Genomic DNA, 140941 nt, shown 5'->3' on the forward strand with positions numbered 1-140941 from the left:
CTACCTGTTCCTGGCAGATCTGTGTAGACTACAGGAGGGCTCTTTACCTCTGGTTTCCATGTAGTTTGTCCAGCAATAAAGCCGGGTAGGAGACCAGCAGGAGTGGAGAAGGAGTTACGTCTGTTCCCGTGCTCATATAAGACTGCTCTAGGAGGTTTCCACCTCCTCCATCCCTGCTCCAGAAACCACTTGGCTACCCGGAATGCTCCCTTTCTGAATTTACATCAGAAGGAGTGTTATCAATTAGATAATTGATATCAGATAGATAATCAAATAGATAATGTAACGAACGTTACATCCTCACAGTCATCTTTCCTCTTCAGCTAATTGCTCCCCCATTCTCTTAGATTCTTTAACCTCCAGTTGAGATTGAGAGCCCCCCCTTGCCGCTTTCCAACAAACCCCCTCTAACTTAGGTTGGCCTTGTCCCTTCCTGTGCCTATAGCTGAATAGTCTAATTGAAGATATTCTGTTCCCAGGCAAGGGATGCTGTGTAGGCATTCATATGCCAGCCATTTGTGGCTTATTCATGTGCATATCCTCTGGTTCCAACCAAAAACCCAATTAAAGGTGCATTTCTGCCATTACCAGCTCTGGCTGTCCCCAACACTGCCTTCCTGAGAACGAGGGAAACCTTCAGTCCTGGCTTCTCCTAGAAATTGGTTTCCCAGAAGCTGTTTCTTAGATGAAAAGAACACTACACAGGGGATTAGTAAAGCATTTAAAGGCCGTTAAACACAGCATCGGAAAGAGAAAAGTAGCAAAACATTGTCATCTAGAAGCCGACTCACGGCCCCCAAGAGGTGGCATCTGCAACAGTCTCCAGAACAAAATAAAGATGTCTCAGAAGGTTCCAAGGTAGAATTCAGAGAAGGGGAAATGCCTTGAAGGAGAACATCAAGATAACTCCACTTACACTCTACGACAGAAATTAGATTAAAACTTCACAGTCATCCTTGGAAATCTCTAGAAATATAGAAGAGAGTTAAGGAAGACTCCCCTGGTGCTGATGAGACAAGCAGAGAGTGGAGCAGGCATCGTGTAAGGCCAAATGCAGAGAAATAAAAACAGTTTTGATCCAGGCCTCCCACTACCTATGACTCTCAAGTGACCACTTGTGCCACTGACTTGCAGAAATAGACTATGAGGGGCCAGGCTGGAAAAATCCAAAACCAGCCTTTACAAAGCCAGAAACAACGACATTGAGTAGTAAGGCTTCATCATTTAATGTAAATGTTTAAGGGCTGTAGAGGTGGCTCAGTGGGTAAAGGTACTTGCCTGACAGCCTAAATTTAATCCCTGGGACTCACGTGGTAGAAGGAGAGAACTGGCGTGACAAGTTGTCTTCTGACCTCTGCATGCACACCTTGATACACACACACACACACACACACACACACACACACACTACACACACACACACTACACACACACACTACACACACACTACACACACACAAACACACACACTACACACATACACTACACACACACACACTACACACACATACTACACACACACTACACACACACTACACACACACTATACACACACACCACACACACTACACACACTATACAAACACACACACTACAACACACAAACACACACACAAACACACACACCACACACACAAACACACACACACAAACACACACAAACACACACAAACACACACACAAACACACACACAGACACACACACGCAAACACACACGCACACTACACACACACACTACACACACAAACACACACACACTACACACACACAAACACACACACACTACACACACACACACACACACACACACACACACACACACAGAAATGGGCATTTAGGATTATTAGGGCTAAGACCACTAACTTACAGTGTGATTACTCAAATGAAAACAACCACGAATGAAGAAATCCAGCAATAAGACTGAACCCCCAGTGAACGTGATTGTTGGGGGGAGGGCGGCAACGGGGGGAGGATGGGGAGGGGAACACCCATAAAGAAGGGGAGGGGGAGGGATTAGGGGGATGTTTGCCCGGAAACCAGGAAAGGGAATAACACTCGAAATGTAAATAAATACTCAAGTTAATAAAAAATAAATAAAAAGAAAGAAAGAAAGAAAGAAAGAAAGAAATCCAGCGATAACCTCAGAGAGGACTGTCCTAGTTTCCACTGTCTTTGGTTCCCAGCTAACTTAGAATAAATAAGTTCACTTCTTTGTCTTGTCACAGATACTGACTTTTGTTAAATGTCACTAAAATTAAATTTCCAACTATGCTTAAACAAAATATGGCTCTGAGATGTTAATACTTGTCAGAGTATCTGAATGCACCCTATCTTCTAATGAGATACAGAGGGTGACACAGACAGTTTAAACGGGGCTTGATTCCCTCCTTAAAGTGTTCATGCACATCGCCCTGGACAAAGAATAAAAGGAACTTTCACCCCACCCATCCTGGCTGCCATTCAAGGGCCAGATGCACTAAGAATGTCGTGCTTAGTGTCATGGGATTCTTGCACACACATGCTCATGACATCGCAATTGCAAACTGCTTGTCATTCTTTTTAAATGTGTATTTGTTGTGTATGTTTAGATTTTGTCTGTAGCTCTGGGGAACCGGGAACTTGCTATGTAGGCTAGGCTGACATTGAACTCACAGATATCTGCCTGCCTCTACCTACAAAGTGCTGGGATGAAAGGCATGTGCCATCACCCAATGTGAGTGTGTGTGCATATGCATGTGTGTGCATGCCTGTGCATGTGCGTGTGTTTGCGTGTGTGTGTGCATGCGTGTGTGTGCATGCGTGTGTGTGCATGCGTGTGTGTGCATGCGTGTGTGCACGCGTGTGTTTGCGTGTGTGTGCATGCGTGTGTGTGTGTATGCGTGTGTGTGTGCATGCGTGTGTGTATGTGTGTGTTTGCGTGTGTGTGTGCATGCGTGTGTGCATGTGCGTGTGTTTGCGTGTGTGTGTGCATGCGTGTGTGTGTGTGTGTGTGTGTACAGATGTCACAGCGCATGTATTAGGGGTCAGAGGACAACTTGCAGGAATCGGTTGTCTCCTTCCACTTTGCGAGTTTGGGGGTGGAACTCAGGTTGTCACGCTTGTGTGACAAATGCTTTTGCTGAGTCATTTCACCGGCCCTGCACTTGGCGTTTTTTGAAAGTGACTCCACGTCTACCAACAAGAGTCTTATAGTGGTGTGCTATCGTTATACTAGTAACTATACGTGTGCAACAAGTGAAAAGTGCAAAGCCCAGCACAGTGTGCGCAATTAGTAAGTACAGATCCCAGTGAGGACGGAGCTGTGGGCAGCCGGTGAGTCTCCAAGACCAGTAGACAGTAGGGACAATGGCCTCTACTGGGTTAATGCACCCAAGAGAGAGGCATACCATGGGCATCGGGTATAGCAGGTCAGACTGAGCTGAGTCAGGACAGATGGGGACAGGGATCCTGATCATCTCTCCCCTTAACCTGGTAACCCAGCTTCTACCTACCTGTGTTTCAGCCAGGCTCTTACTGTAGCACAGTCAGCCCTGATGTTCCTCCCCACAGAGCCTCCCTGAACAGCTGAGGCCACCCTCCTCCCGAGTTCCCCCTCTCCCTGCTCATCTTCCCAGATCAGCCCCAGGGAATAGGAACCAAGCAGAAGGAGATTACTGGGACGGCTAACTCTTCCTGTCCATCGCAAACCCATCCTATACAAGCTCACCTAAAGCAGACCAAAGACGCCACTAGGTGGCGTAACACCGTGGCATGGAGGTCCCTCAGTGGAGCCTGCCAACCCCAACTACCTTATTAACTTAACAATAATGACTGTGCTGTCTAGTTTTGTGTCAACTTGACACAAGCTAGAGTCAGCAAGGAAGACAGAGCCCCAATTAAGAAAATGCTTCCATAAAATAGGACTCTAGGCAAGCCTTTAGGGCATTTTCTTAATTAGTGATTTATGTGGGAGGGCCCGTCCACTGTGGGTGTTGCCATCCCTGGGCTGGTGGTCCTGGGTTCTATAAGAAAGCAGGCTGAGCAAACTATGAGGATCAAGCCAGTAAACAGCACACTTCCGTGGCCTCTGCATCAGCTCCTGCCTCTAGGTTCTTGCCCTGCTTGAGTTCCTGTCCTGACTTCCTTTGATAATGAACTGTTATACGGAACTGGGAGTGAAATAAGCCCTATCCTCCCCACGGTGCTTTGGTCATGGTGTTTCACCCCAGCAATAGTAACAACCAAGTAAGACATCGACACTCCATTCTGACTATTTTGAGTTATCAATCTGAAATGGAATTTCATTGGTTTTGGAGAGCACATTTGATCTATTTCTTCTTATTTACTTCCATTAGTTTAAATTCGGGACAGGTACAGTGTCACACGGATTCTGTGTCCAGTGGCCTTTGCAGGCAGGTCACTTTGGAATTTGGCACGAACCATGCCATGGGCCCGACTTACCTTTCCCCAGATCACTCTGCTTTTGTTTGGTTTGCCTCTAAGAGTTGGTATTTTTTTTTTCCCTTTACACACATACGTACTTGTCTTGCCTAAGTAGAACTCAGTTTCGTTTCGGACAGAAGCACCTTCAATTTTAAGAAGAGCTGTGTGCTTTCTAGGGTTCAGGAAACCTCGTTTGTAGCCAGCAAAAATGGCCATGCACCATGCACCATGCACCATGCACCTCAGCCTTCCAGACATACTTGCTTTTTTTTTTTTATTTATTTATTTATTTATTTATTTATTTATTTATTTATTTATTTGGTTCTTTTTTTCGGAGCTGGGGACCGAACCCAGGGCCTTGCGCTTCCTAGGTAAGCGCTCTACCACTGAGCTAAATCCCCAGCCCCTATTTATTTTTTTTTTAAAAGAAGTCCTGTCCCCAGCAGGCCCCAGAAATCTGCCCCCAAAGTTCAGCAGCAGAAACTTCCCTCACCTCACACATTCAGTCTTTTAAGCAAAACAAAACAGGGTCTCATATAGCTCAGGCTAACGTCAAATTCCTTATGTACTGAGAATGACCTTGAACTTTTCATCCATGTACTCTACCTCTGGAATTCTGGGATTCCAGCCCAGGGTGCACCACTGTGCCTGGTCTGCACAGCATGGGGCATCAGCAAGTTAAGCAAGCACTCCATCAACTGAACCACGATCCAACCTTGCAGGTCTGCCTTCGTAATTTCTTCCTTCTAGGCTCGTTTCCAATTCTATTTCATGACTTCCAATCGAGTAACTTGGGACATTTACGTATTGACTGACGGTGTCTTGTGGGTTTCCTTTTATATTACAGTTGGAGCAGTGTGCTTTAATGTATGCATACAAGTAGGTTCTGATCACTGTGAGAGGGTATGACAAAGTGATGGTTATAAACACAAGATTTGGTGGAACAAGATCGAAAGCCAGCATACTGGTGACTGACCTGCTCTTTACTGGTCCTCTGTTCACTTGGTCACCAGCTCTACCTCCTGCTACTCCTCCCTCCTTCCCACTGGAGCCGTTCCTCTGGCCCCTTAGCTCAACTCTTCTCAGACCTCGTTCTGGGTTCTTGGGACGACAAGACTCTATTGGCTTCATTTTCTCCTGAGAACAAACCCAGCCATTCTGTATAGCTTCCTCAGAGCCTCTCAGGTTCTATCCTATCTACTCAGTCCAACTTGGTCTCCATCTAAAGTCTCTTCTGGGCCTCACTGCAGATGAGGGGGCTACTCTGCCATCAGTGGGGTCAGTGTCCAGTGCTGCTTTATTAAATAGTTGTGTACTCCCCTCAGATGAGCTCCTGGAACTGCTTGGGGCCAGCCTGTCATCTATATGACCTATGCCTTCTTCTCACCTTCTGTAGCTTATTCTCCTACAGCAAGGCACAATGAAGGCTGTTTTCTACAATGGTAGACGTCTTCTAAAGGATGCTGCTACCAAAGTCTTTGTTTCTTTACTTCCTACTGCAACACTCCAGAGCAACCAGGTCAAGTTCGCCTGGGCATCCTTCACTCCACACCGCTACCCACCATGCCAACTGAGTTAAACCCAAAAGATCATTCTGATGTTTTTGTGGTTTCTTTTTTAAATTTTAACACACTTTTAAATTTTACTTTATGCTACTGGATGTTTTGCTGTTATGCTCACCTGTGTTATGCTCACCCTGTGAGTGCAGTGCCCAGGGAGGCCAGAAGAGGGCAGTTGATTCTCTGGAGCTGGAATTGTGGATAGCTGTGAGCTGCCCTGTGGGTACTGGGAATTGAACTGGAGTGCTCTACAAGATCAACCAGTGCTCTAACCACTAAGCAACCTTTCCAGACCTCTGCTTTCTGTAAAAATTGTAAACATCCTGTTAGCCTTTTATCACTGTTACAAAATATTCAAACAAAAAGCAGGCCAAGAGTACAAGAGGGTGACTGAGACAAAGTATACCAAAGCAGGATTACTGAGGAGGGATACTCTTTCAGGGTACTCTCCCTTCCCTCCTCATACTATGACCTACTTGCTCTAATAGGCCCCACTTCCTAGTTTTTACTACTTTCCAATACTGCCATCAAATTATGAATCCATCAATGGAATAAACTTTTTATTAGGTCAAAGCCCTCTTGGTCCAACCACTCGTTGGTAAGACAGTTGCTAATAAGTAGGATCTTAAGAGAAGAAGGGGTGGTTACATCAGGGAGATGATACAACCCATCATGAGCCGATTAAAAAAATAGTAAGAATATGAAAATTCTTAATTACGATATCAACCAACCAGACCAACTGACATTTATAGGACACTCTATCAAAAACAGTATATAAGGGCAAAGGAATGCTCATTTATTTAGTCTTTGGTCTACTAAAGAAACCTCAGCTTTTAAATACATATTAGTCTTTTTAAGGGGGCTGTAAGTGCATACAGTGAATATGTTGAGGTCATAGGAAGCTTCTTTAGGGTCAGTTCTCTCCCTCTAGCATGTGAGCTCTGCAGATTGAGCATGGGTCATTGGATTTGGTGGCAAGAGCTTTTACCCACAGAGCAGTCTACCGACCTAACCTCAGCTTCTTAAGAAGAAAAAAAGGGGGGGGGGAATCACATCAAATATATAATTAGACAACAACAAAATGAACTAGACACCAGTAACAAAGATTTCCTGTGAGACAGCTCAGTAGCTCATGGGTTTGGATGAGAAACATTCCCCAGAGGCTATGTATTTGAGCACTTGGTCCCTGGTTGGTGGAGCTCTTTGGGGGAAGTCTGTGGAATATTTTAGGAGGTGCATGGCTCAGGGAGTGGCACTATTAGAAAGTGTGGCCTTGTTGGAGGAAGTGTGTCACTCGGGGGTGGGCTTGGAAACCCTCCTCCTAGCTGCCTGAGAACGCTCAGCCTGTCCCTGGCTTCCTTTGGATGAAGATGTAGAACTCTCTGTTCCTCCTGCCTGGAGGCTGCCCTGCTCCTGCCTTGATGATAATGGACTGAACCTCTGAACCTGTAAGCCAGCCTCAATTAAATGTTGTTCTTTATAAAACTTGCATTGGTCATGGTGTCTGTTCAAAGCCATAAAACCCTACCTAAGACATGCTCCCTGCCTCTGCTTTGTGTGTGAGGATAAAATTGTGATTAGCCAGCTTCCTGCTCCGTCATGTTATGCCTTCCCTGCCACAGTGGGCTTTATCCCTCAAGAACCATAGGTTAAAATAAACCTCCTGGTTCCTTAAGTTGTTTTGGTCTTGGTATTTTATCACAGTTACAGGAAAGTAATCAATAAGAGTGAGTAAAGACACTGCCACCTACTCTGCCAACCCGAGTTCAATCCCCAGGACCTAATGGTGGATGGAGAGAACCAATTCCCAAAGGCTACCCATTCACTGTGGCATATGCACACATATGTGCGTACATAAAAATAAATAAATGTTCAAAAAGAATGTATTCTATCCCACAAAGAGTGAGTTCACTGTATATATAGGGGGGAAAGAGTTTGTCAATGGATTGTGAGGTGAGCCAGGGTGAGGTGGGACTTTGATAAATAAATGACGCCAAGGAAGATGGAGAAGAAGAAAGTCAACCTGAGTGACTTTGGGAAACAGTGTACTGACTGGTAGCTACCAAAAGAAATATCTGGAAACTTTTTTTTTAGTTGATAATTGGTTTCTCATAGGGTTTGGGCAAGCAATTCTGGGACTCCTTTATATTAGATTTCAACAAGGATAAAATGTTCACAAATTGTGAACAACTTTCCCTATTGCACAAAGGGGCAGTTCTGTACACAGAGCTTTCTGTCTTCTTTCCTTTCACCTGTCGCCCAAATCAACAACTATGTTCCTATTTGTTTCAGAATGGGATTCATTGTGGATGAAACAGTCTGTTTACTGCTTCATCTGTTCAAAGACATCTGGGCTGTTTCCAATTCAGGTGCTAAAGTTGCTACAAACATTTCCATTCATAAATATTTGTGGAAGTTTGTGACTTTTAAAGCCTTACTTTTTATGATGGTTTTTAAACTCTTTAACCACCCTTATAGTCCAACACCCATCAGAGGTAGTGGAAAAGAAAGGATATGGGGAAAGTGGACCTGTTTAGAAAGGTTTTTTGGAGCAACTCCCTTCTGTGTTGTCAGAAAACGGGCAGTTTAGTTTACAGGGTAGTAGTGGCAGTTCCATTCACTCATAAACTATTCACCAATACAACAGCAGTCCAGTTTAGTAGAGGAATCGGGAGCAGTGGTACTACCTAGCAGAGACAGTCAGGCTTCGGCCTTAGCATAAGTCAGCAGGAGGGACCAATGTGGATTGAAGTCTATACGCAGGTGAGGGCAAGCACAAGATAAGGTAAGGCCCGTGATTGGACAGTGAAAAAGTAAGGCGGGTACAGAGTTTTGGAGAGAGGAAAGAGAGAGGAGGAAAGGAGAAGAACCAAGATGGAGGCAGAGAAGGACGACCCAGATCTGTGTGGCTTTAAACGGCCACAGGTAGCAATGAATATTTTACAGGACAAATTGTCCTATCTAGGTGGGCAGTTTATATCAATGTCAATTGGTTCTGAGTTTATTGTGTAGACATTTTGTGGGTGAGAATTTACTGATATAAATCTGATTGATAAATTATAAGCCTCTAGAGTTTTGCTTTTAATGGGTTACTGAAAATTGTGACTAATAACCACAGAGGGTGGATGGCTGAATGGGGCTGGCGTGGCGGCGCCCCAAGCCGTGGGAACTAGAAGGGCCGACACTTCTGGGGCTAGCCATGGTGGCGAGATCACCACAGGGGACAGAGAGTAGCCAGTGGCAGCATGGGGTGGAAATTGAGAACTTAGCAAGCCAGGTGGAGATATTTTGAGAACTCTGGACCAGAGAGTCGGCCAAGATGGAAACACCCCACTAGTGCCATGGGGCCAGCTGGTGCTGGTGCTATTGTGACACGGAGTCTCACCATCTTTTTATATTATTTACTGCTACACACCAAGGCCAACAGGAACGCCAGAAGAAGATGTCTGCTGTGCCTCTCTCAGCAAAGCAAAGATCAGAGAGGCTGGGAGACTAACAAGCTGTGTACAGTTAGTTCTATAAGCCAGCCTAGCTCAGCGTCTGTCTCTGTCAATCAAGTTTTTTTTAATGCTCCCTTCAAACATCACGTGCCTTCCACAGGTCTTATCTCAGCAAGGGTCTCAGCACGTGGGTCTGTCTCAGTTGACATCACTCTGCCAATCAGCATGAGTTCTAAGAAATTGTAGCACACCACCAGAGAGTTTTTTTTGGTGTTTCTCTCTATGGAGTCTTGACAAATGCAGTTCTGCTATGCAGTGTAAGGCGGACCAATACATGTGTGTCTTTAGCAAAGAATCCTTCATCACGTGTTCCTTCACGTGCTTGCTTTAGCAGAACATCCTCTCTCCTGTGTCTGCTTCAGCCAAATGTTCCTTTATGAGTCTGCCTTAGCCTTTTGCCTGTGTCCACTTCAGCTAAACGTACCTTCACGTGTTTACCCCAGCAAAACACCGTCCAAATGAATTTCCAATGAACCCTTAAGTTTCCACTTCAGAAGTTGGTCTTTACAATCCCACTTTCACCCTGCCCTAAGTGCCACCAACTTGGAGCCATGTTTTCATTTTTCCTTGGCTTCCACATACTCAACAGGGTTAGGCTGCTTAGGCTCTACATTCGTAGAGCCATGGCTCTGTCTGGTGTTGTGAGGCCGAATCTTGTAAATTCAGACTCCAGTTTAGAGAACCTGACCTAAGTTTGAACTCAAGTAAACTAACAGGCCGGTACCTAGCATTAGTTTCCAACAAATGCTAGCTTCACACCCCAACAAAACGTGAGCCTAGTTCCAGTCTCTAGGCTAATCCCCAACAAAACCAGCGTCTCTGGGTTATTCCTCCAACAAACCTGCACCCTCAGGTTACAAGCCCACCTCCTGCCTAACGACCACCAATGCAGAGGGGAGCAAAAATTGTTTATGATGTGACTCACAGCACCAGCCATCTACGTTAAAGACCACAGTAGCTTTCCAATTAGATGCTTGCACACATACTCCCTGCTTGCTGCTTACTATAAAGCCTTGCCCCGATAGACATTCAAGGTTCCCACCACCACCACCAAAACCGTCCTACGTGACAGTGGTGCGTGGGAGGAGGTGCAAGCTAGCTCAAATAGAATAAAGACCTTGCTATGAGTGACAAGGTCTTGGGGGGGGGCATCACTAACATTTTCCTGGCACTACAATGTTTCTTCAGGATGAGCCTTGGATCCTGGGGTCATGTTTTCTGGGCAGGAATACTTTGGAACTAGTACTGTTCTCAGGGCCTCACGTCGGGGGATCTGATTCTATTGTCTGCCAGATTTTTCCATCACAGTATTCCTTATCCTTTTGAAAGTCAAGAGGAATTTCTGGAAGATATTCTCAGTTGCACGGACACCCAGTTCATCAGCAAATTTCCTCTACTCACTAGTCTCAGGCATAGTGAAACTTGCTCCCTGGACCAACCACTGCTCAGGTGGCACGGGTAATACATTTCTATTTTGTTACCCCTTTTACTAATAGCCGGGGCTTATCTCGAGAAGTTGTGTAGTTTTATCTGTCACCTGCCCGTCCACCCATCAGCAGCAGCATGGCTCACAGGTTCCAGTTTCAGTCAAGGGTTTGCACCTCATTCCTACCATTACCTGCTTTGATGCTCAAACTGTCCCAGACCTGGACAGTGGCAGCACCTCCAGGCTGGCTAGCCTGAAACTCACTCTGTAGATCAGGCTAGTGCTGGGATTAAAGGCATAAACCCCCACGCCTGGCCCCCTCTTTCCCTTTCTGGCATTCAGAATGTTCTAGTCTTCCCTTGTACTTTTTCTGACCTTATTTGGAATCTTCCATTTCTTCAATGAAAGCTGGTTCCCCATAAGGAAATGTGTGACCGTGCAGAAAGCAACCTGAGTTGGGAACGTTGGTAGAGTGCTTGTCTAGTTGGTAGGGTGTTTGAGTAGCCTGCACAAGGCCATGGGGTTGATTCCTAGCACCTCATGAACCAGGTGGAGTTCAGGGCCATCCTCAGCTTCTGTGTTGCTTGCTTTTCTGTTGCTATGAGAAGACATCATGGTTGTGGCAATTTATGGAAGAAGCACTTTATTTTAACTTATGGTTGCAGAGGCATAAGACTCCCTCATGACAGCAGGCATGCAGGATGCATGGTGAGACAGGCAGAGGCTGAGAGTACACATCCTCGGCCACACACAGGAAGTGGAGAGGATGCACTAAAAATGATGGAAGTCCTCAAAATTCTCCCCAAGAACATACTTCCTCCCACCAGACCTCTTTTCCCTAAGCCATTAACTGAGAATCAAGAGTTCAAATACTTGAGCCTATGGGGGACATACTTAGTTAAACTATTACAGCTACATTTCAGGTTTGAAGCCAACCTTGGCTATATACAAACCTGTCTCAAAAAAACCCACCAAATAATAAATTTGTGAATTATGGATCTGCTTATTTCTTCTTCTGGAAAGCAGATCCTTTTGTTTTGAAGTCAAGTTTATGAAACATATATTTTACTTTGTTTTTTCTTTTTTTCGGAGCTGGGGATCGAACCCAGGGCCTTGCGCTTGCTAGGCAAGCGCTCTACCACTGAGCTAAATCCCAAACCCCATATTTTACTTTGTAATTTAGAATATAGTGGCTGTCCGTGGAGTTTAGTGTTGGTCACAGACATGAACAGTTCTGCCAAGGAAGAGCTTTATGTTTTCTGCTAATTTGTTTAATGTCACAGACATTAAGAAAACCACGATTCTGGAATGAAGAGACAGCTCAGATGTTAAGGGCACTGAGTGTTCATCCATAGGACCAGGGTTCAATTCTCAACACCTTAGGATGGCTCACAACTGTCTGTAACTCCAGTTTCAGGGGAACAGACACCCTCACACAGAAATGCATGCAAGCAAAACACCAATGCACATAAAAGATAAAAGATAGATAGATAGATAGATAGATAGATAGATAGATAGATAGATAGATACATAGATACATAGATACATAGATACATAGATACATAGATACATAGATAGATACATAGATGGATGGATAGATAGATAGATAGATACATAGATACATAGATACATAGATACATAGATAGATACATAGATGGATGGATAGATAGATAGATAGATACATAGATACATAGATACATAGATAGATACATAGATGGATAGATAGATAGATAGATAGATAGATGATAGATAGATACATAGATACATAGATACATAGATAGATACATAGATAGATACATAGATGGATGGATGGATAGATAGATAGATAGATAGATAGATAGATAGATGATAGATAGATACATAGATACATAGATACATAGATAGATACATAGATAGATACATAGATAGATACATAGATGGATGGATAGATACATACATACATACATACATACATACATACATACATACATACATACACAGACAGATAAGAAAACCACAATTCACTAGTTGATGTACTATTGTCCCTAACTGAATTTTAGTAGGAAGAGCAGTTGTACTAAGAAAACTGTCTTGGCACTTCACATTTGCAAAGTAGAGTATCCATAGCTGCAGTTTCAGATTTTGCATTTAAATTTTTTGGCTTATGTACCCAATGGTGCAGATTTTTAAATTCTTTGGGGCCTTGTGTATTTTTTAAAAAATGAAAAAAAAAACACTAGATTAAATAAAACACGGGCTGAGGAGATGGATCAAAGTTTAAGAGCTCTTGCAGAAGACCTGAGTCTGGTCCTAGCACCCGTAGCAGGCAGCTCAAAACTGCCGGTAACTCAAGCTCCCAGGGATCCAATGCTTTCTGTCATCCATGGGCGTCTGTCTGCATGCACATGGCGTACATAAATTCACACAGGTTCACACAGGCACACACGTACAAATTACGATGCACCTTTGAAGATGGTGTGCATCTATAATCCTAACATCTGTGAGACTGTAGCAAGCAGGTCTCAGGTTCAAGGCCAGCTGAGGCTACATAATGAGATCCTGTCTCACGTAAACAAAACTAAAAATTATCATGTTTTCAATGTATGTGTTAGGTGTCATTCAGTGACATACCTGTTTCACAAAAGCTAATTGCCCACCCTATTTTTTATCCTAAATTATATCCCTGGTCCTAGGGGTCTCCTAGTCACCTGGCTAACAGCTCCATTTCCTGGCCTCCTTGTACGTGGGTGTGGGTGTGTGTCTGAATTCTGACCAATAGAACGTGAGCAAAAATGATTTCTAGATCACCCTTGTAAAAGGACTGTGTGCGAACATCCTATCCTTTTCTCGCTGATCAGAATGCAAGTGTGATACCAGGAGCCAGTGCAGCCACCTTGAGGCTCAGAGGTGAAAGCCTCATGACAGAGACCATGGGACATCTTTGAACTGCCTACCCTTGTGAGAGAAAACTTAAAATTGTGCTTTGTTTAATCACTAGATGTAGGAGAAGCTTGGCTATAACCTAAATAATATTGTCACTACCTTATTCCTCTTTATTGGTACTTATTTATATCTTTATTTATAATTTTATATTTTATATCCAGATTTTTTTTTTGAGACAGGGTTTCTCTGTGTAGTCCTGGAACTCGCTCTGTATACCAGGCTGGCCTTGACCTTGGAGATCTCCCTGGCTCACTGAGTGCTGGGATTAAAGGCGTGTGCACCACTGCCTGCCTTATGTCCACAAGCTAAAACCACAATGTCAGCAAGTTGATCAATGAATTTCTTTCTATTTGCTCATATGTTCATTTACTTTTGTGTGCTTAATGTCTTAAGATTATTTTTGCTACCATGACAATTGAGTGAACCTCAGGCTGTCTATAGAATTCTGGAGCCACGTTCTTTCCTCCTCAACATTCTTTCTACATGGTTCCATTGTCTTGTGACATCTAAAAGTGCTGAGAAGCCCGAGGCTGCCCTGCCTTCTTTGCTCAGTAGTCTGTCATCTTCCTCTCTCTGGATCTTTGCAGTGGGATGCTTCTCGTTTTATCCCAGTAACAGGAGTTTCTTCAAAACCACCCCTGCCTCTCACAGCATGGTGAGTGGGTTTTGTTTTCTTTCGGAAATAGCTTTCTTTATTCTTATTTTTGTGTACTTCTTGCTCAGTTCCATTCATTTTTCTCTTCAAAGGGAGCTCTAGCCATGCTGGGGACATGACACACTGGTTGAAGTCCCTCCAGTAGGTGTGTCTCTTTGCCCCTCTGTGGCCGTCCATGGGATGTCCCCAAGTCTGTCTTCCACATCGCTGACACATTTTTCCACCACATCAACTATAGCACCTCATGTGACTTCAAGAATTTAGGAAACTTCTGTTTCTCCATTTTTTCCTCCTGTCTTATTCTGGCTCCATTACTCCCTTTTCCAAATTGTATTTAATTCCTACCAAAGTACAGGGCAGACACCTGTCAAGTACTTTATCCTGTTTTCTGGACTCGTTTCTCTTGTGATAGAGAATCCCAATTTGTGTATTTTCCTTGGCACTACTTGAGGGAGAGAGCAGTTCCTTGTATAGATCTCGTGGTAGAGCTTTACTTAAAAAAACTGATAACTAAATTTTAAAAGAAATATCTATCTTGAATTTTTAAAAAAATTAGCTGTAACTTGTATTTCGTAACGTTAGTGGCTAGAGAACTGACCTAAATAACAAGGAACTAACAAAGCAAACCAAATGACTTTCAGGACAGCTCAGTAATGCTTTTACCACAGTATATTAAGGAGGAGACTTTACTGGACATGAATAAACGAAGGGGAAGATGAGCTGTTGGGGTGGATGTTGATTTTGATAAGCCAGACAAAATAACTTTAGTTACTTAGGGAAATTGTAATGTATCCTTAGGTGAGATAAGATGAGAATGCATGAACAAAACATAGCACTGACTAAACAAAACATCGATTAAAAAAGCCTGGGGAAGCAATAGAGCCCGAGACCAGTTACTGCGGATGCCCCTGTTGATCCCAATATGCAGGAACTAGAGGCAGAAAATGAAAAGTTCAAAGTCATCTGTCATCCTCAACCACACAGTGGGTTCAAGCCAACCTGGATACCTGAGACTTCAAAACCAAACCAAAACTAAAACCACAATACAGTATTTTGGTCTTATACACACCTGTACTCACACATACAATGTTCTCCAAAAAGTAGGAGTATGCTGCCTTTTTTTTTTTAAGTGTCTAAGGGCTGGAGGTGCTAGTGCTAAAGCACTTCCTTGTATTTGCAAGGCTCTGAGTTCAATCCCCAGTACCATGCACAAATGCACAAGCATACACACGTGTGCACACACACAAGCATACACACATGTGTACACATACAAGCATGCACAGACATACACATGTGCACATACACATAACTATGTACACATGTATACACGCATGTACACACACGAACACACACAAGTATACACATGTGTGCACACACATGCACAGACACACACATGTACACACATAAGCATACACACATGTGTACACACACACAAGTATGCACACATGTACATACACACATACACACTCAGAGCTTTGCACTTTCTAATATTCTCAGAGACTATGTACTGTTTGTGAAACAAAGGATGTTTTACTGTGTAATAGGGTTAAAGGGAACAGGTTGACCCCAAAGATAGTAATACTTAAGCTTAAGATTCTTTATTCAGGGCTGGGGATTTAGCTCAGTGGTAGAGCGCTTACCTAGGAAGCGCAAGGCCCTGGGTTCGGTCCCCAGCTCCGAAAAAAAGAACCAAAAAAAAAAAAAAAGATTCTTTATTCACCCTGGGGCCTCTAGAAATTTAGAAATGCATCTATTTTAGAGCTAAGCTTGGTAGCTTACTCCAGTAAGCTCAGAACTTGGGAGATAGAGGCAGGGGGACTGTCAAGTGTGCAAGCGCTGTTGGCTACATGGTGAGCTCCAGAGCATCCTGAGCTAGAGTGTGATCCTGTCTCTAAATGATTTTTTCTTTTTTTTCTTTTCTTCTTCTTCTTTTTTTTCTTTTTCTTTTTCTTTTTTATTTTTCAGAGCTGGGGACCGAACCCAGGGCCTTGTGCTTGCTAGGCAAGCGCTCTACCACTGAGCTAAATCCCCAACCCTCTAAATAATTTTTTAATAATTTTTCTGTGTACTGAAAATGAAACCCACGGCCTCACACTTTCTAGGACAGTGCTTTGCTGTGAGTCATACCCACCCTGGCATGATTCTGTGTCATACCATTGTGGGACTTTTACTCTGTCCCTTAGGACAGGTATCTTTCCTGTAGTTAAAATAACACCACAAAAGATACTATTTTGGCTTCCCGGCACAGTGCAGTGACATTACTCATACTCACTGTGGTGTGGCCACCACCGCCATCCCCCTCCAGCACTGACTCATTCCTTTTCGTCTTCTTTTTTTTTGCATTTTATTTATTTTTATTAATCATTTTATTTATTTAAATTTCAAATACTATCCCCCTTTCCAGTTATCCCTCCACAAACCCCTCATCCCATCTCCTCTTTCCCCCTTCCCCTTTGCCTCTATGAGGGTGCTCCTCCACACACTCACCCACTCCTGCCTCACCACTCTAGCCTTCCCCTATGCTGGGGCATCAAGCCTCCACAGGACCAAGGGCCTCCCCTCCCACTGATGTCACACAAAGCCATCATCTGCTATATATGCAGCTGGAGCCTTGGATCTCTCCATGTGTACTCTTTGGTTAGTGATTCAGTCTCTGGGAGCTCTGGGTGTCCCAGTTAGTTGATATAGTTCCTCCTATGGAGTTGCAGTCCCCTTCAGCTCCTCCATTTCTTCCCCTAGCTCTTCCATTGCAGTCCCTGGGCTCAGTCCAATGGTTGGCTGTGAATATCTGCATCTGTATTAGGTCAAATGCTGGCAGAGCCTCTCAGGGAACAGCCATACCAGGCTCCTGTCAGCAAGTGCTTCTTGGCATCAGCAATAGTGTGGGAGGTTGGTGTCTGTAGATGGGATGGATCCCTAGGTGGGGCAGTCTCTGGATAACCTCATATTCCTAAACAGAAATTCTGTACCTATAAAACAAGAACTTCATGTTCTCTTCTGACCTTTAAAGCATATTCTATCAGGGCTTGGTGATATTTACCTTTAATCCTAGCACTTGGAAGGCAGAGGCAGGCAGATCTTTGTGAGTTTGGGAACACCCTGGTCTACAGAGTTGAGTTTCAGGACAGTCAAGGCTACATAGTGAGACCCTGTCTTGAAAAAAAAACAGAAGAAAAGAAAAACAGAAGATAGAAAAGGAAGGAAGAAAAAGAGGAAGGAAAGGTGGAAGGAAGGTTAGATGAGAGGAAGGGAAGTCTTAAAATAACATTTCTTGGGGTTGGGGATTTAGCTCAGTGGTAGAGCGCTTGCCTAGCAAACGCAAGGCCTTGGGTTCGGTCCCCAGCTCCGAAAAAAAAAAATAACATTTCTTAAGTGGCACAAAGTCTGGACCCAGAACCAACTGGACGCCCAGATATTCTGGTTACTTCGAGCAAGTGTCAGAACATGTCCCCCTAGAAGTCACCACAGCATCATCAAATATGCAAAGAGTGGTGAGTACAGTAATCCTAGTGCCATATAATGCACGAGGAACACAAGGCAGCGTTTTCCAGTGTTTGAGTGCACACTTCCATTCCCCAGAAGCCATACGTTTGTCATGCTGAGGTGCAGCTATCCTATAAATTAACTTTATTTCCTTATTGTCTAGAACTATTGGGAAGTAGTGTTGTCGTGTGCTGTAAAATTATCCCTGAAGAGTGAGCAGGAGTTTTGTTAGGAGCTCCAGCCTGACTTAGGTTGGACTCCATCTAATGTTAAGTATCCAGATTTGGGTTGTGGGGATGGTTCAGCAGGTAGAGAAAGGTGCTTGCTGCAGAGGCTCAATCCCCGGGCCTCACATGGTAGCAGAAGAGAGGTTTTCCTCGCCTTCCACTCACGGGCAACAGCAGCACCCCATGTTTACACCTACATACAATCTAATAAGTACATGTAAAAATATCCCTATTTTTTTCATAAAAATTCACAAATCGGGATTGGAATGAAAGTTTTATTCTGGGAGGGGGAGGGTGGGGCTAGGGAGGGAGGTGGTCATGGAAGAGAGTGTGCCTTCTCCTTACAATAGTTCTGCCCAGAAATTTCACTTGAGCTTATAGCTTTAATAGACTAGGCACATGGCCTTACCTAGCTGCAAGGGAAGCCACGCAACATACTCTATTCCAGATGGTCTATGCCCAAGTAAATGTCCCTAATTCTACACTAAAGAAATGGACATCACATGGATATATTATGTATGTCTAGAAGCATTTTTGTTTTGTTTTGTTTCAAGACATGGTTTGGTTTCTCTGTGTACCCTTGGCTATCCCGGAACTTGCTCTTTAGACTAGGCTGGCCTTGAACTTACAGAGATGCTCCTGCCTCTGCCTCCCAAGTGCTGGGATTAAAGGCATGTGCCACCACTGCTCGGCTAAGAAAAAAGCTTTTAATATTGAGGTTATTTTTTTTTTGGTCTTTGTTTTCCTCCTCCTTTCCATAATTGTAAACAATACTGTGCTTAACAGAAAAGGTGGAGAAGTATTAGGGTTTGTAGGCATCTGTTATATGGTTATTAAAAATTCTTCAAAGCACTTCTGTCAGAAGGCTAGTGAGAACACAGAGGAAAAGATGGACACCTTGAGCAACCATTCATACAATTATGCCACATCTTTAGAGCCAAAAGCATTGTCACAATTAACCTAGATCAGGTGCTGAAACCTCCTTCCACGGAAGGATGGGGACACCTGGAGTGGACTACATGGGAAAGGGCAAGGTTAACTTTCCAGTTAACTCTGGGGTTAAATTTTCCCAGCTCTGTATCTAAACCAGTAGGTTATGTTGGGGTTCGGTGCTAACTGCAAAAAGGAGCACAGCTTTTTAATGGCTATTTTTTTTTTTTTGTACCGAGTTTCAGTTTCCACAGGCATGTAAACCACAGGGTGTGGTTTATGATGCTATCCTTAGAGAATCTTACCGTGGGAGACATTTTCCCCCACATAATAAGCAAAAGAATATGAGGAACATGAGTTAGACACTTCACTGCTACTCTGGGAGTTGTATGGGGTCGGGATGGGTGTGGCATGTGGCTAGTGGAACCAGACTGAGAAAACCTGTGACCCTCTGCTTCTCTCTGACTTTATGATGAAATACAGGAATAATACCCAGCTCTATATACCTTTTTTCTAAACCACGTTTCTAAATTTATTACATCTGACCTTGATGGTAACATATTAACAAATCCTAGAACTGTGTTCCAGTTAGAATACTATTTCTCCTTAAATTGACTCTGAATGGTGATCAGTCTGCTTGGTTCTTTGACCCACTCCACGCCCAGGAATTTGGATTTTTTTTTTAATTCCTCTGTCTCTTGGGGAGATCCATTATCACTGAGATGAGTGTAATGCTGTCCCTCCTAGCTGGGATCCTGCCACAGTCAGCCTTGTCATAAGAAACTAATTACTGCTCCTGTTCTTTCAGTTTTGACCTCCGAAGGGAGAAAACTGCAGCTGCAACCAGTCAACCATAGCAGCCAAAGAGCAGGCGCCAGTAGCCCTCCTGGAAGCAGAAATGGTTCTTGCACGTAAGCCAGGGGGTGGGGGGTGGGGGGTTGGGGGTTGGGGGTTGGGGGGTGGGGGCTAGAGGAGGCTCACATGCTAAGCCAGGGTATGTGTGTGTGTGTGTTGGGGGGGATCATATCATGCGAGGCTCTGGAAATTAGTTTTGAATAGACGTCAGCTCTTCATACTGTTTAGAATAGTTTACACTAAGAGAGTAAGGGAGGGGACCAGCAAGATGGCTCAGTGGTGAGATGTATTAACAGATAAAGGCATATACTTACCACCAAGCCTGATGGTCTGATTTTGATCCTCAGACCCTGTATGGTGGAAGGAGGGAATGAATTTCCATAAGTTGTCCTCTGACTTTCACATGTGCTGTGGCACACTCTCACCCATTCAGACACGCACACGCACGCACACGCTCACACACACACACACACACACACACACACACACACCAATCAGTCAACCAAATGTAAAGAGGGGGGCTTGAACTACATGCTGCACACATGAACTCGAGACAGGAGAGACAGAGACAGGAAGGGTCTTTCTTCTGGGCAGTAGCAGAGCGTCCCAACAGTCCTTGCTTCCCGCTTGCCTAGGGATTTCCCAGCAAGTTCCGTGAATGGTCCGAGTGGGTCCCCGATAACGATATGGGATGTCAGTCAGTGCATCCATGAGCATCATTGGTCCAGAAGGAAATGGGAGGCTCCTCCTCATTTCCCTTTCTTGCAGGCCTGCTTTGGTTTTTCATGATGTCATCCATTCATCATTGTGAGCTGACTGGCTGCCCCTCAGGCCTTGGCCAGGTGCCCATGATCAGAAGGGAAGAGACAGATCCCAGGACAACTGTGCAGAGGGCCCCTGAGCATGTGCAGACATGATGACATCAGTTCCACCTAGAAAGACTTGGTGGAAATCGAAGAAGACAGTAAAAGTGAGAAGATCTTATTCAACCTTCCCTTCCTTGAATGCCTGGGAAAAATTCAGGGGCCTCTTGCCTGTGGATGGGGAAACGAACCCTGGAGTGGGCCTGGGTGTGGAAGAAGGACTACTCTGCCAGATGGTTCATTCTCCAGAATTCAATCTGTTTCCTAACTCTGTGGTGTTTGAAAGCAACTTTGTCCAGGTACTCTTGCGTGTGATTCAGAAGAGCACTCCTTGATTCTTCTAAACCCGTCCCCAAGATGTGACCAGAAGAGTTACCCCTAGAACTGCAGTGCAGGGTAAACTGAGGCAGGAAAGCTAGTGGGCCTGAGACACAAGGCTGACCAGGGCTTCTTCTGTAAATGTACACTCAGTGAGAGAAGTCAGGCATTCTTTGCTGAGTGGGGAGTTAAGCATCGCCTGGAACTCCCAACTTATGTCATTTTCAGGTCTGTCGCCTGAGACCAAGTTAAGGCAGTCAAAGGAGATGGCCTTTGAGGATTAGGATCAGAAGTATTGATTGGCAATGAATAGGACCTAGGGGCCCAGCAAAAGTTGAGCTGAGAGTCCAGGCTCTGCTCACTGGTGGGGAGGTGCCATTGTGCATGGAACTTGTACAAATCTGTGTAAACACAGCAAGCAAAGTGCATGGTCTAGTGGGTGCCTGGTGTGTTTTTGTCTCCTAGGCTCCCCTGCGGTCAGATGGAACCTAGAATAAATAGAAGGACCATGGGGATAAATGTTTTCTAAGCAAAGCCAGGAAGCTGTCAAGGGGAGTCCATAGACACAAAGTGGATGCTAAGGAACTCCTGGATTATTGCTCTTGTTCTTGTATTAATAGTGAGCCCTTTAAGTCCCTTTGGAGAAATACACATTGGTGGCTCGAGCCTATAATGCCAGCACTCAGGAGGCTGAGGCAGGAGGATGTCCTAGTAAATGAGACTAATCTGGGCTATAGAGTAAGACCCTTTTTTTGTTTAAATAAATTAAATAATAATGATAATAATAATAATAGTAATAATAATAATATCACTCATAGACCCTACTAAAGTTTTTAAACCAAGACAGGCTAAAACATTTGACAAAACGCAGCGGTATCCCTCGTTTCCAAGTGACATTTGGCAGCCAATATCTGAAGACATTTTCGGTTGTCAGAATTTGGGTGGGAGTTTACTATAAGCATCTAGGAGACAGGCAAAGGACACTGCTGAGCACGCCACAGTACAGCATAGCCCTCCTCCCACGAGGAAACTAGGTGGCTATCACCGTAGGGTGGCACATGCCTTTAATCCCAACGCCCGGGAGGCAGAGGCAGGCGGATCTCTCTGGTCCAGGTATACATAGTGAGCACCAGGCAGAGGTGGATTAGTGCTGAGTGAAGAAGCAGGGCTGAAGCATCTTGCTGCTGTGGCCAAATGTTCAGGCTGGGCCTGGGGGCTGCATTGCAGGTCAGAAGGAGCAGAGACTGGAAAGAAATCTATAAGGCTTCCAACACCATGGCCCTTGGGGTGACCTCCTCCGTACCTTGCCTTCCCCTTCCGAACATCCTCCTTATGGCCAGAGTCATATGGCATCAGGGGCAGAGCCAGACATGGAACAGACCGTCCACAGTGCCAAGCATCAACCTGAAGAGGTAACCAACACAGGGGAATGGGGGAGAGGTGGGTAAAGGGTGGACCCAGGGGAGGCTACCTGGTAATTAAATTTAAGACAGGGGGAAACTGGGAAGTCTTCCCACAGTGACATTAATTGGGATTTGTTTGTTTGTTGGTTGGTTGGTTTTTGTTTTCCTTTTTTTTTTTCTTTTTTTTTGAAAGAACACAATCTCTCATCTATTGCTCAGGCTGGCCATGAACCCACTATGCAGTCAAGGCTGGCCTTGAACTCTCGACCCAGCTGCCTCCCCATTCTGAGTGTTTGGATTCCACATATGCACTATCATGCCCAGCTACTGACTGCTCTAGACTGCAGTAACCTGAGATAGGTGGGGGGCTGGGGAGATCAATCAGTAAAGCACATGCTGTGCAAACAGGAGCTCCATCTCCAGAACCCATGTTTAAAAAAGGATGGGTACAGTGGTGCACATGTGTAACCCCAGCACTGGGGAGGGAGAATGAGTGGATCCTTGGGGGTTGTAGGCCACCCAGACTAGCCTGACTAATGTAATAAGCCCCAGGCTTAGAGACAGACTCACTTAAAAAGACAAGGAAGATTAGAAACAACACTTGGGATTAACCTCTGACCTCCACAGGCATGTGTATACACATCTCCCCAAACATATGTACACACAGTCGGGTGGGGGTGGGTAGACATCTCATGGGAAAATGACATGATGCACCTGACATCCGAGTTTGGGACTTCAGCAGCCATGCAGAAGGCAGGATACAGTGTGTGCCTATGACCCCAGGGTAGAGGAAGAGTGGCGGATCCTAGAGACTAGCAAGTACCAGCCAGTCTAGACAGGAGAAAGACCATGAGTGTCAGTGAGAAATGCCTAATTTTTCTTTCTGGTGGAGGTTTTTGAGTGACTGACTCCTCAACTCTAGCCTACTTGCTTCCTCAGGGGTGCCTTTCTCTTTAATTTTTCATATTTTTAAACAATTCGGTAATTTTATTTTATGCACGTGACTGCCTTGCCTGCGTGTACAGCAGTGTACCACGTGTCAAATCTGCTGGTAATGGAGTTACAGGTGGTTATGACTCGCCGTGTGATTGCCAGGTCCTCTGCAAGAGCAACAAGTACTCTTTTTCTTTCTTAAGAAACTGTCCCTAGGGGCTGGGAATTTAGCTCAGTGGTAGAGCGCTTACCTAGGAAGCGCAAGGCCCTGGGTTCGGTCCCCAGCTCCGAAAAAAAGAACCAAAAAAAAAAAGAAACTGTCCCTATAAAATACTGTGGGGGCTGGAGAGAGATGGCTCAGTAGTTAAAGTCACAGTTTCCTCGTGGTGGCAGTTAACAACTGTATGTAACTCCAGTCTCAGGGGATCAGGCATTCTTTTCTGGATTCCGTGGATACTGCATACACGTGGTACACACACATACATGCACACAGAATTCCCATGCAGGTACAGACTCTTCATAATATTTTAAACTGGACACAGTGGCACACGCCTTTAGTCCCAGTACTCAGGAGGTAAAGGCGGGATCTCTGTGTGTTCAAGGCCAGCCTGGTCTACCTAGTGATTCCAGGTTAGTCAGAGCTCTCTAGAGGGACATTGTCTCAAAACAAACAAAAATAAAAACATTTTTTAAAATTATGGACAGCAATAGAGGAAGACCATGACGCTGACCCTCTGCTTCCACACATAAACACATGTATGGGCAAGCATTCATGCATATAACACACACAATTTGGTACAAAGGGAAGCTTTACGTGGGCAGTGATGGAGGCCTGTCTCCAAGCACATTTGCCGTCTTGCCTTGCACTTCTGATTTAGCAGGAAACCTCTGAGGCTTTGTTGAAGCAGTGGTGTGCCAGGGAGACCTGGCTGAGGAAGAGCCGCTTTGGAGGGACGTGCTCTCTTCTGTCCTGGGCTAACTAGACTCGATTTTTGTATCACAAGTCATTGGCTGCAGCTTTCCTCTATAAAACACATGGACTAAGTCCTACTTAAGGCTATAGCATATAGTAGCGTGATGTTTGTGATAGAACTGCCCTTCTTGATTCTTGGGCCTCATTTCAGTCTCCTTTCTGTTGCTGTGATAAAATGCCCCAGCCAAAAAGCAGGTTAGGGAAGAAAAGGTTTATTTGGGCTTACAGTTGGGGTGGGGGGGCGTGGTGTCTAGAGTCCATCACGGCAGGGAAGGGGAGACATAGTAGCAAGAGCAGGAAGCTGACTGATCACATTGCATCTAAACAGGAAACAGAGAACAGGAAGTGATGCCTTAAACCTCAAAGCTCTTCCCCTCTCCCCAGTAAAGTACTTTCTCCAGCAAGGCATCGACTTCTAAAGGTTCCATAACCTTCCCAAACAGCACTATTAGCTAGGGACCGTGTGTTCAAATGAATAAGCCTCTGAAGACATTTGATATTCAAGCCACCAAAGGCCCCCTTACACAATCTGCAAACCATGTCAAGAATCTCTAGATGTCACTAGAGGTCTAGGAATACCCTTTACTCCTCCAAGCTACCTCCTGCCAGAGCTCTGCACTGTGATGACCACAAATGCTGCCCACTGCCCACTAATACTAGGTCTAAGCCAGGTCCTGAGCTGACTCGTTTGAGCAGTCTTGGGTTCATAGAGGTTAAGGAATGAACAAGCTATGCGGGTGGGATTTTCAAGAAGGAAATGGCAAAACCCATGTCTCTGACCACCTTACTCTTAAGCTACATCCGTGGCACAGAATCCCTGGACGCTGGCCTGGAAATCACAGCCAGGTATGAACCAGGTCCCAGGGCTGCAGCCTAGATCTAGTGACTCTAAATACTTGGGGTTGTTGGAGGCTCTGCATCAATTAAGTACCCCAGGGAAATCTCCTTTCCTCAGAGTTTGAGCACCACTAGCCAAGGACTCTTTTCCTACCCCTAAAAGTTCCCTATCCTTGAAGAGACATATCAAAAGTGGCAGGGTGATCTGGGTATCGTCTTCTATGCCTTTAGCATTCTCCCTTTGAAGTTTGTGGAGCTCCAGATCTGGGACCACCATGAACGCATCCTACGGTTGAGGACCGTCACCGAGAAAATCTACTTCCTAAAGCTCCACCCTGACCATCCTGAGACTGTCTTCCGCTTTTGGATCCGCCTGGTTCAAATTCTGCATAAGGGTCTGTCCATCACCACCAAGGACCCTACCATCCTCGTCACTCACTGCCTGGTACCCAAGAGCCTTTGCAGCCCAGGTGGGAAGTCTGAGGTAAGAAACCTCCATTGCTAGTCTTCAGACAAGATCAAATTTGGAGAAGGGCCACCTTTGTACAGCTGCTGCTGAGTGTCCCGTGTAGGTGCCCTAAGCTTTAACTCTCTCCAGACATGGTAGCCCTTATAAGCACGGAACAACCTTTTCTAAGTACACATGCTTCAGCCAACATACGCAATTGTGCAACCATCAGCTGTGACCACAATGAAAATGGACAAGAGAGAAGGGTTCTATTTTTGCTTATTTTCCATTTGTTTGGCTTCTTGAGATAGGGTTTCAGTCCAAGCTGGCCTCAAACTCGTTAAGTAGCCAAAGCTGGCCTTGAAATCGTGAGCCTCCTTTTTCTAGCGCCCAGCTACTAGGACTACAGACAGGTATCAAACCAGGCCAAAAGAAACTTCCGGAGTGCGTGCATGTGTGCATGCATGCCTGTAGTGGTTGTTTGCAATGTGAGGAACATGCAGAGGCTAGCAGAAGACTTCGTGTATCTTCCTCCTTTGCTCTTTGCCTTATTCCTCTTGAGCTAGAGTATTTCACCGAACCTGGAGCTTTGGGGATTTTTACCAGGCTGTTGGCCAGCAAGCCCCAGCAATCCTCCTGTCTGCTCACCCACATCCAGCCCAGTGCTAGGGTTAGAGGTATGTCCGGCAGTGACAGCTCTCTGTATGGATGCTACGGATCTGAACTCAGGTCCTTACTCTTTAACAAGCACGGTTACCCGCCGAGCCATCTCCCTACCCATGAGGGAGAGTTCTAGTTTTTTTTTTTTTTGTTTGGTTTTTTTTTGTTTGTTTGTTTTTTGTTTTTTGTTTTTTTTTTTTCGGAGCTGGGGACCGAACCCAGGGTCTTGTGCTTGCTAGGCAAGCGCTCTACCACTAGCTAAATCCCCAGCCCCAAGTTTTTTTCATTTTCTTTCCTACCTCTCTTCTGTCTCTATAAAGTCATCTTAGACATTTCATTTTTTTTTTTTTTTTTTTACGGAGCTGGGGACCGAACCCAGGGCCTTGCGCTTGCTAGGCAAGCGCTCTACCACTGAGCTAAATCCCCAACATATCATCTTTGTTCGTTGTTGTTTTTGTAAGAATGGCCTGCCCACCCCTGTGTGTGTGTGTGTGTGTGTGTAAGTGCATACATGCTTTGACACGAATGTAGAGGTCAGCGGTCAGCCTCAAGCCTTGATTCTCATCTTCTACCATCCGTTTGAGACAGCATCCATTGCTGTCTTCTGTGCACCCCAGGCTCTTTGTGGGGAATTCTCCTGTCTCTGGTCCCATCTCACCACAGAAGCTCTGGGATTTCATACATGAGCGACTGCATCAGATTCTACATGGTTTCTAGGACACTGAGCTCTTTATTCACTAACATCCTTTTGTTAAATGTACTTCTACATAACCCATTGTTGTTAAATGTAGGAGTAGAAACAGGATCTTACTCTAGAATCCACGATGGCCAAAATTCTAGATCCTCCTGCCTTAGCCTCCAAACGGCTAGATTATAGACGCATACTGCTGTGCGTGGCTTTGGAACTGTGAAGGTGTTTTGTTTGAGACAGGGTATCATTTATTTGTGCCTTTTGAGTTATGGTCCAATCAGCTGTGTTCAACAATGAAGATTGGCAAACAGTTTAAGGTTGGGGGCGGTGGGTAGAGTCTTCAGAGAAACCATGAGAAAGTCCAGAGTGTTGGGCCTTGTGCATAGTCTTTTGGTATACAGAACAAAACAAACAAAAAACAAAAACCAGATAAACAGGAAAAGGAAAGGTTACACTTTCTGAGGTAGACTATGGAGGAGTGAGTTCAACAGTGAAGTTCTTCAAGCAACTGTGTCTGTCTGTCTAGGCTGTAAAAGTACATTATTAGTGGGATAATTACTCTTCTGAGCACCTTAATGTAATATACCTTCAGGTAAATCAGATTTCCTGACAGATGGATTCCTGGTCAGGGGATTCATAGACCCCGTTGGGGAAGATCCCCGGAACTCGCTGCCCTGCAGAGTCAATGAGAACCAGGTTCAGGGGGCAGCGTGTCTTAAAGTATGAAGTAGAAAGTGATAGAGGAAAACTGTCAACCTGTAGCCTCTACATGTGTTTTCACGTGTGTGCATGTGCACCTATACACACTTACACATAAATAGCTACAAAGCTATAAATACTACACATCCACAAAGTGACTGCATATAGGGCTTTTCTCAGAGGAATTGGTGTTTTAAACATTAGCTTCTCATAATGTATACATTTAAGCATAAGAACCAAGTATCATTAGCTGTTAAAATTCCTATTAACAAATTAACTATTCTAAATCTACATTGGCAAGTGTGCGACAAGGGCCTCACCTCCAAGGCACCAAAGTACATTTATACCAAATACCAACCAAGAGAACTGCTTCCATGAGTGACTTGTATGGCTACCTGCCTATTGGGAGAGTTTGGGTCCCGATGTTTTAGAGTTCAGATAGAAGAGCTTGGTGTTAGGAAAATTCAGAGAGCCCAAGGCTTAACCTCCTGTTATGTTTGTTTGTTCTTTCTCCATGTAGTTAGTGCAGAAGAATTCTAAAGGCCTCCAGCCCAGCGAGAGCCTCACACATCTGATGGCCCAGGGGGAGAGCGAGGCCCTCTCCCAGATCTTTTCCGACTTGCATCAGCAGAAACAGTACAGGTACATGATTTAAATCAGGTTAGCCCGTATTACCCTTTTCTGTTGCCCAGGAGGTCCCAAAGGTAAGACCTTCCATGAAGGAGCACAGTTAGGGATGTGATATACTGTCACACAGTGAGTGCCTGGTGTCGTTACAATAGTCTCTGTCTCCACACAGCAAGTGAGGCAGGCCTGACTCCAGAGGCGTTACATAGAAAGAAAAATACTTCTTCAGCAATGAAAATGGGTAGCAATCATGGAAGAATGAAAGCTAACTACTAATCCAGTAGCTGATTCTATAGAGGCAAAACCACAGTAACCACCTAACCACTTATCCACCTAACCACCTAACCACTTAACCACTTAACCACCTAACCACATAACCACCTAACCACCTAACCACATAACCACATAACCACATAACCACGGTTTTAAACCCCACTGTATATTGGTTTCATTTCCTCTGACTGGGCCTCTGTCTGGATGTTATAGAGATCCTGAGGTTGTTCCTAAAGTATAGTCCCCTGGGGTGCTCAAGGGTTCAGGCCTGTCTTTCCATTCCTGAAGAAACATCCTGTGCATTTGATGATGCGTTGTGATATGAGAGATGGGAAGCCAGGTGTGGTGACTCACGTCTGTCATTCCAGCGCTGAAGAGTCTGAGACAAGCAGATTGTTTCAAAGCCGAGGGTAGCCCAGGCTGCAGAGTGAGTTCCACACCAGCTTGGGCTACAGACAGAGAAGGAAAACCAAAAATAAATTAGTAAATATCACCAGGAGAGAAAAATGAAGCGACAAAAAGAAGTGTCTTTGTTTTAAGATAGGTCTCACGTAGCCCAGGCTAACATCAAAGTCCCTATGTAGTTAAGAATGATCTTGAACTCCTGATCCTCCTGCCTCTACCTCACAAGTACAGGAAATATAAGAAAATCTGTGCTACCATTCCAGGCTATGGATGGGATAGCTCCCGACCTCCACCCCAGCTTACTGGGGATTGAATTTAGAGCCTCAAGCTTCCTACGCAAGGGCTCTCTACACTCAGCTATAGTTCAACCCTACAGGAGCAGTTTTTTTGTCATAACCAGTTAGAGCAGGAACCAGTTAGAACAGCTCAGGGGCAAACTGAATAATGCTGGGGTAGTAAGATGAAAACCGAGAGAGTTCAGAGGCACTCTCAGAGTGGTTGAAGGCTCAAAGACCAATGCCTTGTCTTCCAGTTCTACAATATTTAAAAGATAATAATATCAGCCTCACCCAGATACTGTCAGGACTGAACACGTGCTCAGCAAGCTTTTTGTCAGATATGAATGGGATCTCAACAGATATTAGTGTGCATTACTAACTGTTTCAGGAAAGGTTTAACAGCTTGTGCCAAAGATCATCACTGTATAATAATAACAACGAAAACTGCAATTAAGAAATGTTTATGTAGGGGTTGGGGATTTAGCTCAGTGGTAGAGCGCTTGCCTAGCAAGAGCAAGGCCCTGGGTTCAGGCCCCAGCTCCGAAAAAAAGAAAAAAAAAAAAAAAAAGAAATGTTTATGTAGAATGTCACATTCTGGACTGGTGCTGAATTCTAACAGAACAAAGGTATATTGAAACACGTTTTTAAGTGTTTCAAACAGATCACTGGCTTTGTAGTGCAAGCTGGTCTGAAACTTAAGTAGCTAGAGAGATGACCTTGAACTCCTGATCCCCCCAAATGCTAGAACTACAAGCTATGGCACAGTACCTGGCCTCTTTGCTTATTTGTTTTAAAGATTTATTTATTTACTGTATATAAATACACTGTGGCTGTCTTCAGATCCCATTAGAGATGGGTGTGAGCCACCATGTGGTTGCTGGGGATTGAACTCAGGACCTATGGAAGAGCAGTCAGTGCTCTTAACCGCTGAGCCATCGCTCCAGCCCTTGTTTGTTTTTGAAACAGGGTCTCACTATGTTGGCAATGCTGGCTCAGAATCCAGCATCTCCCTGCCTGAGACATAACCATAATCCACAGCTGACGTCCTAAGCGAAGGACACTGTATTAGCTACGTTTATCATTATGATGAAAAGCGGTGACCAGGACAGTCCTTATCAAATGATGTTTATTTGAGCTTATGGCTGCAAAGGGATAAGAGCCCATCATGAGTGGGAGACAAGGATAGCAGCTAGTGGCAGGAACAGTTTACATTTCCAAACGTAAAGACAAAGCAGAATCTAACTGAAGTAGCGCAGGACTTTTGATCCCAAAGCCTGCCCACTGTGACACACTTCCTCCTACAAGGCTGCACCACTTAAACGTCTCCAAACAGGGCCACCAACCAGGGACTAAGTGTTCAGATACTTGTGTACAGGTGTGTGTGCGCACACACATACTTCTCATTCAAACCACCACAGACCCTTTTGGATATATCTCGTGCTGAGTTACTCGCTGCAACTCAGTCCCATGGCCAAAACCAGCTGAGAACCATACTCTGCTTTAGACATAAACCCAGACAAAAGTGTCCTCAGTCTGAGGTAGTGGTACATGCCTGTACCCAGCACTCTGGAGGTTGGTGCAGGAGGATTCCTATGAGTTTGAAGCCAATCTAGGCTAACTTGTCTCAAAACAAGAATACCTCCACAAAATTAGTTGCTCTATCCCCAGAGTAAAGGGGGAGCAGGGTTACTGGGGGTCTGCCACCAATATCTGGCTTTTAATTCTGGGAGGTTAGAGGGAGTTAGGCCCCACTAGAGAAACAGGCTCTAGCCAGAAAGAGCAGGGTAGGAGAGCCAGGCAGTTAGAGAAAAACAAACGACTGAGGCTTTGTCCAGAGGAGGACACTTAGGGAAGGGGCCAGAAGGCCATTGGCTAAGAGAAAAGCAGGCAGAGGCCAGGCCAGGCAGAGCCTGAGAAGCCGCATGGAGGGTTTTTAAATTCTGTGGAGAGGAGCCTCATTTGCATCTTGCCTATGAAGGTGCTGTGATCCAATTTCCATTTGGAAAAGTCACTCCAGCTGTGGCCATGACAGTTCATTGGAAGGGTAGCAGCAGAGACTCAGAAAGACCAGATAAGCAGCTAAACTGGTCTGGACCAGAGCGTGAGCCGCATAATGAGTCAGGGAGGTTAGAGTTAAAGAGAGCATTCCTTGACTTCCCTGTTCCCCGAGTGGCTGCTTTGCACAGACATGTAGCGTTCTCGGTTTCCCAGCACAAACAACCCCCATGTGATGATATTTTCATTCAGGCCCTTTCCAGGATGGTTGCAGTCGGCAGGTTCTCTCATTAGCGGCCTCACGCCACTGAACAGTAGTACACAGCACTCATGGCTGAGATCCAAGATCTGAGACAGGGCCACACCCCTCCTCCAGCAAGTCAGCACCTTGGGCTCTGTCCCCTACCCATCCCTTTCCTCTTTCCCTTCTCTCCTCTGGAAACATAATGTGCATCACACCCAACCATGGCAGCCAGAGCTGGCTTCTTTCATATTTGTATCTGTCTCTAAATCTCCTGCATTAGAAAAAGTCTCTTTAAAAAACTATTCATTTTATGTATCCGAGTACACTGCCGCTGTCCTCAGACACAGCAGAAGAGGACATCGGATCCCATGGCAGGTGTGAGCTACCATGTGGTTGCTGGGAATTGAACTCAGGACCTCTGGAAGAACATTCAGTGCTCTCAACCATTGAGCCATCTCTCCAGCCCCCAGGGGAGGTCTTAACTAGGGATTGGCTTTGAAATATGACTTCAGAGCTGAACGTGTAGCTCAGTGGGTAGAACCCTGGTCCTAGCATACACAAATCTGCAGCACTGCCTAAACCGGGCATGGTGGTGCATGCTGTAATTCCAACGCTCAGGAGAGAGGAGGGGGAAAAGTTTAGAGTCATCCTTGGCTATAGTGTGAGTTTGAGGCCAGCCTCAGATCCATGAGACCATAGCTCCAAAAATCAAGATACACAAAATAACAGTAGCAACAACAAACTGAGTTCAATGTTTTGTTTTGGTTTTTTTTTTTCCTTAACTTTTGATCTTCGTTTCCTTGACCGTGAAATGACTGGAGTTCCAGCAGGAGTGAAAAGGTGCAAATCAACAAGACCAGCTCAGGTAAGGAAGGATGCAGCGTTGCATGCTGGGAGAGATAGCTGCTGTGTAGATACAGCACTCGGATTTCCCACGATGCCTACTCAGGAGTACCACAGTATCTCCATATCACAGTTGGCACCTCTCTGGGCTTTTTGACCACCAAAGGCAATTTGGCACCAAGTCCCAACCATTTATTTATTTATTTATTTATTTATTTATTTATTTATTTATGTTCTCCATTTCCAGTTCCTTCTTACATCTGCGGGGTCCATGTGTGGGTTCACTGACCTATTCAAAAGCAATTACTAGAGGCTCTCCGAGTGGTTGTCATGGGTACCACCGTCTCTTAAAGGGATGGTCTTGTGGGTACAGAGCAAACTTATAGAAACTCCTTTCTAGCCCACATCCAAAGTTCAAGCTGGGGTGACAGAGGCATATGGAGGTCCTTCAGTCCTTCCAGGGCGTTGGCTCAAGAAGGTCAGTGTCTGAGAGTCGCTAAGAGGTTAGCATCATAGAACCATCTATGATAGGATCAGGGCAGATGGAGCAGATGAGGCCCTGTGAGAAAACGTGACATTCCAGAAGGAGCAACTGGTTCTCTGTTGCCAAATTCTAGTCCAGCCCAGGTCCCCCAGATGTGATCCTTCGATCAGCTTCCCCATGTTTGCCGTCTCACCTGACCACATGCTCTCCGACTCATCTCTATTCCGGCCACGTCTGGCGCAGTCAGATTTCACCCATGCTTCCTCATACCTTCGTCATCTCCCACTCACTTCCTTCCCCTGAGGAGCCCCTCTAAGCCCCCTCTGTCCTATATCCTAGACCACATGCTCCTGCCAAGACCGAGCTGTCCCCGTGACCTCTCACACAATTCTTTGGATCTCTTATAGGTTTAAGGTTTATTTCTTAATGAATGTTAAATTGTTGGATCTAAGACCATCGACAAGTTCATTCTCCATACTGGCTCAGGAGAGAGCCACATGGTGATATATTTAGAATCGTAGAGATCCTAAGAGAATTAGGATCCAAATCAGAAGGGTTTTGTTGCTGTTGTTGTTTTGGGGGAGTTGTTTGTTTGTTTTGGTTTTTTTTATAAACTCCTACGTTTATAGGAGGAATAAATGGACAAGGGTCTGAGGGAACATGGGCAAGAGTGGTTGACTCCGATAGCTGGGTTGGACAGATGGTTCACCGGTTAGGAACACTCATTGCTTTTGCAGAGGACCTGGGTTCGACTCCCAGCTCACATGACAGCTGACAAATGAATGTGACTCCAGTCCTGGGGCATCTGATGCCTTCTTCTGGCCTCCAGGAGCACCACGCAAGCATGTGGTACACAGAACCACATGTGGGCAAAATAGTCATACACATAAAATACAGTAAGAAAATCTAAAAATCTGCTTGCAACTGACCCCCCGTTTTCAACATTAAGAAGACAATCAGGACAACAAAGACAGTGAGTATTTTAGTGAAGGCTTTGATTAATGTTAGGCACAGAGCCTGCTATTGTTGCCCTTGATTTCTATTTTCAAGAGTCACCCAAAATCTGAATTTTTAAATATACACTGATCACTTTCTCCAGATCTTCGAATTTCTTAACAGGCCTTGACCTTTGACACGCTGTCAATTACATTTTCTGTATTTATGTAACATTCGAGCACAGTCATAAATGCACATGCTTTAAACTATTCTGTGAGGTTAGGGGTGAGGAGAACAGAATACTCAAGAATATTTCTAATGATTGCTGGGACTGGAGAGAAAAGCTTTAGAATTTCAGGATAGCCACTCAGGTGTGCATACCTGTCATTCTGAGTACTCGGAGAGCTGACTTGGGAGAAATGCCTCAAGTTTGAGGCCAGCTTGGTCTATATAGCAAGTTACAAGATAGCCTGGTCTGCATAGTAAGATCCATAACCCCAAAAAGAATTTCGGGATATCTGATGTTGGGATGTTCTTAGGTTAATTTTAATGAGCCATACTGGGGTGTTTCTGGAGCCCGTTTTCTTCCTGGATCAAGTACTTGGTTGCAAAGGGAAGTAACATGCCAGGCTCTTGGAACTCTTGCTCTCTCCTACTGAACTCTATTGGAACTTCTGGATGGAAAAGAGGGGAGGGGAGAGGAAGGGGGAGATAACTCAGTAAAGTACTTGCCTTGGAAGAATGAGGAACTGAGTTTGATCTCCAGAACCTATGGGCTGAAGAGATTGTCTCAGTGGTTAGGAATCATATCCAGAGGGTCTGTCTGGTCCCCAACATCCGCTTGGGGTAGCTCACAACTACCTGTATTCCCAGCTCCAGAAAGAGTGGAACTGGTCTCTGAGGAGAACTTCCATTCACACAGGCATAGACACATACACATATACTCAGGCTCTCACAGCTAGACATTATAGTGCATGTCCCTAGGAGTCAAAGACAGGAGGAATCAACAGCTCAAGATCAACCTTGACTGTGCAAGAGCTCAGAACCAGCCTGGGGATGGGGATGGTGTGTGTGTGTGTGTGTGTGTGTGTGTGCGCGCGTGCGTGTGTGTGTGTGTGTGTGTGCGCGCGCGTGCGTGTGTGTGTGTGCATTCAGTCTAGACAACCAGAGTCCCAAAACTCACCCATGTGCCCCCATTAGCAGGCACACAAGCTTGACTCTTGGTCTTGTTAAAAATGTTGCTTCTAATTCATTAGACCTGGGCACATAGGCCTTACCCATTCATTTCTAACATGATCCCAACTGGTGCCAAGGTTTGGGTTACATTTTGAATAGTGAGGGGCAGAGGGTCTAAGAACAGTCTGTGGCTTTGCTCTTCTGGTTTCAAGGCCATTGTCCGTCTAGTTGACCGAATATCCTTAGGGAGATTTATTCAGGTAACCTGTCCCAACTATGTCGTTTCTCCATCTCCTGAGGCTATTTTGTTCAACACGATGTTGTGTTGCGATCAAGAACATGGGCTCCAGAGCCAGGTTGGTTGGCTTAGCATACTGACTCTGTCTGCCTCACCATAATGTGGCCATTAGTAAGTTCACCAGCCTCTGTGGACCTCAGAGTCCTTCTCTGTAAAAATGGGGATTGCGGGATAGTTGTCAGCAATGATAAAAAGAACCTGACATACAATGGCTTTCTCTGCCTAGAACTGTTGGCTATTAGCTTCCAGAGTGTTCTGTGAGCGAGAGTGCAAATACGTTCCTTTTCTTAACTAGAGAAAGCTACTCCCTGTGAAGACAGTATCCCCTGTACCTGCGATCTCAATTGGAGGGATGCGTTCATGTTCGGAGAGTGGGAAAGAGAGAACCCCTCTGGGCCACAGCCCCTCTCGCTCCTCAGTACCCTGGCTGCCTCCAGCAGGCCACGGCTGTCCCTAATTGGAGGTATGGTAGTGATGGGGTTGATCTGGTGGCCTTCCTGAGACAGGCTGTAGCTCAGGTTTAGAATCAGAACCCTGTCCTAAGGGTCCTAGCATTGATTCCAAATGCTACGGGCAGGGGATGGGTCACTGGCCACAATGACCTCAGCCCTACCTATCTCCTTGTCTTTGCATCCAATGATACTGAGTGAATCTCTGCAGTGTGGTTTCTCTAAGAACTGCAGAGTCCCCACAAGTGGCACCGAAGGACAGACTGTTAAATGGGTGATCTTGGAACTCGAGCCTTCTCTTGCTGTGTGGGGAGGGATGGGGGCTCCTCCTAGAGTTCAGTCGTTCCCGTGGTCCTCCCCGCCCTTCTCCTTCCCTATAGCTCTTGGTGTCTTTCTAACTGATGGTGGTGGAGAGTACCAAGAGGGAGAAGGAGCTAGCTAGCAGGACTGGGTGAGGGCAAACTTCCTGAGGTCCCAGCCTTTCTCTTTCCATGCCCCAAGGCTCCCTATCCTACATTCACTCAGCAAGCATTGTGAAGTACCTTCTATTCACTGTGTCTAACGGAGTCCTGAAGAAGGTGGGATCATTTATGTTTTTCTAATTCATAAAAATAAAAATATGTATTTATTGTATTGGTAGAAAAAACACCTTGATTTTTAAAGTAATTTTTAAATGAATGTACAAAGTGATGGTTTCATTATGGCATATTTTTTTCTGGTTTTCCGTTAGTAACTGTGCAAGCAGTCACTAGGCCACTTCACAGGTAGACGTCACTATACTTTGTTCTCCTGTACCCGCCCCCATTGCCCTACTTCCATGCCCCTTCTTGATGGTCCCCTTCTCTTTCCCAAATAGGCTCTATTCTGCTGTCCTGGCCCTGCATTCCATTGCTCTATCTTTTCTCTCAGGATGCCTTCCTGCCTTCCCATGATCCCTTTCCTGCTTTCATGATCTACATACAACACAAACGCACACACACACACACACACACACACACACACACACACACACAATTAAATGAATTAAAAGTTAAAATGTCAATAAGCACAAACACCCCCTCCTGTGGTTTCTCTAAGGCTTCGGTTAGCCACAGCCAAATACAGTCCAGAAATTAAATGGAGATTCACTATTTGAGAGAGAAACCACAGCCACATAACTTTTGTTAGAACACAATTGTTTGCTTTAATACACGTAGGCATGTTGATAATATCATACCATGCCTATGAATTAAACTTTATGTAATTCTATATCAGAAGACATGACATCTACATGGTTTGGAGTTGTCTGCAGTCTCTAAAAGCCCCTGGTTGGGAGACAAAGCCCCAGACAAAAGGGCCATTATTTTGTCTTATGCGTTCACAAAAGAGATTTCAGGTAACCTATATGATATTGACCACTTTTTCTCTCCGGCACTCACAGGAAACTCTATATGACGCTTCCTTTCCCCTTGGGGAGAGTTTCTGTGGCCTGCACCAGCACTTCTCTTCAGCATTCAGTTTCAGGGTGCTGTATCTGGACAAAGGGGAGGAGGAAGTTGCCAGTAGGAGCAAACCAGAGTTATCTCAGCAGCACTGACAAGAGCGCCTCCTCATCCTGTCAGCGTCTCCGTGTGTTCTCACTACCACCTCAGAATACAGCAACTTGTACCCTGTGGTCTAGGGCGATCACGTAGATTGGGATGCACTGTCCAAAAGTCTGGAACCTGGAGAAGAGCGATTCGAGGGAAAGCAACTCCGGAGAAGCAGGGACATGGAAGCTGGTGGGAGGGAGTCGGAGAAGAGAGGCAGAAAGAAAAGAAGTAACACAAGGAAACAGAAGAGACCTGGGAGAAAAGCTGAAGAGAACTAGACCGGAAGCACATCTCTGAGAGATGCCCCGCCAAGCGTCTATTTATCTAATTTAAAAAGTAAAGCCATAAACCGAGGAGAGAAGCGTGGTTTCCTCTCTGCTCACATTGCTCTGGAACAACTTCCTGTTCCCAGTTCAGGCTGTTCAAGCTCGCCCTGGGTTGGAAGCTGAGGGACAATCCCTTGTTTGGGGTTTGAGATAGGGGTTCACATATCCCATCTCACGGATGCTGGGATTACTGGCATTTTCAACCACTCCCAGTTTATGTGGTGCTGGGGACCAATTGCAGGGCCTCCCTCATACATGCTGGGCACTCTACCGAGTCAAATCACCAGCTCCGCTTAAGAACAATTACTGTAGGAATCCGGAAGCTGAAGTGTTAAGGTAGGGTGACTTTTCCTTTTGTTGTCCAAACTAACTAGGTTTGCGACTGACTCTGTCTTAAAAACACTGGTACAACCTTTTGGGTTGGTAGCCCCTGAAACACGGACATGCCTGGGTGATGTACTCATAAATTAGCCAGTCCGCGTCAAACTCATGGTCACCTCCACAATCCTCGCTACAGTAAAACACTGAATTCTACTCCTCCTTGCTTTTTAAATCTGATCCAAATATAAGCGCCGTGACAGAATTTAATCCCCTTGTTTACTGCGGCACTCACGGTGCCCAGAGCAGTCCCGGGCACACAGGTAACACTTCATCTATTTGTGGAGGGTGCAATCATACCATGAGTGCATACCAGAGTAAGGATGCATCAGCCTTTCAGTTCAGAGCCCCATGCCTGCCGCAGCAGACCCTAGGACTGTTTTCAGAGGCAGAATGGACTGGTTTGCCCTGAGTATAGTCGGGAGTGTCATTTCTTAAGCGTGTCACTCCTAAATCCTTTCCTTCTACGGGCTACTTTCTGATTCTGAGGTCCTTGTTGGGCCTGCTTTGCTTCTCTCCCAGAATGCACTTCTGTCTCCATCAACTGCCTCCTGGACCAAGAGTCCTGAGTTTCTTCTCCAGCCTGAGTTCTTTCTGTTGCCTTCACTCACCACGCCACGCTCGCTCCACGTACGCTCCCTCATCCTCGTGCACCAGGATCATTTGGAGATTTCATTTTGCTGTACTGAATGGTGGCCTCGTGGCCTCGTGTGTGCTAGCCAAGCACTCCACCGTTGCGCTACATACAGCCACGGCCAAACATTTAATCTTTGAATGTCGCCTTAATTTTTTTCATCTCTAACTCTAAAACTTATTTTAATTGTTTTATTTGCGCTCTCTCTCTCTCTCTCTCTCTCTCTCTCTCTCTCTCTCTCTCTCTCTCTCTCGTGTGCGCGTGTGTGTGTGTGTGTGTACATACGTACCTACGCGTATTTGTGCTTGTCACTGCACATAAGTAGAGGACTTGCAGACACTTTTTCTTCTCCCATTATGGGAATTCCAGGGATTAACTACAGTCATCAGGCTTGACAGGAAATACCTCTACACATGGAACCATCCTGCCAGCCCTCTATTTTTTTTAAAAAAATTATATATGAACTTGTACATATGTATACAGTTTTAAGTGAGATACACAGACTGTGTTATACCTTTTTATTATTTGTTTTTGAGAAAGGGTTTTATGTATCTCAGATTGGCTTCAAACTTGCTATGTAGCAGAGAACGATCTTGATTTCTGAGCCTCCTGCTTCTACACACAGGCGTGTGCCATCACACCTAATACGTATGGTGCTGGGGCATGAAACCAGGGTTTTGTGTGTGCCTGACGTGCTCTGTTGACTTAGTGGCATCTCCTTCCTGTTCTTATTTTTAAACCTCTCTCCTATACAAGATTAGTTTTCATTCTCTTTCTCTTCCTAGGTCAGGCCATTATTTACATTATTTACAGGGAATCTCCAGCTTTCACAGACATACTGCCAGAGTATGATTCCCCCATTCCCGGAAGTCTTTCCATTCACCCCAGGTAGGGCAACAACACAGCAAAGAATTGGGTCCACCCAAGTCTAGCTTGGTGAACCAATGGGTTCTTTGAGGTTTCTCACAGGAACATGAGTGAGGGGTTACCACAACATAGATCACTAATACTAGAGAGCACACCACAAAGGAGTCTCCAACCCCCAGGAAGTGTTAACTTTGTATCTGGGTGTCTTAGATAGGGTTCTACTGTGAAGAGACGCCATGACCAAGGCAATTCTTATAAGGACAACATTTAATTGGGGCTGGCTTACAGGTTCAGAGGTTCAGTCCATTATCATCACAGCAGGAACATGGCAGCATCCAGGCAGGTATGGTGCAGGAGAAGCTGAGAGTTCCACATCTTCATCTGAAGGCTACTAGCAGAAGTCTCCCCCCAGGCAGCTAGGACAAGAGTATTAAAGCCCACACTCACAAGGTCACACCTATTCCCACAAGGCCACTCCTCTCAACAGTGCCACTCCCTGGGCTAAGCATATACAAACCATCACACTGGAACGTGAGCCCTCTTTTCTGCAAGGGAATGTTTGTGAACCCAACATGTGAGGGTCTTCCGGGAGAATAACAGCTATTCTGGCTTCTGGTATGTCCAGAAGACAGAGTGCCACAGCACATCTTCACTCTGGGCTGAAGTTCCTTGAGTATGGAGTGATGTCCTACTCATTAAGGGTTTGCCAGTGCCTCATACTGTGCCTCACCTCAAAAAGGCGTGTACTGGCTAGTTTTGTGTGTCACCTTGACAAACTGGAGATAACACAGAGAAAGCAGCCTCAGTTGTGTAAATGCCACCATGAGACCCAACTATAAGGCATTTTCTCAATTAGATCAAGGCGGGAGGACCCAGCCCATTGTGGGTGGTGCCATCCCTGGGCTGGTAGTCCTGGGTTCTATCAGAGAGCAAGCTGAGCAAGCCAGAGGAAGCAAGCCAGTAAGTAACATCCCTCCATGGCCTCTGCAGCAGCTCCTGCTCCCTGACTTGTTTGAGTTCCAGTCCTGACTTCCTTTGGTGATGAACAGCAATGCGGGGAAGTGTAAGCTGAATAAACCCTTTCCTCCCTAACTTGCTTCTTGGTCATGATGTTTGTGCAGGAATAGAAACCCTGCTAAGAAGGCATTTTAAGATGTTGAAATAACACTTCCTATGGTAGGCTTGAGAAAATGTGTTCCTTTACATTTCGAGCTACCTTTCATGTAGGCACACTTCCCAATACCTTCAGCTCAGATTCCTCAGGTTAAGACTTCCCATTCTTCATCTAAACTTGTCAGCCATCCTTTCCCCATGTAAACTTGTTTTTCGTTCCCTGCTTGGCCTTGACATGTACCTTCTGCTCTGCCCCACACTGAGATTCTTCTATTGCTTGCTTCTCTTAGTCCAGCCCACGTCTCACCCCAGAAAGCTCTCCATCAGTGATGGCAAATACCCTTTCATTTTGTCATCAAAACTTCCTAGAAGGAAGCTGCCCCTTCATGCTGAACCTTCTACACAGGTGATTAGCTCATTAGAACATCAAGTATAATTGCAAGTCCAGAAACAAGTTATTTTGGGCCAATTTTAGCCCTTTTAATAGCCATTCCTTTAGTGGTGGTTTGCTGTTCTCCTGTGTACCCAACCTAATGGCTTCCTGGTCATTCGGTAAAGTCTATGGACTGTAGAAACAGCACTGGTTTCCTTTGGAATATATTAACTTAGCAGACCTCTGGCTTTCATAACACAAAAGCTGAACTCATCATCAGACAGCATCTGAGGCCTACAACAGAGATTTTCCAATTTGTTCAACAAACATCCCCTGTTCCTGAATAGGAAAGAGGAAATGTATTTGGAGTGTCCAGAATGACGCATGTAAGGATTTCATGTCTTGAGCACACACCCACTTCTGTGAACAGTGAGATAATCTAGGGTAACTTTGAGCCACAGAGGGAAAAGAGAGTCTCAGCGTAAAATCGGAGAAAATCAATCCCCAAAGCAGAACATAACCCTAATCCAAAAACGCACATCCCGGAGATCGCACAGTGAGGTTTGGAATTTTTTCAGGAGAAACAATATTTCCAAAAAGTAGGAAGCACTTAGACGTTCACCCACCATCCAACACTGCAGCCAACTTTATGTGTGATAATTACAAACTTTCATCTACCAAGTGTTAGGGAAAATGTAACCAACAATAACTTAGTTTTACAGTTCTCTCCATGAGAAACATTTAAAATTATAAATGTATTTTTGCATACAAAACCAAAGACCTAGGCAACAGGAGATAATGAATGGGCAGCCCGCTTTAATTGGACCAATTTCTATCCAATTAAATCTATCCTGGATTACCTGTTGCTACGATAAATACTGACCAGACCAATTTGGGGGAGAAAGGAGCTTATTTGACTATAGGTTATAGTCTACCATTGAATGAAGTCAAGTCAGGAACTCAAGGCAGGAACCTGGAGGCAGGAACTGAAGCAGAGACATGGAGGAACACTGCTTACAAGCTTGTTCAGCTTCTTTTTCTGAAACTGCTCAGGGACCTGCCTAGGGGTGCCTGAGCCCTCCTACATCAACTGCCAACTTAAAAAAAAAATCCTACAGACATTCCCAAAGGCCAGTTTGATGGAGGCAATATCTCATGTTTCTTGTTCCCAAGTGACTCTGGGTTGTGTCAGGTTGATAGCTGAAGCTAAGACACCATGTATACGCTTTCTGTATTTTAGATACAGCCTTCTGCGTTTTTATTTAAAGTATCTGACTTTAAATTGTTCTTTAAATTTTATTTATTAAAATATAAAAAATAATGGGGTGAGTCCAAAAATATTAAATGAGAAAAGGACATATAACGGTTATAGGTGTGAGATGATATACTTTTGATCCAAGGGGTTTTTCTTTTTTAATATTTTGGTTGAGAAAAGACTTTGTATGGTAAGATAAAGATTGTCCCAAAAAGGAAATGAAGGAGAATAATTTTAGAAGGCTGAATTATATTGTAGAAATATTGTGAAAGTAAAACTTGAAGTGTATGACTATAACTAAGTTGACTATAATGTAAAGTTTATTAAAATTTATAAGGTCAAAATTCAATGACCTGAGATAAATTAATGCTGGATTCTTTTTGCAACAGTCAGGTTTCTGTAAGTATTGATGTAATCTTACTAATGTTTATTTAAAAATAGTTTCGAGGGCTGGAGAGATGGCTCAGCGGTTAAGAGCACCCGACTACTCTTCCAGAGGTCCTGAGTTCAATTCCCAGCAACCACATGGTGGCTCACAACCATCTGTAAAGAGATTTGATGCCCTCTTCTGGTGTATCTGAAGACAGCTACAGTGTACTCATATATAATAAATGAACATTTGAAAAAAAAATAGTTTCGAAAAGCAAGGACTATGTTTTTATCCTTTTACTAATGAGGCATTCAGAACCCGTGATTAGATCTTACTTTTGTGTGTTTTGTTTTTCTACTGGATAAAGCCTCTGCTTGTTAGATAGCCATTACCTTAACAGTTATTTGGGGGCACTCCTACTAAATTACCTCATGGTCATGGAAGTCATTTTAATAAATAGATATTTAAATTTATTTATAAAGCATGGCCTATTAGATTAAAAATAGCACCAATAAATTGTCAAAAAATTAACTATAGTTTTGACTTTCTCCTAAGATTTACCCATTTTAGAAAACATTCTATTTCTTATAAAGTGAGTGTTTGGTTTCAACAAAATGGCTGTCTAGATAAGATCTGAACAGTAACACCAATTTACATGCCAACATGGATTTGGAAAATCTCCTGGGGCTCCATCCCTAGATGAAGAACTACCAGCAATTGACAATTGCCATGAGAAGAAGAATTAGTCTTCCCCAGGACTTAGCTACCAAAAGGATAAACCAATGCCAAGTGGTCGTCCCTAAAAATACACATACAAGCAACATTAAACAGCCTTAGTAGTGTTCTTAGGAAATAGGTGTGTCTTAAAACTTTATGATTTATACCGAAGGACTCTTTTTTTTTTTTTTTTTTTTTTTTTGGTTCTTTTTTTCGGAGCTGGGGACCGAACCCAGGGCTTTGCGCTTCCTAGGTAAGCGCTCTACCACTGAGCTAAATCCCCAGCCCCATACCGAAGGACTCTTAAAGATCAAGACACGCCTTTTTCTAATTGTGGACGTTAGCCTTGGAGTTTTAGATATGTGTGTTTCACTTGGAACACACTTAGAAATTAGTGCATCTTTCAGCACTCCTCTGAGAAGCTTCTATTTGCAGTAGATGCTGATAAATAGAGACCCACAGCTGGCCAGGGTGCCAAGAATAAGAGACTGACAAATTCTCAGCCCTAAAGAGAATATATATATATATATATATATATATATATATATATATATATATATATATCACCCCACCCACTTCCACAGTTCAGGAATCATTTGAGAACAGGGTGGAGTGTAAAAGCTACAGGCAGTGGGTAACTACAAGGAAACAGTGTCTCTTCTGGACACACCAAAGAAGCTGCATATATGAACAGAGAGGTTGCAGTAACAGGCACACGACCCGTGCAAACTCAATCCAGGCTAACTCCTAACATGGAGAGGGATTTGTGCACGCGATACGCTTCTAGCTGTTCAGTGATTGGCAACTGTTAGCTACAGGGAGCCCCTGGTAAGTCAACCATGAACCAGTGAAGAGTACACATTCAAAATATTTAGGCCACACAAATTGGTCTTGAGAGGGTCTAAAAGAAAAGAATTCAAATTCCAGTGGGCGAGCAAGGAGGGGGTTTGGGAAGAGTTAGGGGTAGAGGTTGAACATGATCAAAACATGGACAGAACTCTCAAAAAACTAGTGGAAAGTGTTTAAAGTACTTGGCAGTCTATTTAAGAGATTAAGTAAAGAGTATCTGAACCATCTCTAGTAAAGAAAAGCATGTGCTACTATAAATAACCTTTAACTATGGTAACCAAAAATTCAAAATTAGTTACAGAGTCTTCCTCAGTGAAAAAGGAAACAAGATGATTCCTCAACTGACAGAATTCAAAAGACATCACAGCAAAGACTTCATTCTGCTGGGAGGAGAAAACCTGTATCCAGGCACCTCTGTAGCCTTAACAACAAGACTAAAAGGCATGACTATTTGCTCACACTTCTAAGATGAAACATGTTAAACTTCATTGGAGAACACATCTGGCTTCAGAAATGCTGGATAATACTCGTCTTCAGGCTACTGACAACCGAGTGTCTATCTCAAGTAACTTTTCTCTTTCTTGTTTCTTAAATCCTCTTATAATTAGGCATTTTAAGAAATTGTCCATGTCATTTAGCATTTCGCTTGGTCTATAACTAAATATTAAATAGTGTTAATTTTGGGTTTCGTGAACTTTCAAAGTCATTCATCTTCTTGTACATGTTTGGTTGAATCCCTACCTTACGCAAAACTAGTTTTCATGTTTAAAAAAAAAATTCAAGCGTGGGACTGGAGAGCTGGCTTGGCAGTTAAGAGCATTTCTTCAGGCAGAAAATTAACTGAGTCCAACCAATTAAACACTGAAAAATGCCCTGTGATATGTTCAGACGTCGAACAGAAAGTAACTTTACCTCTGTTGGCTTTTCCTGATCTAATTTTTAAAGTTTGTTTTCAAGTGCTAGAGGCACTTGAAGATTTGGTTAACTTTTCATTTATTTATACAGAAGACCTCCACCTCTAATAACTACAACATCCCTGAAGTTCTATGCCTTAGGTGCTGAAGTCTCTTCACTAAATGAGTACTTACGGTATTCTACATTACAATAAGCTGGGCTTTTTAAATGAAATGATATTTATAGTTTGCTAATAAAAAGGAAATAGAACTGCACAGACTCCTTGTAGGATCCTATTTCCATTTCTGTCATCAAAATTAAATGTAAGATCCAGTTATGGCTACCAGGATTTTAACATTTTGACTTCTTTCTGGGCGATGGGAGTTAAGATTGAACCCAGGGCCTTCATGCATGCTAGGCAAGCATTTTACTACTGTGCTACACCCTCCGATTAAAATTGTGATTTCTAACAAGTCTAATCTCTTGCTTCTATCATCGTTATTAATGTCTTGTACATAAAACAGATAATCTTGTTAAGAGGAAATCTACAGGAATATTGTATTGTTATCTAATTTATTTTACAACGTGGCTTTCTATTTACTTTCCCCAGCTAAATCTAGCTTAATACCAAGACAATAGAACAGATCTGGCCAGTAGCCAACAGACAAGAGCTCTGATAACTTGAATGTTGATGATCAGTCTTTCCTAGGGTTAGGGTGAGCCACTCTATATAACCAAGATTATAGCTATGAAAGCAAGCTGGCAGAACCAAAAAAAAAAAAAAAAAAAAAAAAAAACAAAACCTCACTAGAATTAAAAGGTAATAAGTAATGGTTCACAGAAAAAAGTATCTGTAAACACAGGGGTAAATATGCAGTCAATCCAGGGGTGTTGTTGTTGCTGTTGTTGTTGTTTTTTTTTTCTAAATTTATTCTTTTTTTTTCAGTTACTACTGTACTTTATTGTATTCAACCAAATCACCATGTTACAAAAATAGCAAGCTGCCATAATAAAAAATAAGGCTCCTCTATCCAGCACCAGATAGCATCATTTTACTTTCAAGCCTAGAAATTGCACACTTGTATATAAACCAACCGAAGATGAGGATTGAGAGTTCATCTTGGTGGATTTTTCCTTTGATGAATATGAAGTGTCCTTCCTTATCTTTTTTGATGACTTTTAGTTGAAAATTGATTTTATTTGATATTAGAATGGCTACTCCAGCTTGCTTCTTCTGACCATTTGCTTGGAAAGTTGTTTTCCAGCCTTTCACTCTGAGGTAGTGTCTGTCTTTGTCTCTGAGGTGTGTTGCTGTTGTTGTTGTTGTTGTTGTTGTTGTTGTTGTTGTTTTGTTGTTTTGTTGTTTTGATTGTTTAAATGCCCATTTCCTTCACTGGTTACTTTTATGCCACTGGGACAATATTCTTAATTATTTTACTTTTTTTTGTGTTACTTTTAATATATAGCACAACATTTCCTTTGGAATGTATGGCTTAGCAGACCACTAGCTTTCACAACTAAGCTAAGCGCATCATCAGATAATATCTGACAGTTATCAGGAAGGTTCTACTTGCTGTAACCCATTCTCTGATGTTTCCACTATTGTATTTGAAAAGTAATTTTCTTTGTTCTAGTACTATAAAAACTTCATCAAACTGTTACTACAGTGACATCTGGGCACTCACATTTGGCTCCAGAATAAACTCTCTTTGAGATGAAAGTTGTATTTTGAGTTGGTAGTTTGAATGTGCCAAACAGTAGCTGCCACCCTTTCCTCGTCTTAAGACAAGCTACTCTGTTTTGTCTTTCATGAGCTTAGTGTTTGTTTTTACTAGACTTAAACTCTAGAGGTTTTGTGAGCTGTTCATTCCATATTTGCTGAAAATCTAGTAGCTCTCAAATGCATACATGCTTTAATTCCATGGCATTGAGTAGTTGATGGGGCTGAGGTTATAGTTAAGTGGTAAACCCTACGCAGAATCTGGGTTCAAACTCTCCCTGCCCCATCCCCTAAAACAAATTGCTAATTTCCTATGTATCCTTTAAATCAAGGGCCTTCGATGCAACAGGTTTCTTCTACTCGGTTCACTTAGTATTGCTGAGAATTTACTTGGACCTGGGCTGTAAGCTGGGAGCTCCTGATGGCGTGATGGCATAAGTCAGACAGATCCTATTTTGGTACTTCGTCTAATAGAAGACAGGATAAGCACCGTTATTTAACAATATCTGGCTCTATACTGAAAATACAAACTGCTAGGAAAGCAAATACACATTATCTGTTTACTAACCAGGAAAGATTCCTAGAACTAACACCTTAACTGCACTGGCAATTTCACTACAGCTTCCATTAACATAGGATGGCGACCTGTTTCATGACTGATAGCTTTCAGTAGCTAAAAAAAAAAAATCGAGAAAACATCCTTCAGGCAGAGGAAGCTGCTTTGGGAACAAAGACCACATGGTTGTGAAATGGTAAGGCTGTTAGGGAAGGCCAGGATCGTGATGGTTTATGCAGAAGTGTGAAAGACCAACGTGGGTGGAAATCGAAAGGTACAAATTGGCGGGCAGAGAGCTGCTGCAGTAGATGGGTCTAGAGTCAGAAATTGGGCTCGTTCCATGGTGGGTGGAGACGTTACAGCGGGATTATTCCGGCCCCAGGGCCTTGGAGACAGGAAGAAAGCTATCAGAATGGCACTTGAAGCCTTGGGAATCAGGGTTGCGTTCCGTAAATGAGGACGTGGCGGTCAGTGGGCCACGGTCAGTGAGCCGCGCCCACTCGCCCAAGAGCAAGGAGCTAGGATTCAGCGTCCCCCACAGGATGGGTTACCCGAGCTGGGCGGGAATCCGGTCCACGCAGCCCCGCGCGCTCGCGGGGACGTGGCGATTTCCAGCCAATCCGGGTCATTCAATTGTGGAACCAATAGTCGCACGGAGAAGGAACGCGTCAGCAGTGATCATGCTGGTGATTGGTGTAAAGACCGCCGACAATCGGATGGGGGAGTGGCTAAAAACCACTTCCGGTTGGGCGGTGCTTGTGCGCGGGAGCTGACTCCCTGGGTGAGCCGTGGCCACGGAATCCTGCGGCGTGGAGCTCCGGGGAAAAGTAAGTTCTGTGGTGCACGGTGGGTCCTCGTTTGCTCTTACTCTGGCTGTCGGCCTTGTTCTCTATTCGTAGTGGGTCTTCCTCAATCCGGTCTCAGTGACCCGGATGGGCCCGAGGTTCCACTCTGGCCCCCAGTGTACGGTACCCGACTCGCTGTCCCGCAGCTCTGCGGAAAGGGTTGTAGCCCGGCAAACACTAGCTCCCGGGCCCTGCGCCCTCCTGGATACCCTTTTGTGCCTGGTTTCGCACGTCCTTGTTCTTTTTCCCGGGTCCCTCCACTCATAGTGGCCCTGGGACTAGAGGGTCACTTTTGTTTGTTTCCCGAAGGTCGGAGAGAATTGGGTAGAGAGTAGTATCCGCTCCCTGCCACCTCTCACGACTCTTGGGAGCTGCCACCCCGCCCCAAGGCCACATCCCGAGAATGAGTTGTAAGCGCCAAAAAAAAAAAAAAAAAGTTAGCTGTCTTATAGGGTGTAGGAACGTGGAGAACAAAACGAATGAAAATACAATGTCATTATTTTTAAAACTAAATGTTAGTTAGAAAGGAATGCCGCAGTTGTCTATGTTTGGCTAAAAATTATCATTAATGGAAACAGTTTTCACATGTTAATTTCCTTTAAGTAATCACAGTTTTTTGCTTGTCATTCCCAAGTGTTCTGACTTTTGACATGCTGTATGCAGAAGTGAACTTAATTTTAATTCCAGATAGTTGCTGTAATTGAGTGGTTTGCATTTTGTAAAGTTTCTTTTGCATGAGTGGGAAAATTCAGTGGGTTTCTGCTAAAACTTTTGGTTCTTTGATCGAAATTCCTAAGCGTTCAAAACCATGGAACAGGACTTTTTTGAGAATTGCATTCACTTCCTATCACGAACCATCAAGTCAGCATTAATAAATTGGGAATAATAGGGCACCGGTTTATTTAATTGAACTTGAAGGAAAAGAAACCTGGAATGACTGATAAATTATTCTTTGCTATACCTGAAAGCTGACCCAGGACAAATATATATATTTGACCTCATTCAGTTAGATTTAAGTATCAAGCGAAAGTCACCGCTGAAGAACTTATGTCCTTGTGTCCAAATGTGGGACTAGAGATAACCTATTACTATTTGTGTAAGAGGCACATCTGTCTAGTCCTGATCTGAGTTTGGCAGTGTTTCAGGGGTTTCCAACAGGATATTTTGCAGAGTCAAAAAGAAATCATGAGCTTACAAAATTATTGCGTGTGAGTGGATAGTATTCTTCTTAGTGTCATTCTCAGTCATTGTTGAGTGCCATTCATATAGTGATGTGTTAAATGATGTTTTTTATATCATTACCTCAGTACAGGAGACTAGTATGTTAGTGTTAGCTCAAAAAAAATTTTTTTAAGATTTATTTCATGTATGTGAGTACACTGTAGCTGTCACCAGAAGAGGGCATCAGATCCCATTACAGATGGTTGTGAGACACCATGTGGTTGCTGGGATTTGAACTCAGGACCTCTGGAAGAGCAGTCAGTGCTCTTAACCGCTGAGCCATCTCTCCAGCCCTAAACTTTTTTTTTTTTTTTCTGTCTGTGGCTTTGGTGTTGTTTTGTGTGTGAGAAAGTCTCATGGTTGTAGCCTTGGCTGGCCCAGAACTCACTGGAGATCAGCCCATTTCTACCTCCTGCATACTGAGAAGATTAAAGGAGTGCACAACCACACCCAGCTTTTCCATGAACTTGTAAATATAAGTGCCATTAAGCTGTTACAGATGAAATAACATGACATTATCTAAAATCACATTTATTTATGGGGACAGGGGATATTAATCTATATCACCATGTAGATTCTTGAGTCCAACTCAAGTTGTTGAGTTTGTTGACAAATGCCTTTACTGGCTAAACTATTTTGCAAGTCCCGAAAATCACGTATTTGCCTATTCCTTACTTTCGGCCAGATCCAGTAGTGAAATTGGAAGTTGGAAAGCCCATCAAAGCCAAATTGCTGCCAAATGTCACCCAATTGATCCAGTAAAATGTATTGGTTTCTAAAAAGTACAAGACCTTACGTTAGGAGCTATAGAGAGATCATTTATTTTAACTTAATGTAGCAGTTTCAAAACTGCCCAGTCTGGTGGTGTGGTGGCTCATGTCTGGAATCCTAGCATTTAGAAAGCCTCAGCGGGAGAACTACCTCAAGCCAGAGGTCACGCTGAGCAACACTGAGTTCTGGGCCAGTATGAGACTCAGAGAGACCCTCTACCTCGACTCCACCCCAACCTGCACAAATTGGTGAAAGCGAGATGGCTGGGTCACTGAAGCTGTTTGCTGCCAAGTCTGACAGCCTGAGTCAGATTCGGACATAGACAGTGCAAGGTGAGAGTTGTCCTCTGACCTGAGCCACATGTGCCCACATGTGCGCGCGCGTGCGCGCGCGCGCGCGCACACACACACACACACACACACACACACACACACACACATAAATAAGACGGTATAGCTTGTGGGCATTATCGTGGTGTAATACAAATGAGTTTCAAGATAATCAGTGCAGCCTTCTTCCAACTGGAGTGATCAACCAGGCTAGTTAGATCTTTTTATCTAAGATCTTGTTCGTTTTTTCCCCCCATCTAAAAGATCTAAAATTATTTAGGCTTCTGACATTGAAGGAAGATTGGGCTAAAATAACTACACATTCTCTTAGGCATATTAAACATAAATATACAGCAGAATCCAGTGCTAGACACCAAAGCTTTTTTATCTGATGTTTTGCTAGAATAAATTGGCCAGCGAATCCTATATTAAAAGTCCATCCTAGAGAATCCCCCACACACAATTTTTAGATCCTTTTTCTTATAGTAAGTTTTTTGTTCTCCTTGAAGTGGTGTTGTTTGAGGTTTGCTTTTATTTTATATTTATGGGTACTTTGTCTGCATATGTCTGTGCACCGTGTATGTGCAGTTCCTAAAGAGGACAGAAGAGGGCATGCGTTCCTCTGGAACTAGAATTACAGACAGTTAGCCACCTTGTGGGTACAGGAATCAAAGCCAGATCCTCTGGAAGAGCAGTCAGTACACCTAAACATGAACCATCTCTCCAGCCCCATAAGTAAGTGATCGTTTGGACAGAGAATTTCAGTTTGTGCTTGACTGTTTTGTGTGTAGAGCTGATGATACTCAACCTTCTTGTATTTCTTCCATTTGATTTATTAGAATGTGTTGGTAAACTAGTATAAATTGACTGCACTAGACAAGTGCAAAATGGCTTGTCATCATGCCAAGTTGTTACCCTTGATTGCCATTAAATAAAGTAAACCCTTAAGCACTGAGTCCTCTGCTCCAAGGTGGAGAAGTGCCTTTCTGCTGGGTATCCCAACAAAGAAAACTGGAATTTCCCACCACACCCATTTCTCCCACTTGCAAGCATTGAGCAATGGGTCTTTGGCCAACCAGAATAACTGTGGGATCTCTTAGAATTAATATTTCTGAAGGAATGAATTTAATAAAGACATCTAAGTTTCCAGAAAGGATGGGTGAGGCTCGCGCTAGAAGTTGAACTTATAAGGAAACTTTTATTTTTTTTTAAAACAGGGTGCATATAGTCATTTATATAAAATGTAGCACTTCTAATCATGTCTTAGTTTCCATTAACCACATTTTAAATGTTTGTTAGTCCATGTGGCTAGTGGTCACCATACTAGCTAAATGTTTTACTTCTGTTTAGAGACTTAATCTCAGCTGTAGCCTAGGCTTGCCTAGAGTGTATGGCTTACTGTGGTTTTGTTTATGTAACTCTGTGTGTGTCTGTTTGAGTCACTTTCCACCTCCTTCCTCCTTTTGAAACAGGCTCCTGCAGAAGCCCCCTCATCTTCTTGTCTTAACTTCACACAATGCTGGGCTTTTGGGGTGTCAGAGGTTTTTAGCTCAGGTCTACTTGCTGGCCCAGCAAGCACCCTTACCGGCTGAGCCATCTTCCTTACAGAACTTTAAAGAAACAAACAAACTTTATTCAGAGTACAAGTTTCTTATTGGCTGTTGCAGAAAAGAGGACTGGGTAGGGCCCCTGACTTTGCCAGTTCTCCCATTCTGGTTAGGCACTTTATTCAGTGATAAGATAGAAAACCAGATTTCAAAGCGACTGGAGATGACGGGGAAGCAGAATCAGGCAGCAGTATGTATAGTGCGAGTGAAGATAAGCTTGGAGTAATGGCTGTCTGGGAAAGGCTGGCTTGTGTGGTGGGGGAAGTCAAGCCCTCCTCTAGAAGAGCAGCAAGTGCTCTTAACTGGTGATCTTCTCTCCAGCCTCTCCTTGTTCTTTCTTGTTTGGTTGGTTTGGGGTCTTCATTAGTTTGGGTTTTTGTTTATTTGCTTTTGGTTTTAGATGGTTTTGTTTTGTGTTTTCGGTTTTTGTTTTGTTTTGTTGGTTGGTTTTGTTTGTTTTTTGTTTTTTGTTTTTGTTTTTTTGAGACTGGGTAGCTCTGGCTATCTTGGAATTCACTATGTAGACCAGGCTAGCCTCAAACTCACAGAGATCCTCTTCCCTCTGCTTCCCCAGCGCTAGGATTTAAAGCATATGCAGGACACCTGGCCACTTCTTTTGTTTTTATATAAGCATGGTCACCATTGACTGTGCTAAGCATTTTCTTAGTTTTTGTAATCCAGAGAGCTCTATAAAGCTAAATTAATGGTTTAAATTCATTAAGCCGGACTGGAGAGATCGCTCAGTGGTTAAGGATACTGACTGTTCTTCCAGAGGTCCTGAGTTCAAATCCCAGCAACCACATGGTGGCTCACAACCATCTGTAATGGGATCCAATGCCCTCTTCTGGTGTGTCTGAAGAGAGTGACAGAGTATTCATAAAATAAAATAAAACCAATCCTTTAAAAAATATGGTGAAAGCAGACATATTAAAAAAAATCATTAAGCCACTATTTGAGGGTAGGGGAAAAATGGACATAGTGAAGGGTGTATAATGCATTGATATATTTAATTTCCATATTCTCTAACACAGCTCTCTTCCTTTGTTCTACTTCCCAAAACTTTGAAGCAGAACCAGATAAAGGTGTTTTGGGGTGCAATTGGATGAACAGCTTCTAAGTTAGATGCTTTGCTGGGAGAATTTTCTGATGGGATAAGTATTTGCATATACATGTGAGTACTTAGACTAGTTAGTTTCCTGAGTGATGTCTCTAGGAAAGGAAAATCATTTGTTGCTGAGGTTTGATCTTAGGTTAGGGCAGAATGATACATTTAGCCTTCAGAAGATTTAGCGTGTCCCTGACTACTGTAACTGTATCCATTTCTCTTGCGGATGTAGTAACAGATTGCAACAAACCAAGTGGTAGTTGGCTCTGTTTTCATTACTACTTGTGTGAGTAACATGGGTGTGTACTTGTGGAGGTCAGAAGAGTTTCCTGTGGGGTCGGTTCTTTCTCTTACCTTTATGTGGGTTCTGGAGATCAGATTCCAGGCTTATGTAAGAGGCACTTTACCCCTGAGCCATCTTACCTGTCCCTGACTGTTTTTTTTTTTTTTCGGAGCTGGGGACCAAACCCAGGGCCTTGTGGTTGCTAGGCAAGTGCTCTACCACTGAGCTAAATCCCCAGCCCCCTGACTGGTTTTTTAAAACTGAAATTTATAACCTTTCTTTGAAAGGTCTTCCTTTTCTCTTCTCCCCTTTGGTAGCTGTCAACAGTCTTTGGCAGTCCCTGACTTCTGTGTGTATCACTTCAACCTCTGCCTGTCATAGCACAGTCTTCTAATTCTGTGTCCAAATTTCCTTTTTTGTAGAAGGACACCAGTCTTTGGACCCACACTAAACGACTATGACTTCATTTTAACTTGATTACATGTACAAGCGCTGTATTTCCAAATAAAGGCACATTCAGAGATACCATGGATTGGGCATAATAGAGGAAGAATAAAAAGTATTGTGAAATTGCTGAAAAACTTATTTTCAAACTTATTTTCATGGGTAGAATGGGGCATAGACATTTAGCATTCATGTTCCACAATGAAAAAATTAATTAAAATATGAAAGCCCAGGGCTGGAGAGATGTCTCAGTGGTTAAGAGCCCTGACTGTTCTTCCAGAGGTCCTGAGTTCAAATCCCAGCAACCGCATGGTGGCTCACACTCACTCCAGTTCCAGGGAACCCCACACCCACACACAGACATGCATGCAAGCCAAATACCAATGCATGTGTTAGATGTATAATGTAAAAAAATATGAAAGCCCAGGAAAACTGTTCCCTTTGTTTAATGTTAAGGTTTTGTTGTTGTTCCTTGAAACTTTAGCCTCTCTAGTAATAGTATAAGTTGTTTGTAAAGTGTATGAAATTGACTTTTGTATTTTTGTTTTGGTTTTCAAGACAGGGTTTCTCTGTAACAGCCCTTACTCTGTAGACCAGGTTGGCCTCAACTCACATAGATCCATCAGCCTCTGCCTCCCAAGTGCTAGGTTAAAAGCATTTGCCACCATGCCTGGCAAGAAACAGATTTTTAACTGTTAACACTGTCAGTTTTTAAGTGATAGTGTCTCTGGGATGTGTGTCCCAATTTTCAGCAGTGTTCTAGCCTTGTGCTCATTAGATTCACCTGTGACTATGACCTGAGAGGCAGGGTTGGGAGGGGAGGTCTGTGTGCACAGAGCTCGATAATCTGAACTGTGAATAGTACCTGGGGACTTTGTGCCTGAGCGAGTTGGGGAATGCAGCTGTGCAGATAGATAACATTGTTACTTGTGAATGGACATCCAGATGGGTTGATGACTTCAAGGCTATATGGAAGACCTGTGTTATGGGGCAAGGGAGCCACTGAGTATGTGAGTGATTCCTGCTCCAGTGATTCTCAGTCACCAGAGAAGCTTTGAAAGCCACCAAAGCCTGGATTCAACTTGAGAGATTCAAAGAGGTGGGGTACTTAACTCTTCTAGGTAATATTCTAATATTCAGCTATGTTTGAAGACTAGATCATGGAAAAAGGTACAAAAAGCAAGTCTTGTCTTTTCAGTTTTGTTAGCATTTTGAACAAAAAGGTAAAACTTTTTGGTGTTCTTTGAAGAAAAACTATAAAGTTGTTATTTGAACTATAGATTCCTAATTCTCCTACAGTCACAAAGGGAAACAGTCCTCCTACAGTACAGTAACTGGAGTCTGATAACCTACAGTACTTATTTTATGAATTAAGCAATAATGTTGGGTAATATAAAAGACAGGTCTATGGACACATCAAACTAATAATTCAGTTGAGACACATTTTGACTTCTTGCTTGTTATCGAGCATGCTGCTATCTGTGTCAACTACCTTTCCTTTTCCTTTCAGGTCAGTCACCATGGACCTGCGTCAGTTTCTTATGTGCCTGTCCCTGTGCACGGCCTTTGCTTTGAGCAAGCCTACAGAAAAGAAGGACCGAGTACACCATGAACCTCAGCTCAGCGACAAAGTTCACAACGATGCTCAGAATTTTGACTATGACCATGATGCCTTCTTGGGAGCAGAAGAGGCAAAGAGTTTTGATCAGCTGACACCAGAAGAGAGCAAGGAAAGGCTTGGGTAAGATGTCTGTTCTTGGCCACAGAAGGGGTCCAGAGGGTACTAGGTTGAGAAACACCAGCAGTCTTTTGTTTTGTTTTTCTTTTCCTTTTCTGATTGAGTCACTAATAAACCTGTGCCAAGCTCTGTCTTCTGAGTACTAACAACAGAATTGCTACACTAAAATCTATTAAAATTCCTGCTTTCATATACTTTTCCACTGAATAACAATTGCACCTCATTCTTCTACAAAGCAAAATCATCTTCATAAAAGTACCCAGTAGGAAGGGGTTGGGGATTTAGCTCAGTGGTAGAGCGCTTAAGGCCCTGGGTTCGGTCCCCAACTCCGAAGAAAAAAAAAAGTACCCAGTAGGGCTCTAAGATGTCTAAGAACACATACTGCTTGTTCATAGGCTAACACTCATGTCAAGAGTTACCCATCTCTCTGTAACAAGAGTTTAGTTTTACAGGCTCATCTGGTGCCTTCTAGACTCCCAGGACATCTGTACTCATGTGCAGGTGGCAACACAGGCACATGCATACATAATTTTAAAATAATAATACTCTATTTTCCCTAAAGTACCAGTAGTACTATATCCAGCTTACCCTTATTATCTTAATTCCAGAACATTATATGGGAGTTCTTAGTTCTGCTGCTTTTAACTTTGAAAAACCTCCTGTAATTCATTCATTGAGCCCAGGCCGAGTAATGTTTACGTACCTAATAAACTAGAAACTGGATTCCCTATTTCTGTAAAGTTGGTGTTCTTTAATAAAAGTCAAACCAACCATTTTAACAGGGATGTCCCGCCTTTTGACATTGTGATATGATTTTGTCATCTACAACAAAACCAGGATTGGGAGGGTAGCTTAATGGAAGAGCACCCTCCTGTCTATTCAGGGTCCTGTACCTGATCCCCAGTATCTAAGGAGACAAAACAATAATGAGTAAAGACAAAATGGACTGACCAAATAATGACCTTTTCAGGATAGGAATGGCTTTCGCTGATGCTGTTCTAGTTGAGTTTTGTGGTCCTAAGCAGCTTCTTAACCTGAAGACTCACTAGAGGGGCGGGGAGATTGCTCAGTGGGTAAGAACACTGCTCTTCTAGAGGACCTGGACTCAGTTCCCAGCGTTCCTGTTACAGCTTGGAACCATCTGAGTTCCAGGGGTTCCAGCCATGCCCTCTTCTGGCCCCCATGGGTGCTGCACACGTGTGGTGCACAGATATCACCTGCAGGTGAAACACATTCACACATAACTTTTTCTCTGTTTTTTTTAAATCTACACTTAGTAGAATCCTAACTCATGTTTCTGGAGTTCTAAGCCTGTGTTTTTTTAGCTCTTTCGAAACTCTGATTTTTAAAAAATGCAGGTCAGCTCTGTGAAAATACTCTCCTGAATGAGTACCATTGGTTGGCTTTATAGACTGTTTTCAAGAGATTCGTGTGGCAAGTGGTACTGCACTGCAAGTCTTTTGCCATTGTGTGCAATTCTATGATTATAAGATGTTATTCAAGAGTTTATTTTGATGGAAACTTAAATATTAATGTATTCTTTGTGTTAGCTGGTGAGTAAAGTGTACACTGTTTTATTCTTCAGCACTGACATAGGAGAAAAAGATTTTGCTCTGTAGAATGAACTACACCTCAGCCTTTGACATACATAAGAAAGCCGATTTTCTGTTAGGTTCTTCTCTGTCTCTGAGAAACCGTGCTTGCTTTTAGCTTTAAGCTTCTAACTGTGCTAACATTTTAGGCTGAACAGAGCAGTAGATGAGGGTGCTCTCAGTCCTATACGTCATACCTATTAATACCTATTAATATTCTATCTGTCCAGCCTACACTGAGGTCTGAGTGAGTCTCTGTGGAATCACTCAACAATGGATGACCGTTAGGTTGGGGTCACTTAGGGGATATAGGACTCTGGTGAGCCTCCTCTGGTTTTGCAGGTAGTAGAGTAACTTTGCTAGCAGTTTTCAGTAGAGAAAAAGTGTTCATTTTTATAACCAGTAAATATCAAAAGTTCTGCACATTGATAAGGCTATATTCTAGTAGAAGACCTGATGAAGCCATGTTTTTACTACAGTTTATAAATGAAGGAAATGAGTGAAGTAAATTTATAAATGAAGTTTGTTTTTTCCAAATTTTAGGGATAATGACAGACATCCTTCATTAATGCAGTGACTTCCTTGGAAGCCAGAATCTTAGGTGAAGCCAGGACAGCACACACCAGTACGTGGGGAGGCTGAGGAAAAGGATTGCTAGTTTAAGCCTGGATTGCATAGTGAGATTCTCTTCCCACAAGAGAGAAGAATCCCAGATTCTTCTACTGTAGCATTTTAAAACATTGATTTGGTAGCTAACTGTTCATTAAATTTGTAAATCACAGAGCCACTCCTTTTCCCCTGTCACTCTATAATAGCAATTATTAAGGAGAAAATCATTTTGTATATTGTTACAAAAATTAAAACTATTTTTGAAATCTTTAGTAAGCATTTTCAGGACAAGTTTAATACATAATTTTCAGTGTCTTTTTCTCTTAGTGTTGACAAGTAGAACTTCTTTGGCTTGTGTTGGCTTGGGTTTTTTGGCCTTTTGAGATGGAATCTCGCTGCATGGAACAAGATGGCCTCCTTCTTGGGTTTATTTGCCTCCTGGTGCTAAGATTACAGGCATAACTCCTGGGTGCTAGAATTTTTTTCTTCCCTTTTCTTTGTTTTTGTTTTTTGAGACAGAGTCTTACTGTATAGCCCTGTCTAGTCTGGAACTCACATATTGACGTGTCTCTGCCACCCTGAGTTTAAAGGCATGTTCCACCATGCTTAGCTCAGTGCTAGAATTTTCAGGCATGTGCTATTATGTCTCCTTTTTTTCTTCTTTGTTTTATTTAAAAGGGTAAGGGGTATTATGTGATAGGGTTTTGACCATCTCAGGCTGGCCTTGAACATACTATATAGCCGAGAAACTACTTGAATTTCTGGTACTCCTGCCTCTCCCTCCTCAGTGCTGGAAATATAGTCATGTGCCACTACATTGGGTTTATGTGGTGCTGGGGTTTGAACCCAGAGCTCCATACATGCTGTGTGGTCTTCATGCATGCTAGGTGAGCTCTGTACCAACTGAGCTGCAGTCCCTTCAGATCTCTCTTACTTTATGTATCAGTGTCTTGCCTGCACTTATGTATGTGCCCCACAGGCATGCCTGGTGCCTGCCCAAGTCAGAAGAAAGCACTAGATCCCTGGAACTGGAGTTATAGATGGCTCTGAGGCATGACGTGTGGTTTGGGAACTGAGCCTATGTCCTCTGCTCTTAACCTTTGAGCCATCTCTTCAGCCCTTAATTTCTTTCAGAAGGTTATGTGTAAACATACAACAGGCTATATGTGGCTTGTGAAGTAAAAATATTTACTAACTCTTACCAGAAAGAGTTCGCCGACCCCTAGATTAATCCATTTGGTGTGTTTAAATGGACTAGAATACTGTTGAGCCTGAACCTTTGTTAAGAGAAGCGCATCTTGAACAGTCATATGCCTATTTTATCTGGGCGATCCTTCAGCATATTTATTTATAATAATTTAAAAATACCTTCTGGGCTTGGGAGGGGTTCTGATACTTTGCCTGTTTTTTTTTTTCCTTAGTTATAGAGAATGCAGAAGTTTTCTTAATCTGCTGATGTTATTAAAATTCTCTTATAAAATTTCCCGTGTCCATACAGGTGGGGGAGTGTTGAAGAGATGGCCTCTTGGAGTGTTCCATTTTCTATCAGTGTTGTAGGGCTGAGGTTAGAAAAGTGAACATTCTCTGCGGGAAAGTGCTAGAGTCTAGAGTTAGGTAAGAGCTAAGGCTGTGTCATTGAGTCTGTCATAGTCTTATTAGGCAGAACTTAGATTTGTAATCGCTTCTTCATGCTCTAGTCATGAGACAAACAAGAACCTAAGAAAGTGCATTGCTACCAACATGTATGGTTTTCCATCAAGCACTGGAGTGGGCTGGTTGTTGGCTTCTGAAAGCTTTGATACAGAGTTCCCATGTTAAACTGGGCTGCTTATTGTGTGGCCCTACACAGACCATCTGAGCCCTCTATAAATAGAAGTTACATCTTTGTGTTTTTATATCATGAGCATTTACTTAGTGGTGCTAGAGGTCAAGCTCAGGTCTTCACAGATGACAGGCAAGCACTCTGCTCCTGAACCGTACTCTAAATTTGACTTATTTTTAAATCCTTAATTAAAATGACATATATAGAAGAAAGAAGGGTATATTATAAAGGAAGTAGATCTGTACTTTATTTAGCTTTGCTGGTTTGCCTTACAATCTGCTTACTAATAACCCTCTCTGCTTATTAACAGTCTTGTAACCAGGAATATATATTCTTTCATATCATTTCCTCCTCAAGTAGTGTTTTCATGGATACACACACACACAAGTTGATATAATTTCATAAAAGTTACTGGCATTTTGAAGATTAATGCCTCTATATTCATTTTTTCACAGTTATCATGCCATAAAATATATGTGATCTGTGAATTTTTTTGAGACAAGGTTTTACCGGAGAGCTTTTTTTTTTTTTAAAAAGATATCTATATGTTTTAATAAAGAGTACAGCTCTTTTTTAAAAGCAACTAACTTTTAAAAGTCTGATTTAGGTGGCTGAAATTCTAAGGGAGTCGTTATTAGTGCTTGTGATTATTCACCAAGAGGTATACCTGCTCTTATAAACACAGTAAAGAGAAATATAAAGATTTACAACGTGTTTGATGCAAAAGCGAGAACCCAAGTGGACTAAGTGTTCAGATTAGACTGTCCGAACTATAAAGAGACTGGCTAGGTCACCGGCCATGATCTCTTCACCTTTTCCAGATGGCTTTGTTACAAGCCAGGAACAGGCCAACAAAGTACAAAATATTCCACTGTCCATTTTGGAAACTTTTTTTTTTTTTTTTTAATTTCCTTGTGTTAGACCTGAGCAACGCCTCTGTGGTCACAGCACACTCCTGGCAATGTCCAGAGACTTGTGTTTTTTTTTTTTAACCTCTTGCTGGATTTCTCTGCGTTTTCTACAGAAAGATTGTAAATAAAATAGATGGCGACAAGGATGGGTTTGTCACTGTGGATGAACTCAAAGGCTGGATTAAGTTTGCACAAAAGCGCTGGATTCACGAGGATGTAGAGCGGCAGTGGAAGGGGCACGACCTCAATGAGGATGGCCTCGTTTCCTGGGAGGAGTATAAAAATGCCACCTACAGCTACGTTTTAGGTAGGTCCCTACTGTCTGGGGGAAAGCTTTGTGGACCTGGCCCTTGAAACCCAACTGTTTTGTCTTGTAGAATGATTGTAGATAAAATAGACACCGATAAAGATGGGTTTGTGACGAAGGGGGAGCTGAAGTCCTGGATTAAGCACGCCCAGAAGAAATACATATATGACAATGTTGAAAACCAGTGGCAGGAGTTTGATATGAATCAAGACGGCTTAATCTCCTGGGATGAGTACAGAAACGTGACTTATGGCACTTACCTGGGTAAGGGGCGAGATGTCAGGCTGGCCGAGACTCTGGTCCTGAGCCAAAGAAACAAATGGGTCAGACAGGAAAGACAGGGAGACTGTGCTTGACCTGGACAGTTTGACTCTGAGTTGACTTCCCTTTGTTTCATTATTTTGAAATTTGTATATTATGTTTTAAATTGTAACTGTAAATTGTAATTTTGGTCCTCTGAAGTCTGACATGTACGTCTTGAGCACTGCAAATGTATTTTGGCATTTATGTATCTGGTATATATATATACCTCTTTAGAGTAAGTTTCATGTAAAAATACTATTCTAGCAGTGCAGAGCAAGAGGCCTTGCTTTGAGGTCCCTTACCATGGTACTGTTCAAATTTTAGGCCTGAAATTTAAATGAAATTAGATTCTTTTGTAACTGGTGAGGGTAACAGGAAACTTGGTAATGAATGAAATAAAATTCAAATAAGATAGCTGTCAGTATGTCATGCTTACTGAAGTTTCGAAGTGAAAATTTCCCATTTGTTTTCTCTGGCACTTGAGTTTATATGAGCCTGCTTTGCAAACGCCTCAGGGCAAATGCTGCTTTGATTGCTTTGTTACTGGTTTGGTAGCCTTTTGTTATTGGGGCCACTGGTTAATAATTCTTTCTTTGGCTTTCTTGCTTTTCTGCTTGCCTGCTGCTGAACTCCAGGTGGCAGTCTTTACTGAGCTGAAGAGCAGGGCACTTTTATTAAGAGTAAATAGTTTCAACCTGAGACGTGAAAGTATAGAGGGTACTTTTGTACTTTAATTCTAGAATCAGGCAAATTAGAATTACAGAAACCTAACTGACTCACAAGGAGTGTGTGAAGGTCCGTTTCCCCACCAAATAACCAGCTGTCTATGTGAATTACAGGGCCGCGCTCATTTCTGGTGAAGAGACTTATTTCTGTACTGGGCCCATTCTCATCCCTACGACTAAAGTGGCAGTCTCTCAGGGGTTGACATCTAGCCAAGAACCAAACATACCCACCCAATTAAGAACATGTGTATTAAGAACCCAGCACAGATGGAGAGCATTCCATGTTTCTTGCTGCCTGGCTGAAACCCAACACCCTTCTGAGTCAATCAGAAGTAATTATAAATATGAAGCAAAGGACAGACGAGACTATCTGTGATCTCAACAAAATGGTTTGCTAATAAATCTCTGCTCCGGCTTAGGTAGTCCCTTGCTGTCCAGAATTCTGCTTCAACTATGTATAATTATGTGCATAAAAAATCTGTTGAGAGCTTTCTTGCACCCCAGGGCTGATGATTCAATGTAGTGGGTATTTCTACAGCCTGAGACAGAGCACAAGGCAAAGCACTGGCTGAAGAAGTAATGTCTTTATAAGGCCTTTCCCAGGAGGACTGTGGGTGATTAGCCCTCGGGATAACAAGCTGGCTTTAGAGAAGCGCTGAGGAGTTTTGTGAGAATGTGTTAGTGATTCAGTTGGAGTTTGTGTATAAATCATCTCAGCATTTAAAGGCTACCCAGTGATTCTACTTTCCACAAAAGGAACATTTGTACTGTATGTACTGTCTCTCTAATAAGTAAAATAAAAGATACCAAGATTGGCCCTGCCTAGAGCAGAGCCAGAGGCTGTCAGCAAGGCCAGCAGGGACTGTAGACTTAAAAGTAGTGTGCCTTCCTTTTCTTCTGTTCTTTATAGGGCCTGCTGCTGTCAGGGTACTTGATTCTAGTCTCCAAGGTTTACTGTAGGAAAGGAGACAGGGCTCTTGAGAGTATAGTCTGAATCCATGTTGACTTACATAACATAATTTTACTGAAACTTGGTATTCATTTTAAAACTACAGCTTAGCATTTGAGAAGGATGCTGTTTTCTTTCCGTCCTCCATCCCTAACCTGTTACGGTTTTGAGTTTACCTATATAGAGTCCCACAGCCTTATGGGATATACTAGTGCTGTTTACTAAGTTTTTGATGATTAATCAACAAAGAAACTTGAAGCTAGTTAGTGTTCAGGATAAGGCAGTTTTCTTATTTGGGTTTTGTTGTTGTTTCTTAGTGTCTTGGGTATTTGTTGTGTTTTGAGACAGGATCTCACTGTGCAGCCTTAGATGGCCTGGAGCTTACTATATAGACCAGGCTGGCCTCGAACTCAGAGATCTGCCTGCCTTTTTTGCTTCTGGAATGCTAGGGTAAAAGGCTTGAGTCACAATGCCTTTTGTTTGTTTGTTTGCTTGCTTGCTTGTTTCCTTGTTTCAGTGTGCTTAAAATACAGAAAGAGTGGCCTCATACCACAAGTCAACAGTGTGGTGTTATTGTTAAAAGGGACCAGTGAGCTTTTTGATAAGTAGTACCTTGCCTTTTTATTTAGTGTTTCAGGAACAGTAACTTCTTACCTGTAAGATGGCATTCTCTACTTCCCAAAGTATCTTCACACCTTTGGGATCTTTTGTTCCACACAGCAGCCCAGTTTCCTTCTTTTTTGCTGTTAGCTCCATTATACTTTTCCAGTTTACAGAAATTAAATTTTGGTCTCCTAGATACTCCTGTGAAATCAACTGTTGCTTATACAACTTGGCATCATAACAGATTACTCTATGTTCCACTTGGTTATATTTTGATTTTTTTAAAAAAGATTTTATTTTAAGTATGTTTATGTGTTTCTGTGCCAGAGGAGGCCAGAAGAGGGTGTTGGATCCCCTGGAATTGGTGTTACAGATAGTTATGAGCTGCCATGTGGATGCTGGGAATTGAACCCAGGTCCTCTGGGAAAGCAACAAGTGCTCTTAACCACTGAGCCATATCTCGTTTCATATTTTAATATTTATTTTCTAATAAAAACTTGATCAAAGTATAATTGACATCTAGAATGTATTTATCACTTCCCAAAAATCCCTTGTGTCTTCCTTTCGCCTGTGTTCCTCATACACCACTGACCTACTTTCTATGGCTCTGGCTCAGTATCCATCTTCACTTGTAATTTCCAGTAGATTTTCATAGGGGTGGTGTTAGTCAGACCATTCAAAATGGTGATGTTCTTTTTGCTTAAGTCTAAATGTCCTTAAACTGAAATGGGACAAAGGACCTTTGACACCTGGAGTCTAGATGGAAATTTAACACTTGATAAAAATGGCAATAGCTGATAGTTATTGGGTGTCAGCTGTCTATCTAGACACCAGATGTTGGTCAAGCCTTTAGTTTGGTGTCTTTCCTTCCTTCCCTCCTTCTTCTTCTTCTTCTTCTTCTTCTTCTTCTTCTTCTTCTTCTTCTTCTTCTTCTTCTTCTTCTTTTTTTTTTTTTTTTTTTAAAGAGACAGGGTTTCTCTGTGTAGCCCTGATTGTCCTGGAACTCACTCTGTAGACTAAGGTTGGCCTCCACCTCAGTGATCTCATGGGGGCTGGGGCCGAAGGCCTGCACCACTGCTGCCACCAGCAGCAGCAGCAGCCTTTTGTTTGTTTTTATGTAAACATTTTATAACCACCAGTAAGGCAGGTGAGATCCCATGTCACAGACGAGGAGGCTGAGGTACAGTTAAGTTTCTTACCCAAGAGCTGGAGAGTTGGCTGGGTGGTTAAGAGCACTCGTTGCTCCTGCAGAGGACCTGGGATCAATTCCCAGCAACCATGGGTGGCTCACAACCATCTGTAACTCCAGATCATAAGCCTAAAGCACTTAGGAAAGGAGCTCTGGTGTCCTTCCTGATGTGTGAGGAGCAGGCAAAACACTCATACACATGAAGTAAGGGAAGAAGAAAAAGAAAAATGTCCCTGCCCAAGGCCACACGACTAGAGGTGCTAACTCACCCAGATAATACAACTTAGAGCCTCCCTGCCTGCAGATAGCCCCAAGACGTTGAAGTCTTCGACTAACCTTAACCCCAGTAGTGATGAACCAGCACGGACTGAGTTAGGTAATCAGGAGCTAGCTCCACGGTGAATGGCAGCCCTTTACCTTCCGCTGGGACCTGATTGGGAGGTGTGATCACCAAAGCTTTGTTCAAAACAAAGTGTCTTCCAACTGCTCCTTCTGAAATCAAAAATCATTGTTTTCACGCTTGGTTTAACTTCACCTGGATATTCATTGTTTGGTTTATCTTTTTTGAAATCTGTCTGTTTCCTTTACTTTTTTGTGTTCTCTGTAAGCCTTTTAAGATTTTACCTAAATTTTTGTTTTCTAGATGATCCAGACCCTGATGATGGATTTAATTATAAACAGATGATGGTTAGAGATGAGCGGAGGTTCAAAATGGCAGACAAAGATGGAGACCTAATTGCCACAAAGGAGGAGTTTACCGCTTTTCTGCACCCTGAGGAATATGACTACATGAAAGACATAGTCGTGCAGGTGGGTAGGGCAGCTACATGCAGAAGCTAAGGAGCACTCTGTTTTTCTTCAGTGCCTTAGGCTTATCATAAAACTGTCCATCAAATAATGTGTTTTTCCATTTCATTGCTATGTCATAAAGTTAAAAATAGAGGAAATCTTAAATATCCTATGGTCGGTGTTCAGAAGCCAGGTAATGACGCGGTGCGGGAGCTCTCGCTGAAGGCGGTTTACTGACTGCAGGAACATCTCCCTAGTTGACAAGAGTTCAGCGTGACAAGGACTACAGTCTCTGTCATTCGGTAGAGTCCTCCAAAGGACTCAGTTATTACAGGGAGAAGTGTAAGAAACCGCTAATACTTAACTGTTTTCTAACTAGAAGAATATGGGTCTCTGTCCCTCCCTTCCTTTCTTTGTTTATTGTTTTGTTTGGGTTTTGTTTTTGTGTGCATTTTTGGTTGCCATGTGGGCTGGTTTTACCTGCAACTTGGGAATGAGCACGGATTCTCTGGCCCTCCTGTCTGACATCCGAGAATCTGGACTACAGATGTTTGTTGTCTTTTCTGATTTTAACACACCATGCTGTCTTCCAGGCAATTCAATTAGAAACTAGCAATCTTCTTACTCTTTTCTATTTAGGAAACCATGGAGGATATAGACAAGAATGCTGATGGTTTTATTGATCTAGAAGAGTATATTGGTAAGTCTCCTGTTTCTAGGGTCCTTAAATACAGAAATGCTTTGGAAGTTGTAATCATCAATAGAAATGGTTTACCTCATGGCTCAACTTTAACAGATGGTTCAGCCTGACCCATGTGAGGAATTGTATAACTTGAGCTGGAGAGATTAGTACGCCTCAGTTTTAACCAGAGGTCCTGAGTTTGATTGTCGGCACCCACACTGGGTGTCTCATGACTGCCTATAACTCCCCCTCCAGAGAATCTGATGCCGCCTTCTGCCCTCCATAGCCCCTGCACTCATACATGCACACACCTTCACAAGGACGCGCAGACACATACATAGTTTAAATCATTTAAAAAGAAAGTCTGTAGATAGACTGACAGGATAGCCAAGTGCATGCTGATGCATTGGGCAGGAACTGCAAGAGGAGGAGGAGTCAGGCCACTGGACTACAGGGAACAGAAAGGCCTAGAGGATGGATCCAGCCAGCCGCTCACTCACTGTGTTGTATACATTTTCTGTCTCATCCTCTGAGAAGTTTCCATTTTATTAGGATACTTACTGTAGGATGTGATACAGGTGAAGGCAGGTACAGAGAATGAGTGCCTGTCATTGGATGAGAAGGAAAGATGGGCGGGAGAAAAGTTTTAGAGAGAGAGGAGGAGACTGGAGAGAGGCAGGAGAAGCAGCGGAGAGAACTTGGAGGCTGATGTTAAGAATCCTCTCTGTACCTTTACAGGTTGTTAGGAATGTTAAGGGATGGATGTGTACAGGGTGTCTAGGTGGGCGGTTTATATCCTTATCAATTGGTTGTAAGTTAATTGTGTGGATGTATTGTACCTTGGGCATTTAACACATAAATCAGGTTGTTGGGTTACAGTTTGTTGAGTCATGATTTCACTGGGTTGTTGGGAGTGTGAGCAAGAAGCCATGCTAGTCTATACAGTGCTTGGGGCTGGCATGGTGTGGGGCCATGCTAGCATGGCCTGTGGAACACTGAGTCAGGCGTGGTAACGACCACCAAGGGGACAGTGTGTGAAAGCAGTAACAGAAACAGCTAGAGCGCACCTCAGGAGTGGAAACTCACAGGAACTAGGACGAGTGTCATCTCTTATCATTTTATAGCAACACTTATTTTGGCCATTTTCCATTTTAGTTGTCCCTATAAGGGAGCAGGAGGTGGGGCTACAAATGAAACTTGAGAAGAGATTGAAAATAGGTTTTTTATTCTTTGAAATTCTATCTCTGCAAATCATAATCATATCTACTCCCTCGTTCCCTGTGAAGCTGGTTTTTATTCCCCTTAATTAAAATTGCTTTATAATTATTTTGTCACAAGTGGCACTCTGTTTTGAAACATATTTTTTTTCTAATACACATCTTTTGGTATATTGAGAACAGGGTCTTACAGTATTGTTCAGGCTAGCCATGCATCCCTAACCATTTGAATTGTTCTGCGTGTGTTCCTATTAACTCCTTATCAAATGAGTAGCTTGTGGCTACTGCTCCCGTCCTGCTGGTTGTGTCTTGCCTCTAATGATGGCTTCCTTTACCAAGCAGACTCCGTATCTGTATGACTACATGTATCTGCCTATACTGCTGTCTGTGTTTTGGCATCTAGACACAATATCCACCCTTGCCTGTGTTGACAGCACGCTTTGTGTTCCTCTACTGTCCTTACAGTTTAGGCTTTTGTGTTTATGTCTGATTTATTCAGGCTTCTAGACATGGAGACCCAGTTGTCCAAATACCATTTGCCGAGGTGGTTATCCTTTCTTTACCGAAAATCTTGTGGCTACAGATGTGTATGTATATATATATTTCTAGATTCTTGGTTCTATTGTACTCTACACTGGTGCAGTGTCTTCTCTAATGAACTTTCTGCTTCTGTTTTTCACTCTCTGCTCATCCTCTCAGGTATCAACTATTGAGCCCAAAGAGGTGACTGTGGTGAGTGCTGAGCAGTGTCACTCCTAGGTCCTCGCACTGTCCCTGCTGGAGGAAGCAGGATGGACAGTGAGAGCTATGAAATGACGGGGCCTTTTCGAGAGAGGGTCTTGTGTTCTTAACTCAAGTTGATGCTTACCACATTTTCCACTTTTAAGTACTTGATCTTTTTATTCTTGGCTTTGGCATCTTGTTGCTAAGGTAAAAAGTGAGTTCTCCAATTAAAACTTCTAAAGCAGAGAAGTTCAGGCTTATCACAGTTAAGTAACATTACTTTCCAAGCAGATACACGTCGCCTTCATCCTCCAGACTCAGGGCAGAGGAATTACATTTTGAGGCTGAGAACAGTCAAGAGTGTCACTTTCCTCTGCAAGTCAGTAACTACTGCAAGCTTGTGCAGCAGGTACTGGGGTTTACAGACCTCCTATTTTCTCCCCAGCAGTATCTTCCAGTTTGTACACATGCATCAGTTTCTGACTGTTAGGAAAGAGGTCATAAAGAAAAGGTGGCAGCTCATCTGTCCAGCCCCCTTTACTCCCTTCTTGTTCAGCCCAGATCCTAGTCGTCTTCCTGTCATCCGTAAGCATTGCATTATGTATCTCCATGGTGTGCTTATATTTAACTTTTTAAAGATAGTCAGAACCAAAAAAGTAATTCCCTAGTCTTGTCTGATGATTGAATACCTTTAAAATAAGCTAAAGTATGTTTTGTCATCTTTACTCATGTACCTTTAAAATGTACTTATGTGGTATAGATTAGCTTCTGGTTTTGTTTTTATTCTTGGGACATTGGGACAGCACTACCATCCCACACCTGAAAGAAATCTCAGCAAACACCATTTGCTTACATGAAATGGGGCTGGAGAAATGACTCAATGGTTAAAAGCACTGACTGCTCTTCCAGAGGTCCTGAGTTCAAACCACATGGTGCTTCACACCTGTAATGGGATCTGATGCCCTTTTCTGGTGTGTCTGCAGACAGCTACAGTGTACTCGTACACAATAAATAAATATATATAAAGTGGGTTGCCTGTTATCTCAGCACTTAGGCTGAGGCAGGAGGATTTTGTGAGGTTGAAATACACCACCTCTTTTAAAAAAAAGTAATTCAGAAGTTTAAACATAGAATGGATCTTAGATGGTACACAGGATTGACTTTATAAACTGTAGTAATAGCATTGTGGCTATGTAAGAAATGTCCTTCATTTCTAAAGCTATATTCAAAGGACATAGGGATAAATAGTACCTAGTATTTGCCCTAAAATAATTCATTGGGGAGGTGGTATCCTCCATGAACATATGGCAGAAACTGGCAGCTATTGAGTTGATGGCTAAAGGGTGGGTCTGTGAACTTTCTTTTGCCCTTCTATCTATGTTTGAAAGTTTTTATAATGAAACACAAGTGGTGAGAAGGATGCTGGTCTTGATGCCTGAATATGGGAGCACGCCATAAGTGATGATGGCCGCTTCTGAGGCAGGGTATCACTACGTCGCCCGGCTGTCCTGAGACTCACTATGTAGACCAGAGTGGCCTCAAACTGAGAGCCCTACCTACCCCTGCCCCTGCCCCTGCCCCTGCCCCTGCCCCTGCCCCTGCCCCTGCCCCTGCCCCTGCCCCTGCCCCTGCCCCTGCCCTGCCCTGCCCTCTGATGCATGCGCCATCACATCTAGCTGTTACTCTCATGTTCATTGGTTGTTAAAGGTGCTTTGAGTTATATAAGATGCATAGAGGCTGTAAATATGTAAAATATACACATATTTCCTTTACCAAACTAGAAACATTTGTTTTTGTTGATGTGTTTGTTTGTGTTTGGTACACACACATGTTAGGCAGGGCTTTGGCATGTTAGGCAGACTCTCCACCAGCCCTATTCCAGCCCTGTATAATTTCAAATGCCAACATTTGGTTGCCAACACTTAACTGTCCTTGATTACAGCTGATTTTCATTTTTGTAGGGCTGTTCATCACCAGTCACAAAATGGACAGGAAATAGTGTTGTCTTGAGAAAATAAAAACATAATCTATTCTCTACTATTCAGAATTTATTTATTTTTATTTTTCACAAACATGTTTGTGTTTTTTTCTTGATTAGTTTTATCTAGGAAGCCTTAATTGTCCTGACATAATTATTTGCAAGTGTATTATGTATTTAAATTAGAATATTGTTTTCCAGAGTAAAGCTTAGTGTTTTAAATGTCTTCCAGATTAAATTACTCTTAAATTAATGCAGAGCTGAGTAGCAGGACAGGAGGCACCTGCCGTCAGTCACAGTCCTTGGAAGGTTGAGGCAGGAGAAACGTCTCCAGGTTGAGGTCTATCTACACTTAAACCCTGCCTCAAAACCAGTGGAACAAAATAGCACTTATGTATGTTACCACCAGAATAACAAAACTTTATCTGTTAACTTTTCTCCAGAGAGCTTTCTGTTTGTAAATGACAGTTACCTTGAAGAGATGGCTAAGGTTTTAAAGCTGCTTACAGAGGATCCAAATCTGGTTCCCAGCGCCCACTTCAGATAGCTCTCTACCACACTGCCACCGAAACTCTAGCTCCAGGGGTTCAGACGCTGCCTTCTGAACTGTGTAGGCTTCTGCACACACACACACACACACACACACACACACTCTTAAAAGAAGAGAAGCCACAGAAGCCCTCCCTGTCTGTGGAGATGTGTGGCAGCCGTGCTTTGTTCTTCCAACTTCTTTAGTTATATGCCAAAATTTGTGATGTAATTCTTCATCAAAATTGTTTTTAATGATCTCATAGCTAAAATTTAGACTGTCTGTTTTTGTTTTATGTACACACAAAAAAATTAGAAGCCTCTTGTCATGTGAAAGTATTTGTTAACAATTTTCCTGGCTGTCTGCTTCCTAAAGACCAACACCAATGTTTTTAATCCTCTCTAGAGCTTCTTATACTCTAAAGTTTCGTTACAAGTGAAAAACAAGGAAAATCTAAGAGGGGAAACCAAGTAGAAGCCTTAAGAGCCAGGCCACACTGTATGAAAAAATTATATATGTGGAGTTGAGTATGGGGATCTGATTCTTTGACGATTGTCCCTTCTCTGTGCACTCTTTGGGGGGTGCTCTTTGCCTGTCCTGATTGAAGACCACTGGCATAGCGCACTTATGTAGGTGTTGGTTAGTAAGTGGAGTTTCCTCGAAAATTTAGAACTTTACCTCCTTCAACCAGCAGTCGAAAGACAAGTTATTTTGAGACAAGTTCTCATCAAGTTATTTTGAGACAAGTTCTCATGTAGCCCAAGCTAGCTTTGAACCCCTGGCTCAGCCTGTCAGAATTCTGGGTTTAACAACCTGCACCACCATGCTCAGCGGTGGCCTTATCTCTGCTCTTTAAAAAGAGACACAGAGACAGAGCTGCAGACTGCGTTCCTGTCACCCAGTCAGTAACTGGAAATATCTTGTTGAAAGTGAACAGTTATGCTACAGGAAACTTGCTTTCTAAAGTCTCCCTGAACTAAGAAAACTGACTGCCACTGGGACAGACCGACTCCTCTGTCATGTGTGTCTGTGCACACAGGTGACATGTACAGTCATGATGGGAATGCTGATGAACCAGAGTGGGTGAAGACAGAGCGGGAGCAGTTCGTTGAGTTTCGAGATAAGAACCGGGATGGAAAGATGGACAAGGAAGAGACCAAAGACTGGATCCTCCCTTCAGACTATGACCATGCAGAGGCCGAAGCCAGGCATCTCGTCTATGAGTCCGACCAAGACAAGGTGCGTCGTTCCAGACCCAAGCCGGCCATAGCAGTGTCCAAAGTCCTTTCTAGGGCTTGTCTAAACAGATTTCATCAAAATACACTGAGTATTCTAGGGTCTTAATTACTATAAGTTTGCCAGGACCTAATATTTAATGACCAGAAATCTACAGGTAGTGCTGACTGTCTGGTCTCATTTTGGAAATTGCTTGTTCTGTGCTCATAGTGTTGGAGAAGCCCAGACTTTAAAAACATTGGTATAAAAAGCCTGGCCCAGTGTGCATCACCTCTAACTGTGGAATCTCCAGGAGATTTTCTTTCTTAAAAATTGTTATTTCCAGGGTTGGGGATTTAGCTCAGTAGTAGAGCACTTGCCTAGCAAGCGCAAGGCCCTGGGTTCGGTCCCCAGCTCCGAAAAAAAGAAAAGAAAAAAAATTGTTATTTCCTGCATTCTTTTACCTACTACAGGCTCATTCTTTATTGCCATCTTATATCAAATACATACACACACATACATGTAATTTTTGAGAACAAGAGAGAGAGAAAGACAGACAGACAGACTGCCTGACTGACTGAGACTCATTATTGCTGGCTGGCCTGAAACTACAGTGTGGACTAGCCTAACCTCCAGCTCACAGAGACACACTTGCCTTTGTCCCTCCAGTGCTGGGATTAAAGGTGTGTCCACCACTCCCAGCATCTGACAAACTCTTAAAGTGTAAGCCCTGCACATGGGGTTGTAAGCCGGCTTTTCTCTGAACCCTGATAGGCAGTCAGATTTTCACTAAGCCCTGTCACCTTTTCAGAGCTGTGTATTAGAGACCGGAGCCTTCGTTGGTTTGCATGTTCTTTAAGCTTCAGGTGCTGTTTCTTAGGACCCTTTTTAAGAGTGGGTCAGCTCAGCATCCTTTCAGCAGCCAGCTGTCAGACCCTGAGTTGTGAGGAGGAGGAAGAGGAGGAGGAGGAGGAGGAGGAAGAGGAGGAGGAGTCTTCTTTGAGGAGCCTTGGTGCTGATTGAGATGAGTGACTGAGCCTTCTTTGGGCATGGCTCATCTTGTTAGGGTGGAGGTGAGGTACTCGTGGCCCGGGAGAATTCAGTGTTCCCCTTAGACCTTGGTATGATGCTCCCTGCAGTATCAGCTCAATGCCAGTGTCCATTTCCCACCCATACCAAGGGAGCAAATCTGCAGCTCTGTCCTGGAGTTGAGTATGTTTGGCCTGTTATTTCATTTTGACATGTTTTTCCTTTGAGATAAAATCTACCTCTGTAGCCCAGCTGGTTTTGAACAACTCTGTCTGGCTTTCCAAGTACAGGAGTCAAATCCAGGACCTCAGTCTTGCAAGGCAAACATTTTACCATGGAAGTGTGTGTGTGTGTGTGTGTGTGTGTGTGTGTGTGTGTGTAGAACGGATAGGGGAGCTACGACCTTAAATTATTACAGTCTCAAGTTATTATTTCATATCATCCTGAATTTGGAATGGCAAGTATATACAGCCTCAACTCACTGTTCACTCTGATTTCAGGATGGCAAGCTCACCAAGGAGGAGATTGTCGACAAGTATGATTTATTTGTGGGCAGCCAGGCCACAGATTTCGGGGAGGCCTTAGTACGACACGATGAGTTCTAAGCTGCAAACAGAGGAGCCTACATTTCTTCAAAAGTAATTTATTTTTACAGGTCTGGTTTCACATAAAATTGTTTGCGCTACTGAGACTGTTATTACAAACTTTTTAAGACGTGAAAAGGCATATCGAGATAGTGAAATCACCCGTCCCCATTCCTCCTCCCTCTGAGGGGCTGGAAGGAACCCATGCTTCTGAGGAACAACTCTGATTAGTACACTTGTGTCTGTAGGTTTACACTTTGTATAATGTATAACATGGTGTGTTTATTTTTGTATTGTTCTCTAGTTGGGAGTATAATATGAAGGATGGAGATCCTCAACCCACACTTGTAGGCATACATTAGCCATTTACACTTTCTCAATCCCTTACCACATTTTTTTTTTAATAATTCTCACTTAACTAATTTTTTAAAGCCTAAGATCAATAAGAAATGTTCAGGAGAGAAAAAGCAGAAGGAAAGCATGTACTTCGTGATTTACGTTCAGAGAGAGAATGCTTCATCTTGCTTGTTGAGAAGTCTCATTTCATGAGTAGCTGTTCAGTTGTCACAGGCCCAGCCACGGAGCCTGCCATTGTCTGGGCAAGGACAGAGTCCTCCGCTGTAAGACAGCGTCACGCAGCTCCACTTCACTCTTCCCCTCAGGACTAGCTGTTTGCTAATTTTGTCAAGCACAGCTGTGGTAGGAAGAATTAGGGCCCAGTGTCTTGAAAAATCAACCAAGTAGTGTGTATGATGTCTTCACAGGGCTATTTCTAGCTCTTTCTAGAGCTGTTTCTAACCAGAAACAGCTGGAAAACAAAAAGAACAAAGTGTATGCAGGGCATGCATCTCATTCTTAGTGAAATCACTACAAGGACCCATCCAGCCCCTTTCTAAGTCTTAACCTTGGTTTTACTGCAGTTAAAATTGATTCTTTTCCAATCATGACATTGAAAGTGCCTTTAACAGGAAAAATGGTCACCGAATGAGAATTGGACTAAGATAAACGATTTGGGCACCTTACGTGAAAGCATTGAACCTCCTGATACAGAGGGGATCCCCTCCCCGCTTTTTCTCTTGTGAACAGGAACTAAATAGCAGTATTAGTTAAAGCTTGGTTGCAGTGTTCTTATCTTGTGGGCTGGTTTCTAAAACCTCATGCTGCTGATTTGACCAGGGATCCTCATACCTCAGATGCAAACCACTCTTCTACCGGGCCTCTGTTTACCAGAGCTTGAGCTTTGCCTCAAGGATAGAAGGCTGTACAGAGGGGCTCTTTGGTTTGAGGACCACTGCTCACCCTTCCTGTCATTAACCTGTCACACCCCATTTTATCATCTCCCTTTCTCTCTGACACACAAAGGTGGGGTAGGTGGGAGGGTCGTGGATTATTCTTATTAAAAAACAAAATCATCTGTTGCCAACCCCATTTACCCATCTTTGGTCTCTTACTGATGGGCCTCTTAAGAATTATTGTATTCCAAGTCTTTAACCCTCAGGTTACTAAGGTAAATATACATCTGCACAGTCTTTATTACTTCCTGTATCTCTGAGTAATACATTCAGCTGGTGCTGGGTGATGGTCATATCTGAACCTAGACCTCCCCGTTGGTCTTCCACAATCCTGTTGAGGTGGGCTGCTTGGTGTGGTAAAAAGCCCAGTCGTGGTGTAACTTTACCTTGGCGATTGCATCAAGCTCTTGATAGCAGATACACTCTAAGGTTTTAGCCCCAGTAGAGGTGTAATGAACATCCCTCACTGCCTTCCAGATCCTCAACTCTCCATTGTTAAGGAGACCAGAGATAATTAATGCCACCAACCCTGGCTTAGAAAGGGTACGTCATACACTGTGTGGCAAGAGGGCATTACAGAGCCTAACGCTGGCGTGAAAATCATGTACTTAGCCAGCAAGTGAGTCTGCGAGGGTGGCGTAGTCTGGACAGGGTGCTCAGCATCGGGAACTGTGCTCTCAGGTCCATAAGCTCCACATAGTGTTGGGGTTTGGGTTTGGGTTTCTGGTTGAAATCAAGTTTGAGGCAGTGAGCAGTGGTCTCATGTCTATAGAGTGTGCCCTGTGAATGCTAAGCTCTCTTGAATTTGAGTATTTGTTCTTTTTTTATAGAGTGTAAACCAAGTTTTATATTCTGTAATGCAAACAGGTACCTGTCTGTTTCTGAATAAAACTGTTTACATTCATCAAGGGCATGTGTGTCTTTCTTTCTCTTGGAAATGTGATTCTATTCCAGGTCAGCCAAGGCTGCGTAGAGAGACCCTGTCTCCAGAAACCAAGAAGGGGCTGGGGAGGTGGCTCGGCAGCTATAAGCACTGTTTACTCTCCCGCAGGGCCCAGGTTACTTTCCAGCGCCTACATAGCAGCTCACAACTGTCTGTAACTCGCTTCCAAGAGATCCAACACCTTCACACGGTTACACATGCAGGCAAAGCACTGATGCACATGAAATAAAAATAAATCAGTAAAAAGAAAGAAAAAGAAAGAAAAAGGAAGAAATGGAATTGTAGCTTAGAGTTCTGTTATAAAATGTCAAAAGGAATTTCTCCAACTCAATTTACCCATCTTTGGTCTCTTACTGATGGGCCTCTTAAGAATTACTGTATTCCAAGTCTTTATCCCTCAGGTTACTAAGGTAAATATACATCTGCACAGTCTTTATTTCTTCCATTTCTCCCCCACACTTAGTCCTCTTCTATTCCTAAGGTTTCTAGTTCCCTCACACAGCTATGGCCTTCCCGCTTTCCAGTACCTGATATCAACACCCAGCATTCCTTGTGATAACACACACTTCCCTTGGTCTTCATTTCAAGGGGTTCATTTTCCAGGACAGCAGGTATAAGGGGAGTGTAAGGTAAAATGCTTTTAGCACTTGGGTTTGATTTATAAATGGTACTGAGACATGCAAATTCATTTTGAGGTCGTCAAGAGATTAAGACACTAACTTTAATCAACACACAGCTTTAAATGGATACATTTAGCCAAATGGAGGGGAGAAGACTTAGAATAACTGTCAGATGAGTGAGGAGGGGCAGTTCTGGGCAGGGCAGCCATAGCCCAGACGGCAGCAACTGGGAGAGGCCGCATAGGAAAGCTTCAGCTCACTGCAGGTGTTTGGTGTCTGCTGCTTTTTCTTCACACTGCCCCATGCCAAGCTTATTCTAACAGGATATATCAACTCAGATCCCAGCACGGAATAAAAGAACAACCAGGTGTTACCCATACACCAGAGGCACGGCCCTTCTCTCACAGTTCTCCAGAGATGAAGGTATCACTTAGAAACTGTGACTGTTGAAATGGCCCGTGTGGCCCTGCTGACAGGGAGAGAGTAACAGGAAAATGAAACTGACCGGCCAGATGCCACTGCTCCTGTCTGTTCCCTACATTGTTAATGGTTTGAATTCTAATGGAGATGTAGATAATTCAATGTGGCCCCATGGTTGCTGCCAGCAGGCCAACTGAGGGTCCTTAGTGAGGGCCAACTTTGCTGGAAGAAACAGTAGAAACTTCTGTTTTCTGAGAGCCAGACATGTCAGATTCGTCTGTCATGGGCTTCCTGCACACCATCTCCAGGATGCAGGCCCGGAACTAGAAAGAGAAGTGTTTGTTATCCTGAAAACGACCAAACTCTACCTTTAACTACTTGTTCCTGCAGGCTAGACTTTAATAAAAGAATTAAGAATTCTGCTGGATTAAGAATCTGCAGAAGGCTGGATTTACATGGTGGTATACATCTTAACTCCAGCACTGGTGGGGAGAGGCAGGATGATCTCTTGAGTTCAAGGACAGCCTGGTGTCCATAGGAGTTCCAGAACAGCTAGGGCTACACAGTTTGACCCTATCTTTAAAAAACAAAAAATCAAACCACAAAGCTAGATATCTAATGCTGTTGATGTTATTTTTTTTCACCAAGACAGAAAGAGTAGGGATGATGGGTAACTCAACGATAAGGGTATTTGCCTAGCATGTGAAAGGCCCTGTGTTCATCTCCAGCATTGCTGAATGAAGTGTGTGGGGGCAGTACCTATCCCTTCCCACTCTTAAACAATGTGATTTTTCTGGCACAAGGTCTAGCCTCCCCTTGTTCCCGTATTGGAGGAACTCTCTGTATTGGAACAGACACACTCTGTTCATGTGTCTACTGAGAGCATCCTGGCCTGCTTGGACTATTCTGTGGCTTTCCTCATCTCTAAGCCCTGTGTGGAGGCCATGGTGCTAAGTCATAACATTGTCAATAGGGGAAGAACCAGGGTCTGATGGGCCAGGGCCTCATGGGAATGGAGATAGACAGCGTTACCTGCTTATTCATGAAGCAGTAGATGATGGGGTTGTAGACACATGAACTCTTGGAAAAGAAGGCGGGGATGGTGACAAGCCGTAAGTCCAGCCCGTGGTTACGATTGTTGACCATGTACATGGCCAGGGCAGCATAGGGCACGTAGCAGAGACAGAAGGATCCCACCATCACCACCACCATATGGCTCACCTCCCGTTCAGCCTTTTGAGTTGTAGCTGACTCTTGCTGCTGGGCCGCCACCTGGAATTGAGCACCAGGGTCAAATCCCTCTCTCCTGGCTGAGTTTGGCTTTCCCTTGAGGGAGGAGTCATGGAGGGAATTCTCAGCTCTGACACTAGAAGAGGTCCCATCCTTGCCCCCCTCCTCTCTCTGATCTTTTACTCCCTTGCCCACTGCCTCTTGTGCAGGGGATGGAACCCAGCATCTCACACCTGCTGTGTAAGTGCTCTACCAATGGGTCGTAACTCTGAAGTTTCATTCCCTCTTCCCCACTCTTGCTTCCTTCTGATACTCCTATCTGACCATGGATATTCTAGACATGTCCTGAGGCCGATATGCACTGTCTCTCCTGGAACCTCCTGAGTTACTCCTACCTGCCCCTCTCAAAAACCACTCACAGCTCTGAGAGTCCTCAGCAACTGGAAGTAGGAGAAACAGATGAGGGAAAGAGGAATGATGAAACAGAAGATGAACAGAAACCAGGTATAGTGCTCGCTTCGATACTTGGTGCCCACGGTGTACCAGTCCGGGCCACAGGAGCACTGCAGGCCCTCAGGGATGAACCTGAAAAGGATCAAGCATTCATTCTGGGCTCTCCCTGAGAAATGGAAGAGCCCATGGGGTTAGCTTTAGGATTGGCTTCTCCAGTTGGGAGAATGCCAGAAGGGACTACAGTAATTAAACAGCAGAGTAAACATTGATGTCAAGAGCTGCCCCTATTTCCTCCCTTACTCCACCACCAACTCAGGTCAAAGAATATAAAGGTAACACCCAACCTCTCGTCCCACATCAGAGCACTGCCCTGTACTCTCACCTGCTCCAGCCAAAGAAGGGCGGGATGGACACCCCGATGCCAATGGTCCAAGTAATCAGAACCACCGTCAGTGCGTGCTTGGAGTTGAAGCGGATGTTGCCAAAGGGTTTACAGATGACAAGGTAGCGCTCAAAGGCCAGGAAAGCCAAGGACCATCCTGTCACTAGACCTGCAGCAAACATGAAAAGAATGGGGTAGACGGACTCCCTAAGCTTGGACTGGAATATAGGTGTAACTGAGCAAGTCCAGAGGATTGGAATGGAATTTAGTGCTCACACAGCCCACTGTTAGAGGTCAAGCTGCTCAGGGCCCTCTCTCTAGCCCCGGTGGCCTTCAGTACCTGCTACAGAGCCCAAGAAGGCCTCCAGAGCACAAACGTGGCGACCAAAGAGGAAGTATCCATGACAGCTGGCGATGAAGACTGTGAAGACAGAGAAGATGCAGAAGAGGAAGCCTCCGAGGGATACATTGACCAGAATGTAGTTGAGGGGCTGCCGCAACTTTTTGTAGTGCAGTGTGGCCACCAACACTGTGGCATTGAGTGGGGTCCCTGCAAAGAAGACAAATCCCATGAAGGCTGCCTGGAGGTGGAAGGCCCAGACGGGAGCAATGTGGTACTGAGGCCCATCCCAGGGCCCCACTGAGGAGATATTCTGAAACAGGTAAAACTCGTCCTCTCCCGACATCTTGCGCTTGGGATGGCCTCACCACCACCTCTGGTCTCTCTTATGGACTCTTCTGCGATCACCCCTCCCCACAACACCCTCCTTTAAAGATACACTTGAGACTCTCAACTATCCTAAGCCTCCCAACAGCAAAGTCCGGGATTAGAGATCTCTTAGTTCTCATCTAAACCTTTCATGAGCCCAAAGCTGACTGTGTTCTTAGAGGATAAGAGATTGAGGTCAGAAACCTGGACAGCAAGGCTGGGTGCTTTGGGGCCAGTATTGGTTTCTGTGGCCAGGACGATGCTGACCTATATTCCTTTGGAGATGCTGCCATACTCACCCCTGCCTCTGCCTTTGGCTTCAGGCTCCTCCGCACCTCGCCTGGCCCTTTGTGAAAAGTGCTCACCTCAGTGTCCCTATCCTGAGAGCTGGGAATCAGCCTCAGGACACAGGAAGAGGATGAGTGGCGAGCCCCCTCGGGAGCATCTGTGATAGCCATGGTAGGGCAGTACAGAAGCAACTGCACCTGCTTGCGTCCTGGGCTATGCCTGAGCCACAACGATGTTGGACCTCTGCAGTGCGGTCTTCCTATGTAGACCTGCAGCCAGCCAGGTTAGGCTACTTCTTAGACTAGGCAGCTTTGACATTAGAACAGAAGAGAACGAAACTCTTCTGAATAAACCAGGTTCACTGTTAGGTAAGGACACCAAGAGTTAAGTCTCCTTGACACCAGCCTCAGATAGAAAGCAGAGAGGAGTGGATGTGGGTAAGGCTATAAGCTCTTAAAGTCTGCCCCTAGTGACTTCCTTCAGCAATGTTCTATGTCCTAAAAGCTCCATTACCGCCCATCAACGGTGGACCAAGTGCTTATATACAGAAGCCTATGGGGGTTGGGGTTGTACTGTCTAGTTTTATGTGTCAACTTGACACAAGTTGGAGTTATCACAGACAAAGGAGCCTCAGTTGAAGAAATGCCTTCATGAGACCCAGCTGTAAGGCATTTTCTCAACTAGTGATCAAGTTGGGAGGACCCAGCCCATTGTGGGAGGTGCCATCCCTAGGCTGGTAGTCTTGGGCTATAAGAGAGCAGCTGAGCGAGCCAGGGGAAGCAAGCCAGTAAGAAACATCCCTCCATGGCCTCTGCAGCAGCTCCTGCTTCCTGCCCTGCTTGAGTTCCTGTCCTGACTTTCCTTAGTGATGAACAGCATGGAAATAAGCTGAATAAACCCTTTCCACTCCAACCTGCTTCTTGGTCATGATGTTTGAGCAGAAATAGGAACCCTGACTGAGACAGGGGCCATTTCTCATTCAAATCATCACAGCAAACTAAAATATGAGGGCCGGAAAGATGGCTCAGTGATTAAGAACACTCGCTGCTCTTGCATATAGGACCCAGGTTTGGCTCCCAGCACCCACGTGGTGGCAGCTTACAATTGACTAACTCTAATTCCAGCATAATTTTCGGATCTTCACAGGCACCAGACATCCACACCGTGTTCATAATACACATGGGCAAAACACTCATACACATAATTTTTTAAAAGAAGTTAAAATGATTTTTAGGGGGCTGGAGAGATGGCTCAGCGGTTAAGAGCACCCAACTGCTCTTTCAGAGGTCATGAGTTCAATTCCCAGCAACCACATGGTGGCTCACAACCATCTGTAAAGAGATCCGATGCCCTCTTCTGGTGTATCTGAAGACAGCTACAGTGTACTTATATATAATAAATAAATAAATCTTTAAAAAATGATTTTTAGAAGTTGTTTGGACACAGATAACCCTGCACAATGAACACTACTTCTCCCAGACTTTATGGGTTATTAAGTGAACATCTCAGTACCAGGCATGAGATGCCTCCATACAAGGTACTGGCCAGGGAGGTCCCAGGGGTCCTGGCAACAACACAAGCTATTGCCACTGTTCCTGCTTGCCCACCATAACTAGACAGTCAGTCCTTATTGCTGAACACTGGTGTAAGGGACATCAAGCTGGAACTCACCTGAATGCTTTTCTGCAGGCTGGCTTTTACAGTGCCAGCAGATGCCCTACAGGCTGTGGTGGAGGTTGGGGGGGGGGCAGAGAAAAGTCCATTTTACCCAATAGTGAACCCTAAAAGCTAGAATATCCATGTGCCAGGTAAGATGTGTCCACTAGTCCAACAATGACATAGAGGTTATAGGGGTAACTTCCTGCTTTAGGCCAGTCCACAGGAGGGGGACCCATACCTGGTACTGTAAATCTTCTTACAAGATGGTTTTTAAAAAGCCCATATCTTGGGGAGATCATGGGCTGTAGTCAAATGACTGTTGTTTTACTAAATTGTACACGCTGTCAAACTGTATTTTAAATATTCACACTTATGTGCGTAGAGTAGTGCCCCCTCAACCTTAGCCTAAGAAGCTGCTTTCTGCAGTGGGCAGCGGGCAATGAAGAGGCTGATCTGCTCAGGTGGGCTGAGAAGAAGGGACTATTAAGTGTTCTACTCCAAACGGGGCTTCTCTATGAACTCTGTCTCTGTCTCTCTGTGTCTGTGTCTGTATCTGTCTCTGTCTGTCTCTGCCTCTCTCTGTCTCTGTCTCTGTCTCTCTGTGTCCGTCTCTGTCTGTGTCTCTCTCTGTCTCTCTCTCTCTGTCTCTGTCTCTCTCCTTCTCTCTCTCTCACTCTCTCTCTCTCTCTCTCTCTCTCTCTCTCACACACACACACACACACACACACACACACGGCAAAGCAAAGCTCAGGGACCATCACAGTAGAGAGAACAGTAGAAGTCAGAGGATCAAGGGAAGTGCTGTGAAATGCATCTTCTGGCCATGACCTGGCCATGAGCTCGCTGCTGCCATGGTTACCTGCACAGGATCAAGCCAATGAGATCATCAGCACCCAGCAGGCAGCAGTAACAGGACTCAGTGGGTTACAAAAACTGAAAAGGAATGTCCCCTGAAGGTGGGGTTGTGGGAGAGGAGGGTGGGTCCTGGGACTCTGAATTCAGACCCTTGTGCTTGTACAGCAGAGTTACCTCACTGTGCCATCTTCTCAGCCACCTTTCCCTTTACTTATACTTAGGGAAGTCTAAAAGTGGACGCGTGTGTCCCACCCAGTAAGCAAACTTGTGTGAGTTGGCTCTCACAGGCCTGACACTCTCTCTCTCTCTCTTTCTCTCTCTCTCTCTCTCTCTCTCTCTCTCTCTCTCTCTCTATCTCTGTGTGTGTGTGTGTGTGTGTGTGTGTGTGTGTGTGTGTGTGTGTGTGTGTTAAGCCAGAGCTGGAGAGATGGCTGAGTGGTTAAGAGTAATTAACTCCGGGGCTGGGGATTTAGCTCAGTGGTAGAGCACTTACCTAGGAAGCGCAAGGCCCTGGGTTCGGTCCCCAGCTCCGAAAAAAAGAACCAAAAAAAAAAAAAAAAAAGAGTAATTAACTCCATCTTTAGGAGACTCAGTGCCCTCTTCTGGCCTCTGCAGATACTTGTACTCTCATGTGTACACACACACACACACACACACACACACACACACACACACACACACACACACCACAGCCCTAAATACAATTAAAATAGCAAAAATACATTTAAAAAACTCTTTAAACAAAAAAACGAAACCCAAAGGATGAAGAGATGGCTCAGGAGTTAAGATCACCGTCTACTCTTCCAGAGGACCCGGGTTTGATTCCCAGCACCCACATGGCAGGTTACTACTGTCTGTAACTCCAGCTCCAGGGCATCCAACACCCTCACACAGACATAATACAGGCAAAACACCAATGCATAAAATAAGAGATGGCTCAGCAGTTAAGAGCACTGACTGCTCTTCCAGAGGTCCTGAGTTCAATCCCCAGCAACCACACAGTGGCTCACGACCATCTGTCATGGGATCTGATGCCCTCTTCTGATGTGTCTGAAGACAGCTACAGTGTACGCATATAAATAGAATAAATAAATCTAAAAACAAACAAACAAAAGCCAAAACTTAGCCTTATTTGTTGCAGTCTCTTGAATCCTAAGTCAAAAGCAGTAGATGGACACTGGTCAGCCATTTTGAAAAGACTGACATTCCCATGTGTGCGTATGCACACACATACACACATTACTCAACACAAATGTTCCCCGACAGGTGGAATCCTGTAGAGATTACTAAAAAACATCCATCTAAGGGTCCAGAAACCACCTGGGCAGGTCCTGAGGACAGAGCCACATGCCATGTGTCAACTCAACCAGCTTTGTGCAAGTCAGCCTCAGCATTTCATGTAGTTTCCGACTGCCATGGATTCAAGGCACCCTGGGCTCTGTCACTCATAATGTAAAGCTGAGTGGTAGACACTTCCTTAGCCTCACTGATACCCAGATACCTGCTCAGACAGTCCCCTCCCCTCAGAGGGGTTGGGAGGGAAGAATAGTCATGAATTGGAAGGAGCCCAGACCCAGTTAAGATGTGACAAACGACCCAGTGAGGTTTAAGCCAAAGAGTATCACCGAAGCACACATTCTCACCAACCCCAGGCAGGGGCTCACCTCTCTAGAGACCTTGAAGCCACGTAATAAGGGACACATGGAGGATCTGAGAATAGGGCATGAGGCAAAGGAGGAAGGACCATGAGACTGAATCGAAGGTGCTGTCTTTGGCTCCTTCCTTGGCTCACTGGTCCACTCTCGTTCTTGGGGATGCTTTCCCTTTCTTTAAAAAAAAAATGTTGTAAGTGTGTATGCATGTATAGGCATGCACATGCGCATGTGGGTGTGAGCAGAGGCCAGAAGAGTGTGTCAGATTCCCTTGCAGTGGGGCTACAGAGAACTGGCTGTGTGCTGCCCAGTGTAGGGGCTTGGGGGTGGCCTCGTCCTTTACCAGAGCAGCAAACTCTAAAAAAGTCCCTACTTTTCCATTCTTAAGATGCTGCCTTCACTTCTTTTTTTTTTTTTTTTTTTTTTTTTTTTTTTGGTTCATTTTTTCGGAGCTGGGGACCGAACCCAGGGCCTTGCGCTTCCTAGGTAAGCGCTCTACCACTGAGCTAAATCCCCAGCCCCGCTGCCTTCATTTCTATTTTTAAGTATACTCCTCCTGACGGTCTGACTTTCCTCAGTTTCTCTGACCTTCACCGCCAGCTACTCCTCCCTGAAGAGGAGAAGCCCCTCCATTTGTGAACAATTGATTTAGCTGCACATTATACACATTCTTCATCCTGGGCCGGGGGTGGGGGGATGTTTTCTTAACCATTTCAAGGGTTTTTCTCCTGTTCATATCCAGGGTTCACAGACTTACTCCTGAATAGGTTACAGGAGACTCGGAGGAACACGTAAATCCACAGGACCGGAAGGAAAGCGGTGCCAAGGAGTTACAAATCTGAAAATGAAGTGTGATCGCCCAGAGCCACAGGCTTAGCCTCACACATGGGGAAGCTACGCCTTTACGCCATGACGAGCGGGAGAGTCTGTGCAGGAGTTGATGTATAGCAATGCAAGCTTCCCGTTCTCAGAGTCACGACAGGTAAGAGTGCCCGTGGGACTTCACATCGGTGGGACACAATACACACTGTCCTCGACAGCAGACTCAAGAAGTCATCACTATATCACTGACTCCCAAGACGGACTCACAGCACATAAGCCTGAAGCACCGGATGAGGCAGAATTCCGGAAACCCACGGGGCTCCTCTGGTCTGCGGAAAGCCTAGCATCTGGAGGCCTGAGATGCGTTTTTCTTGTCCTAATCGTTTTTCTTCTCTGCTCCGTATTCATAAAATTCAAAAATCACCAAAAGAATATACAGGCTCCACCTATTCAGTTACCCCTATCAGAGACAACTAGGATTAGCTTGTGCCCTATGACACCTGTGGAGGTCAGAGGACAACTTGAGGGAGTTGTCACCCTCACAGCCTGGGCCATCTTACCAGCCAGCTAGCAATAATTCTCCAGACACGTCGTGGTTGGAGACAGGAAAGTCTGACTTTACTGGATATGAGGGGGTGGGGGTCCCCCAAGGATTCACCCGTCTGAAAGCCATCCTCATGCTTGGAAGACAATGAGGGAGCTCCAGAGGGACAGCCAGGAGCCTCTCTAGAAAATTCTATCTGTAGCTATTTTTTTTTTTTTTTTTTTTTTTTTTTTTTTGGCTGCAGAAGCAATGATGGGCCTGGAATCCTACAGCATGGATCCAGGGCACAGCCATTCTAGTCTGGCACTAAACTGAAGGCAGGTGCTGATGGAGTCCCACCAGGGCACTCTCTCCAAGCTCTGCTGCCCTTCCTACTGTGCAGGAAGCATTCGAAAGCATGGGAAACTGCAAAGATGAGACAGCCAGCGTTCAGTGAGCAGTATGGTACTCCAGAAAGGCCACACAGAGAAGAGCAAGCCTGCCCCAGACTCAGAGCCCTCCCCCACCCTAAAGCACTGCCCGGGTTCTAGGTGGAGTTTCAGAAAGTCCCCTCACCCACGGAGGAGAACAACTTCGAGAATGTGCGCTGAGGTCATGGGATGATATGTTGAGTGGAGTTTTTTTTATAAGCCAGTTGAAGCCGCTGGAACAGCTACAGGAAAAAGCCTCTCCCCTGCCCCTCCCCACCATGGCTAGTGAGCAGAATTGCCTATAAGGTATGGAAACTCTCCAGTGGCAGTAATGAAACTTTACAGGCTGGGAGCAAAGGGAAGCTGGCTAGTCCACCCACAGAAGTGAGGCCGGTACTCTAGCATTACTTCACAGGGTGGGGTTCTTTCTACTCAGGACTCCTCTGAACATCTGTTTCCATTTGTAAGCTCCTTGGTGTGTGCACATGCCTGGGAGTTTCATTCATTCATTTGTTTATTCCTCCCATAAGACCTCAGTTAATAAACAACTTTCTATGTTCATGAAAAAAGAAAAAAGGCCTCAGTTAAGTGGCAACTGCAGATACAGTTAACATGGAGAATTCAGTAAGGTCGATCCTGTCACGAACTTAAGCAGAGCAGGCTGAGATCTGCTGAAAGCCACTGGCACCATCAGGCTTGCCAAAGGCCAGGCACAGGGTTAGACTCTTGGACTGCTAAAACAGATCTCTGGCCCCAAGAGCTCCCCGCTCATAGGAGGCTCTGCCAAAAGCAAGCAAGGGTTCCATATGTGTTAGGTGTAAAATAGGCCTGGCTGAGACCACCACTTCTCCTACAGGGCCCTCGAATCTGAGCTGCAACCTCACCTCTTTGGGGGATCCTTCCCACCTGTCAGGCTAACCCCACGTACACCACCTGTAGGCGGTGGGTAGATTATCCCGCTGTGAACGGAAGTTCTCAGAAACAAACGATGCCTATGTTAAAGGTTCTGTGGGACAGACCGACTGATTAGAATTTCATGACTGTGTTAGCTGCCGAGGCAGCTCCGTTGGCAGGACATTGGACTGGAGAATTTAATAACTGTGGAACACTGGAATGTCGCAGATCTGGAGCTAATTATCACGGGCCGTCTTGATTCACATTAATAGCCGATCATTGCCCACCTCCGTGTCTGACCTAGTATCCTTTCGAAACATTCGAAGTGCATTAGCAGACCACTAGCTTCCACCATTGGGAAACTTAGCCCCGGCAGAGACTCCCACTCTGTTCTAACCCACCTGCCCTATGTTCCCACCGGTGCATCCCACAAGGACTCGGGTTTATCACATTCTTGTTCTGTAACTATAAAAACTTCGTGAAACTGCCACCGCTCTGGAAAATGATATTTGAGGCAACCTGATGGTCATGGTCACTCGTATTGGCTCTGAAATAAACTGTCGTCTCCTCCTCCTCCTCCTCTTCCTCCTCCTCCTCCTCCTCCTCTTCCTCCTCCTCTTCCTCCTCCTCCTCTTCCTCCTCCTCCTCCTCCTCCTCTTCCTCCTCCTCTTCCTCCTCCTCCTCTTCCTCCTCCTCCTCCTCCTCCTCCTCCTCTTCTTGAGACAGGGTCTCACCATGCAGCCCTGGGTGGCCTGAAATGTACTGTGTAATCCGAGCTGGCATCGGCCTCCCGAGCCTCGGTTGAAAGGCTGTGCAGCAGCCTGGCCTCAGAAACCTTCTCCCGACGTCTCCAAAGTGAGAACTGTTTTTTGCGTTGACATTTGGTAGCTTCCCTGGACCACTAGCAGGGACTGGCTGGTGTGGGGAGAGAGCAGTGGAGGCATGCGAGGATGTATTCCTGTCTCCAGTTTTCTAGAAGGTCTGCGAAGCTGTGCGTCCTGCATTGAAAGCAGCTTCGGATGCAGATGGCAGCAAGAGGAAGTGCTCTGCTCACAGGCGGGCACATGGTAAGGGCAGTCTTACAGGGTGTCCCAAAGTTATCGGTAAAGCACAAAGCGCATGCCCGGCCCACAGCAGGCAGTAAGTGCCTCTTCTGTGAGGTATTCCTCTACCTCAACCTCCGACCTCCATCTCAGGTTACCACAATAAACCATTTCTTTTTTTTTTTTTTTTTTTTTTTTCGGAGCTGGGGACCGAACCCAGGGCCTTGCGCTTGCTAGGCAAGAGCTCTACCACTGAGCTAAATCCCCAACCCCCACCATTTCTTTTTTCTTTCTTTTTTTTTTTTTCCACACGATTTATTTATTTATTTTCACTGTAGCTGTCTTCAGACACACCAGAAGAGGGCATCAGATCCCATTACAGATGGTTGTGAGCCACCATGTGGTTGCTGGGATTTGAACTCGGGACCTCTGGAAGAGCAGTCAGTGCTCTTAACCGCTGAGACATCTCTCCAGCCCCAATAACCCATTTCTATTGTAGAACATTTTATACACTCCATCACCTAGTCCTCACCATCACCCTTAAGGTAGGCAGCAAGTGCTGCCTTTTCTAGCAGGAGGAAAGAGAAATGATAGGTTTGCCAGGGTGGCCTAGACCAGGGTGCCCTGGGTCTGGCTTCTGGGCTGGCACCCCGGAGTTTACCAGGTGTGAAGAATCTTTTCCTGGTGATCTGACCGGAAGCTAAGAAAGAAGAGTAGCTTTGAACTCCTAAGAGAAAAAAGTATCTGCTGGGGCCTGCCTGGGCCTCTCTTCCCTTCTTCCAACAGTCCATTTGGAAGTATGAGCCGTGTGAAGTCCTAGGCAGAGGAGTGGCTGTGTGGTGGAGGGAGGAGAGCAGGAACCAGCCCAGGAGCAAGACTTGCTGGAGCATCGCCTGCCTGGGCTCCGAGCCAGCTTGAAAGGAGTAGCAGAGAAACTGTTCCTAGGAACCGCAACTGCTGCTGCTAATGATGATGATGTGGTAGAGAGGACACATCTGGCCAGAGTAATTGCCAGTGGCTCGTTGGTCTAGGGGTATGATTCTCGCTTAGGGTGCGAGAGGTCCCGGGTTCAAATCCCGGACGAGCCCTGTTTTATCCTTTCCCGCTCTGCCCTTGGCTGACTTCCATATACACAGCCTGCTCTTGCCAGAGCTCTGGTTAAAGGATCTTGATAGCCAGCTGTCAGTCACATCGGAGTCTGTGTGTGTGTGTGTGTGTGTGTGTGTGTGTGTGTATTTCCACATGGTCAAACAGGACAAGCATTGTTTTAAAGCATCCTCTGGGCTTCTTGAGTGAGGGAAATAGTCGACTTTGGGTCATCTACAGAATGTTGGAGCCTTGCAAAAGCACATGAAGTTCCTAAACATTGAAATTCCTACAAATTACACATAACTACACAAATGCAAGAAAGAGTCTTACAGTGAGGTTTCCATAAACCAGGGTATGTGGGGGAACTTCACCATAGAAAGGAAGAAACTATGAAAGAAAAAAAAAAGATGAAAAAGGAAAGAGGGAGAAAGAGAGAGGGGGTGGAGAGAGTGAACACGAGAGAGAGATCTACTGAAGAATCAACAAAATACTATGGTTTGGGTAGGATTTCCCAGCTCCTCCTTCTGATTCTAGGCAGGAAGTACAAGATGCATTGTTAACTCTGGGACGCGTGACCAACCGTGTGTTTCTCCTACAGATCCAAGCATCCCAGGCATGGATATGAGTGTTCAGGTGCTTGCTGGGAACACTGCTGCTGACCTGGCCCCACACCTAGCTGAGGAGTTATTAGCAGTTGGTAGCTGCTGGGGACAGAAGAATCAGTCGTGTTCTGCCTGGGAGCCCTTGGTGGACTGCCCATGCTCCAGTGCAGGGCCACACACCCATGCACACACTAGCAACACTAATGCAACTCAGTGAGTTATTTTTAAAAAAGACAGAGGTGGGGACATGCTGGGGTAGAGGCCGTGAGGAGTGGGGAGTAGATATGATGAGGACATATTGGATAGATGTATGAATTGTTAATAAATTAAAAATATAATGGAAAAGCCATTTCTTATCTGCAGCCATTTCTTAAGCCATAAACTCTGTGCCCCACCCCCTTACTGTGGCCATACCCAAGTCACATTCCGCAGCCTATTTTGCACGTGTGTCCCCCTAATTACTGCTTTGGATTTATGGTCTGCCAAGGAGAGCTGCTTTCCTTAGGATCCCTGCTGGGAAAGTAAAAGGCTGGGTGGTGGTGGCAGTGCACGCCTTTAATCCAGCACTTTGGAGACAGAGGATGCTGGATCTCTGAGTTCGAGGATAGCCTAATCTACAGAGTGAGTTCGGGGACAGTCAGAGCTACACAGAAATACCCTGTCTTGAGAACAACAACTATGGGGCTGGAGAGATGGCTCAGTGGTTAGAAACATTGACTGCCCTTCTAAAGGTCCTGAGTTCAATTCCCAGCAGCCACATGGTGGCTCACAGCCATCTGTAATGGAATCTGATGCCCTCTTCTGGTGTGTCTGAGGACAGCTACAATGTACTCATATACATAAAAATAAATAAATCTTTTTTTTTTTAAAAGAAAACAACCATCCCACTGGTCCATCATTTACATGCCCCGACTAAGAGTATCCCATCCCCATCAGGCTGACTCCCACTCCATGAGGTAAGCCCTCCTAGGGAGAATAGTTAGAACAGAGCAAACAAGAACGCTTCGAGAGCTGAAGCAAAGTGACATGAAAAGTGCTATAATAAGCACACTTCAAATAGTAAAGATTAAGGCAGGAAAGTGAACCTTGGATGGAAATATGGCACAGTAAGCACAAAGAGATTGTTGAGAGGGTAAAATAAAACATTAAGAAATGAAAAACAGGGGTTGGGGATTTAGCTCAGCGGTAGAGCGCTTACCTAGGAAGCGCAAGGCCCTGGGTTCGGTCCCCAGCTCCAAAAAAAGAACCAAAAAAAAAAAAAAAAAAGAAATGAAAAACAGGGGGCTAGAGAGATGGTCGGTGTTTAGAGGACTTGGGTTTGATTCCCAGCACTCTCATGGCAGTTTACAACTGTCTGTAACCCCAGTTCCAGAGGATCCTACACCTTTTCATAGGAACCAGGCACACAAATGGTGCACAGACATACATTCGGGCAAAATACAAGCGCGCGCGCGCGAGCGCGCACACACACACACACACATACACACGCCCAATCTCACACACACACACACACACACATGTCCAATCTCATACACACACACACACACACACACACACGCACACACGCACACACGCACACACACACACGAAGAAGCACAGTTAGAGAGCTCGTCTAGCATGCACAAAGCCATGGCCGATGCAGATCTGTAATCTCAGCACCAGGGAGAAGAAAGAAAAGGATCAGACATTCAAGGTCATCATCAGCTACACAAGGAATTTCAGGGCAACCTGAGATATAAGACCCTGAGATATAAGAAGCAGAGTGGGAGGGGGCAGGGGGGTCTGCAACAAGGATGCACCAAACAGATTAGACTCAGGGAGAAATAGTGACTCAAAGGTAGAACTAACAAAGACCATTCAGAAATGTGAACAATAAAAAACTAATCTGAAGAACCATGAGAGACTAGTTAAAAGACTCAGGGGAGAAAATGAGGCATGCTAAGAGGCTGAACAAGTAAAAGAAATGTACTGTTTAAAAAACAACCATAAGTCCTCAGGTTGAAGAATCCTAAGCTTACTTGGGTGGGAAAACTATAGAAGCAAAGAGGAAGAAAGAAAGACCTTAAAAATCACCCAGAAAGAAAAGTGCCTAGTTGTTGGTAGCTGTGCATGCGTGCATGCATGTTTTACAAAAGAACCTGTCTCAATAATAATAATAATAATAATAATAATAAGAAGAAGAAGAAGAAGAAGAAGAAGAAGAAGAAGAAGAAGAAGGAAGAAGAAGAAGAAGAAGGAGGAGGAGGAGGAGGAGGAGGAGGAGGAGGAAGAAGAAGAAGAAGAAGAAGAAGAAGAAGAAGAAGAAGAAGAAGAAGAAGAAGAAAGAGAGAAAAGGAAGGAAGGAAGAAAAGAAAAAAGGAAAGAACTAGAAAACAGCGACTCTGGACCAACAGTATCCAGAAGGCAGCACTGGCAGACCACAGAGGATGATGATGGTGGTGGTGGTGGTGGTGGTGATGGCAGTGATGAATCTTAGTGGGGTTAGAAACAAGCTGAAGATAAAACACCAGCTTGAAGTTTGGGGGATCAGGAAAGAAGAATGTTGGCTGCTACTTGCTAGAAAGGCATGGTGACTGCAGACTTAAAGATTGAAGGAAATGGGTGGGCCGTGGTGGCCCCAGCCTCTAATCCTAGCTTTGGGAGGCAAAGTCAAACAGAGTTCTGTAAATCTGAAACCAGCTTGGTCCACATAGTGGGCTCTAGACTAACCAATGAGCTACACAGCTGCTTGGCTACACAGTGAGACCCTGTCTCCAAAGGGGGGGGGGGGATGAAGAAGAATGTACTAGACGACTAGCATGGGCAGCTTTTGCACCAGTGGCAGACGGGAAATAAAGAAGATAAAGTCACAAACAGTGGCATTTAAATTGGCACATCTACTTTACAGACTAACTTGGCAACAACCAGTAAAATTTAGAGACATCTATTCCACGACCTAGAAATCCCCTTCTTGTTGGAATATGTTACACAAGTGCCGAGAAGGCATATATAGAATTGCCGGTTGCAGCATTTACTTTATTATGGAAAACTGCAAGACGCCCAGGTGCCCACTAGAGGATGAACAGAGCTGCATGAAACCACACGGATACCTAAAACTTTAAGGTTAACCAATGAAGGTAGGTGATGTAACATCAGACGGATGTTGAAATCACACAAATCAGAATTATGTAATATTTTGTGACTATATACACATAAAGTACAACTTTCAAACCTTTGGATTGTTTCTGGTGGTCGGGGTTGGGTTTTTCTAGATTTTAGGCTTCTACTTCAAATAAAGGCTGGCACAGAATTGTAAAGTAGCAAGGAAATTTTATTCCAAAGCAAAGCAAACAGCATAGACCAGAAAGAAATACATGGTAAAGGACCAGTAGCCCGCAGGAGTGAGAAACTGTTCGAGGCTCCAATTATGACTTGAGGCTTCCTTTTATGGTGTTCAAGAAAAGAAGTTTGGTTACTAAAGTGTGTAAAGTTGTTTTCTGTGTTGAACAATAGGTTAAGTCATATAATTAATTATTTCCCACATCACTTCCCATAATGCATCTGATCTTAATCATAGAGGCACCCAATTACACACACACACACACACACACACACACACACACACACACACACACACACACACACACATATATATAATGACAGTCAGGGAATTCTCCCTCAAAGTTTACTCAAGGACAGTTTTACCTTTATGTAGGCATACACTCAAAAGCCATTTCAGATCGGATCTGTCCTTTTATTCTTTCTACTCAGATGTATTGGAAATATATTTGTCTTTTTTTTAAAATATTTATTTATTTATTTTATGTATGTGAATACACTGTAGCTGTCTTCAGACACACCAGAAGAGGGCATCGGCTCTCTTTACAGATGGTTGTGAGCCACCATGTGGTTGCTGGGAATTGAACTCAGGACCTCTGGAAGAGCATTCAGTGCTCTTAACCACTGAGCCATCTCTCCAGCCCCCATATTTGTCTTTTTAAAAAAATTATTATTTTTCATAAGCCGAGCCTTTAACAGCTGAAACATCTCTCCAAACCCTTTGGGAATACATTTGAATAAAAAACGTGATAGTTGTTAGAGACAAAGAAACATTAAACTATGGTTCAAAGAGTGGTGTACACACAGCCTGATGTAGGTAGGGGTCCGAGGTGGCTGGGTGTGTTGTCGAGGAAGGTTGTGTATACATGGTACACACAGGTAAAGGAACTAGGCTGCCAAGAGCATTACTGCAACATGGAGGGAATGTGCATAACTAAACCCAAACAGGGTCCCAAATTGCTACACTACTCCCTGTCCTTACCTACTTCAGAAGCAAATCTGGCTTGATATCAATTGACCTGGAGAGATGGCTCAGTGGTTAAGAGCACTGGCTGCTCTTCCAGAAGACCTGGGTTCAATTCCCAGAACTCACATGGCGACTCACAACCATCTGTAACTCCCAATGCCCTCTTCCAGTCTCCTTGCACACTTCACACATGTGGTACAAAGATATAAATACAGGCAAAATGCTGGTGCGTGTGCAAATATGTCATTTTCAAAAATATATGGTTGTAAGAAAGTAAAATTACTGCTGGGAGAGGGAAAGTCAGTTTTCTTTAATGATCATAGCCCCCAGGTAGGTCGTCCATACTCCAGGACAGACCCTGCTCCCAGGGGTAGGAGGACAATACAAACTGGACTCCACTGAAAAATAAAATAAGGGGTTGGGGATTTAGCTCAGTGGTAGAGCGCTTGCCTAGCAAGCGCAAGGCCCTGGGTTCGGTCCCCAGCTCTGAGAAAAAAAAAAAAAAAAGAAAAAGAAAAGAAAAGAAAAGAAATACAAGACGACATCTCAAAGCTGGGGGTAGGGTAGCAAGGTGAGGGTGAAGAGGGTAGATGTGGGAGGAGCAGGGACTCAAAAGCATTTATAAAATTCTGAAAGAATTAATAAAAATATAAAATTTGCTCCAAAGTAAAATTTAAACATGGCTAGGGATGTAGCAAGGTAACAGAGCGTTTGCCTACCATGCAAAAGGTCCAGAGGTTCAAACCCCAGTACTGCAAGAAGAGTAAAAAGATATGAACAGTCTGGTGTGCACAGGAGTGTTGTTGCACTAGTCTTTGAACTTTACTTTTCTGCATGTTGCCAAATGCTCACTTTAAAAATGCTTTAGTGGTTACTCTGAGCATCTAGAAATAAGGATAACAGGGGATAAATGGCTGCATCAGTCCTCAGAAGGGATAATCTCCTGAGGTGGGATGGGGTAAGGCTGAGTCTTAAACCCTGGGATTATGAGGATTAATACAGATCATCCCTCTAAGCTGATCACCTGGCTGACACACCCGGCATGCCTGGCCTTTCAGAGACATTCCTGACAGCCCCGTCCCCCATACCTGCTAAGCTCCTTCCTTCTGACCCCTAACTCCACCCTCCTTTCAACCCCATTTCTGAATGGGGTTTGCCTCCTACTGACAGACTGGTTCTGGTCTCCCTGGAACATTCCCTGAGATCAATGGTGATGACCTGCATCCAGGAACCAGGGAGAGCTTAATCCTAATGCTCAAGATCCAAGCTCTCCTTGTCACAAGCGACAATGTCTTTCTTCTCATTCACCCACTACCAACTGCTACTCTGCCCTGCTGCTGAGACAGAACCGAAGGAGCTGCGTGGGGCAGAACCACGGAGCTTCCAGAACTAGTCCCCCATGAGAGCCCATTTCATCATCTCTAAACATTGTATCTTGCTATCCAAGTCTGGCTGGATGATCTGCAAAACAATAGGCTTGCTTGGCAGCTCTTCTCTATGGCTGGATCACTATAGCCATAGGTCTTGTCCTCTGGTGAAAATGAACAATCATTCATTTCTCTGATCATCAGGCTGGGGGTGGGGGTGGGACTTACTATTGACTTCTTCTAATTTTTGGACTTTTTTTGTTTTGTTTTGTTTTTAGAGACAGGGTTTCTCTGTGTAGCCCTTGCTGTCCTAGAACTCACTCTGTAGACCAGACTGGTCTCGAAATCATAGAGCTCCGCCTGCCCCTGACTCCCAGGTGCTGGGATTAAAGTGTGTGCCGTCACTGCCTGGCAGGCATCATTGTTAATAGGAACATGAGTTTAAATCCATGAGTTAAAATCTGTGATTAATGAGGAAGGCATTATTAATGTAGTTGGAAGGTTCATGTCAACTCATTTATTCCAAGAGTCAGATACTTTGATAATAAAGATACAAAGATGGCCGGTTGTGGTGGCGCACACCGGTAGGATTTGCTGAAGGAGGCAGAGGCAGGAGGATCACGAGTTCGAGGCTAGCCTGGGCTACACATTTTAAAGGGGGTTGGGGATTTAGCTCAGTGGTAGAGCGCTTGCCTAGGAAGCGCAAGGCCCTGGGTTCGGTCCCCAGGTCCCCAGCTCCGAAGGAAAGAAAAAAAAAAGATACAAAGATAGCTAGGGTACTTCCCAATCTTAACGGCAGCCAGTACTCTGATGCTGCCCAGAGGGTCAGAAGAGCATAACAGGGGTGTCTAATAAGGAAGGGATGGCGTGTCTGGAGAGTAACTCTCAACCCGAGGCTGAAATTACTGAAAAACTAGACATGTGCAGCAGGCAAAGAAGTGCTTCATTCCTGTGGAACATGGAGTCTTAAGAGCCTTGCAGCTTGGGGAGTTCGAACAAGGCCAATCCAGGTCCAAACTTTAGGAGTGAGACTACAAGAGAAAGAACTGGTGTGAGTACCCAGTTTAGAAATCTCCCCACGATTAGGACTCGGGGAGCCCATTCCTCCTGAGATGTCAGATCTGCCTCAAGATCAAGTTCATCTCTTGAATAAATAGATGAAAAGATGAAAAGATATGGTTTCCCATATCTCCTGTTACAGGGAACATCAGTGGTGCTCACACGGCACAGGTCACAGAGGGCGTGGCTCAAAGGACGATCTTGGTACACTTAGAGACAGTCTGGGTGGATCCTTGGCCTCTGGCTTGGTGGGAATTCGGGGGAAAGCAGTGATGTGCCGCCTGGTAGTTGGCACATCCAGGTCTCAATTTCCCTACCCGCCAGCTCTGCAATAGCTCTGGGGTGCGCGAGGCCACCCGGAGGGGATGGGCTCTGTAGACTGCCGGGATGGAGATGCTGGCCCAGCCTGGAGACCAAGGAAGTGTGCGCGCGTGTCTGCGCATCTGCATGAAACAGTCTATTCAACACCCCACCCCTCTACCCAAAACTCCCCGGCTTCTATCACCCGGCAAGACCAGGCCCTGATACCCCAGCGCAGAGAGGTCCCCACGCACGGCTGACCCAGGGTGGGTTCTGCAGCCAGAACCAAGCCATCCTAGCACTCCTTGGGAGCATCTTCAAGATCCAGTAGCCCACGCCTGCTTTGCAGGCGCAGCAGACCTGAAGCTGCCTCGGGCGAGCCTGGGGCACTTGGGTGCTTGCTCTGAGACTCTTTTGCAGGTCCCCGATGGGTCTGGGAGCCGGCACTGGGGAGGGTTTCCGGGCGGCCGCAGGCGGGCACTCGCGTCAGGTGGCCAGGCCAGGCCCCGCCCTCTCGGCCCGCCCTCTCTCTTCGTTGCGCACCGGGCTCCCGGTCCCCGGCCCGGAGGCTGCGGCTTCTGCTCGGGAGGCGGCGGCAGCGACGGGAGCGGCCATGGAGGCAGGCGGCGGGGCCGGCGCGGGAGCCGCGGGCTGGAGCTGCCCTGGCCCAGGTCAGAGCCGCCTCTCCCTCAGCTCCCTATGCTCTTTCCCCCAACGTCTCTCCTTCCTTCTGACCCCCAGGTTCTCCTGGTACTGAGTCGGCTTCCTCCACCCTGGCCTCCACCGGATACCGGATACTGCTCTCCATCTTTCGACCTGGGATGTCTCTTCCCAGCGGTCACTCCCCAAGCGCTCCCCATCCAGTCTCTCCAGCCCAACAGTGCTTCCAGCTCACGAGGGGGGCGAGGGGATTGTCTCTAGAACCTGCACCCTTCTAGTTCATCAAAGCTCTTGACTACCGTGAGAGGGTGGGGTGGGCGAGGTCTGGTGAGGGAGAGGAGGGGAGGGGAGAGATTGAGGAAACGGCCTAGTTTAGAGCCCCCTCTCTTCTCTCCTGGTCCGGCCGCCCCTCCCTACTCTGCTTTGCTATAAAGGACCCTCCCAAAACCTTCTTTCCTAGTTCCCACCCTATCCCTCTTCTCCTTGTGCCCCAAGCTAAACACTCACCCTCTTCTGTCTGGGCGAGGGAGAGGAGCCGGAAACAGCCTGGAACAGGGGTGCTGATGTTAGGTAGCTCCGGGCTGGGGTCTTCTCCATAGGCAGAGCATGGGAGGTGGCTAAGGGAATAGAATCACAGAGCTGGGCAGAGTGAGTCAGGCTTCTCCAGTGTGATGACAAATTTCGGGGCTCCCATATAAGAACGCAGGTCCCTTTCTTTCCCCTCGAAACCTACAGTGCCTACTTTCTCCCTGCTCACAGGACCCACAGTAACTACTTTAGGCTCTTATGAGGTATCTGAGGGTTGTGAGAGGAAGAAAGGCCAACGCTGGGGGTCCCTGGAGCGCCGCGGGATGCAAGCTATGGAGGGTGAGTTTTCTGAAAAAGGCTTTTCCATCACTCCATAACTCCCTTCCTCCTTCCTTCCTGACCCCAGAGCTCTGAGCCAGGACAGGGCCCTTCCCTTACTTCATTTCAAGCCCCTCCTTCCTGGTGGCTGAGCTCCAAGCCTCCCCTGGGTTCAGGCATTGATGGAAGTTTGGGCTCATCCCTTTGGGGCTCCAATCACCCAGCTAACCAGGTTGTGTGTCCTGGGGGAGCCGCCAGACAGAAAGAGGTCCTGCTGAAGCCAGCCTGGAAACAGGCTTTCGGCAGGGGGCTTGTTCTTCTCCCTGCCTGTTGACCCAGATCCCAAGCTGTCTCTTATTTTAAAAGCCAGGACATGGACATGTGAACTGTCTTTTCGATGCCGCCACTGTCAACTCTGAACAGAGCTCTGCAGCTTTAGTAAGAAAGTGCTTAGGAGAGAGCTCGATGAAGCCTATTTCCCAGCAGCACTCCTGTGTAGCAGGGCAGGTGGTACCAACCCAGTATCCAGGTCTTCTTGTGAAGTGTCCCCAGGCCCCTGTATAGTTCAGCACAGGCCTTCCCTAGAGACTTAGATCGCATAAGGGATCTCAGATTAACTGTGTGCTGTTGGCATTAGAAAAGGGAAGACCAGACATCTAGAATTTAAAAACAAAGCAATCCCTACCAAGACAAGATGTTGCTATTTACAGGAACTGCATTGCAGTTAAAAAAAAAAAAGTGTTCACGAGCCTGAACATGAAGACCAGTATCAGTTTTTCAAATGTGTCAGCAGGAGTGGAGAGATGGCTTAGCAGTTGACCAGTTCCCAGCACCCACATCGCAGCCCACAGTTGTCTGTGACTCCAGTCTTAGAGGCTCTAATACTCTCTTCTGACCTGCAAGGGCGCTGCACTCACATGATGGACAGACACACACGCAGGGACAGACACACACACAGGCACCTGTATGCATTAAATAAATAAATGAGTAATTTAGAAGAATGTGTTAAGATGGCTGACTTTCTTTCATACACGAGTTCAGCCTGACACTTACTCTGAAAATCAACTTTGGTCAGCAGGCAAGGGATGAACCTTGTGGCACCCAACACGGAAACATCGGGTGTAGAAAATTTCAAGAAGATATTTGATAACATACATTTGAAAGGGTTCCACCAAGTCATTTCCGCCTAATGTTTCCTTTGCTACCTACAGGCCAGGCCGGTGTTTTCTTATTATGAAAAGGCTCTAATACCTTGCAAGCCACCTAGATTTTTTTTTTCCTCCCAAGCTTGCTCCATTTGGCCTAAATAAACAGCTGGTGTCTGAATGTCTGAATCCTTTCTAAACTCCTTGTCCCACTACTCAGAGTTGAGACGACCAGTGCTAGGTGTCCTCAAGCAAGCTTCTTGTAGCTGAGCCTGCATGAGGCTGCTGTAAAGGCAGTAGATAGTCAATATTAGGTGTCAGGAAGCTGGAAAAGGTGCATCCAAATTTGACCCACCAGAGCCTGACCATGAGTTAGGTCCTATCCCAGGGAACCTCGGGGGGGGGGGGGACACCAGGTGGCACTATTCTGCTGTCCAGGGCCTGGGGTTACCACTCCAGGTGCAGGGTTCTGGAACAGGTACTGACTGTGTGGTGGGATGATTGTCTCTCCTAGGGGAGGTGTTACTTCCAGCTCTGTATGAGGAGGAGGAGGAGGAAGAAGAGGAAGAAGAGGAAGAGGTTGAAGAAGAAGATCAAGTACAGAAAGAAGGCAGTTTGGGCTCCCTGTCAGTGGGCAAGCATCGGGGCCTGAGCCTCACAGAGACAGAGCTGGAGGAGCTGAGGGCTCAGGTGCTCCAGCTGGTGGCAGAGCTGGAGGAGACCCGTGAGCTTGCTGGGCAGCATGAGGATGACTGCCTGGAGCTTCAGGGTGAGCACCCGTGACAGGGCAGGGTCTTGGGCCCAAAGGGTGTGTGTATCCCCGGTTCCAAACCAGACGTTCCTCTCACTGCAGGGCTCCTGGAGGATGAGCGGCTGGCCAGTGCCCAGCAGGCCGAAGTATTCACCAAACAGATCCAGCAGCTCCAAGGTAACTGCCCCCCAAGTCTAGACAGAGGGGAAGTGGCCACGCTAGTCAAACAAACCTAACTCAGAACCTTACCTCTCTCCTTTTCTTTATTTCCTTGCCCCTTCTGTCTTAGTCAGGGTTTCTAGTCCTGCACAAACATCAGGACCAAGAAGTAAGTTGGGGAGGAAAGGGTTTATTCAGCTTACACTTCTGTGTTGCTGTTCATCACCAAAGGAAGTCAGGACCGGAACTTAAGCAGGTCAGGAAGCAGGAGCTGATACAGAGGCCATGGAGGGATGTTACTTACTGGCTTGCTTCCCCTGGTTTGCTCAGGTTGCTCTCTGATAGAACCCAAGACCACCAGCCCAGGGACGGCACCACCCACAATGGGCTGGGTCCGCCCCACTTGATCACTAGTTGAGAAAATGCCTTACAGCTGGGTCTCATGGAGGCATTTCCTCAACTGAGGCTCCTTTCTCTGTGATAACCCCAGCTTGTGTCAAGCTGACACACAGAACCAGCCAGTATACCTTCTCTTCTCCTTGCCCCGTGTTCTCCTTTTTTCTTAATTTCCCATCTTTACCTATCTACATGGCCATCCTGCCCTCCTCTCTCTTGCCTTCCTATCTTTCCCAGCCTCCCCCCCCCCATCCCTATTTACTTTGTTCTTCTGCCCAGGGCCAGGGGTGTATGATCCAGGATGAGTTCCAGGCTGTATTTCTCATCCTGGTTCCTCCAAGGTCTCCATAGGGACCCGCTGGAGGACATTCCAGTGTCATTGAAGGAAACAGATAAGAACCTGAGTCTGTGGTCCCCAATTCCTCTATTTCAGTCCCTGTCCTTTTGTCTCAGGAAACAGTGAGGCAAGCGTCGTCCCATATTCCACTGCACTACCAAATAGAGAGCTTTTGTTACTTCTGTGGGCTTCCGGAAGGTTCTGAGGATCTGCCCTAGAAAACAGCAGGGACTCTGTAGGGAGAGCTGAGATCAAGCCAAATGCAAAGTGTAAATGGAGATGGGGGAAAAGGTCTGGAAGCCGTCCTGGAGAGAGCAAGCGAATGAACAGAACCTATATGAGGAGGAGCAGAAGAGAAGGGTACAGCATGCAAGCAACGGGAGATGGGGGAAATGTGGCAAAGAGAAATAGCAGACACAGCACGGTGTGTGTGTGTGTGTGCGTATGCGTGTGCGTGCGTGTGTGCGTGTGTGCGTGTGTGTGTGTAAACTCCCAGGTTTACCTTTACCCATGCACAAAGTTCATTATCTTGGGCAGGTCACTTATCCTCCAGAGTCTCCATTTCTTCCCTGTAAAACAGTTGTCTGTCACCTGTTTGTTGAGATCCTTTGTATTTAAAGGACCAACAAAGAACACAATTGTCCAAATTCCTAAAGAGTAGATTCCACAGCTGGGTAGGGTGCACAGGCCGGAAATCTCAGTATGTGGGAAGTAGAGGCAGGGAAAATCAGGAATTTGATGCCAGCCTTGGCTACATAGTGAGTTCAAGGCTATCATAAGACCCTGTGCCATTAAAAATAAATAAGTTCTAAAGGAAAGTGTAACAATACAAGTAATAAAGGCAACACAGGTATGAATATGACGCTCAGATACATATGTGGTACTGACAAGTTGTTTTTCTGCCAGTAAAATGAGCCAACTCAAGCCAGATTAGATTATATTAAATGCAGGTTCATTGGGAAGCTACATTCAGGCAAGTTCACTGACCCCCCAAGGACTGAGGCCGGGGCAGTCACCATGGGGAGACGGGGGAAGAAGAAGAGAAAGAAAGGAAAAGTATGTGCAAAGAGAGAAGAGAAGAAGAGGAGAGAGAAAGGGAGACCAAAATGTCTGGAATACATAGGGAGGAGCCTCTCGGGGAAGGGCAGCCCAACCCCTGTGCTGGAAAGTTCAGGGTTAGGGGCAGGGTATGCCAGGTTGGGACTGAGGGATGCTGGGAGAACCTGGAGGCTAGGTCTGCTTTGGTAGGTAAGATATGCACCTCAGTCCCTTATCCCGGGACAGATACATGGATAGGGATGAAGTGGGAGTTGGCTAGGTTATGAAAAGTCTTCAAGACATTGGTGCGTCAGTTGTGTAACGGGAAGCGTCCAACCATTCAAAATCAGGTGGAAGAACCTGGTAGACAGAAGAGCAGCAACAGCAAGTCCCAGAGATGAGGACGAGTTTCATGTGTTAGGGGGTGCAGAACCAAGGTCACTGCAAAGTTCATGTGAAGGACCCTTGTAGGAGGAAGTTCTAAGAAGAGGGCAGAGGTCTGGTTAGAGTAGGTAGGCCTTTTAGGTTAGCAGACAGAGCTAGCATCCATTGTAGATGCCATAAGAGGTATTTTCCATGACCGGAGTGGCTGATATGTTTTATATTTCTAGTTAGCGCTTTGTCTTTTTCCTCCCGTGGTAGGGGTTTAATCCAAGGCCTTTGCCAGGTGCTGACCACAGAGCAACATCCCTAAACCTTTGCTTTACCTTTTCAAAAGAGTACTTTAGAACCCCAGAGGAAGAAATGGAGTCAAACACACCAGTTGGTCCATTTAGCTGACTGTTTTGTTGAACTAAGGCAGTAGAAATGGAACCAGTTGGAGACATATGGAAACTGGGTAAATACCCATATCTAATGGCTGGCATGGGAAAACTTGGTAAGAAATTTGCTTGGGAACTAGAGAAGCCCTTTAAGAGATTTTGGCTGGATAGGTTCAATGTCCAAGTGAGTATGTGAAGGAGCCATTTGGATGTGTGGTCTAGAACCAGGGGAGAAATGAGCTTGAAATGAGTGTTGGTAATTATAAACATGCAGACAGCATTATAATCTATGGGAGATGGACATTCATTCATACCAAGAGATACCAGAGGGGAGAGAAACAGTCCATAGAGATTCTCCTAACTAGATGCCAAAGATAAAAGGAATGGCAAAAGAAACGTGATAGAAGGAACACCTAAATCCATTCTGGCCTGAAAGCCAAGAGAAAAAAAAAAACCAACAAAAAAAAAAAACCGCTTATCCACTATGTGGAAAATTGTGAAAGCAAGTAAGGTGGCTGCCGAGGGTTGGCAAGATGGAGAACCAGGAGACACGGCAGAATGGATTGGGATTAGAGGAAAAACGGAGAACAAACTGAATACAGATCAGGGTGATAGCCATTTTAAAGAGAAGTAAGGGAAGGTGAGGTGAGATCTTGGGAAAGTGTTTTTTTTTTTGTTTGTTTGTTTGTTTGTTTGTTTGTTTTAAGACAAGGAACCCTTGATCTTGTTTTTATGATGAAGGAAAAAGTCCACTTGAGTCGAGCCAAGTATTAGTCTTGCTTGGAAAAGAACATTCTTTTCTTTCTAGCATGGAGAAGTCTGAAAATCTTAAAGAGCAGGGGGAAATACAGTTGTCGCTAGAGTTCAAGGATTCCCAGCCTGGTGAGGGGCCCCCGCGGGCTTCAAACCCACCTCAAGCCCCGCCCCGCGGAAGGAACCTGAGACGGTCCGTGCGCACGCGCGTTGCCCGTTTCCGCCAAGTGGGGGCGCTCGCGGCCTCAGAGGTACCTAGTGTTCAGAGGCGGTTCCGGCCGCCAAAGCCCCCCGGGGCGGCACCGGCCGGGAGGCGTGAGCCCCCCCCCAGGAGACCGCTTGTGGGGGGCCGCCGAGATGCAGGCCATAACCAGTAAGTGCGAACTGTCTTCTCTGTCCCTCAAGCCAACTCTCGAATCTGAGCCCCCGAAGGCCCCAGCCCGAAGTCAACCGGCGCCAGCTCTTTGGAACCTGGTCCCTGCCTTTCCAACTCCTGGCTGGTCTGACCTATTCAGCCTCCGAGATGGGCCTGGCCCCTCACCACCCATCACTACCCCAACTCCCATGATCTGAGAAGACACTTTACAGAGCCAGGTCCCAAACTGCTACCCAGTGAAGTTTGAAGGTGTGCTAGGGAGATGGAGGTTAGTCTGTGCCCCTAGAATGCTCAGGCCTGGGGATTCCTCATAGTGAGCAGTTGATCCCCATGCCTCTCCCTCCAACTAAACTGAGGTGAGGATCTAGATCTCACCTTGTAAACTCTTGTACTGTAGAATATATTTGTGTTGTAGGGTGTGTTAGTTGGTCTCCCGATCTCTTGGTCGTGAACTCTATGAAATCAGGGAACATGCTGGTTTTATTTACTTCCTTTCAAATAGGAAGTCAGGGTGTGGGGATGTAGTTCAGTGCCTGGCACACATGAGATGCTGGGTTCAACCTTTTTTTTTTTTAAAGGTTTATTTATTATATATAAACACTGTAGCTGTCTTCAGACACACCAGAAGAGGGCATCAGATCTCATTACAGATGGTTGTGAGCCACCATGTGGTTGCTGGGATTTGAACTCAGGACCTCTGGAAGAGCTGTCAGTGTAACCACTGAGCCATCTCTCCAGTCCCGGGTTCAACCTTTAGTAAAGGAATTTAACCCAAAATTCAGGAAGTGACACAACCTAGCGCTCATACTTGCTGAAGGCACAGACCTCTTCCTGAGGTGCCCTGTCCACTTCTTTTTTTTTTAATTTTATTTACTTAATGTATATAAGCACACTGTAGCTGTCTTCAGACACACCCAACCCCATTACAGATGGTTGTGAGCCACCATGTGGTTGCTGGGAATTGAACTCAGGACCTCGGGAAGAGCAGTCAGTGCTCTTAACCACTGAGCCATCTCTCCAGCCCCCTGTCCACTTCTTGATATTGACCATATATCCAAATGGGTGCTTTCTCCCTCCTTTCCTCCCTCCCATAAAGCTTGACACAGGCAGATCTCAAACTCCTAGACTCAAGCAATTCTCTTGCCTTGGCCTCTAGAGGGCTAAGACTACAGACATGAGCAACTATGCCCTTAAATTTGTCCTGTAGGACAACCACGTGCTCTTAACGTGTAATTTTGCATATACAGAAGAAAGAGTAAAAATCGAATGAATGAACCCCTCCCTCCTACCTGAATACACTTAAGTATTTATTTAGCTGGGTTTTGGTTTAAATTCCTTTATTAAAGGTTGAACCCAGTATCTCTTGTGTGCTAGGCACTGAACTATACATCCCTATGCCCTGACTTTCTATTTGAAAGGAAGTAAATAAAACCAGCATGTTCCCTGTTTTCATGACATTTATAGCTAAGTGAGGACAGAACTGAACACAGCCACATGTGCTGCAGAGCTCAAGGAGCTGTATGAGCAAGCCTTGAGGGTTCCTCTTAGCTGTTGCAGGAGGTGGAGGAAAGGTTAGAAAAAGGTGAAATCTGAGTGTTTGCTAGAATACGCAGGGGATGGGACATGGGGACAGCATACCTCGAGAAGTCCAGTTCTCTTTCATCCCTTAATCTTGCCTACACTTCTGAATTCTCACTGAAATCCATGACTTTTTTTTTTTTTTTTTTTTTTTTTTTTTTTTTTTTTTTTTTTGGAGCTGGGGACCGAACCCAGGGCCTTGCGCTTCCTAGGTAAGCGCTCTACCACTGAGCTAAATCCCCAGCCCCCGAAATCCATGACTTTAACTCACCGCTTTGGGGTTATTTTCACCCATTCCACATGGTTGCCGGCATCCAGAAATCCGAGATGTGAAACTAGATGCAGTGACTCACGTTTGCAATCTCTTCACTTGAGAGGCTGTGTTTGAGACCAGTCTGTGCTACGGAATGAGACCTTGTCTTAAAAACTACAGAAGGGCCGCGTGGTGGTGGCTCTGACTTCAATCCCAGCACTCGGATGGCAGGAGGATCTCTTGAGTTCTAGGACAGCCTGGTCTACAGAGGGAGTTCCAGGACAGCCTGACCTACCAAGTGAAACCTAATTTGAAAAACCAGAAAGGAAACAAAACAAACTAAAACAACCTCAAATGATCCACAGGGTTCTGACACATTTGTTTTGCAAATTAAAATGTAAGCACAATCCATATATAGAAAAGAGAAACTTGTGAAAATCAAGCAACACTGGTACAAGATGGAGAAGAAAACACCTGTGATGTTGCCCCGCCCCTCTGAAGCAATTGCCTTTTAAATGTACTCTCTGTGACTGTGTGAACGCACACGTGTGCCTGTGAGTGTGGGGACGAGGGAGGAGCCAGTGTCAGGTGTCTTCCTCAGTCTCTCACTCAACCAAACCGCCAAGCCAAACGCTCCAGGGACCTGTCTCTGCCTCCTACCCATTCACTTCTTGACCAGCAACCTTTGTTTTTTTTTTCAGGTGAGCTGCAACATCTACGGGAGGAGATTTCCCTGTTAGAGCATGAGAAAGAAAGTGAACTTAAGGAAATAGAGCAGGAGTTGCATTTGGCCCAGGCAGAGATCCATAATCTGCGGCAAGCTGCAGCAGACTCTGCAACTGAACATGAGAGTGACATAGCGTCCTTGCAGGACGACCTCTGCCGGTTGCAGAATGAGCTCGATGACATGGAACGCATTCGCGGGGATTATGAGATGGAAATTGCCTCACTCCGTGCAGAGATGGAATTGAAGGCTTCTGGACCATCTGATTTAAGTATTTCAGACTTCTCTGGGATACAAGGTATGAAACTTTCTCATCTGTTCACACAGTTGAACAGAGGAGCGGACATTTTAGATAGGAAGATAGTGGAAGACTAGTGTTAGATTATGCATTAGAAACCTCTAGAAAAAAAATCTCCCATGTTTACTTTGAGACTGGAGAGAAAAACTCAGCTGTTACATAATCAGTCAATGGTGGTGTAAGAATTAGAGATGGACCCTAGAGGTTCTTAACAGAGAGCTGTTGGGCACTAGTTGGTTTGATTATGGGAAAGTCCTCCCTGGGCAAGGGTCCAGGTCTGGGGTAGATACAGAAGGACCTGTCACCGTAGCAAACCCTTCCTGCTGCTGTGGCATCATGGCTCTTTGCCCGAACCTGTTTATGCCTCTAGCACTGCATCTAGGATCCAGAATGCTAATCCTTAGCTTCATTTAGCCCTCCTGAGTAGAGACTTTGGAAGGCAACAAATCGGAGCACAAGACAGCTGGAGAGGTTATTCCTAGTCATGCATGCGGTATTCCAGAGCTTGGAGCCCTGTTTCAAACTCCCAGCTAGTTGCTAGGACTCATGACATCAGAGGGTTTGCCTTTCTTCTAGCCTAGATTTATGGTCTGAGTATAATGGAGGCCCTATATTTGGCCAGGTCAAGCAGAGACAGTCAACAGGGAAATCAAAGAATTGCAGTCTTCCCAGCTGTATTAAGCTTTTCAGAGAGTCATTTTTGGCTGGGCGGTGCTAGGAGAGGGAGGCAGCACAAGGGAAAGGGTGCAGCTAGAGTTGACCTAACCTGAGTCAAAAACCCACCACGCCTGTACCTAAGAACTTCTGATTGGATTAAAGAAGAAACATTGAAAGTGGTGTTTAGGGGTGTTGAATCTTCTTACAAATAAAATACTGTATGTTAATTATCATTAAGGCCAGTTGGTGCATCTTAAATGTTAGTAGAATTAGCATTCTAAGTGCTGTGACTCTTTCTGTGTGTACCAGTGTGTGCTGGGTAGGGGAAGCACTGATCTGTACACATTGTAGAAGCCAGGGCTTGACATGAGTATCTACCTCTACCAGTGTCCACCATACCTTTTTTGAGACAGGATCTGTTACTGGACCTGAAGTTTACCACCTTGGCTAGACTGACTCACTAGGGGAACCCCTAGGATCTACCATCCTCAGTGCTGGGGTTACAGGTACAAGGTGTCATTCCTGGCCTTTTATGGGGATATTGGGACTCTGAACTTAAGTCCTCGTGTTTACTCAGGCAAGCACTTCCTCAACCCCAGCAATACTATTCTTTTCTTGAAATATTTATTTCATTTTATTTATATGTATCTGTGTGTTTAACTGCAGAGTCCAGAAGCTAAAATTATGGGTGGTTATAAGCCAGGTAACGTGGGTGCTGGAAACTGATTTCACTCTTGTAGAAAAGCATCAACTCACTTAAAGACTGAGCCATCTCTCTGTTGGTTCTTATTCATAAAGAGATAAAGTGTGGGTATTTGTAGCAGCTGGGGAATTTTAACCAATCTCTTCTCTCTTCTAATGCTTGAGGAAAAGAAGCATTTTAGATCGAGATGGGAGGAAAATAAATAGGACTTGGGGGGTAGTATGCTTGCTGGTATGCATGGTAAAGCCCTGGGTTTTATCCCAAGCACCATTCCTCCCTACCAACCAGTCAACCAACAAATAATAAACAACTAATAGAATGAAACCCCACAATGAATATTTATCTGTACCCAGGCCAGTGTCTTCAGTGTGACGATAAAGGAAAGGAAGGATGGTGAGCATGAGTGGGTTGTCTCTGCAAGGCACATCTGGAATGTAGACAGTGGCAGTTCATGTCTGGCAGGGCTCTGTAATAAAAGTGTTATGGGGGCTATAGTTGTGCCTCAGTTACTAGAGTGCTTGCCTGACTTGCTCAGGACACTACAGTGCATAAATCCCCAGTACTGTATAAAAGACAGACAATCAGAAGGCAGAAGCAGGAAGATCTGAGGTTTAAAGTCAGAGACCAACCTAGGCTACCCAAGGCCCTGTCTCATAAAGAGGAAGGAAAGGAAGGAAGGAAGGAAGGAAGGAAGGAAGGAAGGACGGACAGACGGACAGACAGATGGGCAGATAGACAATGGAGAGGTGATTATAGTTAACTAGAAACTTAAATACAATAAATTCAATTTATTTAAACCTTCAAGAGCTCCTAAACACGCAAGATGATATTCAGTTGGGGCTTCAAGGATGAATATACTGGGTGTGTATTCTATGCCTCAGAATAAGAGAAGCTATGTAACCCTTTGCTGTTGAGTTTCCATTCAGGAAATCTTGGGGTTGGTCATCAGTGCTTCTGTCCACTGAGGAAGCACTCATCTCTCTCATCTCATCTCATTTCTCCCTGCTTTCCTTCTGCAGATGAACTGCACCAACTTCGGGAGCGCTACCACTTTCTGAACGAGGAATACCAGGCCTTGCGGGAAAGCAACAGCAGCCTCACAGGGCAGCTCGCTGAGTTGGAGAGCGATAGGTATAGCCAGGACACAGGCGCACTGCAGTCTCTCAGGCTTCCCTAGAAGACAGGCTAAGATCATGAACATTTCTCTGTTCCTGGAAAGCAGTCTTTTCTATGTATTTCCAAGGCTATGGAGACCAGGAGGAGCAGGCTCAGAATGCCACCAAACTGTGTCAGAACTAGAGTGAAGTGAGCTGTAAAATGCAGTTTTCCTCTATTCTTGGCATTCGTGCCTAGCTAGCTCTTCTTTATATTAGATCAGCTAAGATCCCTTTGTCATCCACACGTAGGTGATTCAATGTAGTGGCATAGAGCAGTGGTCCTAACGCTGTGACCCTTTAATGCAGTTCCTCATGTTGTTGTGATCTATAAAATTATTTCAGTGCTATTTCATAGCTGTAATTTTCCTACTGTTATGGATCACAATGTATATATCTGGTAGGCAGGATATCTGATGTGGTCCTCAAAGGGGTCATGGCCTGCAGGTTGAGAACCACTGGCATAGAGCCTCTAGGTTAGATGTGTCTTGACATCAGAACCAGCCTTGAAACCAGCGAGGTCAGTCATTGTAAGATGTTCCAAGATTAAAATGCCCACGCAGCGAAGTGCTGGAGGTTTTGTGTAATCTTCTAGACGTGTTAATCTGAGAGGGGAAGCACAATAGAAGGCTCATTAGTAATTTTGACCTAACTGGGAGTACTGGGCCTGAGCACGCTTGACTGGTGGTATCAGGCCGAGCACTTCCCAACATAGCCCTGGGTTCTGGATTGCAGGACACGAAGAGCAACAGAACGATGGTTAGAATCTCACATGCTAAAGAATATGATGTCCTCAGAGTCTCAGACTTCAGAACTGGATTTCCCAGAGCCTGACCCTGTGATGCAGCTTCTGCGCCAGCAGCTGCTGGGAGCTGAGGAACAGATGCACGACATGCAGGACAAGGTGGGTGACAGAGGGTGGAGGGGCAGCCTGCTGCCACCTCGCTTACCCTTCTCTGGCCTGTAGTAGGGTAGAGCTCACAGAGGAGCCTGCACTGTAGGAGGACATGATATCCTGGGGTCTTGCCTGATGGATGGAAGTATAGTCACCTGTCGGGACGACATTTCAATCAGAAACTAGATGAGAAATTGGTAGTGGTTCTGTACAAGTACACGAATGCTGAAAGCTCTCATCCCTTCTGATGTTACAGTGCACATGTTGTTGAGCATGTGTGTGGTGATACTAGTGCACATAGCCTACTGTGTGTGAGGGTGTGACACACTGTGTGACATCACAGTGACTCGAAGAAAGTGCTAATGTTTGTTTCTACCACATTGTGTTTTACTGTTTCTTTAAAAGCCTTTATCCTTTAAAACAAAAACAAAGTAAAAGTGTTCATTATAAAACATGATACCACATGGGCAGTGGTGGCTCACACCTTTAATCCTAGCACTTAAGAGGCAGAGGCAGGCAGATCTCTGAGTTTGAGGCCAGCCTGAAGAAGTTCCAAGATGTCCAGGACTACACAGAGAAATTCTGTCTCAGAAAACACCGACAAGAACAAAAAGACCAGGATGCCATGTTATGCTGACAGCATCTTCAAATGTCTCGTATCTGTTGCCTCTATTAATGGCCTCTTTTCCATTTGTGCTTAGTTCACTGTCAGGGTATACATTAGCATCCCGGGAGCAGTAAAGCACAGTCACAGACACACGTGCCGTGCTTATCTAAGTTTGTGTAAGTGTACTCTATAATGGTTACACGATAGTTCAGTAGTGTGGTGACAGATTTCTCAGCATGAGTCTACATTATCATGTGGTACCTGACTATATTCTGATCAAAGGAATGACATATTTTCTCATTTCGGCGCGCGCATGCGCACGTGAATATGTGAGCTCTACTATAAATCAGCCCCATTCCATTTTCCACACAGTGTAAGAACTTGTGCTGTGAATTGGAAGAGCTGCAGCATCACCGCAGAACCAGTGAGGAGGAGCAGAAGCGGCTGCAGAGGGAGCTCAAGTGTGCCCAGAACGAGGTGCTCCGGTTTCAGACCTGCCACACCACCCAGGTAAACACTGCCAGGGGAAGGGCAGCAGGGCTCAGAGTCACAGCCTCCAGGGAGGCTGGACCTCAGGAGTGAGGCTGAACTCTGCAACTCGTACCCTATGACCAGAACCCAACAGCACCACCCAAAGCCCCTGCATATAGAAGCCGCATAGGATGGCATGTGGAAAGGTGTCATTGTTGAGTGTTTTCATCACTGAAGAAACTCAGACATAGATCCAGAGAGCTTCTTCTCAAGGTCTCTGCCTCAGAAAACTATCTATCACAGAGGCCTGGATAGGGCCCTGCTACTTCTTGAGAGTAACTGCTCTACTCACCCTCTCCACTACAGAATGAGGAACTGAAGAGCAGGCTCTGTGCCCTGCAGCAAAAGTATGATACTAGCCAGGATGAACACAGTGAGCTTCTGAAGGTGCAGATGCAGCTTCAGTCTGAGCTCCAGCAGCTCAAACTCGTCAGATGCACACCTGTAGAGAGCCAGAGTGAGAAGGTAACAGTGCCAAAGGTAAAGGGACAGTGGAGGGGCCAGCAGTGCTGACTGAGGTCTTGGGGAATACAAATAATGGTAACTCCAGAGCTGGGGATATGGCTTTTGGTAGACTGCCTGCATAGCATGTGTGAGGTCCTAGGCTCAACTCCCAGCACTGAAACAAATCAAAAGGGGGCAACTGGTTTTTGAACCTAGTGTGATAGAGCATATCTGTTATGACAGACAGAACTGAGAAGATAGAAGCAGAGGTATCAGGAGTTCAAGGCCAGGGCCAGCTACATAGACTGGATTTCATGGGATTAGATTGCATTTGTTTATAAACAAACCAAAAAGATGACTGTCTTCTTCCAGTTCTGCATAGGTGGGAGGCACAAGTGGCAAGTAAAAGGAGGAGGTAGATTCTCAGGTGGTCAGTGGCTGAGTCAGGAGAAGAGCAAGGTCATAAAACCCAGCACCACTACCCAAAGTCCCCTGCATGCAGGAGTTAATGTGCCGGCTCCAGAAGCTGCAGGCCCAGCACCAGTGCAGTGTGAATGAGAAGGAACAGCTTCTAGAAGTCCAGCATCACCTGCACGACAAGCTGCGGTGCCATGAGTCAGAGATGCATCGTCTCCGAGAGATGGTGGACTGCTTGCGAGAGAGAAATGAGAAGGTAAAAGGAAGGCCAGGCCAGGAGCACATAGCCAGGCAGGATCTTCTGTGAGGGTAAGCAGAGTGGGATTGTCGGAGTTCTGTGGAGGAGCTGCTGTGAGGTGGACCCAGGACATGCAGAGAGAGCTGCTATAGAGATATCCTCAGTTTCCTTTTATTTTAAACCAGAAAATCAGTCTACAGAAAGGAATCCTGTTGCTTCCTTCAGGAGGAAGCCTCACAGGTCAGGGCGTCAAACCTGTTAAGGATAGGTCTGTGTGGTTCTCCCTGGCTGGGATGAAGTCTGGGTTGGAAAGTAGGCTGGGAAGGTCCAGAGTGAGGCAGTAGTCGTACATCCCATGGGTGATGGCTCTGCCTTCCCTACACAGAATTCAGGGATACACCTCCAGCTACAGGAGATGAAGGGATTGTATCAGTGCAGCAGGGATGAGCTGGAACGGCAGAAGCACATGTATGACCAGCTGGAGCAGGACTTCATGCTCTGCCAGCAGGAGCTGACAGAGCTCAAGTCCAGCCATTCCTTTTGTGAAGACAGTGGAAACCGCCCCAACAAGGTAATTGTACTTGAGAGTGCTAAGTGCTTTTGGCACCAGCTTGGGAGAGAGGAGAAACAAAAACAAGGGATGAGGTCACCCAGCTAAATGCAGAAGACAAAGACAGACCCATGTCTACTGGCCTTAAAACAGTTCATCTTGAGCTTGACTTGAATAAGAACCATAGCTTAGTTGATCGATACATTGGATCTCAGTCAGTATAAACATCTGTTTTTCATATGACCCCATGTATATATGTATTTCTACATTGGCATTGAAACTGTATCAAAGTCTCATCATTTGAAGAGAGGCACAGACACATGTTTAAACTAAAGAGAATAGAGCCAGATTTCTGAAACAGGTTGCAAGTGATTTTAAGGTTGTAGTCTGTACCCAGAATGCTGATTTGAGTATTAAAAGAACCAGTGGTCTTTTAGGATATAGTAAGACTTGAAGTAAATTATCAAATCTTGAATTTTGCTTCAAATTAAACAAAATGTTATTTTTGGGGGGGTTGGGGGGTGGATAGGAGTGTTGAGACAGAGTCTCAGTGTTTAGACTAGGTTACTCTTGAACTTGTGGCAATCCTCCTGCTTCCGCCTTTATTGCTCAGATTACAGGCATGTACCACCATACCCAGCATGGTACAGAACAATATTTTTGTCCCACTTTCTTTAAGAAAATAGTTCCAGCAGTGATACATAAGGGCTTGTTCACTTTTCCTGTGGTGTATTAGATTGGTGTCAGCCAGTGCCATTTCCCCTGTTGAGCACTATCAGCCTTGGATCATGATAGAACTGGAGAGGAGTGGAGCCCTTTGGAGAAGAGGCTTAAGAGTCTTGGGAGATGGTGAGGTCACATTCTGCAAAGGTGCTCTGGCTCCCACCTCTCCCAGTAGAAAGAAGACTGTGTCCCTGGGAAAGGCCGTTGTGACATAGAAGATTGAGAAGGGTACAGTCTGGTTGCCGCTCCATCGCAGGGCTTGCATTTCGCTGGCTTTCTTCTCTCCCACTCAGTTGAGAGATCCACTGGATCCCTGATTTGCTTCAAGACCTCGTACAGTGCTGTAGCCTACAACAAGTGAAAGACATGCTGGTGTACCAACCGCTGAGATTTTACCTGACTTTAAAATTCCTGGTTCTGAGAATCAGAGGCTGATGTAGCTTTAACCCAAATTCAGCAATGGCTCCTATTTTACTAAAGGTTTTACAATATAATGAAGACTGGGGATGTAGCTTAGAGGTAGAGCACTGGTTTAGCATGCATTAGGTCCTAGGTTCAATTTCCAGTATGAGCGATAAAAGTAAAGAAAACAAAAATAAGAAAAATTATGTCCAAACTAAGTCCTTATTGATGAAGTAAATGGATTAAGTCTAAAAAGAGTTGGCAATGCAGGGAGATGGAGACAGTGTGCCACAGGAAAGGGCCTGAGAGCAGGGAAGGAAGGGCATTGAAGTCACTGCTTCTCAAGCCACCTTCTGGGAGAATGGCAGATGAGCTTAGAACATAGACATCGAGAGTACAGGTGGAGCGCTCAAAACTACCTGATGGGGTCTGCACAGGGTGATCAATCCAGGGTGACTGAATGAGAAGGGGGGGGCCTAAAAAGTCACAGGAGGCAGGGAGCACATGGTATTGTCAGCCTCCTAAATATACCTTTCATTGTAACCAAACCCCACACTCCTCCTGACCCATAGTGTGATGCACTGCTGGCCAGACTGACAGAACTGCAGGAGAAGTTCAAGGCCAGCCAGCTGGAGATTGGGCACCTGCAGATGGAGCAGTGTGAGCTCCTGGAGGATCAGAGGAGGCTGCAGGAGGAGCAGGGCCAGCTGCAGGAGGAGCTACATAGGCTCACATTCCCACAGCCCAAATGTGGTCTCTTGCAGAAGGTACTCATTGCCAGGGTGAGACCACTGATGGGGGGAGAAGCTTCCAGGTATAGCTGTCCATGGGGAAAATGAAAGGGAGAGAAGTGAGCATTTTCCTTTCTTGCCCAAGCACCTTTTCTTTTCTTACCGTTCTCCCCACAGAGCTGATTTGGGTTTTTCTTCATAAAGGCTTTAAACTTTAAAATACATTTTATATTCTGAAATCCGTGCAGCATTATATATTTAGATATTTGGTCCATCTGGAGGAAGTGCACCTGAAATCACTTTGTGCGCTGCAAATATCCATGTACTGGAACCTTTTTTTTTTTTCAATTATCAAAGTTCCATGGAAAGAGCCCTTCCCCAGGAGGGCCATGTAGAGTGGAGATGAGAGCAGACCCCAGCAGGGATGGGATACACAGGGGGCACTCTCCCTTAATCATCACTTCTTCCTCTTCCCTACTCAGAGTCAGGAGCTGCTTGCAAAGTTGCAAGACCTGTGTGAAATGCAGCTGCTCTACCAAAACATGCAGGACCAACAGAGGAAACTGATACAGAACCAGGAGTGTGTACTAAGGGAGCAGTTAGAGGCACACAAACATCTTCGAGGTTTCAAAGAGTCTAATTTCCAGGAAGTGTTGGCGAACCCTCAGGATGCTCAAGGGCCTAAGTCCTCCAGTTGTGAGAATAAGGTAACCACAGCAGAAGACGGGGCGTGGTCCCTGTGAGTGCAGCTGTGTGGCAGGGAAAGGGGCCCTGTGGAAGCATTGGTCAGGAAGGCCTGTTAGGATAGGAAACAGAATGAACTGAAGCCAGGGTCTCCATAGGCTCAGTACTTAGACACCTTGAGCAGCTCACCCAAAGACACACACTCTGGTTTGATGTTTAAATACAGAATGACTTTTTTTTTTTTAAGAGCTGAAGTGAAGGTAGCATCTAGAACAGAGTTCAGGTAGTCCAGAAGTCTGTCTGACTACTGGATTCTATCCCTACGACATGGCATTTTCAATATGTGGAATCAGCTCAGTGTTTGTTTTGATTCCTTTGGGCCAGCCCTAAATGTGTCATCTTTCTGTATGGGCTAGAAAGTCTACTTCTCCATTTTCAGAGCTTATCACCTTTTGAGTCTCCATGAGCAAATCTAGCCCCAGTCATCTTCAAGGAAAACAGTTACGGCAGACAGGTTTATGGTACTGACTATATATACTATTGTATTGAATGTTGGTGATGCTAGCAAAGCCAGGTTACAGGCACTAAATAGAAAAATCATTGTTTCTCAAACACTCTCAGGTGGTCATGCCTGTGAGATAAGATGGGCAGGAATTTCTATACAAATCTGTTCAGAGTTGGGCAATAAATTTGGTCTCAGTGAAAGCGAGAGCAGGTAGACAGTTTCAGTTCAGGCTGAACCTACCAGTTTTAATATTACTACAAACAAGGAGAATCAGGAAATGGAATCCAAACTGGGACTTCTTGATCATTCCAGGGGTGTCAGATATCCAGGCTGAGAGCCTGGGTAATATAGAGACTGGGGAATCATGTATAAACTATTCCTTGATTGCTTATATCTAATGCTGACTATGTATTTGAGGTATGGAAAGAATACTTCCAGGCAGAAGGTGCAGGGCTAGTGAGGAGCAAGAAAAGAATTGCATAGTTACATATTTGCAGCTGGGCTGATCTTACCACGAGGGGTGGAGAGGACTGAGCCAAAAGGCCAGGGTGAGTGCACTCGACTTAAGATCACCAGTGTGGTAGGGAGCCAGAGTGTTCAAGAGACCCACCTATACAGATTCAAGGAGGAAGTTATGCCAGAGTACAGAAACCAGCCAAACAGGAGCCCTAAAATCACTTAGTATCTGCCCTGGGGAGATTTTTTCAAAGGAGCGGAAAGCTGACATACAGCAGTCTTCTGTAGGCAAAATCAGAGACAAAGGCCGTGTGAGATGGAGGGGTGTGTACCCCTCTCTCAGGTAAGCTCTCACAGCTGCCCTAGGAGAGGGGCAGCTAAAGGACTGAAATAACTCAGAGTAATGGTGCTGTCTTCCTGCTCCCCCTGCCTCCCCCCTAGTTCAAGGTGTTCATGGAGCAGCTGCAGGCTCTGCAGGTGCTGTATGATACCAGTCAGAGGCAACAGGAGGTACTGCAGCAGGAGCATGGGCGGCTCATGGAGGAGCGGAAGAGGCTGCAGGCTGAGCTACAGCTCTGCATGGAAGAAATGCAGCTACTCCAGACTCAGTCCCCCACCATGAAAGGCAACTTTGACTACTGCAAGAAGAACACAGGCAGCACGGCTCTCAGCACTGAGAGCTTCCACAGGAGTTATGACAGTACCATTGATGAATGTGAAGGCTATCAGAAGAGTTACGTGAGCTCCCAACCCAGCAAGGAGACCTTCCTCAAAAGCTATGACAGTAACATGAGTTGCAGCGAGGCCTTTCAGAAGAGCTACTGCTCCAGCAACACAACTGTTGCCTATAAGAAGAGTTATATCAGTGGTAGTAGTTGTGAAACCCTTCACAAGAGTTATGCCAGCAGCAGTACTGATGAGGAACCAGCTGATCCTGAAGACTTGGAGGTAACCATTGCCAGGTGATTGGTCAGGCAGGAAAGATGGGTTCCTTATCATTGAAAGAAGCAGTAGCAGGGGAAGGGCATATGAATGAGATAGGAGTAGGGTCAGAGCTGGCCTGGAAGACTTCCTGAAGTGTGTAAGACTTCTGCTAGTGATTGTCCTGCTTCCTCTTACTCCTGACAGAGGTGGCCAGACTTGGACAAAGACCCCGGGGTTCGGGACTTTGAACATAGTCAGGATATTCTTTATGGGAGGAAAAAAGTCCCCCCACCCCCAGGCAGCTCCAGGAAAGGGTGTAGCAAAGTGTAGGACAGAAAGCAAGTGCTTTTTGGGGTGCTGTCATCGATCCCCCACTCTCTGCAGCACTTTGAGGAAACAGTGGCCAAGGTGCTGACCAAGTTGCAGGCAGTGAAGGCCCTGTACCAAGTGAGCCAGGAAGAGCACTGCCAGCTGCAGGAGCGGATGAGCAAGCTGCTGGCCAAGCAGAAAGAGCTGAAGGAGGAGCTGGAGTACTGTGAGAAGGAGTTGAAGGAGTGCATGGAGAACTTTGAAAAGCCGGCAACTCCCCAGAATGACAAATGTGAGGTAACAGTTGCCATTGGCAGAGATCCTCCTGGAAGCCCCTAGAGCCATTTTAGAGAATGAGGCATGGGGGTGAGGGGGAAGGGAAACTAAATTCCAGGAGGCCAGGCAGTCTGCTGCATCTGATGGCATTGCTCAGGTGAAGGACCTCTCCAGTGCTCACTGCTCTGTGACATACTGGTAATTCTAGCCTACCTTCATGGCTTTGTCTCCCCTTTGCTGCTTCTATCCTGTCTTTTTCTTTGATTAGTTTGAGTACATTGTCCACACACACACACACACACACACACACACACACACACACACACAGAGCTAGACTATATGTACATTGAGGACAGGGCTCTGACCAGCCATGGTTCCCTGTCCAGTGGGAGAATCACTGTATGTGTGTTTGAGAGAGATAGAATAGATGCAGAGAGTGGTGGCCACATGAACCTATACTGATTAGTACTTACTGAATGGACCATATGCAGCCATTATGGGGGCAGGGTTTTAACTTGGAAGGAAGGAGTTGCAGGTGCCACATAGACTGCTAGGTATTCTCAGCAGTTTCCTAATTAACTAACGAAGGACTGGGTGGAAGGAAGGAGGAGTTCCTGGAGAGAATTAGATAATTCACAAATGCCTGAGGCTCAGAAGTGGTGGCAGTTTTGTAGTTATTCCCTAGACAGGTCATGGTCAAAAAACATAATACTATTTTAAATTTAATGATAATTTTTGTCGTTCTAAATATAGATCTTCAGGTATTTCAACTTAGGGGGAAAGCTATCTGTGAAGCCTCTTAGGTTTCATTGCCAATGTGAACTTCTTACTGTCCAGGGAGATCTGTGAGACAGTGATTCCCTAAGAAAGACCTGGGCTGACTGGGGGGGGACTGCTGTGGATAACCGGAATCCCACTACCAACAGATCAAAGAGCTGCAAACCAAGCTGCGAGAGCTGCAGCTGCAATACCAGGCTAGCATGGATGAGCAGGGGCGGCTTCTGGCGGTGCAGGAGCAGCTGGAAGGACAGCTGCAGTGCTGCCAGGAAGAACTCCGCCAGCTCAAAGAAAACAGGTCCTCCTTTAGCTCAGAAGCCAGGGGCAAGCATGTCCTTAAGAATATGAACAAGAATGCCAATGGAGTTAGAGATCAGGTGGGCAAGGCTTGCTCAGAGGACTTGGAGAACGATTTTGAGGATGAAAAGGTGAGTTTCTCAAAAGTTTGCAGCCTTAGAAGCCAGAGAGGCAGGTGGGTGGAGGAGGCCCTGGGAAGAAGCATCACGTCCACTAACAATTCCTTCCAAGTAAGGCACTGTGAAGAGGTACACTTTTGGTACAAGAGTTCCAACTTTATAAGAGCTTGGCCACTTTCCTGGGTGCTAGGGGGGGAATGCCCAACAATTGCTTTCACTAGCCTGAGTTCATCTCTGGGGCCCCTGTTGTTCCTGGGTTACATGATCGAAGACCATCATTATATGATCAAAGACTGACTAAGTGGAGAGAAAGGAGTTTATTTATGCTAGAGGATTGGCTGTGGTAAGAATTACCAGGAAGGGTAGGAAGCAACAGTTGAGGAACAAAGCCCAAGAATCTTGAATTATGGTGATCTGCCTAATGGTCAAACCTGATTGCTAGTTTAACAGACTCAATGTAACTGCCGTCTTTGTTATTCTTAGGAAGATTAGTTTGTAGTTCAGAAAGACAGTCTTGCACATGGGTCTCTGATGTGGCACAAGTAGAGCTTTCTGGAGGTAGCACAGCCCTGTCTGGAGGGTAAGATTCATTTAGGTAACAGCAGCCCCTGCCTCCCTGCCTCCATCCTGCAGAATCTGGAGGTTATGCTATACTACAAGGCCAGCCAGAAGAAATTAGATGAGCTAACGAAAGAGGAGAAAGAGATGGACGAGTTGAGAAAGAAAGAAAAAGAAAAGCAAGCCAAGAAAGAACTGTGTAAACTAGCTACGAAGGCCGCAGACCCTGGTGCAGAGCCTGAGTCAACAGAGGGTGAAGATGAAAACTTTGAAGAGTACACAGAAGGGGAGGATGAGTCTTGTGAGACTGCTGAGGAAGGCAACCCCCTTAAGCTTTCTGAGAGCAAAAAGGTAACCACAGCTGAAGGCTGCACCAAGTGGGAATAAGCCTGGAGCTCGGGTGCTCTGGTGTTCAGGAGTGGCCCCACCAAGGGTGCACCAGTACAAGAGAGGCCAGTGAGCATCTGCTGGACAAGGGAGTGGGGAAGGGGTTGGAGAGGACAGTCTTTCTGAAGAAAATGGCAGGCTTAGATTAATTTGCTGTGGAGCCATTGCACAGTGACTACCTTTTCTCAGAACCAAGGTGCAGGTCATATGTCCTTTTACTTACACTGTAGCCTTCAGTCACCTCTGTATCAGCAGTGTCTTCTCATCCTTCTCCCCAACACCAAGGACCTTGATGGTGTAAAGCCCTTGTTCAGCACATTTCTGCCAGCCTCAGCAAATCAGTTCATCCTGTTTTGCCTTGATACCCTGTGAGAGTTAACCCTTCATGTTAGGGCACACTGAGTTTTTCATCTCACATCATAGGATGTAAAAGTTACACCTTGGGAGTGAACAGGGGTGATGTTCAAAGTGGCAGTCAGTGCAGCAGGGACACTGGCCAGTCTACCACTGCTCTAACCCTTTAGTTCTTGGATCTATGAAAGATTGGAGAGGAAGTGTCTTGGGGTATATGCAGGTTACATAGGTAAGTTAGCTGTTTACAGAGGTAATTGCATCTTTTAACAAACTGATTCATTTTCATTGGTATGTAGCAGCTGAACTGCTCTGAGGTTAGTTGGCTACTAAGTCTCCAATTGACAGTACAGAAGATGTCTCTTGTGGTGGGCTATCCCACTCACTTTATAGACAGCTGGAATTTTGTAGTTCAGTCTGCACTTGCTGGTTCATGATCCAGAATTCAGTTCCTGTTAGCCATGAGATGGAGGGTTGTTACTTAAGATGTAAGCAGGAGTGATTATAGCCGTTCCCCAGGCCAGTGTTGCTGCTGAACTTTCCATATTCTACCACAGGCTGCTCCAGAAAGCATAGACGTCTTGACCTCGGGGACCGCTTTTCTAAATCTGAGCTTGACTTATGGACAGATGCATTGTTGATGTCTGCACATGTAGATGCCCTTTTGCCCCAGTGGGTCCTGAATCTTTTGCAGACCGCTCAACTGCATTCATGTTACTGCATACAAATTCAGTTTTTCTCTATAAGTTGTTGTAGTCAAAGAAGTAACCTTCTTCAGGCTTAGCTTATTGTAGTACATTCCTCTCACAATGTATCAGAGTCCTAGGGGCTTGTAGAAGTCAGAGCTCTGCATACCTCTGTGGGTAAAGTGAGGCTTGGCATGTAACCTGGCTGAGGACTGGCTCTTCCTGAAGTGATCCAGGGAAGTGTCTACTCAGTTCCTGTAAGGAAGTCCAGTGTACTCCCTGAAGCTTCACTTTCCCAGAGCATGACTCTAGAAAGATCTAGATGCAGGTGACTTCTGCTTGACAAGGTAGGAGCTGCACACGACTAGAGAGAAAACTGGTCTGGAGGCCTAATTTGGACCTATCTACTGCTTGACTCTGTTTTGCAACTGTTCCAGGCTGCCAATATGAGGGATTCCTCTGCTCTCCTCAAGGCTGTGGAGCAGAGAAGAAGTGCTACTTCTCCAGCTTGTGTGGTGTTTAACCTTGGATTCTTCTCTCTTTCCCTTTGTTCTCTCATCCTCATTATCTGTTGGGTTTGTGTGTATGTGTGTGTCTTTCCATACAATCACGCGTCTCCCGGTCTCTCCTGTGCTTCTCATTTGACGTGTTGCAGCCATCCCCTGCCCCTGATCCCCCCATATTCTCCTTGCCTCTCGTAGGCCTGGTGGTCATATCAGCTCTGCTCTGGTGCTGGTGGGCTGAGACATCGTCCTAACCAGGTACTGGTATTGCTTCCTCTCTTCCCTCTCCGCTGCTTCTCCCATTTACAATAGGTGATGCTCAGGTCTGAGTTTTAGCCCTGGCTTTTTCTTATTTTGCTGCAAAACCTACAAGCTTTCTTGAGCATGCCATGATTGATGTATGTAATGGACAGGTAGTTGGAATGCTTACCAGATGCGCAGGTCAAGTTTCTGTCTTTGACTGGGTAAAACATGGATAAGCATATCTCTGTTGCTACTGACAACGCTGCCCAGCTACCTCTGATGAGCTGATGTTTGCTTAAACTCCAGAGCCAACCCAGAAGGAATTACTCCCTGTGTTTAAGGGTGATAGAGGTCAAAAGAGCTGTGATCTTCTGATCCTCTCTGGAGCATTTGGATGAGCGCAGCCTAAATTGGTCCCTTCCACCTTAATGGGAGTAGAGCTGAATCCCTGTTGCTCACCTTACAAGTTCCCAAAAGTTTGGAACTTCTGGTTACCATAAAAATGTCAACAAAATCCTAGGGAATTATGTACAGTTGTGTGTATTCTTCCAGGGGACCAGATTCCATTGTAATTGGCTTCTGGAGAGGGTGTGATGTTGCTGAAAAGTTTCCAATGATTGGTGTTGGAAATATTCTCAGGAGGTCAAGAGTGATGTGTTCCGGGCACCTCTCCCTTGGCCCAGTTCATGTAATCTGGTCTGTTGACAGAATTGCCAGTTTAGGATGAGATTGTTTGGTGGTCTAAGGTAGGAACCCGAGGTTCTCCCTGCCTCCTGGAACCTATAAGTTGTGTTTTGACTTCCTTCTCAGACTCTTCCAGCCGCACTGCCTCTGTCTCCTATAAGGTGCAGTTGGCTTAATGCAAAGTTTTAGAGAGGCAGCTTTTGTTGATGGCACCCCCACCACTTTCCTTTTTAAAATGTCTTTACATTACATTTATTCGGGGAGCTGGCCTATGAAGGGTGAGAAGGCAACTTCCCAGAGTCTGCTGTTTTCCTTCTGCCTTGTCTGTCCCAGGACAGAACTCAGGCCATCAGCTTAGCAGCAAGGGACTCCACCTGCTGAGCTGTCTTGCCTCCCCTCCCAGCTTCCTCCTCTTTCTGTTCTGTCTTCTTACAACCTTCAACCTTTCTCTTTTCTTTCTTTTAGGCCTTCCCCACAAGTCTTTAGTTCCTTTCAGATGGGGAGCTCTCCCTATTCCAGCTCCTCCCTGAGAACTTCCAGAAGTCACTTGAGCTCCTGTGGAATGAGACACAATAGCCAGGCTTCACCATCCCCATCAGAGTGCAGGGAAGGCACTACAGTTGGGTTTTCTTGGGATCTTCATGTACCCTGAGCTCTGGCTGGATCCCCAGTGTGTGGCTTGTGCCCAGGTCTTGAGGCACTGTAGGTACAAGGCATTGACAAATGCTGAGAGCCTGACTGAGTCTGTCACCTCCTGTTAGCTTTGTCACAGGGAACAAAACATGACTAGACTTCAGCGTCTTCAATGGTAAATAAAGGATGACGAGGGCCTGCCTTTTTCTCGTAGAGTTTCTGTGAGAATTGGATGAGTTTGTTCCTCTGGATCTACATGGTAGAAACAGAGAGCCTGCTCCTCTAAGTTGTCCTCTGACCTCTATATGCACAGCCTCCTTCCAGTGACTAAATAAATAATGTAATGACATTTTTAAACATAAAAAATAGATTAATTTTTAAAATCCATGTGAGTACAAAAAAAAAAAAAAAGAAAAGGAAAAAAGAAAAGAAAGGCTGCACTCCAGTGGCGTGTGCTGTGCTAGGCACTCTACATACCACATATATGTACAGACTTAATCCCTGCAGCAGTCCTCAGAGTAAGCACTTACTATGCCATCATACATGAAAAAGTAAACTGAAGACAACTGAACACAGCAGGAAACTCTGGGTATGACTATAAGGAAGTGATGTTAACAGTTATAATGGGGTGCTAGTGAGGAGGGCTAACACCAAGGGGAGGACTCCCCGTTCGCAAAGGAGAAGGGGAGGGTGGAATGGGGAAAGTTATGAGGAGTCAATATTAATATACACTTGCAATTCTGTCACTTCACTTAGGGAGGCAGAAAGAACGATGGGACGCTTGAGACCAGCCTGGGCTGGTCCCTGTCACAGAAAAAAATAAAACCAAATCTTGTTTTTAGCTCTTTTATTGCTCCCTCCCTTATTCCCTAAGCCCCTCCCCTGCTTTGCTTCGTGATGTTTTACTCAGGGTCGCATACTGACCTGGAGTTAAATATACATGAGGATGACCTTTCACTCCCTGTCCTCCTGCTGCCTCCTCTGGATTGCTGTGATTATATGTGCGTGTTAGCGCACTGAGGTTTAGGGATTCTAGGGATGAAGTCCAGGGCTTCACACATGCTAGGCAGGTATTCAACCAACCAAGCTACATCCCGGCGGCCCTTGTGTGTTGTGTCTTCTCATTCTGAGCACCTTTCATTGGTTGGCCCTGGGGAATGGGGAAGACAATATACAGCAGATTATACTATTACCCTGTTGTGTTTCTGGGACCTCCAACCTCAGTAGCTCTCTTGGTGACTAATATTAATTTATTAGTGTCTCGTTTCTAAGACTTTTGTGTATTGTGAACACTAAGTATCCTCTCCTCATTCTGTACTAACACTGATTGCTTGGAGTTCAGTGACAAAGTTTTCCATTTTTCTCTCTTAGCAGTAATTCACTGCCATAGCGGATGAGTTTTTGTGGAGTCTTGTTTGATTAATTGTTGACCCTGACCCTATGTTTTATGTTTTCACAATGCTCTTTTTTCCTGCTAACGTCATTCACATCTTCAGGTGAACACCTTTGAGTTCAGCCAATCTCACAGAAGGACCCAGCCTCTAGGGCTGTCTTGTCAATCTCACAGAAGGACCCAGCCTCTAGGGCTGTCTTGTCAATCTCACAGAAGGACCCAGCCTCTAGGGGCTGTCTTGTCAATCTCACAGAAGGACCCAGCTTCTAGGGCTGTCTTGTCAATCTCACAGAAGGACCCAGCCTCTAGGGCTGTCTTGTCAATCTCACAGAAGGACCCAGCCTCTAGGGCTGTCTTGTCAAGTTCTCTTTACTCAGTGGTTTGGCTCTTAAGGAATGATCAGAACAGACAACATTGATATCCTCCTACTCTTTCTGCTTGTTGTCTGCAAGGACTTCAAGGAAATCTTGTCAGATACCTTGCATAGTCTGTCAGGTTCGTGACACATCCAGATGCTTGTGATTTCCTGGAGCCCAGAAGCTCTTTGGGACACCCAAATAGCCCGGCATTGTCTATGTGCCCATGGACGTGGGCTGCCTGTGGAGCCTTTAACTGTGGCTACACCTACACCAACAGCAAATGGCTGTCCCTTCCCTGCATCCTTCAGCCATCGGTGGCTGCTCAGCCACTAGCAGCTGACATCTGGGCTTTTCTTTTTTAGGTTTTGGGACAGGAGCCAATGTAGCCCAGACAGGCTCCAAACTGGCCATGCAGCAAAGTTCTGGGATTACATGTGTGCTACCAGAGCTAGAGTAAATGCCTTTTCTAGATATCCGTTTGTCATGAGAGGGCCTGGCGTGTAGACCAGGCAGCAGCACTCATGTGTGCTCCTGCTTCCTAATTTCTATTGTGGATTGTTTTACGTCCACTTCTAACATTAATTTTTTCATTTTATATATTTTTTGTTCTTAGCAACTTTTCCTATAAAATTGGGAGATTATATGCTCTTTGTAATTAGCTTAAATTTTTCTTTGAGAACAGTTATTCTTTAATCGAATACGTTAGCTTTAATGAACTCCACTCCATTTTTTTCCTCAAGACATCTTCCCCTTACGCTGTAACTTTTGATTCAAAATCCAGATTCTTTAAGCAACACAGTAAAGCGAATAGTAAAGATAGGAACTATTTCTCTCATTTTTGTGTTCAAGAATTCTTGTTTCCTGAATGTTTTCTTATGGCGTGTTTTCCTACCCATGAGGCATCAGGGTTTCCCAGCAGCCAGAGCATTTAGAAGCCTGATGGCACTCAGTGCATGCGGCAGGCTGTCAGGCCATGGCCCCGTGACTGAAGGTGGAGAGCTGGGGTGAGGAGTGCATTCATTGGCTCATGACACTGCTGTTCAGGACCAACAGCAGGTTCCCCTGGATTTCCTCAAAGTGACATCACCTGGCACACAATCTCTGGCCACCAGTGATCTCTACTTCATTCTGCAATGCATTTTGTTGCCTCCTCTCATGCCCACACTCCTTAACTTAGCTCTCACTTCTCCATAAAGTCAGTGAGCTACACCTACCCTCTCTAAAGGCCCAGGTTACCCCACCTCTTCTCACACACCTACATGAAGAGTCCCTGAAGGTGGGCCTGGAATCTTGCTTATGCAAATAGGAACCAATATTCTCATCCCATGGAGACAAATCAAGCACAAATACAGGGATAACCTAAGTAATCATACAGTATCCTGCCACAAAACTAGTGTGCTGGAATGAAACCACAGAGTCTCCATGATCTCCCTGGAGGTGAGAGAGGCTAAGCCATAAGAATGTTCCTGAGGGGGTTGGGGATTTAGCTCAGTGGTAGAGCGCTTGCCTAGCAAGCGCAAGGCCCTGGGTTCGGTCCCCAGCTCCGAAAAAAAGAAAAGAAAAAAAAAAAAAAAAAAAAGAATGTTCCTGAGGCATGCCCTCTAGTAGGCCGTGTTTTCTGGCTTAAGGACGGGTTCAGGAAGAAGGCGTGGAACTCACTGTTGTTTTTTGGTCCCCACAGAACATGTTTGGGATGTGGAAGCCTATGGTATTCTTGGCTATTGCAGCAGTAGCTCTGTATGTGTTACCCAATATGCGACCGCAGGAACCAGAATTCTACATGAATTGATGGCAGACCTGGACCAGCCCAGAGGGCAGATCCCCAGAGGCTACCACCCTCACCTTTGGGCAGAGTACACTGTGCCAGAACCCCCCACCCCATCAGTGTTTCTCCATCTCCTTTGCCTCAGTATTCAAGACTGAAAAGGCTTATGGGAGTTGCTGGCTCTCAATCTCCTGCCTTGTGTAAGAACCTGGGTTCCTTGTAATTAAATGTCAGCCTGATTACATGAGACGTTGTGTGACTTTTTCTTCAATAAATGTTTCACATAACATTGAACAGAGCAATTACCCTTCAACCAAGTATATCCCATAAGAGTCTGTTTTAAATATGATTTTTCAGAAATGAGGTTGGTTCCCTCTGCTGTCGGTTCTCTGTGAGTCTGCTGCCAGCTGAATCACAGAGATTGATCTGACCCTATTCAATCCTATCTCAAGAAACTCTTTTTTTTTTTTTTTTTTTTTGGTTCTTTTTTCCGGAGCTGGGGACCGAACCCAGGGCCTTGCGCTTCCTAGGCAAGCGCTCTACCACTGAGCTAAATCCCCAACCCCTCAAGAAACTCTTATAAACACAAAGAAATACAGCAAACTGGGTACTCTGTGTATGGGGCTAGAGGCAATGGGCAAACAAAAGACCTTCCTGGCTTACCCTCTCAACTTAGGAGATTCATTTTTGGAGACATTTTAATTAGTCAAGAGCCTGGCAGCAAACAAGACAGTCAATACTTGGACTGAAGAACATTTCATGAAGCAATTGTGTGTGAAAGACAGGAGAAGGAAGGAGTGGTTTGAGTATTCTTGGCCCAGGGAGTGAGTGGCACTGTTGGGAGACATGGCCTTGTTCGAGTAGGTGTTGCCTTATTGGAGGAAGTGTGTCACTGTGGGGGTGGGCTTTGAGACCCTCCTCCTCGATTCTTGGGAGACTCTCTCTCCTGGCTGCAGTCAGATCAAGATGTAGAACTCTCTGCTCCTACAGCGCCATGCATGCCTGGATGCTGCTGTGCTTCCTGTCTTGATGATAATGGACTGAACTTCTGAACCTGAATTTATCCCTAGTTAAATGTTGACTTTTATAAGAGTTGCCTTGGTCATGGTATCTCTTCACAGCAGTAAACCCTAAGACATCACCCTAGGATGGAGGAGGAAGAAGGGACTAAATACCTCAGGTCACAGTCCATTATTGAAGGATGACAGGACGTGAAGTCAAACCAGAACCAATGGAAGAATGCTGTTTGGTGACTTGCTCTCTGGCTCATGCTACTATCTTTCTTTCTTTTTTTTTTTTTTTTTTTTTTTTTTTTTCTTTTTTCGGAGCTGGGGACCGAGCCCAGGGCCTTGCGCTTGCTAGGCAAGCGCTCTACCACTGAGCTAAATCCCCAACCCCGCTACTATCTTTCTTATGTACACCAGACCCAACTGCCTAGGCATGGTACCATCCACAGTGGGCTGAGCCCTCCCACATCCGTCAATCAAGACAATACCTCCTCACATGGGTCATAGGCAACTCTGATCCTATGGGGGCGATCCTCTGTTGAAACTTCATCAGGTGGTTTTAGGCCATGTCAAGTTGACAGCTGAAGCTAACTAGGATATGGAACAAGCCAGATGACCTAAGGTTAATTCTCTGAATCCACAGTGGAATGAGAATTCTTGAAAGCTGTTCTCTCGCCTCCACATGTGCACCATGATGTGTGTCCTTCACTCACTGACACACAATACTTTTTAAAAGCTGGAACCCTGGCATGTCTATGATGATATACCAGATCTACGATGATATGAGAAGTTTAGTACCCTTTCCTCCCATCAGCCTGTATCCCAATGGCATCTCATTGGCCAAACTACCAGTGAACCAGAGAGCAGATATGCCAATGTGATGTACGATCTTTCTCTCTCTCTTTCTCCTGGAGCCTAATGGACAGTAGAGTGAGAAAGTGTCTTTAAGGAGATAACAGCATGGTTAGGATCATTTATACAGCTTCCTAATTACTTTCACTCCAGTGAAGTTCTTCCTCTATGACTGGTTGTCCTCAAGAGTATTTTTCCACACATAAGACCCCTCAACTGTTTTCTTAAGCTACAGTGAACAGAATGGCCCTTGAAACCCCTCTCTCTGCTTCTGTTGTGTGACAGACTTTTCCTGGGAAGACTCAACACTCACACCTACTCACAACACATAGGCCAGATAGGGAACCCATGACAGAACGAATACCACCAATCAAATTTGGTGAACCAATGGCTTTAATTGGGGCTATGTACAGGAGCAGAAATGACTAAAAGAGAGCTGCATCATCAAAGCCCACCCCAGCATGCATGAGAGCTTACAACGTTGGCAACCTGGAGCATACTGCACAGCCTGCAGGCAGCACAGTGGGCTGGAGAGTGTCTTTCACAGGTGGCTCAATTGGTCCAAACGTCTTTTAGGCAGCTTGGCCGCTCTCAGATCTTCTCTGCAGCATGCCTCACCTGAGTCTTCCTGGAAGCCCCACTCCTTTGAGAGTCTTCTTTGCAGCTTGGTTTTACTCTGTGTGGCCACGTATGCTGCAGCAACAGTAGATCAAAGCTCAGATGACTTGGAGGACCCCCAGTATCATTTGGAATTAGGAGAAGGTAGGTTCTGGTAGTCAGTCCATCTAGTCAATAGACCTGGACCCAAAGCCTGAATGACAGAGTGTGGCTTGCCTTTCCTCACAAACAACAGTTGTTCCCTTTAGAATACCTGTCCTCTCCTCATTTTAGAACCTTAACCCAGGGATGGAGGGAGGCTCAGTTTCCTGCTCAGTTCCAAGCCCCCACTTTGGGCAACTCACAACCACCTATAACTCCACTTCTCCCTCTTCTGGCCTCCATAGTCACCCCATTTCTCTCTCTCTCTCTCTCTCTCTCTCTCTCTCTCTCTCTCTCTCTCTCACACACACACACACACACACACACACACACACACACACACACACACACACTTAAAAATCACTTTCTTGGGGCTGGGGATTTAGCTCAGTGATAGAGCGCTTACCTAGGAAGCGCAAAGCCCTGGGTTCGGTCCCCAGCTCCGAAAAAAAAAAAATCACTTTCTTCATTTGGCTTGGTCTTGGTGCTTTCAGGCCTGTGACCCTGTGTTCCCAGAGCACGTGAAACAGGTCCCTTTTTTGCAAAATATGAAGAAACATTCACCTGACTTAGCTTTAAGAAGAACAGAGGAAAGCACTGATAAAAGTCTAGAGAAGTGTGTCTTCAAACCTATAATCCATCAGGCAGGCATAGCTGCTTGCTTTCTGCCCACTGCCTACAGGCCGGGCATGCCTGAAGTCCTCATGCAGACAAACACCTGCAGCTTCTGCCAAGTACCAGCTACTGTTGGGGACAAGACAGATAGATGTCTTTTTTTTTTTTTTAAAGATTTATTTATTTATTATATATATATAAGTACACTGTAGCTGTCTTCAGATACACCAGAAGAGGGCATCAGATCTCTTTACAGATGGTTGTGAGCCACCATGTGGTTGCTGGGAATTGAACTCATGACCTCTGAAAGAGCAGTCGGGTGCTCTTAACTGCTGAGCCATCTCTCCAGCCTGATAGATGTCTTTAAAGAGCACAGTACATGGGGTTGGGGATTTAGCTCAGTGGTAGAGCACTTGCCTAGCAAGCGCAAGGCCCTGGGTTCAGTCCCCAGCTCCAAAAAAAAAAAAAGAAAAGAAAAGAAAAGAAAAGAAAAGGAAAAAAAAAAACAGAAAAAAAAAATAAAGAGCACAGTACCACTGGTTCTGGTAGGTTAAGTATTAGGATGGATGGACAGGTGAGAAGATCTGGACTATGAACATGCTGCTGTGCTGAAGGAATTTCTATGCATTCTTTGGGGATGCTATTAACATCATTTTACAAATGAGGAGATAGACACTATAAAGAGTTGTGTAGCCTACTGAAGGTTACAGATCTTGAAGTGGAAAGACTGGGAGTCAGCCTGTGCATCTCACCCCTCTGCCACCCTGCCTCATATCAAACCAGGCCGCAGTATCACTGCCTGTCAGAATCCCTGCTCTGGAGTCCTGGAACCATCACAGGTGATTGTGGGAATGTCCCTGGGTCCAAAACCCAAACTCCTGTGGCTTCAACTTGTTATAAATGGCTGTGCTTGGTGGCTGATAAGCAGTGTCCCTTGATGGAAGAGGCAGACCCAGGTGAGAGGCAAGCCAGGCAACTTGGTCTTTTGAGATAGGGCAACAGATACTCAGGGGGCTATAAACAGCCTGTGGCCCCAGCCAACACTTCTCACGCTCACTCAGCTGATGAAACCACCTGTAAAGCCCCTCCTGGGACCTCTGCCTGGCCTGTGGAACATACTAGCTCTTCTCAGGGTGGGGGCCTCCCTTGGCAGGCCCTGGGACAGCATTGTGCACGGTCTGTTCCGCCTGCATGGCTGAGGCTGAGGCCTGGGCTCATGGGCTATATTGAGGGCTGAGTCACCAGCCTGTGCCTGGGTAGGCTGACTGTGACAGGCTGCTGGGGCCTGAGTCAGGCCCCGATTTATCCTGGAGAGCAACAGGCTCAGGTTTCGGGGAGGAGGGTGCCGGGAATCATCCATTGGCACTCTGTACCCTGCTCTGCTGACCCGTGGGGCCTGCACCATCTCACACCCATCTCACAGATCTCCGGGACTGAGAGAATGAGTGGAAAAGACTACTAGGAAACTTATCCTTGGGAGGTCTCTCTCCCCTCCATAGATCTCCTCTGAACACCCACCAGGTGACTGAGAGCCACAAGGGACTGGTACTCACTCTACCAGACCTCCTTTCTCCCCTCTGCTAGCTCAGAGAGTAATCTATTCTTTTTCAGATCTGTATTTTGTTTTCTTCAACAAAGACAACATTGCAGAGCCTCCTCAGTTGGCTGTCAAAAGTCTGCCTTCACATACACACACACACACACACACACACACACACACACACACACACACAACTTTGCTTGTGTGATCCAGCTCTGTGTCCAGAGCTAGGCACCCCTCCACAGGGGAACTGAGTTTTTCGAATAGAGAGTGCTGGTGCCTGACAGGAGTTTTGGCTGTGGGATGAAGGTGGCTTGGGAAGAGTGACAGTTTGGGAGCCGAGGAGGGGTTGCCAACAGGAGAGTGGAATTCCTGAGCACCTCGTCACAGGCAGCCAACAGAACATGAGCTGCAGGGGCCTGGCTATTTATACCTCTCCTGTCACTGTCAGGGCCTCTAGAGACACCCCTGCTACACACACCATGCACTACAGGTCCCCTTTCTCTCTCTGGCCCTTTCTGTCCTCCCCCTCCCCCCTGAGAGCCAGACCTTCTCCTTAGGTGAGAAGGAAAAAGACATGGCTAGTGGAAACTTCACCATAAGCTCCACCTCCCTAAACTGCTTTTAAAGTCCATAGAGGGCACTGCTTTCAGCTGCCCTTGGGGAAAGAGCCCCCAAAGATGGCCTATTGTCCCCTTCTTTTCATCATGACTGGGAGGAGAGAAATAAGGTAAAATGATTTACCCAAGCCTCAGCTAGCACATGGTTTGAATTAAGGACTGTCTTCCTTCAAAGCTAAACTTATTTAATTTCGAAGGATGAGAAGGCAGAGGACACACAACCTGAACGAGTCCACAATCTGCTCCCCTTACTATGTAAACACATTTTGTACCTCTTTCCCTTGTGTGTGACAGGTTGCTAGGATTGCCTCAGTTTCTCTGTGGTCAACATTCCCCCTGCCTCTCACCCTTAGCGGGCTTATCCTCAGCCCAATCCTGTCTAGGCTCCTAGCCTGCCTCCCTTCCTGCCCACTTTGCCCCTGGCCCTGCCCACTTGCCCCAGTCACATTTCCCCTGGCTGCTCTACCAGGGCTCTTCCTGCTATTTGGACACTTCTACTTTCCCTGGGAAGATCTGCCCTGTGGCTCATGTGGGCACATTGCCCAGGGGTCTCCCTGGTAATACCTGGGCAGCCTTTCTGTGTCACCTTGCCAACTTGGTTGAGTCAGATGGGGGGGGGGGGCACACAGAGTGACAAAGTGACTCATTGGGTACCCTTTTCCTGAGCTCAGCTTCATTCTGAGCTATTGAGTCTAAATGGGCTAGTGACAGAGACACTGAGTCAGGGGTCAGGAGCCTTGGTTTCCCTGTGGCCCTGGGTTTGGATTCCAAATAAGGGTTTAAGCATGTTTTTTATTGTAAAGTGGCAAAATTGGGAGCGCTCCCTTGAATTCAGTCTCTCCTGGTCAGTGTCCCTGCACACTCTCTCTCTCTCTCTCTCTCTCTCTCTCTCTCTCTCTCTCTCTCTCTCTCTCTCACACACACACACACACACACACACACACACACACACACAATTTCCTTTCTGAGTTCTTCTTCACAGGTGGACAATACAACCAGGCTAGAAGCCAGGAGTCCTAGACTGTGTCAACAGCCTTGTCACCAACTCCAGAAAATTCTGTCAACACCAGATCAGTTTGTTTAGCCCTAACCTCGGCCTCAGTTTCCCCATTAATTTCTTTAACCCAATCTGGGTGTGAAAGGAGTGTACTTCATCCCTAAATGGCTGAGACTAGATTTGGGGTGTACAGTGTGCGTGGGGAAGAGCTGGGCCAGCACCCCCACCCCATCCCGCTCCTGCTGCGGACTGCGTGGAGGAGGGGCGGGCGGAGGCGGGGCCGTGGGGCTCAGCGCGGCCCCCACCCGCGGGCCGGGCGGCATTCCTGGGAGGCCGGCGCTCTGACGTGGACCCCGGGGCTGCGGGCGCGGCGGGGGGGGGTCGGCAGCCCGGGGGCTTCTTAAACCCCCTGCCCTGGCCAGGCCCGCACTTCCCGAGCACCGCTCCGCCCCGAGAGGGAGATAGAGCCCTAGCCGGACAGCCCAGCAGCACAGCCCAGGAGGCCCACGAGCCCGCCACTCAGAGCGCTAGAGAAGTCTCCGAGAGAGCTCAGTGTCCCGCCGTCCCGCCCCGACAGCGCCCACAGCCCGACCCCCAGGCCGTACGTCCCCGGCCCCGCGCCGCGCCACCATGATGAACAACAGCAACTACTCCGACGCCTCCGGCCTCGGCCTGCTTGACGAGGCGGACGAGATGCCGTCCACCGAGAAGGACCTAGCGGAGGACGCGCCGTGGAAGAAGATCCAGCAAAACACATTCACGCGGTGGTGCAACGAGCATCTCAAGTGTGTGGGCAAGCGGCTGACCGACCTGCAGCGAGACCTCAGCGACGGGCTGCGCCTCATCGCGCTGCTCGAAGTGCTCAGCCAGAAGCGCATGTACCGCAAGTTCCACCCGCGCCCCAACTTCCGCCAGATGAAGCTGGAAAATGTGTCTGTGGCCCTGGAGTTCCTGGAGCGCGAACACATCAAGCTCGTGTCCATCGGTCAGTACGGGCCACAGGGGACGGTCACAGCGGGGGTAGGGACAGGGCATATAGGTGCGGGTACTGAGAGCCAGAGCAGAAGGCGGTTCCCTTGCCACGAGAGGACCCTGTACTGATTTCTCCTTCACCAGTACAGGCTGGAGCCCAGATAATCCTCTAGGGACAGGTGGCACCCCTGAGAAGTCCCCTTCTGAAGTTTTTCGAACATATTAGCTTCAGCCTCTCTACACACACGCCTACCAACCTGCTCAATGTCCCTTCTTTTTCCTTCCATCGGGCAACCCTTGCTTGCACATGCTTGCGAGGACAGGGCTGGTGGCCAGTGTAATTCGTTGGGGGCGTATCCCGCCACCCACATGAAAGCAAATGGCTTCCCATCCCCTTCGCCGCTGGGCAAAAGCAAACCCAACTATCTCAGGGTTCTCAGGGCCCTGAGGCCAGGAGGACTAGTGGCCCGAAGCTTCACCGAAGCGGTTGGCAGGCATGTGCTCCCCATCTGGGGATCTGGCCGGACTAGGGCAAACAGAGCCCTGCCTCAGAAACCTAAAAAGGCGCTGAGCAACGTCCTGGGAGCTTTAACCCCTGATTGCCCTGGTAGCTTCAGTCGCCTGGGAGGGGGACTCCTGCCTTTCCATGCCCTGTTCCAACCCACGCCTGGCCCGGGATTGGCTACAGCTAAGGGGTCAAGCTGCCCTAGAGGGAGGGGAAGACTGAGGAAGAGAGGAAGTCATTGAGTGTAACCAGATTTGGAAGGTGTGTCAGTTATGAGTGGGGGTGGGGCGACACACTAGCCCTAGGAGTCCAGAAGCCCAGGGTGGGTTTTGAGAGGCAAGAAGCTGCCTCACTCCTCACAGCCCTGCCTGCTAGGACCAAGGTTTCCAGTTCGCACCTTGGGTCTACTCTTAGAGCCCTTCTAGGATATACTGGAAGGACCCCCCTGGAAGGATGCACCCCAAGGCCCTGGAAGGGAACTGTGTATGGTGCCAGGTGTTGTCCACCACTACAGGCTGCCCCCAGAGAGTTCACTATTCAACTAGATGTCTGTCCTCTCCCTAGTCTCCCTCAAGGCCATTTCCAAACCTCCGGAATTAGCAGCTGAGATCCGTCTGGGGCCCTTTGCCCGGTTCAGCCTTCTCCCTGGGCCTTACCTCTTCATGCCCCGGTACTACCTCCCCCGCCACCACCACCCCCACACCCCACCCTCCTGCCCTGGCCTGGAAATAGCCTTGACTCCGTGACACAGCAGATGTCTCTGAGCTTTCCAGAAGGGCAAGCCTGAGGACAAGGGGTGGGGGAGGGGGCCCTAGTGTACGTGGTGGAGCTAAAAATTAGGAGTGTTGGGTGTGTGCACAGCTGAGTGAGGGGCTCAAGATAAGCCAGCCCTGGGGCTGCTTCCCACCTACACTTCCCTTCACACTGGGATCTGAAAGGCAGTACTGACTGCCCCAGGTGGGGTCTCCAGGGAAAAGTCTGCAGTCTCTGTAAGACATTATAGGAAATGGCTCAGCCTCTCTTCCCTGCTGGCTGCGGGGGCGGTGGGCCCCTCTCCAGGCCTCATCCTTCCCCCCGTGCACCTCTCCCCTCCCCCCATGATGGTGCCTGGCTCCAGCCCCCTTGGCTCTGCTGCAAAGGGGCCGGCTCAGAGTAGAGGGGGGAAGAAGCCAATGCTGGTTTAGGGGCGGGAGGGAAGCTCTAAGGTTCCCGCTGAGAGGAAGGGGAATTGTACCCGGTTTGGGCCAAGTGGCTCTCCCTGTGCTGATGAGATAAGCTGTCAGCAATTCAGCAACTGAGCTGGGGCTGGGGCTGGAGGGAAGGGGTACAAGCCAGCCAGAGATCCCTAAGCGATGGAAACGGAGTGTACCAAGGAGGGATCATCGGACTTACTCTGGCTCCCCATCCGAAGTAGAAGTGGGAAGGGGTCTCCCACCAGATACTGTCTCAGGACTGAATGAACATCTGGGCACCTGAGGGTCAGGTACTCAGAGACTCCCCACTTCTCATTTGAAGGAAAGTTGGGGCCTGGAGGTTGCTGACAGCTGAGAAGTTTACCTGGGAACGGCTGTAGGCCTGGCTTGGGTTGAAGGAGCTCAGTAACCCCTCTTACCCCCCAACACTGGGTGCAACCCTCCTCCCCCCACACACCCTCTCAGCCCCTCCAAACAAAGAGGCCTATGAGGCAGCTCTGTCCCACAGCTGTTCTCTGGTTGCTATTCCTTCTCTTAGAGCCAATAGCTGAGGGAGGGACTGGAGGGGACAGCAGCTGTCCCAGCCCCTCCCTTGGCCAGCCCTGTCTCCTCCCCTCTATTCTAGGCAAGGAGTGGGGGTCATAAGCTAGCTGTATGGTCCCTCCTACCCCTTGGAGTGATCCTCAGGCCAGCAGAGAAGCAGACTCTTGGTGGGATGCTGTGGGCGAAGAAGCCTGGGTTGAGTTGAGCTCCACCACCCTCTCCCCTGCCTGGCCTCCTAAGAGGGTGGAAGGAGAGAAAGGTCATAGCTTCCAGGGTGTAGTTCTGGGCCTACTACCCAACCCCCTTCTGTTCCAAGCTGGGGACCACTTGCTTTTTGGCCCAGGGCCAGTTGCTAGGGAGAAACCTCTCTCTCCAGCAACTATGAATAACAACCCCCCTACCCCCCAGCTCCATCCCCTCCCAACACTGCAGCTTCAAGGTCTCCCTCCCAGGGGTCTGGCTCCAGTTTTTGAAGAAGTCTGTGAGCCTGGCCTGGGCTTGGGCAGCCTGTAAGAGAGGCTGAGGGTTCCCCGGGGGTCCAGACTGTGTGAAAGTGCGGTGAGCCCGTGTCTGAGAGAGAGAGAGCACCAACAGCAAGCACTGGGAGGTGGTGTGTCATGGAATCTGCGAGCTGCCAAACCATTGTGCAGCGGGGAAGCCAGGGGAAAGGGGCGGGCTGCAGGGCTGCTGGGGAAGGAAGGATGAATCAGTGCTGGGAGGCCCGGGAGACATGGATTCCTCTGTCCTGGGGGCAGGTGGGGGTGGAGCAGAGGATGACAGAAGCTCCCCAGGCCCTCAGATCTGAGGGAAGGAGAACAGAAAACAATGCGTAATAGGGTGCCTCCAATCTCTCCATCTCTGTCTCTCAGGAAACATCAGTAAACAACACAGAGCCTCGTCACCTTCTAGCCTCCTAAAAGCAGGGCTCGGGGAAGCTGATAGATTTCAGACCTCCATTACACTATACAAATAAGCTGGATTCCAAAACCTATAGTCTACCACTTGTGGTCCAAAGTATCCCTGAGAATTGAGTCCACATGTGTGGTGTTTCCCCTCCCTCCTGAGGAGTCATTGACCCTCAGCATCAGGCAACGTGACTTCCAAGCTTTATCTGAACAAGTACTGTGTACAACTTCTCTCCTCCCAGACCCTGTGTGTTTTAGAAAGCCTTTTAGCTTTCAGGGCCGAATGTAGGCAAGATTGATCCGGCCCTACCCAATTTTAGCTTAAGCGTTCAAAATAGGCATCTCCTTTTATCAATAGAGACTGTGAAGTTTGAGCCCCACCATAGAAACATAAAACCCTGGGGAGATGGCTAAGTCGGTAAAGTACTTGCCATGCTAATCTGAGGACCTGAGATCCAATCCCAGACACCCATGTAAAAAGCTGGTGTACCCAAAGGCCCAGTACTGGGAGGTGGAGATAGGAAATGCCCAGGGATGCCTGGCCAGCAAGTCTGGCCAAATGGGTAAGTTCAGTGAGAGACTTTGTCTAAAAACAGTAAGTTGGACAGTGATTAAGAAAGATACCTGACATCGATCGATGTCTGGTTCACTCTTGGGCACACACACGCACACATGCACACACACACACACACACACACACACACACACACACACACTCAAGATCAAGAGTGGTGGAGGAAGCTAAAAGAAAAGAAAAATTTATTAATTGAGTCTCATAGAAAACTACAAAATGCAGATCATCTGGGAAGCAGATGATTTTGCCTGGGAAGGTCATGGCGTGACAGGCAGGAGAGAGGATTACAGACGGGTGTATATGAGAAGATCTGAGGGGTTAGAGTTATACTTATCAATTTTTATTTCGTGGCGATAGTTTTGTAGGTATGCCCTATTGTCCAAGCTCATCAAATTGCCTTCTCTAATACACCCAGCCTTGTGTCAATAAAACAGCTAAAACAAAACAAGAAGCCCTGGATGTGGCTTCGTTGGTAGAGCGCTTACCCGGCACACAGGAGGCTCTGAGTTTGACCCCAGTGCTATACAAACGGGTGTAGTGCTCATATCTATAATGTCAGGACTCGGGAAGCAGAGGCCAGAGGATCAGGAATTCAGAGACACAGTTCAGGCTGCACATGACCCCGACTCAAAACAGAACCAGTGTCTGGCCCTCAGAGGTCTGCATTACAGAAGGACACTCGCATCCAGCGAGGTCCATGGAAATTAGTGAAAGAATTGGTTGGCAGAGAAGAAGGTAGGTCCCAGAGAGAGGGGGAACCTCACCACCCTATGGCTCAAACAGCTGCTCCAGGGGCAGTGTGGGCGAGAGAGGGTGCCACCTCGAGGTGCCCTTCTGAGCGGGCTTGTTCCCCTCTCTCTGCAGACAGCAAGGCCATCGTGGATGGGAACCTGAAGCTAATCCTGGGCCTGATCTGGACACTGATCCTTCACTACTCCATCTCTATGCCCATGTGGGAGGATGAAGACGATGAGGATGCCCGCAAACAGACGCCCAAGCAGCGACTGCTCGGCTGGATCCAGAACAAAGTGCCCCAGCTGCCCATTACCAACTTTAACAGGGACTGGCAGGACGGCAAGGCTCTGGGTGCCCTGGTGGACAACTGTGCCCCTGGTGAGTAGGCCAGTGGACACGCTGCAGAGCCCTCAGCCCTGAGGGAGACTGGGAGAGAATCTGGAGACACTGAGTGAGGCTCTACTTGTCTTGATGCCCGCCCCAGGGCCTAATGGATTGGGATTGCTGGGGGGTTTGATCCTCTTCCAGAAATCGGGGCTAGGACCGAGCTGCTCCTGGTTGCTAGGCTAGATTCAGCAGAAGCAAGAAAAGGTTTCCAGACAAGCATTTTCCAGGCAAGCCTAAAAGTCCAGAGATGGGTAGTGATGTGTCCGAAAACACACTCCAGAAGTGACCCCAGAGCTGGGGGCTTGTTTTGTCACTTGGACACCATTCTTTTACTCTCACGGAAAGAAAGGAAATAGGTGGGACTTACAGCAAGAAAACCCTAGTTATACAGAAACAACTCTCTGTACAACCCCTGGGGTGGTTTTGAGAAAGGGTTGAGAGCCAGGACGGTGTCATTGTGTTGTCCAGTGACAGGTGGCCCTGGCCTGCCCTTCTGGGCCACCCTGGTTAGACCTGAACAGATGACAGCCTTTAGAGGACGGAATGGCACAAGCCAGAGCCCCACCTAAGGTCCAACCCCTTCCTGACTGTCATCCACAGTGGGGGCAGTTGGCCAGAGGCGCTTCAGCCCCTTGGGGGAATCCTCCCCCGCCCTGGGGTCAGCTGGGGAGCAGGGATGAGAGGCGGGGCGTGCAGCCTGGGTAGCATTCCCAGCTGCTGAGCCATTGCCCAAAGCTGGTATGGCTGCCAGCAGTGAGCTCAGCTGTCCCAGCCAGTCATGGCCTCCAGCCTGTGAGCCGCCCCTTCCTCACTAGTGTTATCAGTCCCCACCCCCTCTCTCTGTCTTGAACCGAGCTGCCCCTGACCCTACCACCAGCCCTTCCCAGATGACCTGGAATTCTGTCAGCATTCTATCTGCTGGGAGAGGCTAGGCTCTCAATAGCCACAGAGGACTCTATCTCTCTGCTCCGATGCCGCCTTATTTGATGCCTCAGTTTCCCCAACAGGCAGTTAAGAAGGGAGAGTTATCCCTAAGGCCAGTGTGGAGTAGCTTAGAGTGGTGAGACTTCTGGGCACCTGTGAAGATGCATCATGGGGTTATGGGAGACAGGGCCCTCACCCCCCGTCAACCCTAAGGCAGCTGGCATGACGTGTATGTGGGGGTCCTTTCTTGGGGTTCGGTGCTTGGGGTCTCTGCGAGGTCTTGGGTTAAGCAGGATACTGGCTGGTAGGGCTGGTGCCAGGCTGCATCATCGGGGGTGGAGAAAGGCCTCATTGTCAGTGCTAGCAATGTGCCAATGACTGCTGTGCCTCAGCACGGTGATTGGATAGCGGGAACCTGCATGAGGAAGGTCCTAGATCTACCCAGAAAGGATGTGAAGCCATGATTATTGGCTCTGCACTAGCTCCGTGGTTTACTGTTACGTTCTTCCACCATCTCTCTAGGTCTCTGCCCTGACTGGGAAGCCTGGGACCCCAACCAGCCTGTGCAGAATGCCAGAGAAGCCATGCAGCAAGCCGATGACTGGCTCGGGGTGCCCCAGGTACACTGGCAGGTGGCAGAGTGGGGCGTGGGGGTGTGGGGCAGTAAGTACACCTGGCAAGGAGCAGGTGGGAACCGGGAGAACCGTGTGCAGCTATCATTTCTTCCGACGGCAGGTGATTGCCCCTGAAGAGATCGTGGATCCCAACGTGGATGAGCACTCTGTCATGACCTACCTGTCCCAGTTCCCCAAGGCCAAGCTCAAACCCGGTGCCCCTGTCCGCTCTAAGCAGCTGAATCCCAAGAAAGCCATTGCCTACGGGCCCGGTATGTGTGGAGTCCTAAGAGCCTTCCCGAGGGAGGCATCTGGGCAGGTAGAGGACCTTTGAGTGACCTGGGCTCTGCTTCTGTCCACAGGCATTGAGCCCCAGGGCAACACCGTGCTGCAGCCTGCCCACTTCACTGTGCAGACAGTAGATGCTGGTGTGGGTGAGGTGCTGGTCTACATCGAGGACCCCGAGGGTCACACTGAGGAGGTAGAGTGGGGTGCTGGAGAGAAAGGGTTCAATAGGGGATTGGAACCAGGGAGCACTTGGGACAGAGGAGTCCTGGGATTATGGAATCAGTAAGGGTTACCATCTTTTTCCTTCCCAACAGGCCAAAGTGGTTCCCAACAACGACAAGGACCGCACATACGCAGTCTCCTATGTGCCCAAGGTTGCTGGGTTACACAAGGTAACCCTAGGGGCCCTCCTGCCCTACTGA

General features: G+C 45.9%; 5 protein-coding genes, 1 long non-coding RNA gene and 1 other non-coding gene across 37 annotated transcripts in view; 5 read left to right on the forward strand and 2 right to left on the reverse strand.

Annotated features, from left to right (window-relative positions):
* The first annotated feature begins 14310 nt into the window (after nt 1-14310).
* Nucleotides 14311-37740, forward strand: Garin1b (golgi associated RAB2 interactor 1B). 17 transcript variants are annotated; one of them, XM_006236223.5, is made up of 9 exons: nt 14311-14485; nt 19934-20036; nt 20749-21142; nt 22389-22573; nt 25539-25791; nt 28326-28447; nt 32449-32492; nt 35660-35827; nt 37234-37738. In XM_006236223.5, the coding sequence occupies exons 3-9, from the start codon at nt 20894-20896 to the stop codon at nt 37245-37247; spliced, it is 1035 nt and encodes a 344-aa protein (XP_006236285.1). In that variant the 5' UTR covers nt 14311-14485; nt 19934-20036; nt 20749-20893; the 3' UTR covers nt 37248-37738.
* A 10489-nt stretch (nt 37741-48229) lies between these two features.
* On the forward strand, nt 48230-75731 carry Calu (calumenin). Of its 2 annotated transcripts, none has more exons than NM_022535.2 (7): nt 48230-48263; nt 55552-55782; nt 60827-61020; nt 65433-65599; nt 66218-66278; nt 71747-71946; nt 73452-75731. In NM_022535.2, exons 2-7 carry the CDS (start codon nt 55562-55564, stop codon nt 73554-73556), a joined length of 948 nt encoding a protein of 315 aa, NP_071980.2. In that variant the 5' UTR covers nt 48230-48263; nt 55552-55561; the 3' UTR covers nt 73557-75731. The 2 variants fall into 2 exon arrangements, with proteins under 2 accessions (NP_071980.2, NP_001029070.1); NM_001033898.1 differs by lacking the exon at nt 60827-61020 and adding an exon at nt 61091-61284.
* Nucleotides 75732-76458: 727 nt separating this feature from the next.
* Nucleotides 76459-79599, reverse strand: Opn1sw (opsin 1, short wave sensitive). Its single transcript, NM_031015.2, has 5 exons — nt 79216-79599; nt 78876-79044; nt 78460-78625; nt 77843-78082; nt 76459-77133 (listed from the first exon to the last, which is right to left on the reverse strand). Exons 1-5 carry the CDS (start codon nt 79559-79561, stop codon nt 77014-77016), a joined length of 1041 nt encoding a protein of 346 aa, NP_112277.2. The 5' UTR covers nt 79562-79599; the 3' UTR covers nt 76459-77013.
* A 9168-nt stretch (nt 79600-88767) lies between these two features.
* Nucleotides 88768-88839, forward strand: Trnap-agg6 (transfer RNA proline (anticodon AGG) 6). Its single transcript has one exon. It is a non-coding gene; the product is annotated as a tRNA-Pro (tRNA).
* Nucleotides 88840-96969: 8130 nt separating this feature from the next.
* Ccdc136 (coiled-coil domain containing 136) lies at nt 96970-126736 on the forward strand. 11 transcript variants are annotated; one of them, XM_039108990.2, is made up of 19 exons: nt 96976-97124; nt 97873-97980; nt 99619-99873; nt 99958-100032; nt 106208-106528; nt 108908-109019; nt 109778-109946; nt 110917-111054; nt 111382-111540; nt 112022-112192; nt 112560-112745; nt 114422-114616; nt 115063-115287; nt 116667-117173; nt 117534-117755; nt 118661-118939; nt 119561-119836; nt 121565-121670; nt 122805-125357. In XM_039108990.2, exons 1-18 carry the CDS (start codon nt 97067-97069, stop codon nt 121664-121666), a joined length of 3558 nt encoding a protein of 1185 aa, XP_038964918.1. In that variant the 5' UTR covers nt 96976-97066; the 3' UTR covers nt 121667-121670; nt 122805-125357. The 11 variants fall into 11 exon arrangements, with proteins under 11 accessions (NP_001386506.1, XP_038964920.1, XP_063142313.1 ...); NM_001399577.1 differs by lacking the exons at nt 121565-121670; nt 122805-125357 and adding an exon at nt 126406-126736 and having other exon boundaries at nt 96970-97124; XM_008762837.4 differs by lacking the exons at nt 118661-118939; nt 119561-119836; nt 121565-121670; nt 122805-125357 and adding an exon at nt 126406-126736 and having other exon boundaries at nt 96975-97124.
* Nucleotides 126737-128723: 1987 nt separating this feature from the next.
* LOC134486566 (uncharacterized) lies at nt 128724-135967 on the reverse strand. The gene is made up of 2 exons (XR_010065768.1): nt 134109-135967; nt 128724-129041 (listed from the first exon to the last, which is right to left on the reverse strand). It is a non-coding gene; the product is annotated as an uncharacterized LOC134486566 (long non-coding RNA).
* The window catches only part of Flnc (filamin C), a 27796-nt gene continuing 20073 nt past the window's right edge, over nt 133219-140941 (forward strand). The window contains exons 1-6 of one of the 4 annotated variants that reach the window (XM_039107774.2): nt 133219-133864; nt 138436-138684; nt 140140-140237; nt 140353-140503; nt 140594-140712; nt 140834-140911. In XM_039107774.2, coding sequence (XP_038963702.1) covers nt 133510-133864; nt 138436-138684; nt 140140-140237; nt 140353-140503; nt 140594-140712; nt 140834-140911 — 1050 coding nt within the window. In that variant the 5' untranslated portion in view covers nt 133219-133509. The remainder of the gene's footprint in view (nt 133865-138435; nt 138685-140139; nt 140238-140352; nt 140504-140593; nt 140713-140833; nt 140912-140941) is intronic. The other 3 variants (XM_039107775.2, XM_006236214.5, NM_001191862.1) reach the window with 3 other exon arrangements.

The sequence above is a fragment of the Rattus norvegicus genome, chromosome 4 (genome assembly GCF_036323735.1).
Source record: "Rattus norvegicus strain BN/NHsdMcwi chromosome 4, GRCr8, whole genome shotgun sequence".
Classification (NCBI taxonomy): domain Eukaryota; kingdom Metazoa; phylum Chordata; class Mammalia; order Rodentia; family Muridae; genus Rattus; species Rattus norvegicus.

Bases quoted from the DNA above. Each gene is read 5' to 3' on its own strand.
- Garin1b (XM_006236223.5), top strand. From the start codon at position 20,894: ATGATGACATCAGTTCCACCTAGAAAGACTTGGTGGAAATCGAAGAAG. The intron at 28,448-32,448 runs GTACATGATTTA...AAATGACTGGAG, and splicing joins CATCAGCAGAAACAGTACAG to TTCCAGCAGGAGTGAAAAGG. The intron at 32,493-35,659 runs GTAAGGAAGGAT...TTTCTTAACTAG, and splicing joins AATCAACAAGACCAGCTCAG to AGAAAGCTACTCCCTGTGAA.
- Ccdc136 (NM_001399577.1), top strand. From the start codon at position 97,067: ATGGAGGCAGGCGGCGGGGCCGGCGCGGGAGCCGCGGGCTGGAGCTGC. The intron at 100,033-106,207 runs GTAACTGCCCCC...TTTTTTTTTCAG, and splicing joins ACAGATCCAGCAGCTCCAAG to GTGAGCTGCAACATCTACGG. The intron at 109,947-110,916 runs GTGGGTGACAGA...TTTTCCACACAG, and splicing joins TGCACGACATGCAGGACAAG to TGTAAGAACTTGTGCTGTGA.
- Opn1sw (NM_031015.2), bottom strand. From the start codon at position 79,561: ATGTCGGGAGAGGACGAGTTTTACCTGTTTCAGAATATCTCCTCAGTG. The intron at 79,045-79,215 runs GTACTGAAGGCC...TGTTTGCTGCAG, and splicing joins CTTCTTGGGCTCTGTAGCAG to GTCTAGTGACAGGATGGTCC. The intron at 78,626-78,875 runs GTGAGAGTACAG...GATCCTTTTCAG, and splicing joins CCCTTCTTTGGCTGGAGCAG to GTTCATCCCTGAGGGCCTGC.
- Calu (NM_022535.2), top strand. From the start codon at position 55,562: ATGGACCTGCGTCAGTTTCTTATGTGCCTGTCCCTGTGCACGGCCTTT. The intron at 61,021-65,432 runs GTAGGTCCCTAC...TTTGTTTTCTAG, and splicing joins CACCTACAGCTACGTTTTAG to ATGATCCAGACCCTGATGAT. The intron at 71,947-73,451 runs GTGCGTCGTTCC...CTCTGATTTCAG, and splicing joins ATGAGTCCGACCAAGACAAG to GATGGCAAGCTCACCAAGGA.